We start from the raw sequence: 144,179 nt of genomic DNA on the forward strand, positions 1-144,179 counted from the left end.
GTTGCTCCTAATAAATAATCTCTTCCTAATAAAACTGTTGAACATTGGCGGTTTCTTAAATATATTGGACAAAGTTTTATTTCTATTCTGCCTCTCCACCAAATTTTGACATGAAATGAGAAATTCACGTCGTATTTCGCCGCGATGAGATCAGTAGCGCTGTTCTGCAGCAAACAAGCCAAAGTGGGGCGGCGGGCGGCGAAGCATTAAACGGGCGCTTCCTTCCGCCCCTATAAAGGAGGACATTTTTTATATAATGCGACCCGTACTATGCCCTCTAACTGCAGCGTTTTGTTCATTTTGTTTATTTAACTTGAGGAATAGAGAGGCATCATGCCTCCGTAAAATTCGGCTCAAACCCCCTCCCCATCTTTTCCTCGGCACCGTACTACGAGTATTCTGGCGCCGGTCCTGCTTTTAAGCCATGTAAAATGAGTTGCACATTCACTCTGCATTTAGAGAATGTTTTAAATCTCAACTCAAGACAAAAATTTACTTTTTGGTCCTACCGCTTTCTTTTTTACTTTAAAGGGTCGCCAGAGTACGTGACCAATTCGTCGACTTCGCCAGCCGAGACATATGCTCTGTATCCCAAGTTCAGCACCGATTTCGTCTCGAACATGATCTTCTTCACCCAGCAACGGAGCCGCAGTAGTGGTGGCTCAACTTCCGAACCACTTATCACTCCAAGCACGATCGTGATGCGTTGGAGCGACTCCGAGACTCTTCTCCGGCTTCTGATGCCCGATTTCTATCACGCCAGCGCCACGGAGGCGGCCGTCAACTACGGCACCCTGGCCTATTACGTCGGCACAGTGGCGTTCCAAGCGGCCGTGGCGGGAAACTGGACTTCATCTTCCAACTATGGGCCTTGTATCGCGGACTACGTGCACTCTAACATGGGATTCTCCCTGCACGAACCCAGCTGGGACTACATCGTCGGACGTCACTGGGCAGTCCAGGTGGCGCTACAAGCGGCAGCCACGCGCGAAGCGGAGTTGAACACAAGCAAACACCTCTCGAGGCTCTTCTTCCTGCGTTTCGCTCAGACGTGCTGTTCGCGAGCAGATTTTTCTCACAAATTCGACGACATCAACGAAATAGACCAATCACCGGAATCATGCAACGCCGTCGCCATGACTGTACCGGCCTTTGCCGGCGCATTTCACTGTCTACACATGCCGCTGATGCAGTGCTGACTTTTCCTAGTTTGCCATAGCCTTGCAGTGTTGGAGGAGGCATATCTGTTTCTTCCCAATCTTAAGACTTGAATGCCAGAGCATTTCTTGTATTGTTTTTTTTTTGCGCTGCTTCCTCAGCAGTTCTAACGTAAAATAGTGCATTTTAGCGAAGACTATGAAACTCAACACAAAGAATAACGTTAGACCTTATCATAATCTTATAGTCGCACGTTTTTTAGCTGAGGCAATATTTCAGCAGAGAAATAAAAACTAGTATGCGCTAGTTTCTTTTCGAGTCCATTATCCGGAACTATGAGCCATCTAAACTGCCGCCGTATTATTCTTAGCAGTCATATAGGCTACATTTTTACCAAAAATTCACACTTTCGTGGTCGAGAGCTGACGTAAAAATGAAACGCTTTGCAGTGTCGGTGTAGCACATTGCATGGTCTCGAATGGGCAAAGACAACCATCCGTCCGCAGCATCGCTCCGCCGGCAGAGTCAGTGCATGCAACGTCCAGGACCACAAAAGAACTGAAAACCAGGACCACTAGCGCCGAAGGATGGCGCCGTTGCTACGCACGAAACCAGCTGCTCGCGGGTGCGCTGATAACTCAACACGTGCGGCGCTGTCGCTTCGCTCGCACGTCACGAGGACTGCACATGCGCTGCCCTGGCTGCAGTATAGAGCGTAGCCTCCATCACACCGCGCACTGGCTTCGCCAATCTGGTGTTGACGCTTGCACCGCTCTGGTGGCAGCGGAGCACGTAGGCACTATGAGCTAGACGAAACTACAGCCACTGTAACGAAACGTTGCGCCCATAAGCATGCACAGATCTCTCCATAAGGCGGGGGGGGGGGGGGGGGGGGGAGAGGAAGCGACATTATAGTAGCGCCTCTTCAAGCCTTTTGGTTAGCAGGCAGCAATAGGGGACAAGTTTTGCGCTCCCCTCCTTAAGCGTTACTGCCCCCCTTGCACTCCCGTGGCTTCTCCAAAGCTAGTATAGGTTTGGCTCCGTGTGCCTCTACTCTGGCGCCGGTACCACCCTCGGTGGAACGACAACGGGAGCTAAAAGGTGGTGCTACTAACAGGTCACGTGTAAGGTGTCTCGATGGCCAGCGCCGCTTTCAGGGTGAGGACACCGCTCTCGACGTAGGCATGTTGGGTCCAACTCCCGTTCGACTACATTGGGAGCAATGCGGCGGCGGGCTGTTTCGAACAGAAAACTGCCTCTATCGCGTGAAATTCCGCAAATCTGGTGTCCCCCCAAGACAGGGTGGCGCCATGGATTGTTTAAAAAGTGAATCGAAGTTAGTTACGCAAAAATATATCTTATTTCGCAGCTAATCTTCCTTGAAACTCGGCGCCTTGTGAACAGTCGTTACATTCTCGCGACGGGCGTTGCATACTCCAGAGGAATCTGTTTATCCGGATGCTTTACATTTCATTACATTGCAAACAAACAGGATTACTTATTTCGAGCTGCATTTTCATATTTGCCAAAGACTGACATTGTACTGCATATTTTCAGTTCAGTCGCCACGCAACCGCATACAAACAACGCCACACGCATAGCGCACTGTACGCGACCGGCGCTTGCGACCCAACATGCCGCTGCCAAGGGAAACGGCGCCGCGGGGTGATACAAATGGGTACAAAGGGTGCACCCACCCTGAAAACGGAGGCGCGCGGACATCAAGGCATTCTAGTGACATGGCGCGACGTCAACGTGTGGCGCGTGTATAAACGCCGCGATTGCATCATTAGCCATGGAAGAAGAGGAATCGGGACCGTCTGTCTAGCCATATGCTAGAGCTATCGCTTGCCCTTTGGCTATAACCCTGGTTAAACCCTGCCCAACCTTTTTTTCCTGCCGATGAGGACTAATTTCGCATCCACTGAAACTACGACCCTTTGAGTGAAATGCACGGGTGGTTGTGAATTTTCCATATGGCTCCAACTGGGGAGGCCAGAATAAACCAGCTACACGCCCGATCTAGCCGCCGTGGCATGCAGCTGCGTCCAACACAGCCAGTCACGAGGCTGGCGGCGCCGTGGCATGCGCAGTTTAATACTCAAGGATGCGAAATCGATAACGCTGAGAGCACCGCGGCCATGTCGTCACTTCGTCGGGCACCGTTACTGCGCTCGCAGTCCGATGATATATGCCTACGCTTCGAATGTCCCTCCGACAGCCTTAGTGCCGGGACAGGGCTGCGTAGTAGCGAGAAAATAACGGCGTTTACATGAACTCGATAGGGTAGACTCGAGACAGCCCGATAGCAAGAAGTTTTGGTTTATGGGGGTTTAACGGCAACTCGGGCTCTGAGGGACGCCGTAGTGAAGGGCTCCGGAAATTTCGATCACCTGGGGTTCTTTAACGTTCACTGACATCGCACAGTATATGGGCCTCTCGAATTTTACATCCATAGAAATTCTACCGTCGCGCCGGGATCGAACCCGCGTATTTCGGGCCAGCAGCCCAGCCCCATATCCAGTGAGCCAGCGGCGGCGCTAATATAGGACGAGGTGGATTGACTTGCAGATTTCCTCCGCAAATTAACTTAATCCCCTTTTAACACTGGGCAAAGTATAGTAGGAGCCGCGACTGTTGATTCTGAAGTAGGATACAACTTCAAAAACCAGCAGTTAACACTGAGCCACGTCCACGGCGTCCTGTATTACTGCGGTGGCCGACCACAACAGTAAGCGAAATGAGATTAAAGCTTTATTACATTAAACAAGCCAGGTATCAAATTTCTAAACCTTATATTTCTTGTAATTATCGTGTTGTTTAGGCAACAAGAAAAATATTGATTACGGACTACTTTTCTGTCGTGGAGAAATTCTATGTAGCGACCCTGAATGTAGGCGAAGCTTCATCATGCAGACCAAGTTGTATCTCATTAGTAGGGAGTTCCTGTAGGTGCGCAGCTGTCGAGTTGCGATGACCACGCCAAGCCAGAAGCCTCTCTGAACACGCTGCTGTCGGGTTAATGCAAATGAGGTCGATGTTCTTTCTGTGCCCTTTTAGAGCAACAACTGTTAGTTTAAATTCCTGAGATTGTATTAGAGGGAAGACAGCAAGTGGCGAAAGTGCACTGAAGGTAGTTTGCCGAACAGAGAACCAGCAGCGAAGTAAGAGAATTGGTTTCCAGCCGATCATACTACCCAGTGATGAAAGGCGCTGGTGACGTGAGGTTGAGTTGGAAGAAAGTCATGTATAAAATCAGTGAAGTTATCGCCTGTCACTTTCCCAGCAAAAGACCTTGCTGGGTGCCGGTAGTACAAGCCCCCCACCCCAACATTGAAGCCCATTGCCTTGAAACAATAACGTGACTCACTCTTTTAGCTAGCTTTGATTCCTTTAGAAGGAGTCTCCCATTGTGACCTTTGGGGGAGAGTCACTGTTGAGCTTCTTAAGTCGCGCGGCAGATGAAAGCCAAGCAGTCTCCTGCCTGTGGCTCAGTGGCTTGGGTGCTCTGCTACAGATCCAGAGGACCCAAGTTCAAACCTGGCCGTGTTTCAATGAAAGCTAAACACTAAAGGTGCCCATGTGTTGTGCGATCTTAACGCTTGTTGAAAGAACACCAGGTAGTACACATTAACAAAGAGCCCTCCAATATGGAGGGCTCTTTGTTAATGTGTAGCTTCAGGGGGTTAATCCTGGCAATTTAATTTGGCTAAACCTCTTTCCACCATCCACTAGTCTCGCCTTCTGTCCGTGCTGCTCTATCTCATCCTTGACCCTTCTCAGACCTTTCTAGGGTAAGACGATTGACCACCAGGCAATGCATTATGAAAAAAATCTATCCAACGCATACCAGGAACAGAACGCCATAGCAATATATTGTGCAACAAAAAATACCTTTATTCTCTTCAAATAAAACAGCTTTTTGAATAATATATAACATATTGCAACAGAATTTTTGCGAAATTTTTTAGTAGCAAAACATTTTGTACCTATAAACCGTATTCAAAATGTCACCGCTCTTTCCGCCTGCTCCCAACTTCTATCACCACATTGGCATGATCTGCTTGGAGAATCAACGAGTCAAGCGATTCAACAATCGATGACCATTGCAGTGTGTGCCCTTGTGCCCAAACTTTCTTTTAATCCAAGTGACAAGGCAGCCATCACTTGAGTTTCTCGCGGAGGATGTTCTCCAGCTTGACGGCGTCGGCCGCGAACTTGCGGATGCCGTCAGAGAGCTTGTCTGTCGCCATCTGGTCCTCATTGAGCTCCCAGCGGAAGGTCGGCTCATTGACCTCAACCTTCTTCAGATCCAGCTTCTTGGCTGCACGAAAGAACGAACTTGCATTAGAAAAGAGAAAAAAACATTCACCACGCAAACATAGCTAAAGGCTTTAGTGCAACATAAAATATGGGTGATGAGCGTTGAAGTCTTTACTCAACCAGCAGTCGCCGACTGATTGTATAGTTGAAAAAAATTCGTGGTTTTTCATAGCTGGTCTCGAGGAGAGAGCGCACGCTCGTTGGGATCCATGGCACTATCCTTCTTCAGGTTATAACCTGTTTTAAACAGTCATGGCTGGTCTTATGGGGAGCGCACACACTACTTCACACTCCCCATAAGACCAGCCATGACATGACTGTTTACAAAGGTTCCGCGTAGAAGGATTTGCACCATGGCTCCACAGGAGACCAGCTGCACTCTTCAAATCCGCCTTTAAATCAGCCAGAGGCAACGTGTGGCATGAGACGTGCATGTGATGCCAAGATCTAGCTACATCAGATTGCAGTGCCGGCAAGAAGCCCTGCTTTCTTTACCTTCTTACCCGTACCCACAAGGGCGCTTCTTCTGCATCTTCGCGTGAAGGTGCGGGGAAGCTAACGTCCGGGGAAGCTAACGTCCGGGGAAGCTAACGTCCGGGGAAGCTAACGTCCGGGGAAGCTAACGTCCGGGGAAGCTAACGTCCGGGGAAGCTAACGTCCGGGGAAGCACTGTTTTAAATTTCTTTTGCTGTGTTGTCTCAACAGCGCCTTGCAGAAGGTCCTTGAGCACCACAGCGAGGAGTGGCCGTCGGTCGCAGTTGAAAGAGTGTCTTAACTGAAGGACACATGAAACAGCTCATATGGAACGGTTTTTTTTTTATATACATTAAATTTCATGGAGAAACAAATGTTCTCACTGTTTTCCTTATCCAAGAATCCATCTTGAGTTAAGCTCCATGGACGTCTACTGTAGTTAGAGACAACATAACATGAGAACAGTCCTGTAGCAACACACATTATTGGCAAGTCCTTGTATTAAGGAATTGCTACAATTTCGAGAAGTGAGCCCGAGCAGAAGGCAAACATTTTTATGACTCCATTCCACCTGCATGAAAATGTGGTACCACCTAACTAATCTGATACCCTAGCCTCACAACTATGCAGTTTTTGCGCCTCAAATTGAAAACAAATTAAAGGATAACCTGGACTATGCTGACGCCACTGGGGAGAAACCAATTACTGCATGGGCTCCATATGGGAATCAGAGTAACAAGTTCGTTTTACCTGTGCTGTTCATGACCACGAAACTCCGAACCATACATGCAATGTAGAGAGCCCTCCATTTGGCACTAGACTTCTGCACTAAAACTGAGTAGTTTGCATGCAGTTCTCATTAACTGCAGGCTGTTTGTTGTCCGCATGCACACATTCCTTAACAGCTTGCTCTTAGTGTGAAAGCACTCATATGCACACCAACCCCGGCCATGAATCTTGTCAACCGTTCTTGCAGTCTTGAGCTGTTGCCTAGCAACGGCAACACCACACCAAGTTTCTTGTGTATGAAATAAATAATAAATAAAATGAATATTGGTTTGGTTTGGTTTATGGGGTTTAACGTCCCAAAGCGACTAAGGCTATGAGAGACGCCGTAGTAGAGGGCTCCGGAAATTTCGACCACCTGGGGTTCTTTAACGTGCACTGACATCGCACAGTACACGGGCCTCTAGAATTTCTCCTCCAAAGAAATTCTAGCCGCCGCGGCCGGGATCGAACCCGCGTCTTTTGGGTCAGCAGCCGAGCACCATAGCCGCTGAGCCACCGCGGCGGCTCAAAATGAATATTAACGTGACTGGGATTCGAACCTGCGGCGGCGCAAACAGATCAGCTTTGTCGGCCAGTGCATCACAGCACTATGAGATCGCTGCAGCCGATCGCTCCTCAAGTCAAACTGAGACACATTCTCGCGCTGTGTATTGCACTTCGTCATCTTCATCAACTTCCATCTGCGGTGCGAGCAGATCAGATTAGCTTAACCTCATCGCCAGACCATGTTTGGTTAGGCAAAGCAAATGTTGCCGCATATACTTCCACATCCTTTCGCACATCTACTCTGTTTAACTACGTTAAGACACTACCATTTTTGTATCTATAACGCACAGTTTTACAACTTTCATCTTATTTTCGAAAAGGCAGAGTTCGTGACTTCTGTCATTTATAACAGATGGCGCCACCCATACACACAGTGGGCATTTGGGTGATAACTTGTGTGGACAGGTCTTTACGAAGCCAAATTATGACTAAGAAGGTGCCTCACCCCACCACGACAGCATTTTCTAAAAATAGGGCGCAGCTTACAGCAGCCCCTGTAAGCGCTGCGGCCAAATTCCCTCCTGCATGGAACATTTGCTCGTTTCCCTCATAACATGGATGGTTTAGGTGGCAACTCAGTAGAGCCAGGAGCAACTGGCTCGCATAGAGAACTTGTACAATAACTGTAGGGATAGGCAGATGAAAATTATTCCAAACGTTTGAAGGATAGCAAAGAAACGATTGAAAGGGGTAGAATAACCATGCGTTACACATGAAGGCTGCTGGCTCATCCTTCCTACTTTCTTTTTTTGTGCTCCAAAGGTTGTGTGAAGCAAAACACCACTGCCCACAGTCAGAGATTAGATACAAAATGCTTGCTGTCAGGTAAGTGAATACTGGACAAAACTAAGCAGGAAGAGCAACTGCAGATGCTAAATATATATCTGCATTAATAAAGACTTCTATCATATGTACCGTCTTTGTCAAAAGTAACCAGGCTGCGTGGTTTGATTCTAGCCTGTATAGTGGAGCCCTTATGGCTTTCCTAAAGATCGAAAGGTGTTGGAAGGTGAGAAGACCCCCAGTCCTTGCATTTAACAACCATTTCAGCTTCATGGAAGCTGTAAGGGCTCCACTGTACAAGCTAGAAGCAAACCATGCAGCCTGGTTACTTTTGACAAAGACTGTACTTGGACAGCAGTTCCCGCAGCAGCCCATTCGGTAGCGCTGTCCACTAACCTTGCCATACTTTTGTGCTCAAGTCGAAAATTATACAAGAAAAATGCTAAGGTTCATTAGTGCAGATGTTAAACGTGTTCCCGCATTAAAACTTGCAGTTTTTCCCAGGGCTTTGATGACTGGCGAGTCGAAACAAGTGAGTGAGCCCAGATGAGTTGAGAGTCAGAGATGCGAGTCGCTATGGACCACAGATGACTGGTGTGTCTAAGTGAGCACGAGTGAGTTGTGAGCCTAAATGAGTGAGTTTGTGAGTTTGAGTGAGCCCGGGCCTTTGTGAGTGGGAGTTTGAGAAAGCCCGTAGGTTTACCAAACTTTTGTGAATGAGCCTGAGTGAGTACTCGTCGTGGTGGCTGCTCCAAATTTGGGCTTACCCTTAGCTTCAGACAGGTGGTGAACGATGGGCTCAGTTGAGTTGGCCAACTCTGACAGCAGGGCAGGGCTGCGATAAGAGAGAAAGGTGGAACCATTACCACAGGGTGAAAGTGCAGCCATTTACTAATGCCAGAACTCTTACAACTACACAGAAGACAAGGTGCCTGCAGTAAATCCCATTTCGAGCAGCTTTCTCCAATGCAAAGTAGGGACAGTGAAGAGCAGTGTCCTGAGGTGACTTTTTTTTTTTCGAAATGAGCCAAATCAACCAAAACACGAACAAAAAAGCGCGAAACTTCATAACCCGTTAGGAGTGCGATCATTACGCGGGGTAAATTTTCTACAAAAATTTCTGACCACCGAAAACGCAAACAAGTTGCAGGCAGACAACCCTTGTCATACGGGCGCGCTACCCACGGTTATGCCGCTAAACGCGCTTATCAGGAACCGGGCTTGGCGACCTCGGTTTATGTCGTTAACCGAGAATGTGCGAAAAGCGCACGAATAACATACTTTCTTCGCACTAAATCATGTTTCAAGAGCAACGCATCAAAATAGGCACTGTGTATAGTGCCGCGCGAAGGCGCTTGTATGCAGCCTTCGATCTCGTCCGAATGCGCAGCAACAGCGTACAACAGCAACGTCCCGCGGCGCTCAAGCTACGCATGTTACCGTCATTACACCAAAAAATGTTCGGTTCCTGCCGCAGCGTTAAATTAGGTGATACGTTCGCAATGCTCGCAGCACCGGATTCCGCGTGCTTACTGCAATGGTGCCGCCCGCGAGCGCAGCGGACGATGGCACTCTGGTGCTCTACTCCCTAGTCGTCGCTAGGCCTAACTTGTTTCGTATCGAAGCTGCAGCGGTCGGCGCTTTTGAATTGTCCAACGCTACACAAAATGGTCTACTTATGGCCTACCTTACTGACAACCTAATTGTTTCATATTAAAATATCACAAGAAATATATACGATCGATTTCAGCGGTGCCCTAGCAGCGGGGCTGACATGCAAGCAGATCGGGTCAGCCGTGCTGCAGCGGCGGCATAAAACTAGCTTGTATAGCAGTTATTACCCCTACCAGCTCAGTGATCCTCAAGGAGGATTCATTAACAATATAACATTTTTGACGACATTTCTGACATAACTTAGCTAACTAAGATGGCTGGCAGGTGAACGGGCGAGGGCGAATCGATGGAGAACTAGAAGCAGGAACCGTTTTAATCCGGTACGTAAAGGGGGAAACGCTTTAAGTGGAGTAGATTTCAACACAGTATGGTTTCAATCGCAGCCGTTGAGCTGCGTTCAGATGGCCAAAGTTTGATTTCAATTCGGCCTCTTCCCTTGTTTTTAACATCAATACACGAGTTCCTGTGGTCGCAACACATTTTTGTTCTGCAATCACATAAAAATTAAACTCCTCGATTTGACCGGTAGTCCAGTATAGCAGCGAAGCGAAGGCACCAGAAGGTAGCAAGAGGTGGCGGCGGCCACCAGAAGCATTAATCCAGCACTTGCTTCAGCCCCTGATGAGGAGATTGTTTTGTTTGCAATGAGACCCATATTAGGCACTCTCAGTGCAGCCGTCTGTTCATTTTATTTGTTTTATCATCATGCGAAGGCTGCCAGTGAGGCGTCACGTCTACTCAAAATTCGGATTGGCTCCTACCTTTCTGCGGTGCACACTAAGAATATTCTGGCAGCGCCCCTACCGTTAAGCAGTGTAAAATGAGTTGCCCATGCTCTGTGCGGTTCACGAATATATTCAATCACAGCTCGAGACAAAGATTTACTTTTGATCTGGCCGGCCGCATTTAGAGCGGGAGTTCTACTAACTACGAATCTCAAGTTTTAGTTCGGTAGTTCGTCTGACATTGAAATGACACTTGTGCTTAGCGATTTCATAGCAACAGCCTTAAGTAAGATGCCGAGGCGTACTTTGACTATGGCCAATGCGATGGTATCCCCAAATTTGACCCTGGCCATTACCAACACTGGCCCACCTCAACTCGCAAAATTCGGCCCACCCCAACACCCAAAATTTAGCCTTCATAGATTTGGACCAAAATAGACATGCAGGTTAACTTGCTATGGCCAATATGATGGTGTCCCCCAAACTCGGCCCTGGCCATTTCCAAATTTGGCTCACCGTAAATTTGACATTCCGAGATTTGGACAGTAAAGTTTCGCAACAAAGCGAAAAGGTTCTTTTCTCTTCCTTCCTTTCTTCCTTTGCACCAGGGGTGCCCCGTCGGAGACGGCTTTTGATTTGTTGAAGGCTGAAGGTCTGGCTAGACAATACTTGGCAACAACAGAGAACTTGCAGGGTATATAAACTGAAGCTTTATGTACAATAGTTTACATATATACATACAATGTTGAGCAGTGAGCACAACAACATGGAACTGGCTAACATTTAGGGGAGGCCCCTACTCGGCATAGCCGAAGATGCGTTACATCTATCTCCGTAGCCCAGAACCCTTTTTCCGGGCTCCGGGGCCCCGTTTTAAAGACACATGGGCCCGGCCCACATTCTTCAGCATCCAATCGTATCCAACTTTTAATACAATTGGTTATTAGCCGTATGGCCCACCCCCTAATTTCCCTAAGGCACATAACCCTCTCTCAAATATACATAGTGTAAAAAAGGACATCATTTTCACTTAAAACATCGTACATTCCGAGAATGGATACACAAACGGATTGGCTCCCTAGGTTACGTGCCACGCCCCATACTTCCACTGTATTACACAAACTCTCTCCCCTATGGAAAGAAAAGCAAAACATAAAAACAACATAGCAGGACACTTCCACGGGCTCTGGTCTCCCCAGAACCCATGGCCTTGACGGTTCTCGGATTCAGGGCAATTATCAGACCCAAACGCGAGCCACGACTGTCGCACACTACAACCGGGAACACCGAACCGCGTCCCATGCGAGTCCGATTGCCCTGGACTGCCGACCCAGCAGCCGCCCCCCGGGGTCCGGGCGGCATCATAACTGAAGTGGCCGTCACTGTCCCTAATTAAGCAAGTGGCTGCGTTCGTTCTGTCCGGTGGAGTTTTGTGCGTGCTCCCGTTTCTTGAGTTCCTTGAGACCGAGTTGTCGAGCCTTGGGGCCATACCGGACGCCAGCTAGCTGCACTGTCGCCCACAACCCCCATTCATCCGGACGGGCCCGGCCCCGCTTCGTCTAGCAGTGTTCTCTTTTCAAAAGAAAAGCTGTCAAACCTCCGACGAAGCGTTAGTGTCTAAATTGGGCCGCAACTGGTGTTTGTCAAGATGCTGTGAGCCGTTGGCGTAAAATGCAGTGGTGGTGCTGACATTTTTATGGCCTAAAGCACTTCTGCACGGTCAGTGACGAAACACACCCTGCGACGAGCGTCCGCTCCTCGTGTCCTTCCCCGAAGGGGACAAAAGGGAGTCGTTGGGTGTGCCGGCTGTTCCCTCCCTGGCTGCTGCCCGCCTTGAGCGCCAACTACCGCCTCCCGCTTTGCGCCCTCCTCGCAGCCCCCCCGCCGGGGGCTCTGGAGTCTGCAGCGGCGACACGAGAGACAGAAAGATGGGTGCTCCTAATGAGCCTACGCGCATCCACAGATCTCTTTGTCGACCGCTGAATGACGGAGGTCACCTCCTTCAGCCGCGAGGACAGTAGGGGGGGAATAAACACACACATTGTGCATGCTAGCTCTCTGCATGAACCAAAATGGATGCCCAGATTAATCGGAGTATGTGGAATACGATGGTACCTGCAAATTTTTCCTTCACTATTTCTAAATTTGGCGCACCTCCACCGACGAAATTTTACCTTCTCCAATGAGATCCAAGGCAAAACCAAGAGCAAGAAATTGGCTTGGGCAGGGGATGTAATGCGAAGGCAAGATAAGCGCTGGTCCTCAAGGGTAACGGAGTGGATTCCAAGAGAAGGCAAATGTAGCAGGGGGCGGCAGAAAGTTAGATGGGCAGATGAGATTAAGAAGTTTGCAGGGATACGGTGGCCCCAACTGGCGAAAGACAGGGTTAACTGGAGAGACATGGGAGAGGCCTTTGGAGTGCGGTGGGTGTAGTCAGGCTGATGATGATGATGATGATCAGGCTTAGAGTTTAACTTACTCAATGTGACCACAAAACCGCAGAGATGTTTGCACAAAAAGGCAAACTGAGTGCGCCCCTATTTTCGCAAAAAACATCCACTGCTGTGGTGCCACCCACCTGATGGTGAGCAGGTCGCATCCGGCGAGCGCCCGCACCTGGCCCACATTGCGGAAGGAGGCCCCCATGACCACTGTCTTGTGGCCATGGCGCTTGTAGTACTCGTAGATGCGCGTCACACTCTTGACACCGGGGTCCTCCAGGGGCTCGAAGCTCTTCTGGTTGGTGTTGGCCACGTGCCAGTCCAGGATGCGACCCACAAAGGGCGAGATGAGCGTCACGCCGGCCTCGGCACACGCCACCGCCTGTTCGCCATGCAAAATGGAGGGGGGGGTGTGCAGTGAGTTGAGAATATTGTTACGAAGAAGACTAAGTTGGCAGTGGCGCAGGACGGAGCACTCGCGCTAGGTCAGCGGCCATTAAATCATCTCTTGTTCATGGTTCATCACGCCTCATTCTTCGGGTGGCTGCTAAGTAACATTTCGTGTGAGGTACGGGGGTCCCTTCATCGCCATCCTGGTCCCGGAGCTTCGGCGTCCTGCACCTGCTGTGGACGTCGGCCGTGAGTACCTGGTCCTCGCAGCCCGAACAAACCTCGCCGCTCACCCCAGCCCCATGCCCTGCCCAGACCACAAGACACAACGAACTGACGATGTTGCCGAGACCAGAATGACCAGACCGACCCAAGACCCTACCCACACGTGAGGACACCGCCCCCCTGCCCCTGCCGTTGAGTCTGTCCAAAAACCTCGGCTGTCAGCTCCTGGCACCCTTCGGCCTGGATGCTTCGTGGACCGGGAGTCATTCGCCTATCGTCCCATCCACTGTGGCGGCCAGCACTTCACTACGTTGCCATTTCTGTTCTGCCCTTGAAACCTATCACCGTATCGTGCGTACCTTCGTCAATGTCTTCTTGTGTTTACGATCGGGACAATCGCTCAGTGGACCCGGGTAATGTAACAAAGAAAACGAAACTGGCAGTGGTGCATGACGGAGCGCTCGCGCTAGGTCAGCGGCCATTAAATCATCTCTTATCCATCGTTCATCACACCTCATTCTTCGGCTGGCCGCCACGCAACAATATGAAGCAGTCACAGTTCAATACTGCTCAATACAAATCACATTTTACTGCAAAGTTCACTGCTGCAGTGTAGAGTTTTGTAAAAAGTTTTACAGCAACAGCTGTTAAAGGCAAGTTTCTGGGATCTGCGGAGTTGGTGTAACACCATGGTCTGCACGCAATAACATACATGACACCACTTTAACACGCTACAGGCATCATGCGCACCTGACTCCTGAGTTACGCGTGTACGTCTAGCAGCGGCGTGTGCAGTTGAGTAGCATCTTCCAGTTTGTTGCAGAGTTTCTTCCAGGCTCAAATCGACAATAAAAAAATCAATGCTATAATTGCTGCATGGCTGCAACAACGCTCATTAGAATTCAACGGGAACCAAGTTTTACAGCTTTTCAAGGAGACACTGGCAGCAGGAACAACGAAAACGTTGAAACGTTGGATTAAACTCTTTCAACATTAGAATTAGGCTGCTGCTGTGGTCTTAAAAGTCTGGTTTGGTTTCATGGGGTTTCACATCCCAAAGCGACTCAGGCTATGAGGGTCACCGTAGTGGAGGGCTACGGACAATTTCAACCATAGGAGGTTCTGGCCTGACATCACAGAGTACATGGGTCTCTAGTGTACCGCCTCCATCGAATGAGAACGCCATGTCCAGTATTGAACCCACATCTTTCGGGCCAGCAGCTGAGCACAAACACTGGAGTCACTGAAGCAGTTTTGTTTTAGTGTCATCACACGTGATGTCATTACCGGGGCCTCTGCCCGTCGCTGTGCATTTCAGAGAAGCCTGAATGCCGACGACTTTACGCGGCGATTACGCCACCATTTAAAATGCTAGAACAAAACGATTTCGCGGGCTTTACCTGCACGTTTCGCACATTTTGCAACCTTACACTCGAATTTTAAAACTGCTTCAGTAGCCCTTTAAAAGGCACTCGACGTGTTAGTTAACTCTGCCTACCTTCAGCAGTGAGTACAAAAAAAAAAAAAAATCAGGAGCTGGAACGTTTAATCAGATTTAAGTTAGGGAAATCGGCCACATAGGATAATAATTTCAAGTTTCTAAGAACGCTCACAACGTGTAGATCGAGTTCCCGTGGTAAAAAAATCAGTCCACATTCCTCTTCAGTGCACCTAGCCAGGCATTGAGGCAGCATGGTCACTGTCTTAGCCCCTAAAGCAAGTGATATGACAAGCTGTCAGTGAACAAGCTGTCAGTGACTCCTTTCTCTCAACCTTTGCATGACTACAGCTCATCATCTCTCACCTGGGTGAAGTTGAACAGCAGGGTCATATTACAGTGGATGCCGTGCTGAGACTCCAGGACCCTATACACAAAAAGAGGAGACAAAACAGGCACGTGGTGAAATGGGAGACGAAAAGCTACCAGTAAATGCAAGAAAGCAGCCTCATCATAATGCACTTCCCATACATTAGAAGCTTACGAATACCACACCATCCAAGATTAACACCAAGTTAATATCACAACTAAACGAAAGTTCTCTGCGACGCGACGAAACAAAAAACTATGATTGCTATTTTGTGTTGAGAAGGGCTAAAAAAGTTTCAAACTTTCTTCAGTTACACGTCCTTAAGTTTCGAACATTTAAAACAACGCATTAGGCTGTTTGCCTGGCAGGAAGAAAGTTAAACTAATGTTGTATAGCAAATGACGATCTGGAGCAGCTCTCCGAGTCTGCAGAGGAACAAGATATCTGTCGCGGCCCAATCAGAACTCAGGATCTGAATCCAAATCGGCCATTGAAAAACGCTCTTTGGTTTCGCAGAGCAAGAAAACTTGCTCTGGATTGCCAAATGGACTATGCCATCATAGTTTCTGCAGCACGTTTAAGGATCTCCACTATTAGCCGCCATTTTTTTCCTAGCAAACTGCACAGATCTACATAACGCACAGATATCAACTGCCTCACACCATCTGTCATAAGGCTCCTTCCCATCAAAATGTTGCATTGCTATGTGCACACATGCTTTTTATGACCCCCTTCTGTGTTAGTGCAGTATCCCTTGCATCCAAGCTGCCAATGGCCACTCCAATAAAATGGCTTTTTGTGTTGTGCATGCAAGTGCTTTCTGTGTGTTGCCAGAGCAAGCTAGTTGTTGTTTGGCACTGAACCAATGAGGCACCTGCTGTCTTGCCTTGCAAACCACAGGAGAAGTGTAAGTTGGAGTGTGCACAGCAGTGATTAGTGCAAGATTTTTTTTTTCTGGCACTGTATGTGGCACAAGTCTGTTAGGACTTCCGCCCAAAACGCCACGCTGACATAACATGGAGGAGTAGATCTCTGCTGAAATTTAAAGCCGGGATTCCCCCGCTGAGTAAGAAGGGATGGAGGCATTTAGCCCTGGAATATTCTGTCATCAATGAACTGCCTGCATTTTCTGCCAAGCTTTTCATTGCATAAGCAATAATGCGCCAGGTTTCGAGCCGTCGCTTATCTCCCGGCGGTGCAGCGAGGTCAAACAGATGGAGCGCCGTTGCCATAGCAACCGTTTCAGCCGCGCTTCACCAGGCGGCAGGATCGTCGCTACGCCGCCGCTGCTGTCGCGCGCTCTAGACGCATGTGTTGGAATGTGGAGAGAGCAAGCGGGAGGGAAACTGGGAATAAATACACGCGTTCGCTTCGGGCATAACTGCTGCTGCTTGCTTACGCAACTTGCCCGGTTTAACCAGAGCTAAACCTCAGTTAATTATGTTCACTAGCTGTTAGTGCAAACTCCAACTACTAAGCTACCCCTCACTCTGTACACGTTCTCCTGTTGCACGCCCTGGTGACTGCTCGTGAAGAATCGCCACGCAGCACTCACTTGGCGGCCTGGATCCCCTCCCAGGTGGAGGCCAGCTTGATGAGGATGCGCTTCTTGTCGATGCCGTGCTCCTTGTACAGGGCGATCAGGTGCAGCGCCTTGGCTATGGACGCCTCCTTGTTGAACGACAGCCTGCAACACCAGAACAGGCAGTCACAAACAAGGGATGGCCACACCTCTGAGCTCTGTTATCCCTTTAACCCTACTACCCAACCATACGTGGGGGAAAAAAGACAATTACGACTGTTTATGTGCGAGAAGGCATATGTCTGCCCGCTCACTTTGTGAACGTAGTCACCTCGCACTGCGGCACGATGCAATCTGATGCCATGCAGCTGGAAATTCTACCTCTGCATGGCTCTATGAAGCCACCGCCACATCCCTTCTGATCTGTACGCTAACTTCATGAAGGCAGTTGCCACCATCCACGGTCCGCCTTAAGGGTATGATGCGACAGCAAATGGGTTAACGCTCATATATATGAAGAATTTGAGCTTCTCCACTTAATATTCATAGATCCCTGCCACTCCTTCGCAGTGGTGCAGCATTTAAGCATTGTGCCACTGTGCTGGGATGACAGGTGCTGACACCAGTGGGACTTGTGCGATCGAGGTTGTCCCAAGCAACCTCGTACAACCAATCATTAATTTAACTGCCACCTGCTAGGCTGCATGAGGACGCCATCTTCTATGGGTACCATCTAGTGCTATGACAGACCGGACCAGTTTTTGCTCAATGGGGGCAAGTAAGGCTTACACATTAATAAATACTAGAAGAAAATGTTAAGACCTACACCCTGGGGCTAGTAAGGGCCCAAGGACACCAAACTTTGATGCACCCAGTTTAACAAATGATGAACAGAGCCTGTCAAAATACCAGAAGAAAATGTTAAGACCTGCAGGATGGGTCTAGTAAGGGTCGAAGGACACCATAATCTGATGCAGCCAATTTAACAAACAATGAACAGAGCCTGTCACTAAAGGTAGAAAATGCATGTCTTCACGGATTGCAAAACAACAATAAAGTTAAGCTGCACAAAAAAGTGGAACTGAGAAAGAAAACACACAATTTCACTTTTCAACAGGGCAAAGAAGCAACAGGAAAATGTTGCACGACAGTGCCGCACTATGTCAATTTTAACATGCCAATGCACTATGATGCAGCAACATGCCAACGTATAAGGTGAGCAATACAAAGCATGTAGCACGGTGCACCAGAGACATTACAGATACTGTCTCATGCGTGATGAGGTCAAACTGCACGTGTAAATTGCCCCTCCTCAGTGCAGCATCAGATTTGTCCTCCGCAGTTTGCCATTTTCATTTCACGCAGTGGATGAACTGTAGCTTTCGCACCTGGCATCAACCTCCGTCGATACTCTGCCGGGAATGATCTTGAGAATCTCCGTGCCAAAGAGGACCACGAGCTTGTCCATGGCATTGGTCACTTGCTCGTCCACGGTCCTGGGACACAGACAAAAGGACAGAGCTCAAGGTAGTGCCCATACGCATTGCAACCAAGCAGAGAGTATCGTATTACTATGGCAGACCACTCTGCCAAAGACGCTTTTAGGCTTGGTTAATGGGGTTAACGTTCCAAAGCGACTCAGGCTATGAGAGACACCGTAGTAAGCTCTTTTAATGCAGCAACGTATTATCAAGCACTACAAGAGCAGTGTATCCCGCAAAAAAAGGTTTGGTATGTTTTCAAAGGAATGCTTCACATACTACACACTGTAACTGCTGTGCAAAGCTGAGCACTCTGCAACATCAATGTATAGATGTGCATTGACATTGCAGAGCAACCTAAGTTTTTACTAGTTATGTTGGTGTGAGCCACTGTCAACTTGCACATCTTAAAAAAAAAGTCCAGTCCAGCCCAACAACACATCCTGAGGTCATCCCGAAGACATCCAAACACCCTCATCAATATCTATGTCCTGCATGTCATGGCCAAAGATGCTTCCAATCATGTAAGCGCATAGCCTGTTCAATACTCTCACTACGAGCACTTGTACAGAGACACCATGCTGCCTGGCAGTTGCTTTTCAAAGCACGCTGGGGAGAGCAGCTGCAGCTTTCACCTATTAATACGAGAACTGCCAACGTTCACTGCAAAGACCTTTTTCTTTGTTGAGGCATTCAACGTCACTCCTGCAGCAGCACTCAAGGTGTTGCCTTGGATAAGACTGGGTTCGTTCACAATGGTGCACCTGCGTGGCTAACTCAGTTAGCATACATGGCAGCTGCGTGCCACAGACAAGCCTAAAAGCCCTGTTATGAAGCAGACCTGGTCACTGGCAGCAATTTTGAATACCAGTTTGTTTTTCTGACAGTTTAACCCTACGTTCATTCTTTTAGACAGCTCTGCACATGTCCCTGACATGCACATAATGTCACGTCTTCGCTTGACTATGATATGTTACACGGTACAACATCGCTGGTGCAACTTGCTGAATATCCCTTCAGCAGTACAATTCGCAAATTAATTTCTTGAAATGCTTTATTCTGCCAAAGAATTGAAATATGCTAATTGAATCAAGCATAGTCTTGCCTCCATTTGTACGGGTATCTGAGCCAATGGTATCTTTGCCAATGACGATAGCTCCTAGTAATTGCAGCACTGTCACCTGTCTAACAACTATGTGGATAAGCTACTATCGTGCTCCTTAATCTTAAGTATTACTGCTCTGTACATGGAAGACTGAATTATAAAACCTCAATGTGCAATTAAAGCGATGCTATGACCATTCTACTGGAAATAAAATTTGCGCATAGTGCAGGTTTAACATCCCGAACTGAAACATGGGATATGAAAGGTGCCACAGTGGAGGGCTCCATATTAATTGCAATAATCTGGAGTTTCTTGATGTGCACCGACGCTGCACACCGGATGGGCATTTTTGCATTTCACCTTCAAAATACAGCCGCCACGGCTGGGATCGAACCCACTGCCCTGGAGGCCGCAAAAAAAGTCAAAATCAACCAGTTGCTTCACTCATGTTACATCTGTTAAAAAAAAATATTTTTGCACTTCTAAGTAACTCAACATTGTAATACGCTGCAAATATGCTGTTTTTGCCACTATCATGGGTCAGGATGATTATGCAATACGGAAAAATCGTCCTGCATTTGGTCCACACAGTAATGGCTGGCTATCAATAGGGGTTACCATAATGGCTGCCATCATGGTTAACAGAGGACGGGTGCAAGGATATGAGATTGTCGCTTTCACTTCAGAGTCTGAGTACTAACTATGCTGCAAGCAGGTTCTGAGAGCTTGAGCTACCGCTACCACTTCTACTGTGCTTGCACAAATGCTCACAACCATTCAGCTAGGCACATGGCAACACAATGTCCACTGTGCGTGGCATACTAGCAGAAGATGACTGCACGCATGGCATGATGGAGCGAAACAAACTGCCTTAAGCGCCTTGCAGTAAAAAAAAAAAAAATCTATGGTAGAATACAACTTAAAAAAAAAAACAGCAGTTGCTAACACTGGGCTTCGGTTCGCGGCGTCCTGTATTACTCCGCTGGCCAATCGCAACAGTGAACGAAATCGGCTTTTTAACGTTTGACTACACCAAACAATCCACGTACCAAAATTCTAGAGCTCATAATTTTTTTTTTATGTGATAAGCTTCTTGTTTAGGTAACGAGGAACGTGTAAGCAGCGGACTACTTTTTCGTCGCGGAGGAATTCTGTGCGCGAAGGCTGAATGTGGGCGGAGCTTCACTGCAGACAAGTTCTGTCCGACTATGGTCGGATACAGCTTAAGTCTGCAGTGAAGCTCTGCCCACATTCTATAGTCGGATACAGCTTAAGTCTGCAGTGAAGCTCCGCCCAAATTCAGCCTTCGCGCACAGAATTCCTCCGCGACGAAAAAGTAGTCCGCTGCTTAAATATTTCTTGTTACCTAAACAAGAAGCTTATCACAAGAAAACAATTATGATCTCTAGAATTTTGATACGCGGATTGTCTGATATATTCAAACATTAAAAAGCTGATTTCGTTTACTGTTCCGACTGCTGTTTTTTTTTAAGTTGTATCCTAATATAGATTCATTTTTTTCTGTTCACAAAACGCACAACTAACTCTCCGAGCGGGACTCGGCCGCAAGTCAAAGCGCGCGTCGAAAACGAAACCACGCTCGTCGCTCACGGGCAAGCTTGGCAGACAGGGAAACAAGGGCAACCTCCTCCCTCTCTTCACCGCCTTGCCTTCGCGCTGTCGGCGCAAAAGTCGAAGGACGCGGACGCACCGGCCGCAATTAGGCGCAGACCAAATCAACGAGAGCGGCGGGAATTGAGCGAGGTTAACCCACGGGGGAGAAAAATAGAAAGAAAGAAAGAAAGAAGGAAAGAAAGAAAGAAAGGAAACTTCCAGGCACGGAACAATGCGCACTTACCCGCCGAAAAAATAAATAAGAGCGACAGAAAGAAAAGACCAGGTGCACGAAACAGCGGCTGCATGCCGAACAAAAGCGCGAGTTAACGAATTAAAAAGAAAAGAAAAGGCGGCAAAAAAAGATGGGGCGTTAGCTTGTGGGCTAGGCTTAACCGAGTGGAAAGGAGAAAACCCATGAAGCGTAAGAACGACGGCGGGCGGCGCTAAGCTAAGACACGGAAAAGAAAAAGGAAGAACACAAGCAGCGCCCACCGCCTACTTATTTTTTACGTCAAGGACTCTGCGAGAAGGTTGGCGCTGCGGTTTCGTCAGTCACGCAGTCCGCCAGCGTTGGTCGGTCAAACCCGAGTGATCCCCGACGCGGAAAGCGGAACTGGCGCTCGAGCGCGGCGCGGTTACGCTGGCGCGCCGGCGTCTTTTTACCTTTCGTAAGATCGCCCAGTCGAAGAAAAAAACACAAGAGCGGTGTGGTTTGGCGGCAAGGCGGCGCTGTCCGCAAAGACCAGGATATATCCGCTCGAAGGCTGCAATCGCCGGACCAGGATACGTGAAAGGACGCGATCTCAGGCCATGAACGACGCACGAAAGTTTACAGCGCCAACAAGACCGCCGTCTCAAAACCACATTCGGCGCTCAGTCCGATGTGGGAGCACCAAAAGATTGCACTACCGCCTTCATAACTTTTTGTTGCGAAAGCGACACTACGCGAGTCGCCGAGCCATTTCGCGGAGCTGACGAAAAGCCATACTGCGCATGCGCGAGGAGCAGTCACGGCGCACAGCTGGCGCGCCGTCGCTGCGCGGGTGACTCAGAGGTGCCGCCGCCGCGCTCGCCAGTTGCGCATGCGCAGTTGCGGCGCAGAGCTAGCGTGGCGGGGCCGCTGCCGCGCGCTCTCCATCGCCTCTCTCTCTCTCTCTCCTCGTTGCTTTCGCAATCCTCCAGTTTTAACCAGAGATAAAACACTGCCAATTTTTTCAATCAGCTCTTTAATTTTGTACCACAACAAGACAAGGCTAAAGTGGCCAGTTCAGAAGGTCATGCAGGCTATCAGTCCATACTGATTTTAAAGTGTTTGCCATTAGTAAAACCCTTTTGATTGATAATAAATGAACATGTGTGTACAGCTTGCTCTTCCAGGAAAGCCGCAGAGCACTTCACAGATACGCGGGGGGCAGGGAAGACTGCAGACGTGCTATCCTGTTTGCTGGACATCTTGGTGATAGTGGACATCTTATCCAAAGAAGCTGAGAACCCACCTCCCCATGTGGCTTGCTGCTGGAAACAACTTTCTTTAGCTCCAGACGTGTCTGATCCTGACTCCAACTTTGCTGCCCCTTAGATACTGAATTCATTCCTTTCAGCATCATAATTTAGAAAGAATATTTGAAGTGGCCCGTGCAGACTTAGATACGGCAGTTTCTTCATCGTCAATCTGTGATCTACTCGCATCAAATGCTCTCTGAAATGCATGGAAAAAAACCTAGCGTTGCACAATTGTTTCCTACATGTTGTTTCATACATGACAAATTTTTTGAGGGAAGGGAATTAACATCTCAGTGTTTGCTGAAACCAATATCGACTGAGTTGTTCAATTACAACTTTCTGTAGCGAGACTACAGGAATGATGCCACATGCTTTTGATATGATCTGCAATATGGCTGATTTAATCAATACAGGTCTCTGTCATAGTCAGAGCTCCTGCTACTGTTATAAATAGGCCAAACAAGCTTGAGCACTACAGACAGTACCGCCAAAAAAAAAAAACACAATCTGCATGTTGGCTTCTGTGATATGGAGACATGGTTTGATGTATAGTTTATCATCAGTTCAATTCATTATTATTCACTACATTAGGAGTATGGTCAACAAAAATAGTGCATAAAGTAAATCACTTTTCCTAAAATGCTCCCACAAATATGCACATATTAAATGCCTTGCTTCCATGTAGTAATATTACTCTGTCAACATTTACAATCATCTCTTCGGATCAAATATAAACTACTTCAGACTGCATGTTTGCATCTCAACATTACTAGGCGCTGATACTATTTAGCACTCTGAAACTCTAATGTCTTATGAGTGCTTTCTGCTCAAGCATTAAAATGTAGCAACATTGCTGCAGAAGTAGAATTTCATGAACAATAAGCTGTTCTGCACTGCCCACAAATGCAGCAAAGATTCTTGACAGAGCGGCCTAAGACGACAAACTTTTGAAGGGGAGTCACGAAAGAACCATCACTGGGTTTACTGCCCCCAAGTTTACATGAAGCCTAATGGATGGACTGCGTGTCAAATGAAGTAGTTAACACTGCCATTTTCTCCCCAGTATGTCATTTTTGTAGCATGCAATGGAACTGATCGCCATAAGGCTGCCCAGCCTTGAGATGGCCTATTCCGTCCTCTGTGTATCCCCTTGTATTTCAGCTCTGAGACTACTAACATATGCGATCACATGGAAACGTTAGTCACAATGAAAAACTTCAGTGTACCAGAAGTTTTACTGCAACTAGGTTTAACTGCAATGACCACAATAAAGATAACACTCAGCCTACAGTCCTACACTGCATGAACTTAAATTAACAGGTATTAAAACAGAATATCTGCTAACACCTCCCCATTTTTCTTTTTTTGCATCTCCCAAGAGGATGAAATGGGTCTGAACAGCCATCATGCAACGCAGTCCCTCATTCAGTTTCCTCACTGATGAAATCAAACAGCTTGATGTACATTAGTCATCGGAGAAACCAATCAGCTCCTAAAGAACCAGCACAGCCTTGCATCGGAAAGGACAAGCCCCAGCATGCATGATTTCACAACCTATTTACTACCCTCCACCTTAATTGTTCAGTACTGCACCTGTTCTTGAAAGGTTCAGCTACGCATTGTGTTGGCATTCTTTGGCTAGACAATGCCTCGCTCCAACCAAAAGTAAAAAGCCTATTTCCGGCCATGTGCGTGCCTTCAGCGGGGAAACCAGAGACCATTAGACATGCACAGTCGGTCAAGCATGACCAGCATGTCGAGCAGCAGTGGCAGGAGATAAGCCGACTGCGTTGAAAGGGCCAATAGAGAAGGTGATCCTAATAAGAAGTCTGTACACACTTAAAAAGCATTGGCTTTTTGTCACTAAGAATACGTACTTGCACAAAATGCTTCGCAGGTATTTACCAGCTTTCCCTTTTCGTTGTAACTGTGATGAGTTCTTTAGCATCTCCACTCATTTATTATACTTTTATTGCTCTCCACAAATTCCACCAACCTCTAGATAGATAGACATCAGCACCACCTTTGTATTGTGAGAAGAGTCACCTAGCCATTAATTCTTAGCGTGCTCAATATGTTCGGATTAACTGCCATTTTTCTTCCTTTTTTTAAAAATTGAGTGTGCCCTGGATGTTCCAAAACCACAGTGTCTCTCAGATTCCTGCGGTGACACCATGCACTGATGATTGAAACGGCCTTACACTGGATAAGAATATGTTTGATCGTTTCTCTGTCTTGCATGCAGCAATAGGAAATGCCATTTGTTTATGGTTTATGAGGGTTTAGCTTCTCAAAGCAACTCCAGCTATGAGGGACACCGTAGTGGAGGGCTCCGGAAATTTCGACCACCTGGGGTTCTTTAAGGTGCACTGCCATCGCACAGTACACTGGCCTCTAGGATTTCGCCTCCATCGAAATTTGACCGCGGCGGCCAGGATCGAACCTGCATATTTGTGGTGTCAAGTTTTTGCCAGCAACACTACGTCCTCAAGCACCCAGCACTAGCCTAGCAAAGTACGCCACTCCCTATGCCATTGCCACCTGGTGACGAGTGAAGAAATTCAGCTGCACAGTACACAAGGTGGTAGCACGCAATTTTAAAGGGACATCAAGGACAAACTGAAGTAGACCTCTGTCGATAGATTATTATGTTTCAGTCATGAAGAGGCCCCTTTTTCCCCAAAACAAGGCTTTTATTGACTACAAAAGGCCAAAAATTAATTACAGGTGTTGCTGCCAGATGGCACTACAATGCAATCAAGACTTATCTTTCACACAGATCTCAGAGGTCAGGCTACACCACTATCAACTTCCAAACAGTGATCACGGGGCCCCTTCCAGTCTTGATGCAATGGATTTGAATCGAGCAATGGTGAAAAACAAAAATATCTTTAATCCAATTTTCACAGAAATAAGTTTTCTTTTGCTGCTGAAAAACATCAACACAGCCACAGAAAGCCAGTAAATCGACTTAGCATATGGACTTGTTAGCTATCGCACAAGACGTGCTTCTATATCCCGCATGCAAATATGTCAACAGCCCTCACTTTCGAGAGCACTTAAGTGTAAAAAGCAAAACAAAAAGGAGGGAAAAAAAAAGACCAAACAAACACTCACTTTCCATTGCTCTTGCCGTACTTAACAGCCTCGTCCACCAGATGGGTGTACTGGGGCAGCTTGGAGGCGGCGAGAATGAGTGATGGGTTGGTTGTGGCATCAGTCGGCTTGTACTGCTTCATCACTGCAAGAGAGAGGGGAAAGGGAGACATTAAGCATGAGCTGTTAGAGCAGGCAAAGCGCACAATGTATTCCCTATATTCAATGATATGTACAAGACTTGCACCGATACTCGCTGAAAAGCAGATGCTATACATTGTTACACACACCCATTTCTGCCTGCCAATCTCTCCTCAATAACAATGATCAAACTTCAGTGACTTTGCAAGCATACCTACACAGTAATGGCTATGCACAGCGTTTCGGTGGAGGCCAAATGCAAAGATGCCCATGTGCTACGCAACGTCAGAACATATTAAAGAACCCCAGGTGGTAGGAAATACATCGGAACCCTCCACTATGCCACCTTCCATAGGCCTTGTGTGTCTTCCGGGTGTTAAACCCTATAACCCATATATACTGAACTTATTCGTTAACTTTTTCAAGGGCGAGCAATGGTGGTAGCAACAATGTTTATCAACATGGTTGTTGTCACACTGTCCCGCACTAATTATGGATACTTACGAAGACACCTCTTTTCATCATTAACAATGATAAACCTTGCCATACATGTATGCACTGCAGATAAAGCTTCCCCTTTAGTATTTAAAAACCTTTATATACTGATGATGAAGAGGTGCAGCAACTTCTGTTACTAGCCACTGGTCTTCACTGAAAAACATTCAAAAACTATCATTTTTTGTCATATACCTTTTGCTAAATTTGTTACACGCCATTTGGTCAAGGTAAAGTTTAATTGCATTATGCAAGTCACTTATAATTAACTAAGTTAACAAAGCTGCTACACTTACTACAAATAACTTGAGACACTTGCACATTATTTGCAACACAGGCCACAGAATTTTTGAAATTTTGAAAATTGAACAAAATTTGCAATGCACAATCACCGACAAGAACATAACCAAACAAAAAGGCCAGACAGGCGAAAAACTTCACACTCGGAACAACGAGAGCCAAACAAATAACAAATACATTTATTACACAAGAGGTCATCTATATTTGAAGAAAAAAAAAAGAATGAAGGAAGGCGCGAAAACATGTATGTGCAGACGCCTATTGGAGGTTCCGAAGGTATTCACGGAATTCGGGAAGATTAACATGACACCTCACTTGAAGCGATTTACAACTGCAAAGTCATAAACGGGAAGTCGGCGACCGGAGGTAGTTTCAGCGAAGCAAAACTCGTTAACCAGTTCTGGTCCGACGCGGTTACCGAGGGACCACGCCCACTCAAGGAGATTTTAATCGACAAAGGCACTGCCACTTCAGCCACTCCTTCAGCGTTACAAAGCTTGCTACTTGAAGGGCGACCGATAGCAGAACACTTTTCCCGCGGGTGTCTAGACGGTCAGTCGACCGAAACCGTCGCTAAGCGCAGAAAAGCCGCGCTTCCAGCTCCTGCCCAAAAAATGCCGCCAAATAATTGAAAATATTCGCGATTTCGCACACAACAACCGCAAAGGTGTGTGGATGTTTCAGCAGCAACCGGGGACCGGCTTTTCCGCCAGGATTTTCCAAGCGGATACGATAACGGCAACGGGAAACCGAAGTGGACACCGGCGTTCGTTTCGCGCAGCTCCCCGCGAATGAGTGTGCGACCCGGTCAACGTCTCAAGCACGCGTGATCGTCCCCTGATGACAATTACATGCGCCTACTGGGTGCGAAGATCACGCTATTCGCACAATTCCGCACACGAGACGAGCGAACAGGAAAACGATCTTTCCACAGGCCGAACTACCGCTAAAGCTACACGGAAATTGAGGCCACGTGACACAAGATCGTCACATTTTTTTTTATGTATATATTTACTTTTCTCAGCGACCGGCCGGTAACGAAGGGAGACATCACGCACCTTCGAAGTCTCCGGTGTCGGCGACAACGGTCGTGATCTCTTTCAACTGGTCCAGAGACGAAGACATCTTGGCTCGCTTGATACTGTCACCAGTCATGGCCAGCTGCTCGAGGCACCGGGTTTTATACGGCTACGGAGAGGCACGCGTGCGAGCGGATTCCTTCTTCCTCCACCAAACGTTTCTATGGTTGCATGGCATAAAAAAACTGTAGTAGAGGCAATCCACACTGACCTCGTGGCACCAAAATGGACATTGCTATTGGACGCTCTTAATGGTACGACGAAAATGGAGGAATGCTATTGGCTGGAAGCAACTTTTTGGTGTTCTATGTGCATCTTCACTATAGTTGTTTAGTCTATGGTAAGTTTGAAAAAGCTTTTACTTTTTAAATGATTGAAACGGTTTAAAACTTGAAAATATTTTGTTTTCTTAATCTATCTCGGGTACAAAGAAGTTGCCTTTCTGAATATCTAAAAACAACAGCTGCAAACATGGCCGCCGCAAAGTATAGTAGTGGCTTGGCGACATTCTGGGCCCTGTGCAACTCAACATTGTTCCTTTAGTCTATAAATTCACTCAATTTCTAAACTTCTTATACTTCCCACCTAAATATTATACTTGAAGCGCGTAAATTACCAACTTTTTCTCGAAGCTATTTTTAATAACCCTCTAGCGACACCGTGCTGCCTGGTGGCAAAGCCCTACACTACAAGAACGAAAACAAAGCACTTCCATCCTCCACGAATTTGATCGGCAAATTTGCTGGTAAGCCAAACGTCATTTGAAAGCATTTACGTTCAAAACAGTGCTCGGAATGCGTGCTGATGCAACCTCGCCATAAGTTGTAGTGGCTCAGAACTTACGATTATTTCTGAGTGGCGCGGTCTTGCATCTCGTGTCGATCGCGGTAACCGCCAAGTCGGCAAGCCTTGTCTTAATTTTGAGCGGAAATTGTAAATAAAACGCCTGATAAAAACGTTGGGAGCTTGGAAAACAGTCGCGTCGATGCACTAACGCGATATCGGAGATGTGCACACTCGGTCAGTTCGTTTGAGGTCGTTTCCCGCCCGATCTTCCTCCTGGTATCGTATGGCAAGATAAGCGGGTGTCGCGATGGGACGCGTCTGTTCAAAGATTTGAATTCGAACGTTTGAAGCTTTTGAAAACGCTGACAAGCGGTGCGGGCATGTTGGGGACGTGAATGTGAGTCAGGCCCGCTGTGTGTACGCTCGACAGAGGAGGAAATGCGAGCGGAACAATTGCAACGCGACCGGTCAACCGCCGCCTGGGAGAATGCGAATCGCGTAGCTGCGCGTCCCGACATGTTCGGGCAAGAGACGCTGCGTAAATAGGCTCTGCCCTCCCAGCGCCGGTTAGCGCGCGCGCTCACTCAGTTCGCTCGGAACACCCGACGGGACTCCGACGGTCGCTATGCCCCCGCTAACGTAAGTTTTTTTTTTCGCCTCGATGTTCAAAAATTTTAGCGAGTGTCAAAGTCGGGCGAATGCGTTTTTTTTTTTTTGCACAATTCTTGTCGGTCGTTTGAGGGCACGTGGTCAGTTGGGCCCGCGCGTCGTCCGTTGTCATGACACCGATCGTGACGGCCAAAGATTTAATATGGCTGTGATTGACTAGTTCGTGTGTGGGTGTAATTGAAGCGTCTTCGTCCCGTTTTCCAACGGGCTACTGCTGCGTAGGCGGCAATTGCCTCGTGCCTAATGACGGTCTCGGCCAGTCGTGGCAAAAACTTCGTGACCCGGCGATTTGGGGCGTGGCGGCCCGGTAATTTGCAACGAAGCGAGACGAATGAGAAATACTACGTTTCCTAGTTTTTCGCCAAAAACTGTTTTCAGTTTTCTAGCCCTGTATTTTTACTTTGAAGCGCATTTGAACGCCGACCCGAAACGTGATGATCATTTCTTTTTTTTTTTTTTTGCGCCCGACACTTAATTTGCCAAGTGAAGAGGACGTCATAGTCGTTAGTTTATTGCATATGAGGTGTCTTGCCTAGGATTTAGTGATGACTATTAGGCCATGTATTCGAATGGGTCATTATTTCGCTGTTCGTTAACTGCCATCATCTCAAGATCTAACCAGTGACTGGTTGGATTATTTGGGATAAACACCCAACTAAACATTGCACGCAGGATTTGTTCATCTCAGTGCAATCTCGGCAGTAAATAAATGTGCATTAAGTTGTTCTGTTTCATTATTTTGCGGCATATTTGCCTCACAAAGGCATTGGCGTCTCATTGAAACAGTTGCATTGTGCATTGCAAGGTTGTTTTTTTATTCTTTTACTTGCAGTAATATTCTGATGTAGCAGCTGACCACTAAGCCACATGCGCTGGCTTTTGTTTTGTGGTCGTGCGAGTAGGGTTTTAGGTAAAGCCTCGGAGTCAACATGAATGGGCATGTGTGGTATAGACCTTCACAAGGCAACAGCATGCGGAGACAAGAACCGATTGGAAGGACTCTTAACGAGGGTTAAGATATAGCATCTGATATCATATAGTCTCCTGCAACTTGCACATATGTTGCTGCCTTTTAAAGGTTGTCAATGGGTTTTTATTGAATCCGTTGTTGCTGTTTGCAAAGCTTAAGAATTATTTATGCAGTCTGCGGCTTAATTCTTTTCGGAGGCATGCTTGATTCTTGTAGTGGGAGTATTGCAGGTTCTTCATCAGTTGGCGGCTTGAAAGGCCATTATTGCTAAAAATTAATGAAAATTGAGTATGCTCATACATCCTTTAATAAAACAGAAACAGCCACATATATAGATGTCTTGTCATTCTCTCGTAACTTTTCATGTTCTCACTACCTCAAGCTGGAAGAAATTTGTTGTTGCTTAGTTGGCAAGTGTGGTATAACAAAAAAGAAAATTGAGCTAACACTGAACCTGAGATCTGAAGGATTCTGTAGCAAACATGTTGTGGGTAGACCTTGCCCCGTGGAATTCGTAATTTGTGTGTGTTTGGTGGATACTTCTGCCTTTTCCGAGTGCACAGGGGAGATGAACAAGCAGTTGGAAACCTAAACTTTGTTAATGAGTCTGTGCCTTCACTCCACGACAACTTTTCCTGGCAATGGAGCTGAAGCTATGGCACCAAAACACGCCCCTCTTGCTTTGCAGGGGAATGTAGGTCCAGCTTGCAGTTATAAGCATTCTCTTAAACGTAGCATGTTGGCAGTATTAGTTACTTAAAGCTTCTTTCTAATACAGCTGTCAACTTTCAGTGTTGAAAGTCGGGGAAAACTATTTGCTCGGCACATCTAGTTACAAAAAGTTTCAATAGGTGGCGTAAGCTGCTCCAGCGATGGAATGGCATTATCGCGGGGAGAGCAGTGCACCAGGCGTCCGAACTGTTCGACAGAACAACACAATTATGGGTGCAGTGCTCCTAGCCTTCCTTTCATTACCAAGAAAAGTTGTTGCCGAGTGTATAATTGAACGAGAAACGTGAATAAAGTTTGTTTGCTTGTCACTATGTCACCAATATTAAATGCCTCCAGCTGCATCCTGTCTCTCTTCATGCCCCCTTTTTTTGATCCAGGCACAGTCTTTGCAATAAGTATACAGGCAGGGTGCATGGTACGAGATTGAAAAGGTTGTTAGACTGTCCTAAATCCTGCACTGAGAACGGGCTCGTTTAAACTGCGTCTTGTGTCCTGTGCGGCGATCCCGAGTGCTGCAATCCAGTGCTGGATGATGAGTGTGCTGGATTATACTATATTTTGCTTAAGAACCAATTCTCTTGTTACTTCCGCACTGAAGGTGAGAACGCCTCATGAGCGATGTGCGTCCTGAGAAAAAGCGTTTGGAGCAAAGTAAAAATGTGGGATTTTTCACGCATACTCACGTGGTAGGCACTGACTGAATGCAGACAGTCTGCTACGCACAAGCCAGGTTGATAACATGTTGGACGGCAGCCAGAATTCTGGCTTTCGTGTCAGAACTGCCTGTGCCAGCAATATGGCTGCACAGGCTGGTTACCACTCTTCACTCCGAGCAGAAAGGACTAAAAAGGGAGTAAGGCGTCCTCTTACTCCGTTTATAAGAGGTTGTGTTCCAGAGGATGGCTTTACACCCTCCTTACTCCCATATGGGCGTATTGGTGTTTAGAGCGCTATTGCTCTTCAGCTGGCCTGCATACTCTTTGTACAAAGCTGTTTTCCCAAGTAGTGCAGTAGAGTGTCCAGAACTAGTACTTACTGGTAAGACTAGCGCTTAGTAACCGCGCCAGAAATAATGCGCCTGTGTGCTTCCACTAGTGTGGTTCCTTGTGCATGGCCCCCGCTGCTGAGCGGGAGACGGTCTCTGGTTTGCGTTGCCGAGTGCAAGCACCTCCCCTCCCTCCTGGTTGTACGTTGTCAATCGATCGAGGTGGTCCATTTTGTTCAAAAAAAAGGAAACAAAAAAAGAGAAAAAACAAACAAACAAGTGCATGGTGAGAATGTGGGACGCATCCAGTGTGTGGGTGCAGCAACGTCGGCAGCTTTCTTCAGCCGTTTTAGCTCAAATTTTAAGTTTGTCTTCAGTTGTGCCAGTTCTTGCTGCAGATTTTGCCTTAATTTTAATTTGAAGGGGGCAAGCGTTGGCTTGTTTTTTTATGCTTTGCCTAGTGATGATTTAATGCTGCTGGCATTTTCGTGGGAGAGATGAAGTGCGCTTAATGGGAATTGGGAGTTTTGAAAATTGTACTGTGAAGCAGTTTGGCAAGCAAAGCGCTTTCACCTAACAATCATGTTGGTCCTACGTTTTTGAGAGAATCCGAAAAGGGAAATAGGTCGCTGATGACGCAGTAGCAATTGCCGACATCCTCCTGAGCACAGCCGTACAGTTGCGGTTCTTGCGAAAAATTTGTACTTGAGGAAACTGTGGCTTAGCTAGGCAGCAAGTTTTGATGGATTTTTAGTAATTAAGCAGAGTCAGTCCTGGGTGGGCTAGGCAAGAAGTGTTTTGGTGACAATTTCGGCAGTTGCAAGAACAGCTAGGCTGATGACGATGTTGTTTATATGTGGCGGATTAAAGATTTTATTGTAATGCTGGCATAAATTCTGGAATTAGTCAAGCAGCCGATGCAGTGTCTATGTAAATTGCATGACGAGATGCTGCCTACACACTGGATGCATGAGTGCCTGTGGCCCCCGTGCCAGACTCAGCGGTGTGGTACACCTGCCATGGGACCGAGAGTTCTGCCCAGCTCAGACGAGCTTGATCTTGCTGTTGCTGGGCGCAATGCTGAACCTGAAAAGGTGTGGGAAAGTGTTATTTCATGCAAGGAACCGGAGAAAAAAGTTGTGATTATTTGCAGGACCCTGCAACGGTTTTCACTCTAGGGGTACGAAGGGCAGATAAATGAAGTGTGTGGTTGAGATCTAAGTGTGAGTAAATGTAGTTACCTTGTGCTGTCAGACTCGAGCTGGAAACTAGGCTGTTTTCAGAACTCCTTTGCCTCTAGGTAAAAACCAATAGAAATGAGAGGCATACTAAATAAACCCCAAGGTGTGGTGTTCATTGAAACCAAGGTAACCACACAAAAGCCATACGTTTTTAATTACAAGAAAACATGACTGCAGTGGGGTCAAAGCATGCTTGTGGCACATAGTTTAGATTTTCTTGTTTTAGCTCTGGCAAAAATTCTCTCTCCCTCTTGTAGTACATGTAACACCATCCGAATTGTCACTTTTTTGCTTTAGAATGGAGAAAGGGTGCCCATTATAAAACCAAGGTGGCGATGTCATTGGGATTTCACACCCTGTGGTTGTGTCAGGCTCATAGTAATGTCCCCTCATGTACATGTCCCGAAAGGGACCTTTGAGGAATAATAAATAAATAAATAGTCATATGTATGCTCTTGTGCATGACACCGGTTTTACTGGTTCTTGGTAGCCGTCTTTGTTGGCCTTGGTGAACATGCCCAGGCTTGTGCAAGGGCCTTATCTGGTTGTTAGCTTTGGTACCAATTTTCATCCTACAGTTTTGGTTAAAATCACTCAGGTGAGGTCCCTGTTATTATCAGTAAACAGATGGGAAGCGTGTATTAGAAGAATTGGGAGAGGTCTTTGTCGTGCAGTGGGCGTAATCAGTATGATGATGGTAATACTGCTAACATACTGATTCCACGGAAAACTGCGTGATGATTCTGCTCATGTGTATGCTTCACGTATAAAATAAATGCTTATGCCAATGCAGCACTGATGGGTTTTGTTCACCAGGAGTGAACGCTCCCATTAAACTATTTAGAACTTCCACTGTGCCACTGGTATTCGAAATAGTTTGTGCTAACAACCACACTTTCTCTTGAATGTATCTATTTGAAGACTGCCCTTGAGAAAAAAAAAGAAAAGCCGTTTCAGGTTCCTTGCATACCAAAAATAATGGTCTGGTTCATTTGGTTTTGGTGCATTAAACAAGAGCAGGAAAGTAAATAAAGCTTTCTGTTACTGAAACTTAACTGGAAACATTGAAAGCAAGCTAAGCAATGCAGAGTAATGTAATGACTTCAGTGCAGCCTTGTTCGCAGGAATGCAAGTTTGCAAGAAGTGATTATAAAAGCAGGCATACTTACGAACCATCTGAAAAAAGTTATGACATGGCAGGTTAGCTAACTCGTAAATATTTTACACATTTTATTGTTATAGCTCTCACAAGCCTGATGCTGTAATGGCTTTTTTTTTTTTCATACTTCAGACCTGTATTCGACCCTTTCATTATTCAAATTTCGAATCTGTGCTCTTCGAAAGCTCTTTGAAAAATGCTGAGCTGTTAAGTTTGATAAGCACTAATTAGTATAGTGAAAATTCCTGCGACATCATTATTTTTTTGCGCCTGTATTCTTGTAAGGAATGCAGAGGTAACAGATTTTTATAAATTTGCATTCCTGCGATGTGCTTGGCTGACAAAGGAAGAGCAAAGAAAAAAAAAAATCCTTGACAGCCTGTGCTTCATTTCATTCATAGCAGGCAACGCTGCAGATGCTGCAGAAGTATTGCGTCTGTGGAATCAAATCACTCTTCCACATATCATTCGTTCTTCTCGAAGCCTCGATCAGTGTTCGGACGAAAACATACAGCGGTAAAAACCGAAGTGATAACATTGAAAATAACAGTTGAAGCTGTCAGCCGCTCAGAGTTCTGGCCCTCTGGCTATAATTTTCTCTGAGTGTGAACTACTTTTTTAGGCACTTTTTCAGGCACAGATAGAGTAAGCGCGATTCGCCCTACCACCAGAGTGTCATATCGTCCTATGTGATTCTTGTTGAAATCTCGATGTCGCAGGACAAAAATGTGGCAAGAGGTAAAAAAAAAAATCCAGGAGGCTGTCAGCCATACTTAAGGCCTGTCACAACAAATAGTGCCTGTGTTCACTTTGGTTGTATGGCGAACTACTTTTTGGGCACGGATTTCACCTGCGCGAATAGGCGTGCTAGCTTTGGTGGTGTTGCCTGCTATGTATGAAACGAAGTATATCGCGTGTTGCGGAAATAAACGCGCCCCGTAAAATGCGTCTTTCAGCTAAATGGGCGCATTGTTCGAGCTCAAATTTCGCATAGAAATGGCATTTGGTCGGCAGAATTGTTTAATACCACGTTTGCTTGGGGTACTTACCTGATTCGAACAGAATAAGTCGGATATTCACATTGTCTGCAGCGACGACGAACGAAATTCAGCTGCTGTGTCAGCTATCGCACTGGTGGCGCCATCTCGTTTGTTGGTTGCGAAGAATCAGCAAAGGAGGGGGATCCGGGGGGGTTTGAAGACGCTCTTTCAACTGGTTTTTTAATGGTCACAGAAAACTTAGCTTGGCAAAACTAAGTTTTCGGCTAGTTAAGTTTTTGTGAGCATTAAAAAAACAATTGAAAGAGCGTCTTCAAACCCCCCGGATCCCCCTCCTTTGCTGATTCTTCGCGACCAACAAACGAGATGGCGCCACCAGTGCGATAGCTGACACAGCAGCTGAATTTCGTTCGTCGTCGCTGCAGACGATGTGAATATCCGACTTATTCTGTTCGAATCAGGTAAGTACCCCAAGCAAACGTGGTATTAAACAATTCTGCCGACCAAATGCCATTTCTATGCGAAATTTGAGCTCGAACAATGCGCCCATCTAGCTGAAAGACGCATTTTACGGGGCGCATTTTTTCCGCAACACGCGATAGGAGGTTTTAGCCTGCCGACTGATAGCAAAGCAAATGAGTTCAGGAGAGGTTACAAGGTTGTGAAATTGGAGTGCTGTTATGTTCCCACCATTTTTCATTGGCTCGCCGTACGTGGCGGCCAAGCGGTTCAAATCCCTCTCTCTGCCCCATGATTGGTCTGCTATGATGTACTCTTGTGGCTGTATGTGTGCGTGTGTTCATACTCTTGCAGGTGTAAAAGCATGAGCCATGTGTCAGGTCCACAGGTAAGGAAATAACGGAGGAAATGGCTGATTCCCCAATTTGGCTCCGGCCTTTCCCCTCGTTTTTTTGCCCTACTTTTTTCCCTCCGCCGTCGTCCCGTCCTTTTCCGCTTTCCGCTGGTTTGATGCCGCCGCCCCAATTCACGTTCGGTTTGCTTTCCGACGGGTGTTGGTTCATGTGTACGTCAAGAAGAAGTAAAAACAGCGCAGTGACGACGGACAAGACAGAAGAAAGAAGGACAAGCGCTGACTAACTTTGTCTAACTAACTGTCTAACTAACTGTACGAACTGTGTGAGGCACACCACATCCACGGGAACGGTGACACTTTCCGTGATTGTGAGATTAAGTATCTTGATTCGTATGATTAGAAGTGATTGCGGAGTAGCATGCGTTCTGGCTTTTTTTTTTATTTGGAGGGTATTAATACTACATGTGTGTTTTTTTTTTTTAAATAAACCTCAGTTGTTAGTCAGCGCTTGACCTTCTTCTGTCTTGTCCGTCGTAGCTACGCTGTTTTTTACTTCTTCAATATGCACCAACTCGTTGTTTTTGGTTCTTATGTGTACTGCAGCTGCTCCTTGTTTCTTTCGAAGTGCTAACACATTATTTTACCCGCACGGCACTTTTGCTTCATTTTTGGCATGTAGAAAACCCACGGGTCATCTTTGACACTAGCAATTTATTGGCCATACACCCTAACATCCCTCATGGACGGAAATTACAGCAGGTAACATTTAGAACTAGGAGTACTAGTGTGGTGAAAAAGAAGGAAGACAAAATGGTTGTCAATGGAGTTACCAAAGCAGGTAGACTACAGAACACGTATTGCGGCCATTTCTGGGGCTGTTGTCATTGCTTAGCAGCTTAAATTTAGGTTTCGGTATTCATCGCTGGAGATGGAATTTCAGTAGTCGATGCAGCGCTTTGCGTCATGCATTCCTAGCTTGAGATTCAAGCGGGTAACTAGAACTGTTGCTAGTTTTATTGCAAAGCCCATATAGAATGACAGCCACTTGTTGTGTGCTGATGGCTGTGGAGAGTTCCAGTCAAGTTTAGTTTTCTTCAAGTAAAACTGCTATCTGGTGGAAACTGATTTCTGCCTCTTAGGCGATTAGATTTGGCATATCTAGTCCTGCTTTAGAGACTATGAAATAGATTGAAAGTTGTGTAGAATGAGCATGTTTGAGCGTTCACACTTAGTACAAGTCCTTGGAACAGAGCCGGCGATTTATTAATTTTAATGCCGTGTTCTTTTTTTAAGTTCCCAAGCTGATTTATGTGCGCATATTAACGGCTTTTGGGACTATTTTTCCAAGAGATATACCGCACTAGTATGGCCACTTCTGATTTTGCAGTGGCACTTGCCCTGAGCACCAACTTCTCCTCTTAACACAAACTGTGGTGTGCTTCTGCTGTTGAAAAAAAAAAAAAGGGTGAACAGAGCCGGCGATTTATTAATTTTAAAGCCGTGTTCTTTTTTAAGTTCGCAGGCTGATTGATGTGCGCATGTTAACGGCTTTTGGGACTATATTTACAAGAGATATACCTCACTAGTATGGCCACTTCTGATTTTGCAGTGGCGCTTGCCCCTGAACACCAACTTCTCCTCTTAACAGAAACTGTGGTGTACTTCTGCCGTTGCAAAAAAAAAAAAAAAAAAGAAGGGTGATTTTTCATTTGCTGGCTCAGTTTCCACTTGATAGCGTTTAGATTTAAAGCTGAGGGTGAGGTCCGTAGGTGTTTGCAAATTGGGCTGTGATAGTATTGTGCTTGCTTGTATAGCTGTGGGCTCACTGATTAATTTAGGTGTAGCAAGAGCTGATGTGAGCACATTAGTCTGCTATTATCTGTACTTATCACCACGCGATAATATGCCCAAAAGTGAGGTCAGAGGGCATTTTTTATTTATTTATTTTTTTCACGATCGTATCTGCACATCTTTTTGCATCATACATAAGTGCTGGAAGAGAGCGGTGCTCGCCATTGCGCTGTTAGCACTGGGAGGCTTTTGTTTTTGCATGTTGAACGTGTTGCTGGCTCAGGATGCATCTCATCGCTTTTGTTTTTGCACTGCTGCTGACGTTTTTTTGTTTGTTTTGTTTCTTGCGGTGTTTATTTTGCGAAACATTGCACAGCGATCGCACATTGCAAGATGCTGCGTTTGCGCAGCACGCAGCGTAGATAACTGGAGAACGAATTTCTGTATACTTTATTTTTCCTTCCAGTGAAATGACCTTTTTGTTTCTGATTATTTTGTACTTCATTGGTTTCTTTGCTGTTGTTTATTTTTGTTTTTTTGCAGCATTAGCTTAAGCCTCTTGGGCATCTCAACAGTTCTGTACTGGAACTTTTAGCTCTGCGAAACTTCAGAGGGCAACTACAGCGGTTTTTCTGAACTTACAAGTCCTGTATATTCCTTAGAGTCTGCTCTGTTCATAAGAGTGAATCGTTTTTTTTTAAATGTTGCGGAATACAGTTTCACAGCAAGCCAAACTTGGCTGGAGGTGGTGTTTTCGCGTAATATGATGGTAACAGCAAATCACAACTCTGTTCATTAAAGGTCAGAAACGACCGAATTTAAGTCTGAAGATAGTTGACCAAGCTTAAAGTGTAGTTAATGGCAGGTAATGTTTCTGAGGTCATGGAAGTGGCCAATTTTAAAAAGTTGGTTTACATGGAAACAGATCCCACGTGACTGCATAATTTGGTAGGATCGGGACAGACTTGACCCAGTGCAAAAGTTTTGTAAAAATATATGAACTGCAACAACAAAAAAATTCCTGTAGTTGCCCCCCGATAGCGTCATTGCTTTTGACTAAAGCTGTCGGAGACTGCTTTGCAGTGCTAACTTTTGCCTACTGGTTTACGGAGAGTTTCGTGCTTATCACTTGCTCGCTTTTCAAGAAACAATGCGACGCTTAGTTTCGGGACACATCGACAAAAATGTTACACAATGTTTGTTCGTCGAGGTTGAGCTAAAGGACGGCATTCTTTACGAACACAACAAATGCGTGCACTCCACTGGATAAAGCTCCTCGCGAGAAGTAGTAGTCATGTGAAAATTTTTACAGACAAGACATTCTTGACGGCTTCAGAGAGCTTGTAGAGCCAGCATTTATGTGCCATAGTCGGGTACAACTCAAGAAGCGGGAAATGTCCCTCAAAGGAGTCCCCAAAACCATTAGCGTCGACTTATGAGAATAGATCTCCTGTCGCCATCAAATTGCCTTGCACCTGCAATGCCACGCTAGCAGGTGCATAGTGGTTGATCGTGACAGGAAGTCAACGCTGATGCGTTAGGCACCTTCTCTGAGAGGCGTTTGCTGCTTAATACTGGAGTCGTGTCTGACTAAAGCACTTTTTTATTGTTCAGCGAAAGCGGCGCGTGTTTTATTTACGTTTTGTCTACTGAACCATCTTTCAGAGCCTTCTGCGCGTCAAATTTGAGTGCTGCCGCGAGCTGAGTGTTTTGCAGTGCATCAGATGTGTTGGTATAATATAACGATTCCTGCCTGATTTGATTTCATTTCTGAATTTTTCGCCCTTCTCTATGGCTAGAGTGATGCCACACCTTAGGCTTAGGCCAGTAACCAAGTGTCAATGTGGGGTGTGGCACGGCCATTGAGGAAGGGCGGGGAATTCGATAATGGCATGGGATCGATTTGAGAACCGTTATATTATACCGCCCCTGATGATGCTGCTCCTCTTTCTTGCTCTGATCTTGTTTATCTGTGTTTCTCTCCCACTGGTGCACAGCTCTACATGCCAAGTAATGGACTAATGGAGTGCCTTATAATGGGGGGGGTTACGTCGGGGCCCTTGTCTTTACAGCAGGTGAGGCAGGCTTTTCTTTTCTTTTTTTCTTGTTGCGTGGAGTGCTTTCAGCTGTCATTGAGTGACATTCACCTTGCATCGAAATGTGTTTTCAAATCTTCCCGTTCGCACCAAACTGCCTTCGCATTTTGTGTGGGTGAAACTCGTGAAGTACCCGTGCTGCACATAATAGGAAATTCATCTGCATCGTCTAGTAACCAAAGCGGGTTGGGATGGTTTCACTGAAATTAGTGTCTCTGGCTTGCATGCAAATGGCCGCCGTGGTGGCCGAGTGGTTATGGTACTCGACTGCTGACCCGAAAGATCACGGCCGCGGCAGTCGAATTTCGGTGGAGGCGAAATTCTAGAATCCTGTGTACTGTGCGATGTCGGTGCACATTGAAGAACCCCAGGTGGTCGAAATTTCCAGAGCTCTTCACTGCAGCTTCTCTCATAGCCTGAGTCGCTTGGGACGTTAAACCCCATAAACAAACCAAGCAATTTAGTCCTTGCATGCATTGCTGGCCAGTTCTGCTGAAAAGAAACGAATTTTGATCTAGATATTGCATGCAGGCCCAAAGGAAGCAGAGTTCATTAAACTTCCGTACAAGAGACACTCAAGGGACCCAAAAAGATGTCTCTTGGAACCAAGGGCCTCTTGTAACCAGAAATTCTAGAAACACTGTGCGGTCGGGCTAGATCAGTTTATTGTACATCGGCAAGGAAGTTCTTTGGCTCTGCTTAGTAAATTCTATCTGATAAAGGGCAGCTATCAAAGCTCAGTGAAACAAGGTTTTTGCATCTTCCAGCAGTCTTTTCAGGTTGCCATTTGAATAATGAAGTGGAGGCCTAAAAAGTGCCAAAATGGATAAAATTTTAACCTTGGGTGCGCCTCATTCTTGCTTTTTCACACCATTGCATTTTGTCTTCTTTTCTGGTGCGAACATTGATCATGCAAGATGAGTTAGCAGTGCTGAGGTGCCATGTGTTAGCGGTTCTAGGCAAAGTCCCGTGCAGGACACCGCATCTGTGACTGTACTGAGTGTTACAAGCATTTTTCTATTAGCTCTCAGTGAAATGTATCACGCAGGCAAAGTTTTGCACACATGAAACTCATTTGGCTGGCTTTTTTTTCCCTAATTGCTGGCTGCCAAGTTCTGAGTGCAGCCCTTACATGGTTATATACAGTAATGCTTCATAAAGTACTAGCACTAACCGGGAAGAAGTGTGCAAACTGTTGAGATTCAAAGCAAAAAACTGCCGTTTTCATCCCCATGTCTCAAATATTTGCGGTACTGCAGTGCAGCACCCGTGGTTGCCAAAGGACATGGCATTCAGTTTTGTGGCGGGAGCCATTACTGGGGGGATCCCACCCTGCGTCGTCGCATGGCTGAAGCCTGTAGAATTTTGCATCAGTCCAAGCGGCCCAAGAAAGACAGAGGAACAGAAGGAATAGAGGGATGCCATCGAGGAGAGCGAAATGGAAAGAAGCGAAGAAGAAAAAAACTGAATCTAGAGCTGCGGGGTAAACTGCAGAAAACAAAGCCAGAAAGAAAGGAGATTTGCAAAGAGCTCTGTGCTGCTGCTACTGAGGTACGGCGGGCAATGAAAGCCATGCTGCAGTGAGAGTGACGCTGGCAACAACACAGAGGAGCACGCCTTCAGCTGCTTTCTTGGATGAGGTTAGTGACGGGAGGGCTATGGAGAAACAGTCTTGGATGAGGTTCGTGCCAGGAGAGCTCCACAGCAACGAAAGTGCAAGAAGAGTCAGCGTGAAGCCATATTGGACGAGGTTCATGCCAGGAGGGCTATGCAGCTACGAAAGCATAGGAAGAGTCGATGTGAAGCAGACTTGGATGAGGTTTGTGCCAGGTGGGCTACGCAGAAACAGTCTTGGATGAGATTCACGCCAGGAGATCTACGCAGCAACGAAAGTGCAAGAAGAGTTGGCGTGATGCCGTCTTGAACGAGGTTTGTACCAAGAGGCCTACACAGCAACAAAAACATAGGAAGAGTCTGCATGAAGCACCCACATGAGATTTGCGAACCAGTGATTGCTCTCACTCAATGTTTTTAACTAAGCCATTGTTTAGCTAGTTTTTTTAGTTAATGGAAGTGTGTTAAATCAGTTTTGACCGCCGTGCTTCAATGGAAGGAGTTAACTTAAGAAAACTGAAGCAAAAACAGATGGTAGCCTAGTGGCTTCAGCATCCACCTCATTTTCGAGAGGTTCATGGTTTGATTGTCTGTGCCGCCGGGTACCCACTGGGAATCAGTGGGCATGAGCTTTCTCCTAGACTGATGATCGGCTCCAGGGGGCTGGAATGCCGGGGAAACTATATCTTTGTCCCTACCTTGAGCAGACTGGAGCACGTTAATACTGGCACACATTGGCCAAGATACCCTCGCACTATCAAATCAAAAACGAAAATGGCAAAGAATGGGGTTGAATTAAGTGGCATGACGTCTTTGTAGGGCTGCTTTAAGGGATGTAAAAAGCCGTGTAGTGCCCATTCAAGGACTGCAAAGCTCCGTGTGGGTGAGGACCATTGAAGGCTATGCTACAGCGAGAGCGACGCTGGCGACAACACAAAGAGGCGCGCACCTTCAGCTGCTCTCTTGGATGAGGTTCGTGACGGGAGAGATAGAGAAACAGTCTTGGATGAGGTTCATGCCAGGAGAGCTACACAACAATGAAAGTTCAAGAAGAGTCAGCGTGAAGCCGTCTTGGACGAGGTTTGTGTCAGGAGGGCTATGCAGCTACGAAAGCGTAGAGAGTCGATGTGAAGCAGCCTTGGATGAGGTTTGTACCAGGAGGGCTACGCAGAAACAGTGTTAGATAATGTTAATGCCGGTAGAGCTACACAGCAACGAAAGTGCAAGAAGAGTTGGCGTGAAGACTTCAAGACTATAATGCATATGCATTATAGTCTTTGTGTTATACAGAGGTTGTTCTTCCCCGTGTGTGTTTTTGTTCATGGGCAGCATAACGTGTTGCATTCCCACAAATTAGTTCTAGTTTCCTTCTCTGTAGTTTGCTAAGCCTAACCCTTTACAGTTGGTCAGCAAATTAGTCTTTGAGAGGTTATCAATCATCAACAGCAGGCATTCAGCTGAGCAAACTACTCTAGGATATTGGCAGTAGCCTTTCTTTTTACCTTGAAGCACGAAGTGCTCAGTGCACTTTTATTTTTTTCAGGGAAATCAGTCTGAAAAATGCTATGGCAATCTCTCCATAGCGACTAAGTACTGTAAAAAAGCAGTAGTGGCTTGCATTGTCATCGTGTGGAGTAAACATGTGATGTATTAAGTGAGCAAGCAAGGACGGAAGCTGTGGAGGCTTCAGTAAGTGTATAGCATTGAATTCACATATATGTCGGCTAGGTTTCGATTTGTGGCACCAGATGGTGCTAGTGTACATACCTAAGTGCCACCACCCCGTTTCAAAGGGGGCGCTCCTATCCATCAATCCATTCAGTGCGCTCTTCACTTAGCTGAGCACTCCGTGACAACATCGAGCAGAGCCTTCTTCTGTTGTCGTGCCCGTTGTTAATCTGGGACCCTGTGGGTGTTGTGTGCAGATAATGGACTGCTTGAGGGACTATATCTGGGAGCGGAAGCTCTTTGACCCCATGTGTCCGATGTGGATCCTGTGCGGCCAGGACCCTCTGGGCAAGGTGTTGGGTGCGGAACGTTTTCTAGCCATCGACCTTCTGTAAGTGGGCCCATCCCCTGCCCGGGGGACATGGAGAGAGGAGCATGTGTTTCCTTGCGTTGTTATTGCTTTTGAATTTTTTTCTCTGTTCAGTGTTCTATTCTGGCAGCAGTGCCACATCTTTCTGGTCATGAAACACCTCTTTTGTCAATATCCTACCTTTATTGTAGTTTTTGCCTTGTATCATTATCTATGCTATTTATATCAAATCATATTAACTTGCTGTAATGTTAATGCGCTATTGTTGTCATCTCACTCCAGGTGTATGTTGTTTTTTTTTTGGTTGCGGAGAGGTGTGGCTCTTGAAATGGTAAAAAAAAATGCGAAAATTTGTATCTTTCAGAAACGGCTTATTCGGGTTAAATATATATATACTCTAATGTAAAATGCTTCAGTACTGTAACTCTACTCTGAAGGTCAAGTTTGGCCTCCAGCTACTAAACAGGCGATACATTTAACGCGCACTGACATCGCCCGTGTACTGTGCGATGTTAGTGCACGTTAAAGAAGCCCAGGTGGTTGAAATTTCCGGAGCCCTCCACTACGGCGTCTCTCATAGCCTTATGGTAGAGAGAGGGTGTGGTAGATGCTGACGGTGTGGTAGATGCCAGAGAGGGTGTGGTAGATGCTGATCCAGACGAAGACAAGTCCCCTTGTCGAAACGTTGGCTCAAGCAACCTGAGGTTTTCCCCTCCCTTGTTCATTTTGTGATCTCATAGCCTTAGTCGCTTTGGGACGTTAAACCCCATAAACCAACCAACCAACCATTTGACGCCTCCAAAGCGCTCGAATGGCAATTTCGGAGCAAAACGCAGCAGAACTTCGCGGCCTTCGCTTCCCTCAACCGTGCCCTCTGTGGCTGCCATCTTGGTCTTGTTCGAAAGCTGGCGCTCTTCCCTACGGCCTGATATTACACACTGTCGTGAAATCCTCTTGGAACATCTGCTTTCCGTTTTCTGAGGCCTCTACAACAACCTTCGAATGGCTTGCATGTGCGCATCAAGTGCAGTTTTTGCAGCACAGTGGTGTTTCGTTGCAGCGCAAAGAAATTTAAAAATTTGCCATTTGCGGCCTTAGTCGAGGAGATTTCTACGGGCAACCTTGGATGTGTGACATCGCTGGTTGCATGGTTGCCTATATTGTATTCCTCAGCGTCCCCAGTTTGGCCAATTAACCTGCCCACGATAGGTTTTGTAACAGTACCCATGACATCATGGGACAGTCTGTCATGATGTTATAGTTTGGTTGAAACCTGGTTTCAGTTTCCCGGCTTTTGCTCTTTTTAAATATTTCTACTGGGTATCTTGAAGAAGGTTTTTTGTACTGGAGTGAGAAGACTCTAAGGAATATGATGCGATTATCAGCTCAAAGTGCTCAAAAAAAAAAAAAAACCCTGCAGTTGTTAATAAGAAAGGTGCGATACCTAGCTGCTGAACTAAAACGGGGCACTTGACTGTCATGCTGGTAATGGGGACCATGCAGGGGTACTCTTTATGCGTTCACCCTTGGTACATGACCAGGAAGGTGTGGCACTGCTGCAAAGTTGGCTCCAACTTGTCACGGTGTTGTGCACTTGGTATTTCTTCTTGCGCTGCTTTTGTTCTGGTTACTGCCGCTGCTGCTGCTGCTGTTGCTGTGTTTTCTCCTGACCCGATAGAGCTTAGCCAGTAGCAGACTTTTTACAAGTTGTTTTTTCATCTTCCGGAGAAAGAGTTCATGCAGAAAAATGGAGCCGTAACTTTATACTCATGGTAACTGCGTGGTGATGGTCATTTTGGCATTGAGGAAAAAATATTTGTAATTGTGGTTTTAGACAACAGAAACCGGCACAAGCTCTTTTTCTTGTACTTACCTTGATAAAGACATTATATTTAGAAGTGTCCGGCTTTTTTCTGTAATGAGGGCTGTCCCTCTGGGCGAGTTTCGAACCCCCTCTTCGTAGGCTGGCTGTAATTTCTAGGAGGCTCATGACGAGTCTAGCTTCTATATTTTCTTGCTCGCTTAAAGGCAATTGGGATCAGCCAAAACATCATCTTGGTTTTCTGACAGACGGCAGCACGGGTACTGAATGACGGTTTTGATGAGATTTTTGAAAAATAAAAAAATATGTCTGTTGGGGGGTTCATGCAAAAAAAAGTATCGAAACCGAATGCACCTGGTAAGGGATGTTAGGGGGTGTTTCTGCATCGCTGTAGCACTAGAATGCATCTTTTCATGCACGTCTTAACTGAGAGTGCTGTAAAATGAGGCCTATCGCCAAATTGTGATGATAGATAACTATGGGTCGGGATGAGTGGTAGTTACAGGTCAGGTGACTGCACGGCACAGCATCACAGCATGTAGGCAGAACAGAACATGGCGCCCTTCCCTCTGTTTCTGGTCACCCTTGTTTGCCACATTCACCAACTTTCCTTGGGCGTTCTGAAGTTCCCTTCCCTGAAACAAGCCACTTTTGCAAAATTGAACTGTCAGGAGTGTAGGGGTAAGTCTCCTTTTCCTAACGATGCTGGTAAATGTAATGTTGTGCGGTCATCAGTGTACCAGAACAAACCACATTTTGCTGGAAGCACCATCTTTGAATTGTCCCGCATGGGAAAACGATGTAGATTATGTACCTGGATAGTTATAGTACCAGATAAACTTGATTTTAAGCCCGAATTTTGTGGAAATAAATCAAGACGATGTTTTGAAACCTGCTTTTTCTTGTTTTCTCAAGTGCTTTTTTTTTTTTACCACGACATGTACCCTCTGTCATGTACCGTCTGTCAATGACATGTAGGCTGTTCCCTTAACAATAGACACAGTATCCCTTACAAAAAAGGTTTAGACAGTCTATGGAGTGCCTGTATAGACTTCTGTCTATAAACTATAGACTGACTATAGACAAATACTAGAGAAAAGTCTATAGGCAATACAAATGCCGTAGACAGTCTATAGACTTATGGCTATACACTTTTAGTAGACTTTTGTCTATAGGTAGGTAGTCTGTAGACCATGAACAGACAAAAAGCAACATCTATAGGAAGTCAATAAGAAGTCTATAGACTGTCTGTAGACTATTTTTATAATGGATGTGTACCTAAGAGGCACTTGATGAATCCACAATAAAGTCCGCATTACTGTAGTACGAAAAAAAAGTGCACAGAGTGTAGAGTTTGGGGGAGTCTGGAGATGAGGTAGAGTTGTCCAGGATTTTTACGTTGTGAAGTTGGCATGTGGCAAGCAAGGTGTGCGGCTTAAGTTGGCAAGCACTTCTTTCTTTTCCAGGACCACTTAAAGGTTTGTATTGACTATGGTGCTCGCTTGCCGACTTCCTTTCTTCCTCTGTGCTCTCATGTTGGCTTTTTCGGTCACTTGGAAAGCTAATGCGAGAAAAGTTTGTTTAGCCTGCAGCATGAAAGGTGCAAGGTACACTCCAAACATCAAGATGCCGATATGAGAGTAAATAAAGGGAGTGCGTTAGAGGACAACTTACTCCCTTTTTAATCCTTCCTATTTAGAGTGCGCCATAAGAGAGGGCACGTAAGTAGTGAGGCAAAATGTGTGGCTGTTAAGATGTCACGCCGTGCATGGTGCGGAGTGGATTAAGCTAAGAGTGCCTTGATGGGCTATTGTTACAGCTACGGGGTCAAATTTCAGGGTCATTTAATGATGGCAGCATCTTGCATCTCAGGAGATGTCTTTTAAGATTGAACTGAAAGTGCAAAGAGGTGAATGCTGTGAACAGGAAAAAAGCAGTTTTGTGCATACGTGCTTGATTTGGCTTCCCGAAATAGCTTCAGCAGCGTCAAACATTTTAGCACCTTTCATGTGGCATGCATGCATCGTGAGACTGTAAATAGAAAGAAAAAAAAAAGACCAGCTTTGTGTTTTTAAGAATCACGAACACTTCTTGTGTACACTCGTCGTATCTTTTTTTTCTTCTGTGCTTTCTTTTCCCTCAGGGACGACGGGAAAAATGACATTTTGAAACATAATTCAGCAGAGACAACCCTGCTCTGCTGCCTGTCGTCTGCATCTTCAGTGCAAACTTCATCTTCTGTGTAGCTTAAAATTTTGAAATTTACCCTCTCTTAAGAAAGCAGTACCTTTAAAAGAAAGAAGAACTGCCATTACTGGATTTGGCCTTCTTTGAATTTGTGGTGCTCTTGTGTGTACGAGGGAAGGCAAATGAAGACATCTATGTGTTGGCAACATGTCTTCTTCTTCTGTGGGAGAGGATTGACGCCGTCGTCTGCTTCGTCTGCGACACTGGCTGTGGTGACGGCTTTTAAGCGGGCAGAGACACATCAGTTTGGAAGGATGATGATGATGATCATGATGGTGGGAAGACTGGGAGTGAGAACTTCGAGGACTTGGGAGCAATACGGCGGAGGAAGTGAAAGATGTCACGTTCTCCCTTCTCTTGTTTTTTTTTCTTCTTTAGCGGTCTTCTAGTCAAACAAATCCGTGCTGTGCCAACGCAGCATGTAGTATCTCAAGGTAACTATAAGCGGTGAACTCCATTTTTTTTCCGTAGCTTTAGCAATGCATTGTTTCCTTTGTGCGGTGCTTGAGATGCGACGTGCAGCTGAGAAAGGGCTCGCTGCGCTGTTTGCTTTGTGGGGCATGAGACAGATGCGCTACCTCAGTTTTGTTTTCCATGTGTGGTTTTTGGTCATGGGGCTCTCAAAGATTGGTGGCTGGAACGCATGTCAAGCGATATGCACCACTCATCACGGTTGCAGACTCGGCCACCAAGAGCAAAGGGTTGCATTGACCTGGTGGTAACAGTCGCAACAAGTGCACCTTGAAGTGGCATAACGTTGAAGGTGCTTGTTTTGTGGGGGAAAAGAAGGGATAGGGCAGTCTGTGCAGCCTGCGGCTGTTGGAGTAAATTTGCTGTAGGCTGAAAAGCCTCTTTAAACAGGGACAGTGTCCTTGGCAGATCACCAAGAAGGTGGTTTCATCACTCCATCATAAATCAGCACAGAAAGATTTTTTTTTATTGCCCAGACGTAATCGGGCTCCACCAAGCCTAGTTAGGCCTAATTAGGCCTAGCTGCTAAGCCTAACGGCTGAACATAAGCACTGTGTTATCAGCTGTTATGGTCTAGGAGTTTGTTACATGACAAATAAATGACATCTTCCAAGGGATTATCGGTTGCAATATTGTGCTTCATTCTGGCCAGTTAAGTCTTCCATTAGATAATTTTGCATGCAAGGAGCTGCTGATGACTGTTCTCATGAAAGCCATTTCAGCTCTCTGATTAATGTTAGTAACGCAGCCCAGTGCTTGTTCTGCACTGCAGTGGATCATTCGTCCTGTGTAAGCTGTCATGTGGTGGCAACACCGGCTTCTTGATGTCCGCTGAAACGGCATTTTATTACTTGCCCCGCCGCAGTGCCTCAGTGGTTATGGCACTCGGCTGCTGACCCAAGAGACGCGGTTTCGATCCCTCCCGCGTCGGTCGTATTTAGATGGAGGCGACATCCTACAGGCCTGTGTACTGTATGATGTCGGTGCACATTGAAGAATCCCAGGTGGTCGAAATATACGTAGCCCTTCACTACGGCATCCCTCCTTAATTGAGTCGCTTTGGGACATTAGACCGTAATAACTAATAATAATAGTTTATTGCATGTGCCCAAGTCTTCGTTCCTGTTTAAATTCAAGAAAATTTGTGTCCATTTGCATTCTTTTGGAACAAGCGGGCCCTGTTTTTTTTTCTTCTTTAATACTTGTTAACAGCTTGTGGTCTCTTCGGTGCACTTTATTTTGTACGTTTGCCATCTCATCATCCGTCGCCTTCTTTATACCACCTTCAACAATAGCTGTGGCATTGTTTGCCCAGGCTTAGGGTTGATGTAGGAACATCCGATCATGATTTGTCAATATATGGATCAGAGTAGATATATTTTAGAGTGGCTTATTCAGAGTACTCTTTAGTAGACTTTGGTTATTATGAAAGACGAGCTAAACTCCACAGACTTGTTTGGAGGGTCTCGAGTAGAACCTTTGTCTGGTCGAGCTGGATGGAAAATAAGGAAATGTGGGAAATGAAAAAAGTTCTTTAAGCTTCATATTTCACAGGTGCTTACTGAGCTGGAGAAAAACATTGCTTCGACATTTGTAGGAACAATCTTCCTTTTGTTTCCCGCTTTCTCTTTAGTTGCATTATTTGGCAGTTCATCTTTTTGACGCTGTGGTTATCACTGCTTTGTTCCTTCATGACTGATTAGGTACCTTCATGCATGATTCGTGCAATGCATGCTGGAGGGCTTCACTTAAAAAATCCACTTGTTCGAGGTTTTAGTCGAAACCATTTCTGGTGTTCATTCCAGTTTCCTGTCATTCATCTCCTTTGTTGTGGAATCCTCTCACGCCATGGCTCTGTGGTACACTTGGCATTGCTTTCAAGCCTCTGGCATCCTTTCTTCCTCTAATTTATTCAATTTAGGTCCATGCCGTTCACGCTAACAGCACCAAAACCATGGCTGTTGCCACCAAGTTCTTTGGGAGCCCCACAGGCCACATATTGAGCCGGCAGTGAATGAAACCGTTTGTCTGTCACGGGCATCAACGACTTGGTCACCACAACGGTTGAAAACCGTGCCTGGCATTGTCAGATTTCCCGCCTGTCGATATCTGGATACCAGGACAGTGGTGTGAAGCCCTGGCCACAAATGTGTGCCAAAATGTATGGCTCGGATTGGCTCGAATCGTTTGGCAACCCAGAAGGTTGCCAATCATTGAGGCACTACTGAACCCGTGCTCTTGGCCAAGGTTGGCACGAAACTGCTTGGCAAGAATCTTAGGGACGGAAAAAACCAAACAAAACCCAGCAGTGACCTTTGGAAGAGTTTCTTGCCAGTGGCCACCAAGGATTTGCTGGTTTATTTTATTCTCAGACCAAGTCGTTGAATCTGCCTGGGGATGTGTCTAACAACTGTAGTCTTGTGACTGCTTTCGTTTTGCCTGCCAAGTTGCGTCTGTCTGCCCCGTCAAGGAAACGCTCCTTTCCTTTAGTTCCCAAAGTTTTATTCTCTGGGTGCGGTTGATTTTGGGAGAGATGGCCTTTTTTTTTCCCCCACAATCTGGCAGTGGGAGTAAGTGGGCCAGGAAAAGAGTGTTTCCTCTCAAGCACTGCGCTGTTAGACTGTTTTATTTTTCTTGTAACTTGGGTGCAGAAGGCAGCAGAACTGGAAGCATGTGGACCCCCCCCCCCCCCCCACCTAGACATCATCCCTCCCCTCACCCCCCATTTGACCTTTCTGACGCAAGTTCCTTTTTGCTGTCATGCTGTACGCCTAAAAGGCTTACTATCCGTGCTGGAAATTTAGTTAGCCATCTGCATCATAGTAGTCATGTTATCACCTAGCAAGTCTTTATACATGGTGAATAGCCTCACGAATTACAAATCACGGCTTTGGTCATGATCACTCTTGCCATTTGTTCTTTATATTTAGTCACATAGCCCAGTCATTAAAGCATTGACACCTCGTGACTAAAAGCCTTCATATTATTTTAACACCGAAAAAAAAAAAAAGGCTTTTTTTTATCCCATGGAGGTCATATCTCTTCCTTTTTCCACTCCCCAACCCAACCTTTCTAATGTTCATCCCACACTACCAAGGGAAGTAGGGAGACTTCGGTTATGCTGCTCGATGCACCCAAAACGTGAAAGGATTGACACCGCTTCAATTGCTGATCGCACAGATGTCGAGCATTTTTGCACCCGCGGCGCATAGGACCTAGTCTTTGTTTTTTCAAACTAACCGCTTGAATCGTTTTTTATTAACATCCGGTGCATAGTGTGTGAGTTCCGTGACGAACGCAGTTGTCCTTAACGATGACGGGAAATGTCCTGTGGTTGAATGCGTGTGAGGCGTGCGTTGGTCGGCTCCTGCGTGAAAAGTGGAAGCGCGAAAAGAACGGGGAAAAAAAAAAGAGTTGCAAGTGCAAGCGTCTGAAAGCAGCGCAAATTTTAATGCCTCTTTGCTGTTTGTTTCCGCTACGACCACCGCACGCCTGTTGTTTGTGGTGATGACTGGGCCGTTGTGAGAGCTTCGCTGCATGGTCGTGAATGTGTGAGCGACTGTGTTTTATCTCTTCTCCCTGTTTTGCATGTTGAACGACACGCTGTTCGTTCTTCCCTTTCTTTTATTTCCTTGAAACTCCTTCCATACATTGTCCTGACAGTGTTGTTTCCCTTCTCTCCCCCTTTTTTTTCCTTCCCTTTCGGGGTGTTGTGGTTGGGCTCCCCTGTGTAGGAGCGTTAAATCGGGAATCCCAGTCGGGGGCCTGCGAAGACAGTGCCGCAGTCGAAGCCAAGCGCCCACGGCTGGAACCGGACTCGACGACGAGCGGCACAAGCTCGGCGCATGCGTCGCCCATCACCGTTCACATACCGCCAACGCCTCCATACGACAGCGATGCGGAGACGGTCTACAGCATACAGGTACGCTGCTGTTCATACCGTGTCAGTCCAGGGCTGCATTTCCTGGTTGCACCCTCACCTGCGCTTCCCATCCGCAGTCTTAAGCATGAATGGCTGAAAAGCATGAATAAAAAGAAAAGCTCGAGAAAACTGCAAACAAAAATGGCAGTCGTTTTGAGTAGTTAGGCCTAGTGTGAGTTAGGTGTGCTAGCACTTCGGTTCCATCACTCGGATCCATTGTTCACAGGTGGAAGTTGTTTGGGGGGTGTAATGGGCTAATGCCGATATATTCTGACCTTCGCTTCCCATCTGGAGACTTAAGCATTAATGGCTTCTATTTTAGCCTAAAAAAAGAAAAGCTTGAGAAAACTGCAAACAAAAATGGCAGTCGTTTTGAGTAGTTAGGCCTAGTGTGAGTTAGGTGTGCTAGCACTTCGGTTCCATCATTCGGATTCATTGCCGAGAGGCGGAAGTTGTTCGGCTGATAGCAATGAGTTAATGCCGATATATTCTGACCTGCGCTTCCCATCTGGAGTCCTCAGCATTAATGGCTTCTATATTAGCCTAAAAAAAAAAGCAAAGCTCGAGAAAACTGGAAACAGAAATGGCGGTCGTTTTGAGTAGTTAGGCCTAGTGTGAGTTAAGTGTGCTAGCACTTCGGTTCCATCATTCGGATTCATTGCCGAGAGGCGGAAGTTGTTCGGCTGATAGCAATGAGTTAATGCCGATATATTCTGACCTGCGCTTCCCATCTGGAGTCCTAAGCATTAAAGGGTCCCTGAAAGGGGTGTCTGAGGTTGGCAAAAAAATACTTGCATTATGTAGAGCGTAGGCTACTGAACGTTCATGCCGCGTACAATACATCAAAAGCGAGTAGATAATTTATAATACATTTTCAAAAACTGCTGCTCCCGAGCCTTGCGGCAACCAGCGGCGGTGAACTTCCGCCCGAATCTGTACTCATTACGTCATTTTAGTACTCTTTACATCACCAGCGCAGGGCTATCATTGGTTCGCGGTGCCAACGTGAAATCGCATATTTAACGAACTAAAAGCTATAGGTACTTCACATTCTTACTCTTTACGGAACCATTTCGCATTTCACCAAGGAAAGTTGTCGTTTATATGCATATTTACGCGGTTATTGTGTGTTGGGTGTCAGAAATTAGTACTGCACTTCCGGTTTACAATGTTTTCGTCTGCTCGTGCCGCTTGTGTCACTCCGCCGGCGCCGCCGTCGAACCGAATCGAGAACCGAGGTGCGATTTGGAGTCGCCGCACTACTGATTTCTGTCGCGACCTCCGTCGCATGCGCAATCAAAATGGACCGGCCGTGCTGTGTCGTTGGTTGCAAAGCCAGGGTTCGGCAAGATGTTGCCCTTCGGCACTGTCTGCCGAAAGATGGAAGTGAGCGAGCTGTCGTCGTCGTCAGGATTCAGCGCCCGATTTCTGAACGGCGTGTCCTTAAAAACTTGGCCGACGTGCCGCACCGATCGTCGCTTGCGAACTGCCGCCCCACTACAAGCAGGGACACATGGAGTGGTGAGCATCGCTGCGCCGCTCTACCCAAGCTCCGCTCACAACCGGTGTCGCACTTCGCCGCCGTGCATCAGTGCCTGAGCGCTGCTTGGGATAGTGTACAAATATCACAAGGCAAGATTGCCTTGTTATCAGAAATACTTCTCGAGCAGCGACAAAGCATGCCTGCTTATGTTGCGAGCTTTCGGCAACGGCACTGCTCGCGGGCGCTCCGGGCGACGAGCTCTGCTGCTGCCTGGCTGCCGTGGTCGTCGCTAGGCCTATTGCCTGTTTGACATCGAAGCTGCAGCGGCCGGCGCTTCGGAAGTCGCCTGAGCTATAATAAAAGGCTTACTCTACACATCGCTTTGCAGTCAACAGCATCATCTCACAATAAAATAATAGTATGGTCACTTTCCGCGACTCCTTCAGCAGCGAAGCGAGCGGGCGCCAGGCGAGCCGAACCCCACGTCGGGCCAGCGGCAGCTGCGAGACGGTTGTTGCAAGAAATTTGCTCGTATCACAGTCGTTACCTTTACCAGCAGCTCAGTATTGGTCAGCGATCCTCAAAAATGACACATTTTTCACATTTCATATCCCAGGGTTCATTATTTATGTCAAGAACACACTTTAGCTCGTTTTTATGACGCCGGCAGACGGCCAGGCTGGCCAGGCCGGCCGGCCGGCATGCTCGGCGTACCTCGCGTTCGCACAAGAAAATACAAAACAGCCATGATACCAGACAGGATGCTTCCTAGATTCGAGCAACGACAATATGCCTGCGTAAAAGTGGATCTTTCGGCAACGACACCGCCTGCGGCAACGCCGTGCGACGAACTGCACGCTGGTCCCAGGCTGCCCTAGTCGTCCCTAGGCCTAGCTGGTTTCGGATCGAAGTCGCAGCTGACGGCGCTTCGGAAGTCGCCTGCGCTATAATAAAAGGCCTACTATTCACATCGCTTTACTGCGAACTCGTCCCATAATAAAAGATATGTTCGATTTCCACGATGCCTTCAGCGACGGAGCTAGCAGACGGCAGGCGAACCGCACCAAGTAGCAGCAGCACCAAAGCGGCTGTGGGATGATATTTGCTTGTATCGCAGTCATCACTTTTACTAGCAACTCGGTATTGGCCAGCGATCGTCAGAAATGATGCATTTTTGACATGCATCTATCCCACGGCTTGCTATGGACGAGAACAAACAATACTAGCGCGTTTTTCAATCGCTGGCATCAAGGCTGGCAGGCCGGCCCGGCGTGGCTTGGCCCCGAGCGCCCTGAGGAGCGCGCTGTACAGCATCATGACACTGCCGCTCTCCGCGCTCGTATTAACTACCGCTTCCCGTCGTTGCAATTACCGCGCGCGGCTCGTCATTGACATCCAGCAGGTTGGACGCAGGCGATGAGCTGCGATCGGTCGTTACGACGTCGTTCACAACGGCGCGCCGCAGCGAATCGCACACACTTTTCGCACATGTGTCCCCGCCTTAAGACTGAAATCCCATTTCGGCCCTCATCCGCAAAAGTCGTTCCTTCAGCTCGGGGTCCATAGTACGAGAGAAGCCGCAGCGACGGTTGCGAGACACAGGTGAACACAGCAGACAGCGGGAAAGCGAGCGAGCGAGCGAAAGAGCGCGTCAACCGGAAGTAAACAAACCGATCTCGTCGATGACGTATTTGTGGGCGGAGCATGGTCCCGGCCTGTAATCTTTATTTTTTTATGGTTCGCTCCGGTGTACGAGTTGAGAGGGAAAAGGCTGGTGGTCATTTTTAATAGCCATTATCTCTGGTTCCACATAAGCTAGATCAAAAATTTTTGCGGTAGGATGATGGATCGTTCAATGTCTATCAATACTTCGACTTCTCTTTGCCTACATGGACACCGTTTCAGGGACCCTTTAAGGTGGGGTGAGACTTTGTTTGGTCAAAAAATTCAGTTTTGAGATTTTTCAATCATCTGATAGAGAATTTCTTCATCTTTCAGAAAATATATTACACTTAGGTATTCGCTGTTTCAAAAATATTTTTTCTGTTCTTTTTCTTCAACACCTTGACAGGAGAAGTGGGCGTATCTCAACCACTCATCTCCACTGTGATCTCGACGCAATCTCTTCGTTTCCGATACATGCGGAAAGTGAATGCTCTGAAGGTTTCGGTTTCGGTTTTGAATTTATTCTTGTCAGTAGTACATTTTTAAGCCACTAGGGCTCCTTCTGGTGCTCTTCTGTTTATGGCTGCGCGCTAAGCTTTGACGCTGTTCCCTTGTGCTGTCGATGTACTAACGATTAATTTGGGTGAGGTGTCCTAAAGCCATCTTTGCCAGTCTTAAAACAGTTGAAACAGCTGTCGATGATGCAATTACATGCTTTAATGATGGAAATGTAGCGCGAGTAAGGGTGCTGAAACATTTGGGAGCCACCCCTGGGCCTCTGTGTGTGTCAAAGATAGCATCTATAAACAGACGGAGCGTCAAAAAAATGATTTTAAGCTGAGATCTGAAGCGGAACAGGAATGAAAGGACCGAAGAAAGAAAAGAGAAAGGATATGGCGATGCTGCCACTTCAAAAGACTAGAGCCTAGGGAATTTTTGAAGAATAAAAATGTTTTTAAGACTTTACCGGCGTTTTTCTCAAAACAACATTTTTGGAAGTTTGTGTACCTTTTTCTCGGGAACTATTGGGCACAAGCAAACAAAATTTCTCTGAGGTGTTAATTAGTGGCAGTTACATAACTGGAACTAGAATCAGTAGCGTAGGTGCATTTTTATTTTTTCTAGCATGAAAAGACCGGTCATAAGTGGCAATTTTCATGCATCGGAAAAAGCAAAAAACGTAACAAATCTAGTTTTCATTGTAGGAACATAATTCTAGTTCCAATTCTGTAAAGCATTTGTTGCTACCTTTTTACGAAATTGGAACACTCTGTGGGTTGTAGATCCTAAATAAAAGGTACAAACGTATAAAAACGTAAAAAAAAACAAATAAAAAACTGCTTCAAAATTTAAAATTAATTTTTAACTCTACTGCAAGCTGCGTCTATCTTCAATATTCCTTTCAAATTTTATCACCATAGGTTTTATTGCTACTGCTGTACAGCCAAATTTTGGAACTCGATTTCAAAGTCTCACCCCACCTTAATGGCTTCTATATTAGCCTAAAAAAAGAAAAGCTCGAGAAAACTGGAAACAGAAATGGCGGTCGTTTTGAGTAGTTAGGCCTAGTGTGAGTTGGGTGTGCTAGCACTTCGGTTCCAGCATTTGGATCCATTGTTCTTAGGTGGAAGCTGTTCGGGTGTAGTAATGTGTTAATGCCGATGTAGCCTGAATTGGTCGTTCTCTACATTCATAGTTTCCTGGTAGTCCTCACGCCACTTCTGGCACAATAGTGCAGCGGTTAAGCGATGCACCACTCCCCTGTGATAAAAGGTGCTACCATCAGTCCGGCTTGTGCGAGCTAGGTTTCTCTTCCTGAGCGACCTTTGACGGCCAGTTATTAATTTAAATGCCACCTGCCACAGCGGGCAGGTTGTGATGACGCCACAAAGTCACGTGACATAGGTGGGCTACCTGTTACTCTCGACACGCCATGGCCAGGCTTTGCCTCTGAATGGGATCCTTGACGTTATGGCATTAAAACTTAGGGTAGGGTATTGCCAGCTGGCATACCACCCTGTGCCTCACTGTGTGGCGCCTTGCAACCCAGGGCCGTGAGACGGACGTGGTCAAGGACACGAGCGATGACCTCTGGTTCCTGGACGAGTCCTCGGGCGACTGCAGCTCGTCGTCGGACAGTGAGGAGACGCAGCAGCGCCTCATGCAGGCGGCCGCCCTGGCAGCCGAGCTGATTCGGCAGCAAGAAGGAGGAGAGGATGACCAGGACAGTGACTGCCCCTTCGAGGTGGAGTACGAGATTGAGGAGGAGTCGGACCACGGGGCCAACAAGGCCACCACCAGCTCCTCCGAAAGCGACATCGAGGCAAGGGACTTTTTCAAACCCTGCTCTGTTCATATTCAACGTCGTCGTCATAATTACTGTGCCTCTCTCATCCCTCTCCACTTGACCCGGTCCTGTGCCATCTGCGGCCACCTTTCCCTACAGACTCTAATCTCATTCGCCCACCTGGTTTTCTCCACCTCCTAGTGCACTTCTAATTCAGTTCATAATCTTTAGCAACCGTTGGTTACTTTATCTTAGCATTACATGCCCTGAACATGCCCATTTCTTCCACATTTTGCCTATTATACCGTATAAACGTGTGTAGGGGCCGCACCCGTGTATGGGCCGCACCCCGTTTTCCCGAAGGAAATCTTAAAAAAAAAATAAATCCGTGTAAGGGCCGCACCCAAACTTTCCATGACCCAGGTGGGAATAGCCTTCTAAATGCACGCACCGTGGCCTCCGCGATCGGCTCCGGCTGTGGACAACGGTGCGCTCGATCGCGGAGGCCAAGCACGCGCACAAGAGCTTCCAAAAACCGTCCATGGATGGCGCCCGAGGCCGCAGCCATCATCATCGGCAATTTTTTTCTCCCCCGTGACTTCCCGTTATCTTCCTTCCTCCATGCGTTATCTACATCGGCATCAGTATTGCCAGCTCCAGCCTTTTATGGCGTGTTAGCGCATTCACCATAGTTGTGGCTTTCGCGTGCTGCCGCCGGGTAATGCAGTTTTAGCACGATGGGCAAGCACCTTATCAGTTACACAGCTGGTAGTTAGCTCTCGAATGCGGCAAGCATGCAATGGACAGGGAATTCGACGTGGCCGTGCGGCGGACAGGGAATTTGACGTGGCCGAGAAGTGGGTCCGATGATCGTGCAATCAAAAGAGTGCATTGAGAAAAACAAGCTGCAAAAAGCACGCTTTCCGAGGCGAGCCGTGCGAGTTTCCTGAACTGGAAGAAGAGCTGCTCTGCTGTGTGATGGAAATGCGGAACAACGGCTACGCGTTGACAGCGGACATGCTGCGCGGCTTCTTTGGGATGAGCGTGCACCAGAGCACAGCACCAGCTCAGAGTCGAAATACTCCGTGAGTGACGACTGAACGTAGAATAAATGCCGCTCATTCCCTGCTGGTGTGTTTTTGCTTAAAAAAAAAATTTTTTTTTTCGTACGTCACGTGTATGGGCCGCACCCCGAAAATTGGCCCCCGAATCTGGAAAAAAAATTGCGGCCCTTACACGCGTTTATACGGTATCATTTACTAAAGTTTGTTGCCTGATTTTCCGCCGTCCCCTGGTATGCTTTGAATTCAGTCCATAACCTTTAACGACCATCGGTTACTTTGCCTTCACATTACATGCCCTGCTCATGCCCATCTCTTCCAGACTTTGACCAGGTTATTGTTAACTAATGTTTGTTTGCTGATTTCCTGCTGCCCCCTGGTACGCTTAGAATTCAGTCCATAACCTTTAGTGACCATTAATTACTTTGCCTTTGCATTACATGCCCTGCCCATGCCCAGTTCTTCCAGATTTTGTCTAGGATGTCATTAACTAGCGTTTCTTTTCTAACCCACTCTTCTCCAAAGGTTGCTGTGCTATTCTCGGTTTAAGTTTAGTCCTTGATTTGTGGTGGCATAATGAAGATTGTATGCTGTTCAACGTTGTCTATTTGTAGAGTGCTGATTTATTAATGTGTTAGTGTTGGAGGGGTCATTATAAGTGGAAATGGTGTGTGCCGTCTGTGGGTATCCAGCGGCAGATGGCCTACCTGCCCTCTGAGCTGCGACGTTAGGACACTACCACGAACTTGAGATAGTACTACCTCAGATATGTTGAGCCTTGGTATGGCACCATGAATATAGTAACCTTCGTGTTTTAAACTCTGATATAACGAACCTCGGGTATACCGAACCTAGGTATGCCACCTTGGATACAACGAACTTTCATATCTGGGTCTCAGATGCAATAATCTTAGTGTGTTCACCTCGGATACAATGAATATAAGTTTACCGTCTTGGGTATAACGAAGTTTAATGTGTCATCCTCAGTTATAATGAACGCTTGGCTCCTGATGTATTCAAATGATGCACTGAGGTTCACCTATGAATTTTTTTCTCAGAAAGAGGCTCTTGGAAGACAGGAATGTCAGCAGAGATGTGATGCGTACTGTAGAAATCTCAGTGATATGAACATGGTTGGTGCGAATTTTTGCGATGGTACAAATTCATAAAATTCCCTAGTCAGAGTGCATTGTGCGCAGTGGGCGAAATTCCGGATTTTCTGAACTCTCTCCTGCGCCACTACAGGTGATATGAATTCACGACCACACCAAGCCCTAAGGGCTGCCTATACCATATTTACCCAATTCCAACACGCACCCAATTTACGCGCACCCAATTTACACCGGTTGAAAATGGCTTCTGCGACGCAGAAAACGACGATGGATGGATGGATGATAATGGCTTTACCCTTTGTATCGGGCGGCAGCTTTCGCCACCTAGCCACGAGCAAACGTGCTCCCATGGTTGCCAGCAATTAGTGAGCTCCCACATTGCATAATGGCAGTTACGATGGGCAGCTATGGGGCAGTTTCGGTTTGTACTCGAATCCAATGCACATGTGATTTTGAGACTTATTTTCCCCGAGAAAAGGTGCGCGTTGGAATTGGGTAAATACGGTACATCACCAACACCACGATCGCAAATTCGGGAGCAGAGGGAAAATCAAAGAAAAGACATGTGGCTGCTGTGCATGCTTTCGCCACTTGCGCTGTACGCACCACGAGTAGCGAGCTGTGAACAAATCCCGCCAGCCATAAACAGGTCTGCTGGAATTGATTTTCTATGCTTCTGCAAACGAATTGTGTTTGTGTGGATGATGCATAACTTCGAATGACACAAATTTCTTTTTGCAACTCCGTGAGATTCGTATCGCCGAGATTCTACATTGCGAAGGAAGTCAACAGTCACCAACACCTAGCATGGCGATGGCCTCGGTTCTGGCAGACTTGATGTCATACATAGCATGAGAGGATTCTCGCACAGCTTCCACCCTCTCCACATGATGTGTGTGCTAATACAGCACATACTACCGTATTTACTTGCATAATAGGCGCACTTTTTTTCCAGAAAATCCGGCTCAAAGTTCGGGGTGCGCCTATTACGCGGGGTAAAATTTCCGGAAATTTTTCGACTCTCAAAATTGAACACACCGCGTAAACGAACTCTTGTACGGGCCGCACCCCGTTTTCCCGAAGAAAAATAAAAAAAAAAGATCCGTGTAAGGGCCACACCGAAACTTTCCACGACCCACGCGGGAATAGCCTTCGGAATGCACGTGCCGAGGCCTCTGCGATCGGCTCCGGCTGCGCGCAACGGGCGCTTGATCGTGGGGGCCACACACGCGCACAGGAGCTTCCAGACGCCACCCACGGAGGGCGCCCGAGGTACAGCTTATCATCATCATCAACGTTTTCCTCCGCCGGGAGCTTTCGCCATCCATATCGCCATCAGCATCTCCAGCTCGTTTTCTTTTTGTTTTGTTTTTTTTTTTGTTGCTGTCAAGTGCCGTGATCTGCGGTAGCGCGATAGTTCATCGTGGTATATGGCTGGTTTATGGCTTTGCCGCTGAGCGTTGCTGTTTTAGCTCGACGGCCAAGCACCTTAACAGCTACACGGCTGGGAGTTTGCTCTCGAACACGGCTAGCGTGCGGCAGGTCGGAAAATACGACGTGGCCGAGAAGTGCGGCAGTTGCGACTGCAGCGTCCCTAAATTTTCGTACGCGACTCCAAGCGCCGAGGTTTTCGCGGGCCTAAGTCGGGAACGTTTCTGGCTGGAGATGAAGCTTTCCAAACAGGCGTTTAAGTGAGCATCCCTGAAAACTGTGTGCGGCTGTTCTACGCGATGTCGTTGTATGTGCTGTGGGTCTGCAGCAGGACTAGGAGTCAGTTCAGCAAAAACTTTGTTAAAATAAAGATTGGGGAGCGGGGGGTGGCGAGGTGTCGGCTTGCAATCGTGTAAATACAGTATTGATCACAGTGCCAAGTTCCGGGTGCACCTTTTGTGCGCGGAAATAAAAAAAATCTGATTTTTCGCGCCCAAACTAGGGGTGCGCCTATTATGCGAGTGCGCCTATTATGCGAGCAAATACGGTATGTCCCCCGCTATGGACGAGAGTGGCGCTGGTGAACACTCTCAAAGTTAGGTTACTTGCAACATATATACCCCTGAGGGAACAAGATTTAACAGCTGCTGTTGTACAGTATGGTCCATTGTTAAAGGGAACATGCAATCGTGGGCCCTCCGCGCTTCACGAAGCACTGCCGCCTGATGCGGTGAGAATAGGCGGCATCAGGCGCATGAGCGGAATGACCAGCCACCATGGTTACTGCACGTGCGTCTTGTGCCGACAATTCCCACAAGTTCTCGGCGGCAGCGCTCCTCGAAGTGCAGAGGTCGTGCAATCGCATGTTCCCTTTAAAGGGGTGGAGACACCAAATTTTGAAGCTATAAAAAGCCTGCTATGGGATTCCTATGTATGCAAGGGCAGTCACAGCCAGGTGTTGGACGCAACAAACGTTTAAAAAATATTTTAATTCGGTTCCAAAGATTACCTAAATGCTCACTCTCACGATCTAGACCCATCGCTAGCGCCATCAACCATGACGTCACAAGGGGTGTAGAAAAATAAAGTTTTAGTGACGTCATACCAAAATACAGTGACGTACGATGAGCGGGGCACAGCCGCGTGAGCGCAGTCGACGCACCAGCGAGCCGCGTTTGCTGCTAACCGCCACTCGCTCGGTTTGCGGCGCGCCGTTGCGAACAGCGTCGCAACGTCCATTGCAGCTCGTTGCCTGCCTCTGGCCTGCTAGATGTCAACGGCGGGCCGCTCGCGGCAACTACGACGGGAAGCGGCAGCCAATGCGAGCGCGGAGAGCGGCAGCGTCAAGATGACATAGGGCGCGCTCCTTGGAGCCGGGCGGCCTGCGCCAGTCTTCGTGCCGAACGCCGGCATCTGAAGAACGCGATAGTATTGTTTGTTCACGTTCATAGCAAACCCTGGGATATATGAATATCAAAAAAGCATCGTTTCTGACGATCGTTGGCAAATACCGAGTTCCTGGTAGAAATGATGACTGCGATGCAAGCAAATTTCATCCCATAGCCGGTTTTGTGCTGCTGCTACCTGGTGCGGTTCGCCTGCCGTCTGCTAGCTCTGTTGCTGAAGACGTCGTGGAAATCGAGCATATCTTTTATTATGGGACGAGTTCACAGTAAAGGGGTGCCGAGCGGAGCACGTTTCTGAGCGCTGGCCAGTCCCGAAGCGCCCTCAGCTGCGGAGTCGATATGCGAAAGCAGCTAGGCCTAGCGACGACTAGGGCAGTCTGGGACCAGCGCGCAGGTCGTCGGGCGGCGTTGCCGCAGGCAGTGTCGCTGCCGAAAGATCCACTTTTAGCACAGTCATGCTCTCGTATCTCGAATCTAGAAAGCATCCTTTCTGGTAGCATGGCTGTTTTGTATTTTCTTGTGCGGACGTGAAGTACGCCGAGTCTGCCGGCCGGTAGGTCAGCCTGGATACCGTCTGCCGACGTCATAAAAGCGAGTTAAAGAGTGTTCTTGGCGTAAATAATAAACCATGGGACAAGAAATGTGAAAAAAGTGTCATTTTTGAGGATCGCTGACCAATACTGAGCTGCTAGTAGAGGTAACAGCTGTGATATGAGCAAATTTCTCACAACCCCGCCTAGCAGCTGCCGCTGGCGCGACGTCGGGGTCCGGCTCGCCTGGCGCCCGCTAGCTCCGCTGCCGAAGGCGTCGAGGAGATTGACCATACTATTATTTTATTGTGAGATGATTCTGTTAACACTACAGCTATTTGTGAAAAGTCGACCTTTTATTATAGCGCAGGCGACTTCCGAAGCGCTGGCCGCTTGCTAAACAGGCTATAGGCCTAGCGACGACCACGGCAGCCAGGCAGCAGCAGAGCTCGTCGCACGGAGCGCCCGCGAGCGGTGCCGTTGCCGAAAGCTCCCAACATAAGCAGACATGCTTTGTCGCTGCTTGAGTATAGCTGGCAGTTCTGATAACAAGGCGATCTTGTCTTTTCTTGTGATATTTGTACACCATCCCAAGCAGCGCTCAGGTACTGCTGCACGGCAGCGAAGTGTGACACCGGTTGTGGGCGCAGCTTGGGTAGAGCGGCGCAGCGATGCTTACTGGCATTTTTCAAAGTGTTTCGCATCCTCACGCGAACCCGCGAAGGCGATATTAGCGTGCGAACAAAAAAAAAAGTCGATGTCCTCACTCGTTGGAATCAGATCTGTCAGAATCCGAGCTGCTGGGACTAGACGTGCAGTTGTTTGTTTTCATATGCGCTGGTCAGCACGTGTGTGGGAAAGCAGACGATGCAGCAGTAGGTGCGTCACAACTTTTGTGGGCCCACGTGACCAAGCGAAGCAGTTGATCTTCCCCCTCTGTGACGTCACTGTACAACTCGGCGTTCCGAAACCGAAACCGAAAATCGTTCACCTAAAAATGCTATAAAAATATTCACTGTGAATATATGAATCTTTGAGTGTGTATCATGCTTTCTGGAGCCATAAGAAACGTTTGAAACTAAGAACGCGCGAACCACAAATTTGGTGTCTCCACCCCTTTAACAGTGGACCATACTGCAAATAGCTCAACTAATAGAGCATCATAAGCGAAATTAGGAGGTCGTGGGTAGGGATCCCACTGGCGTTGTTTGTTCTAACACGGCAGCGTTACGGCTTTCGTTCTGCAGGAAATCCAGTGTCAGCGTTGTCGGGTGTTGTGAGCAAGAAGAAAGTTCGGCCATGGTTGCCAACCTTGGGCACAAGATGTTGCTCGGCTTGCCCCCTCCCCCCTAGCTATGGTTGAAAGATGTGCCGGTCACAGGACCTTGTCATGTCAACCTATGTCATGTGACCTCTTGGTGTCGTCAAAACATACCCACCGCAGCAGGTGGCAATTAAATTAATGATTGGGCATGAGAGTTTGCTTTCATAGCTTCAGAGTTTGGTTTCAAGAGTTTGCATGTTTGCCTTCTACTTATGGCCGCCGCGGTGGCTCAGTGGTTATGGTGCTCGGCTACTGACCCAAAAGACACGGGTTCGATCCTGGCCGCGGCGGTTGAATTTCTTTGGAGGCGAAATTCTAGAGACCAGTGTGCTGTGCGATGTCAGTGCATGTTAAAGAACCCCAGATGGTCGAAATTTCCGGAGCCCTCCACTACGGCATCTCTCATAGCCTTAGTTGCTTTGGGACATTAAACCCCATAAACCAACCAACCTTCTACTTATGAAACGCTACTCAGAGTGACAGCACCCTCTGTTGCAAGCATGTCGTAATGTGTCACCATTGCTTCATGTGGTTGGCTTGTTTGTGGCGCAGGAGGGGACCCAGGCGGAAATCCTGATCTGCGTCAACGACGACGACGCCCAGTTTTGGGCCGACTCTTCGGACAGCTACTCCTCTGACTCCGAGATTGGAGATGCCGTGAGTGCTCAGAACACCCTTTGGGCTGATCCAACGAAGGCACCACCGTGGTGGCAGCTGGGAAAAACCGTACTGCAGGATTAATGGACTATGCCAGGGGATTTCAGCCCTTTTAAGGGGGGACGAGGGTCTTAAAACGGACCTTTTTATTTATAGTTTCAATCTAATGAAATTTTGCACACAGAGGCATTTGTCTCTTCTGATTCCAAAAATGTAGTGATAATTGAGCTGGTAACCTTAGATCAAAAGTTATCTTAAATTCTAGAGTGTAATTAGGTTATTCCTTACGCAGCTTTAATGAACTTTCTCATTGCGTTTTGTTGCTTTCAGTTACATGAATTGATATCCAGACAATTCCCACACCCAATGACATTCTTACTTTTTTTGTTTAGGCCACGTATAAATACCGTATTTATTCGAATCTAGGCCGATAGTTTTTTCAAAAAAACCAGATGTAGAACTCTTATGTCGGCTTAGATTCGAGGATTTCGTTTCGAGGTTTCGTATTCGTAAAATACGAATATATGTAGCACGCAGGTGGCGCCCCCACAAAACGCCAACGAAAGACAGCACTGTAGCCGTTACTATCCGTAGCCGTTGCTATCCGTAGCCGATACTGATCAAAGCACACATGAGCACTGGCTGCCATTTTGGCCGTGTTCCGTTCTCGTGCGGTGCCGTGAGCACATTCGCAGCAGTGAAGTTTTCGTGCGTGGTTTTTATCACCAACACCATGGCACCAAACAGGCGGTGCCATTATAGTGCCGCCTTCAAGCGGAAAGTTATACTCGCTGCAGAGCAGTCGTCAAATCTTCAAGCCGGGCGGGACTTCGGCGGCTGATCCCGGGCTGGCGTTGCATATGTCTCCTCGCCCAAACGCCAGCCCGGGATCAGCCTGGGCGGGTTCCTGGCAATTAATGTCGTTTGCGTGCTGTACCTCTTGTTCACAGTTGTTTTTTCAGCCGGCCTACAATCGAGGTAAGTTTTTTTTTTTTTCTGTGGCCTTCAACTTTCGGGTCTCGGCTTAGAATCGTGGCCGGCCTAGATTCGAGTAAATACGGTAGTAATTTACAGTTAGCTTTACGAGTTGCAGTGTCAAATACTGCAGCCTTTTATTCTCAACATAGTATATCACGATGACATGACTTTAGAGAAAAACGAAGAATATCACCGGGTATGGGAACTCTCTCACTATCAATTTATGTAATTAAAAGCAACAAAATGCAATGAGGAAGTTCATTAAAGCTGCGTAAGAAATTACCCAATTACATTCTAGACTTTGTAAGGTTTAAGACCACCAGCTCATTTATAATTGCATGTTTGAGAAACGCATCTGTGTGCAAAATTTCGTGAGATTCTAGCCATAAATGAAAAATTAGTTTTAAGACCCTCGTCCCCCCTTAACCTCTTGCAGGCTGAGAAGAGTGGCCAGATGCAGTAGTGATGACTGTCTAGAGTGAAACAGTTTGCTGCAAACAACTGAGCTGAGAGGGAGTCGAAGCATGCATAGATTCAGGCACACGGGAACCTTTGGCGGTGCTGGTATTGGCATCGGCAGTGCCGACAAAGAGGCTGAGGCTGGGAGTGTGAGCTTGAATTCCTGCCGATTTCAGGCCAACTTGGCAGTCAGCATCCTCGATCCACTTTGCTGGCTAATCAGTTCCGGAGACCCGCAGTCAGCGGGCTGCCTTCCACATCGAGCCTGGCTCCTCAAATTGGTGGCCATGGACGCCAGCCTCATCGACTGCAGTGCCGCAACTACCGGCTAATCCTCCTTAGCTTGGCCCTTCTGCTGCCTGCCTGCGTTCCCGGCCTTCGGACGCAGCTGGTGCTTGACATCTGCCAATTCCACAACCTTTGCCCGCGACGTTCCCACGGCTTCCCACACCGTGCTTTTCCAAGCCAGCATGTTGAGGCTTTTGTGTACTCAACTGCTTGCTTCTTGTCACCACCTGACCCTTCCCCGGCGCCAAATTTTCCGCTGTGTTACACCAGGGACTTGCGCCTTTGGACAGCTGCTTCAACATCAATCACATTGTGCAGTCAGTGTCTCTGTTACTGTCGCGCAAGCCGCAAGCTCCCACTTGGTCTCCTGGCAAGGCTGCGGTTGCTGCCACCCGGCCCCAAACATCTGCACTGAATTGAAAAATTGCCTTGCTGATTGCTTCGGCCCAGAGTGCCTGCCGGCTCCCCAGTGTTCCGATTCTAGTATACACACCTTCGCCGCCATATTGTAACCATCAGAAGAGCCCACACTTCCTGCGGCTATCACCCACCAAGCCGCTACCATGGAGCTCTCCCTTCCCTCATGGTTCGGTGAAGGCCAGTGATGACCACTTCAGTCTCCAGACCTTTTGTATCGGCTGTTGTCGCCTCCCTTCGGGGATTCCACCTGGATTACTTCCGCTGGATTACCTCTTCAAGTGCCAATCCTGCCGGTGTCTCCAGCGGTGACCTGTGCTTGGTGCATATGTAATTTCAAGACTCGGAAGACTTGACGAATGCTTCCATCCACCTGCCCACCGATCCCGTTCTCAGTCACGGGTAGTCAATGCCATGAGTGCTGTATCTACCACAATGCTCACAGCCCCAGTCTACTCTGCCTAGATTGTCCGGCACCCACACTGTTGTGCACTGCCTGTCCCGACCTTCCTCCGCCTGTTCCTACACTACAATGCAACTACAAGATTACAGTGCTTGCGAGGTCGATCGCATTTCCAATGACTGAGGATGCGCAAGCACTGGCGACGTGCCCGCCTTTGTCCACTGCCACAATAGCCCACCTAGTCCAACATTAAGATGATGTATGATGGCGACTACTTCATTGCCACTCCGTGTCATCCAATCCTCTCTGCCAACTATTTCCCTCTATCCATCCTCCATGTGTGGTGCAATTATCAGCCACATCCGTGCCTGCTGCTCTGCTGAAGTTATGTAAAGCAGAGCTTCTGCTGCTCCCATCAGATACCATCCTGGGCAGGACATACCACCCAAGCCGAGTTTTCCTGAAATCCGTCCACTGATTGCCATTCTTGCTCGACCTCATGGCCCGTTGGTTCCTGTAACGACCCTCCAGTATTTCTTTCCTGTGCCAAAACATACACGTGGTCCCCAAAATACAAAACCCGAGTGCGGAGCAGTGGGAGACTCTGCTGTCCAGCGACCGCTGTGAAGACCAACAAGGTTTGGTACAGCGAGCTCAACAGGCGGCAGTGGCCAGCGGAGCCCTGGACTGAGGGCAACCGACTACTGATTAGAGGCGGACGACTTCGACAGAGAAGGCTCCTGGGGGTAGAACCAAGACGTCTCTGAAGATGCGCCCAAACCGCAGGATAAACCATTAGTGTAAATAAAGTTTTCCCTTCCTGGGACATCTACCAGCTGAAGCGTTGCATCTCCGTTCGTGTGACTCGCATCACCCTGCTGTTAACGTTCGGCTCATCACCAGCCGTATCCTCCAGTGTTTCTTCAGGGCACCGTGTGGCAGTGCACAGTCTTATGACCATTCCTGGACTGCTGAAGACCTATTCGTTTTTCTTGACCGTGGTCTCCTCCTGAACTGCACATAACGACCGGTGTGTTTGGCTCATCTAGTCAACCAACTGTACGTAGCCATACATTCAGCACCAGTACAGCCAACAAAGGGACTCAAGGTGGGAGCACGAGCTTGGAACACTTGTGGAGTTCCGAACAGCTCCGCGGTTGGTCGAGGCAGCATCGTCTTCAGTCCATTCAGGTGGCTCACTGACCAGCAGTGGTTGCTGGGCCCTCTTAACAAACAGAAGCCTGCAGTCACTGGGCCACCTTCTGCATTAAGCGTCACTTTACAAACCCAAAAGGAGCATTGCAATGAACCCAAGGGTTCTGCAGAGGCTAGTTTGATAACCCCTGGATTATGCTGAGTAAAGAGATGGGGGGGGGGGGGGGGGGGTGGAAGCCAAGTAGATGAAGCGGACACTGGTGTGGCAACTGCATCATTAGAGAGTTTTAGTATAGGGTCACCCTATTGCTTTGGGTCATAGGGGAATAGCGGGGCGCTACTGCACATGCGCAGAACGCTAACGCCCCTTGGGTGAGCGGGCGACGCTAGCGCTAAATCGGCGAAATAGCGTGAGCCCCAAAGCCGCTTTATGTTGGGTCAACATGGCGGCGCCCATCAAAGCTGGCGCTCTCGCTTCAGCACCGATTCGTCGTTGCTGCCACTCTGTGGCTCGTGCTGATGGCAAACTAAAGGCGCACGAGGCTTTCGCTTTGGCTGAAGTTGCCTTAACAACAGAATTTTAACGATAAAACGCGCCATGTTTTCAGATTGCTTCCTTGTTTACAGGGCTGCTAGGCTTAGCGAGTGCGCGTCAAGTGACGTCAGAAAGTGCGGGAGGTTCAAACTACTGATCTCCACAAACAGGTTTGCTATTTTGGTCTTCCTGTGTGGATAGACCTGGCTTCGATTGAACATGTCTGCATTATAAAAAAATATTTGCATCATTGTTCGCATTTTCTAAGTAGGAATTGGTAACTGCAACAGTTTGCATGTCGTTTTATTTACACAATGAAAAAATACAGCATATATATTAACTTATTTGTTCTGAAAGCTTCTCTTTCCCGCCGTTATGGCGCTGCCTTCAAGCAACGCAAAGCGACCATCAGCGACCCTGTCTAGAAGGAATGAAGGAGAAATAGCTGTGACGTCGAGAAAAGGTGCAGTAACGGTCTTATTCATGGTGGATGCAACTGGACCTTGAGGGTAGGGATGGAGAAGGTACGAAAGACTGTTGAGAAACAGAGGTAATGTAGGGGGATGACAGGATTTATGTGACCACCCAGGGTTCTTTAACCGCTAAATTAATTGTCACCAAAAATGTTATCAAAGTGGCAAATTTGTCTGTCGATTGTTGGCAAAAATGACTGTTGTCAGGCTTAAAGGGACCGAACACTGACCAAAATGTGTCATGAGATTGTGGCGGAAATGAAAAGGTAGTGCCTCAGATTATAAGAATTGAGCTCTGCAATATCAGTGCGGTGGCTCAGTGGTTAAGGCGCTCATCTACTGAGCAAGAGTACCCGGGTCCGAACCAGGCGGCGGCGGCCGCGTTTCCATGGAGGCGAAACGCAAGAGGCGTCCGTGTGCTATGCGATGTCAGTGCACTTTAAAGATCCTCAGGTGGTTAAAATTATTCCGGAGATCACCATGGCATCTCACTTGTTTCACTCCCACCTTCCTCCCTTCCCACACGGCGCGGTTCAGGTGCCCGGCGGGGTCCAGGTGTCCGCCGAGATATGTGAGACAGATACTGTGCCATTTCCTTTCCTCAAAAACCGATTATTGTTATTAAAGTGGTGAAGGTGCCCATGTGCTGCAATGTCTGCGCACGTCAAAGAATGCCAGGTAGACGAAAATTATCCGGTGTCCTCTAGTACGGTGTCCCTCGTGCATCACTGGAATGTTACACTCCCGAAGTCTCGTATCATTTTACAAGGACATTGTGCGGCAAAACCCACAGCTTCTGCTGCCGTAAGAGTTATGCGGTTTGCTTGTGTGCTTTGTAAATTCTTTTTTTTTTTTCCCTTTGGCCGCCGCGGTGGCTCAGTGGTTACGGCGCTCGGCTGCTGACCCGAAAGACGCGGGTTCGATCCCGGCCACGGCGGCTGGAATTTCTTTGGAGGCGAAATTCTAGAGGCCCGTGTGCTGTGCGATGTCAGTGCACGTTAAAGAACCCCAGGTGGTCGAAATTTCCGGAGCCCTCCACTACGGCGTCTCTCATGGCCTGAGTCGCTTTGGGACGTTAAACCCCATAAACCAACCTTTTTTTTTCCCCTCTTTGTTTTGCCCCGCCATGTGCCGCCCAGGACTTGTGGAAGTGCCGGCTGTGTGGCCTTCGGTGCGAGCCCCATGGCCTGTCGGCCGTTCAGCGCTACTGCACGGCCTGCTGGAAGGGGCGCTTCGGATGGTTGCCCGACCGGACGGAGCGTCACCCGCCCCAAAAGAAGCGCCGGCGAGCCCAGCGTCGCACCAGCCGTCAGATGAACAGGACTCACGCGAGCCACCAAAGCGGCAGCGCGCAGCTTGAAAGTCGGCACCAGCTGAACAGCGCCGGTGAGGAGAGCCGTCCGGGGTCGTGTTCCGAGAAGACCGAGGCATCACACTCGGGGAGCAGCAACACCGAATCGGTGAGCGATGTCGGGGGAGCCGTTCTGGAGAGATAGATACAGGAAAATCTCGTTACAAGAGACACTTGGTTGTAAGAGACATTTGAAAGTGGTTCGGTTGGTTTTCCTATGTTCGCCAGGTTAACAACATCGCATCCAGGAGACACTACAAGAGACACTTGGTTACTGAGGACTTTTTAAGGGGGGATGAGGGTCTTGAAAACTTGTTTTTTATTTTTCGACATAACTTGTTGAAACTTAGCACGCAGGTGTATCATAGAATGCTGATTTCAAATATGCATTTAGATTTCAAATATCTTACCTGGAAGAAAATTTATCTCAAAATAACATTCAAATTAGGTAATTTCTTACGGGCTTTTATAGTAAGTTATCAGTTAAAGAATGATTTTTTAAGAATAAGTAGACATTTGCAGACCCAAAGCACATGCTAAAGCTTTCTTTTTTCCTTTAAACATGATACATGAGCAATTAGGCCAAGTGTGGGCTAATTACTGCCACGTCATTTTTTCTTTCCAACTTTGTTGTTTATTTATGATTAACAAAATTAGTTTGTAGACATTCTGTTAGCTTTAGGATGTGCTTTGGGCCTTCGCAAATGTCTGCTTATTCTTTAAAAATGTTTATTTAGCTGATAAATTACTGAAAAGGCCCATAAGAAATGACCTAATTAGGATATTTTATTTTGCCATATATTTCCTTCCAGCTGAGATATTTGAAATCTAAATGCATATCAAAATCAGCATTCAATGATACACCCAAATGCTAAGTTTCAGAAAGATATGTTAACAAATAAAAAAAAAGTTTTCAAGACCCTCATCCCCCCTTAAGGCGGAAGTCTTTAATGCCTCATCATTGTAAGCAGGAGTTGTCGACAGAGATGTCACGCTTCTCAATTGAAAGAAACGGTTGTGGCGTCACAGTGCGCAGATTTCAAACGGGGCCAATTGTACTTTGGCTAGTAGCCATGCAACCAATTAAAGGGATCGTATAGTGAAGCTCCAAGTAAGGGAATGATGTTAGTTAATTGCTTAATCACCCAATTAGCCTAATTAACCTTTCTAGTCTGGCCAGATAAATAAATAAAACCGATTAGGAAATTGGTCGAGCTCGGGAATCAAACCCCAGTCTCCAGAGTGCGAGATGAGCATGCTAACCACTCCACCATGCCAGCTCGATGGTTTGGAATGAACAAAGGCGCATCTAGTGAATACGGTGTCTTCGTTCACTCCCATCTTCCTCCCTTCCTGTTAAGGCGAGGTTCAGGTGTCCACCAAGGTATGAGAGACAGATACATTTCCTTTCCTGAAAAACCAGTTTACTGACCAGCAAGGTGTAGAACCGAATGGGCGATGGCGTTCTGTGGACTCCCTGGCAGCGTTGCAAGATGCTGTCGCGTTTCACTCTTAGCGGCGAAGCTTAACATCGTAACAGCACATCAGTGACACAAGCGGCAACACCGCGCTTAAGGCGCGGTGTTGCTGCACTTTAGGTCACCACCTTCAGGTTGCACCGCACTGTAGGTCAACAAACTGCCCCCCTGAATTTTTTGGGTCCCTAGAGTAAATTCTTCGCTATTTAGGAGACACAACCCACATACGCTCAACCATTGCGGCCGACATCATACCAATTAGTATGCGCTGCACATTTCATTCCCTTGCCTCGATTCATGTCACACATCACGTAGTTGCAATTACTGTCTCGCTGCACCGAAATTGCCGTATCACAGACTGCGTGTCCTCATCGAGAGATCGTCAACTTTCTCTTTAGCTATTTCACGGTTACAGCCCCGACGATGTATTCAGCGTGGATGAACTTATCTAGTCCAACTCCTCAGTGTTTTTTTTTTATTTTTGGTTATAAGAGACATCTCTCTCGGGTCGCTTGCGTGTCTCTTGTAACGAGGTTTTACTGTACTCAAGGGGTAAAATTTGCTCCTATGCTTTTGAAGGACCAAAGCTTCGGCAAGTTGGTTGGAACTTGACATTGGTGCAGTGGCCCTGAAAAGATGATGGACAGAGAGGAAAAGACTTAGACTTAGCACTCTGGAAGCACACGTGTATGAGAAAGTTGGAAATAATGAATTAAAAAAATTGTTATTTCTGCCTTTCTCAGACAGTGTGTTCTCTCTTAATATAGCAATCTGTTGATAGTCAGCGCTATGTTGTCTTGTCTGTTCTTTGGCCATTGTCTTTTTTTTTTCACTATTTCAACGTCAAGTTCCAGCCTATATGCCGGACTTTCTGCCCTTCAGAAGCATATTGGGAGATTTGGCAGCCTGGTGACCCATAATTTATTTGGAGGGGGGAATCAGTCTCTGTGCACTGACTTGCTAAGAGTCCTGCACAAAGCAGTCAACATTGTTTAGTTACATGTGCCAGCAATGGATGTCTGCTGCAGAGTCCTGCCATCTTTGTTTTGCTTGGAGGGGCAGTACTGGAGAATTAATTAAAGCATATGCTCGACACTCAGTTCCTTATTCTCAACTAAAGATACACGCCAAACAGGGATTACAGTCAGTGTTGCTTAGGAACCCTGAACTGAATTGTCCAGAACCTTCTGGGCAATGTCTTGCTCGAAAGGAACTAAATTGTCCACTGGTCTGGAGTGAGTCCACTCCGGTGAGTTATCTTTCAAGGGTGCCGATTCCAGCAAAAGCGAAGCTTTATGGAAAAAAGAATGGCATATGCCAAGACTTTTGTGACAAGCAGGTTGACAGCATGGTTTCACTTCTGTGATCCATTCTTTGTACAAGTGATCGGGGCGGCACAGTAAGGGAAATCTTTGTCTGTAGGCACGATACGGGTGCGTATTGCTGGGCCTAGCTTTTCTTGTCAGAGGAAACATACTTTACCACGCTGCCACTTTGGTTGTGCCGTCCATAGTCTTACGTGGCACATGTTAGCTGAAAACAAGCATGGCGTGGCACTTAGGCGATGTTCCATCCTGTTGCAGAACTCGGGAGGTTCTCAAGAAAGCTTCAGTGACCCAAGTGGATCGGAAATGCTAGCAGTGAGTACAGTAGTGTCCCTTTTTGTTTTTCCACTCTCAGTTTCCGCGTTCCTTTTATTTATTTTTTTATTTTTGAGCGAGAGCTCTACTTCTTGGTGTACAACTTCAGATTTCGATGTGGATGAGGCAATGACCTTCAGTGCCTCACAAGGTCAAACCAAACTTGACTGCGGTGGTACGGCCCAAGCTATGACCATTGGGTACCTGACCTTGACATTTGGTTTGAGACAGTAGGCACATCGGCAATGACCTTCAGTGCTTCCCAAGGTTAAAATGAACAACTGCATGGTGGTATGGCCCAAGCTATGGCAGTATAACCATATGATCATATGACTATGGCCATTGGATAAGTTGCCAAGAGATAGAGCAGGCCCTAACTGAAGATCGGTGCATGCAAGAGCTAATCCTAATTACATAATGGCCTAAGGTTTCTGTGGCAGGAGATGGAGCAGTTTTACGAATCTAGCTTTTTTTTTTTTGCCCTTTGTAACTCAGATTATGAAAGTTAGTTAAATGTCGTTAGATTATAACCATCTTTTTCATAGTATCCCACTTTTATTTTTAATGGGCCATTAGTAAGGGCCATTGAAAATTTGGAAGCTCGTAGCTTTTATTCAACACTTTGAGTGCCTGGGCATTGCAACGTCAACTCCAGGCCTGTATCAGTTGTTCTTTCTCACCAGCATACTGTAGAACCCTTCTGTGGCAAAGTAGCTCGGTCCAGCAAAAATGTTTTCTATATCACTTGTTGGTCATGGCTGGGTTCTGACTATGCTCTCTGGCTGCTTACTAAGCAAGAAGTATTGGTTTTATAAAATATGGCCACAGCCAGACGCTCCTTACTATGGTCGTTTCTTTGGGGGGGGGGGAAATGCTTACTTTAATGGGAAAAGAAATGTACTGTCTTCAGCTTCATACACTATACCACAGTTTTTACTATAACCGAGTTTGCTGTAGCGGGGTTCTCCTGCAATGCATTGTGTGGTGGCTTCAGCGAGGTTCCCCAGTAAACGGGGGTCGGTCTCCGTGGTTTGGTTGCAGCCGCAAGGCGACAGCAGTCAGACGGCCAGCAGTGGCGGGAGCCAGGAGCTCACCGACGACTGGTCCCAGCCGGGTTGTAGCACGGACAGGTCAGGGGGAGAGGGCGTTTCGTTGTCGGTCAGTGCCTCCGACCTGTGCACCATCTGCCTGGTGCGCCCCAAGTGTGGCATCCTGGTGCACGGCCGGACTAGTCACCGTCTCAGCTGCTACAAGTGCGCGGTGCGACTGCAGAAGCACAACCAGCCGTGCCCCGTGTGCCGCCGCCGGATACAGCGCGTCGTGCGCAACTTTGACGCGTGACCGGGGCTGCCAACACGTGACGGCGGCGAGGCGCGACTTCGATCTGTGGCGGCGGCTGTCAACGCAAGACCTCTCCGCCGCGAGTAACGCTCCGCCCAGAACTGTACATGTAGTATTCTTTTTTGTTTGTCTGTTTTTCTCTCACTCACTATTTTTTTCTTCTTTCTCTTTCACACACTTTCTCGAGTTAGAATAGTGCACCCTTTTTCAAGAGCAGCAGTTGCAACTAGTTACTGCCATGAAGAAGTTTTTCAAGAGCAGCAGTTGTTGCAACTAGTTACTGTCATGAAGAAGTTTTTCAAGTGCAGCAGTTGTTGCAACTAGCTACTGTCATGAAGAAGTTTGGCATTATTCTGGGCCAGCGTGGTAAGTGTGCAGTTAATTCAAGAGCGTTATGCTTTAACTGGAAACTGTTCTGACATCAGTTACGCACTGAGCACTGCCAGTACTAGTATCTAACCAATGTAGGTGGCATTAGTGGTTGAGGATGGTGTTAGTGACGTTTTCACGTGACGAGGGGTCCAGTTGCTTGCTTCAGTTATTTTCCGTCAGGAGTGAATTCGGAAGTGAGCAGCGTGCGCAGAACCAAGTTGCTAAACTGTAGCTTCACCTCCGCTCCACTGTCACTAGTTTTGGTGTGGTGTTGGACAGGGCACACTCGCTGGTATTTCCTTCTAATCTGTTCTCTATCTTTTTATATCTTTCTTATTTCTTGGTTTTCAGTGCAGCATGCTAACCTTACGATGTTAGAAAGCCGCAACTTTTCTCTCTACATAAGTTCAGTTGTGTGGTTGGTAGTGCTGGCTGTGAGACCTGTTTCTTAACTAACCTTAGCACTTTCGATCGGTACACAGCTTTAGCGCTGTTTTTTCTTTCACAGCTGATTGTTACTGAAATGGTAAAACTAAGTCATTCTTCACTGTTGAAGCAACATTCTTGCAGATATGTCCAGTTTCCAGAACTATGTTCTAGCTTTGCCTGAATGGGGTGCTTTTCGTTATGTCGGCAGAGCAAATTGTTGCTGCCTTGTATTTTTTTTCGTCTAGTAGATCTTTTTTATGTGTCAAATAACACCAAGACTTGAATCAGGTGGTGAAAGGCGTGACTAAAACTGCTACCGACTAGGCCGTTAAATTCAGGAAATCTGCATTGCCGTACTTGAATGTGCGTGTGATTTTTTTTGCCGAATATGAATTCGTGTTAAGATCCATCCAAAATGAGTGCCTTGACTGTGCTGAAGTCTTTATTCAAGCCACTCCCCTTGTGACAGTTTACTGTGTAGATAGATATGTTTACCTGTGCAATATATGCCTAAAATGACTACTGGACAATGGTTGCTCTACAGTTCTTTCTCTACATTTTTTTCTAATGTGTAAAAAAAATGTGCTGGTTGCCAGCACCTAGGATGTCTTCTAGAGGGATGGCCTGGATTTTTTTTTTGAATGTTGCAAAGAGCTCTATATTTCTGCATATCTTTTGTTATCCATAATCTACTCACACAAGAGATCGTAGTGCTTCGGTCTCGCTGCATGTTGCAAATCTAAAAAAAAAAAGAATATTATCCACAGAGTTTTATTAATTTATTTCACTACTTTGGCCTGAATAAGTTCTTTTCAGCCAGAAGTTACGGCGATACATTCAACATGGTGCAGGCTTGTTGCCTGCTTTATCCACTTGTTTCCGGGATTTGCCACTAACCCTTATTAGTGGACTGTTTGTAGCAGCGATGTTTTTTGTCACCAAAGTAAGGATGTCTAATAGTTGTACGACCATTTTTATGTTTGGCGTTATGCGTTTTGTGTGCTTGACTTTTAATGTTAGCGGGTTTTTCTTGTCCCTGGCTGTTTTTTACTTCACTCTGTGTACACTGTGTTTGTCTCTCTTCAGTTGTCGGGTTTTTTTGTTCGTTTGTTTGTGTCTGTCTTCGTGACTAGAGATCGTTAGTTTAACACATTAAAGACGCGAAGAGTGTCGTCATCTTGTGAGCTAACATTCGAAGTTCTTCCTCGAAAAACACGACAGAGCCTGTCCCAACATACGACACAATTTTCTGTCGTCTGTCGCTACGACAGATTTTTTTGTAGTTTTGCGAAGTTGTCTGTTGCGACAGAACAGACTCTGTCGTTACGACAGGAGACTGCTCAACAGAGCCTGTCCCAATATACGACACAATTTTCTGTCGTCTGTCGCTACGACAGATTTTTTTGTAGTTTTGCGAAGTTGTCTGTTGCGACAGAACAGACTCTCGTTATGAGAGGAGACGGCTCAACAGAGCCTGTCCCAACATACGACACAACTTTCTGTTGTCTGTCGCTACAACAGATTTTTTTTGTAGTTTTGCAAAGTTGTCTGTTGCGACAGAACAGACTCTGTCGTTATGACAGGAGACGGCTCAACAGAGCCTGTCCCAACATACGACACAATTTTCTGTCGTCTGTCGCTACAACAGATTTTTTTGTAGTTTTGCGAAGTTGTCTGTTGCGACAGAACAGACTCTGTCGTTATGACAGGAGACGGCTCAACAGAGCCTGTCCCAACATACGACACAATTGTCTGTCGTCTGTCGCTACGACAGATTTTTTGTAGTTTTGCGAAGTTGTCTGTTGCGACAGAACAGACTCTGTCATTACGACAGGAGACTGCTCAACAGAGCCTGTCCCAATATACAACACAATTTTTTGTTGTCCTGTCGCTACGACAGATTTTTTCTGTATTGCGATGCCTGTTGTGACAGAACAGACTCTGTCGTTACGACAGAAGATCTTGTTACTGGAAGACTTTCTGTTGTCTGGTTCCAAGATACTACAGGAAAATCTGTCGTGATGACAGAAAATGATTTGTGTTTTTCGATAGGGTTGCCATAGCATATGCTTACTCTGTTGTGTCAAGTATAGTCCAGTTTCTGCATGGCCATAGTAAAAGCTGGTCAGTTCCTTAGGCGCAGTCAGTTGGTGTTTTGAGTTGGGTGCATAACTTTCCAGATGCAGGTTGACAGTACTGTGTGTGTGGAGTCTTCATTTTATTTAAGAGCACCTGCGAACATTTTTTTTTCTTGTCTAGCGAAACTTCGCATGGAATAGCTCATTATGGTGCCGATGTTCACTGTTGATTGAGGACCAGATGGAATCTTATGCCTATATTGTTGTCTTACCCTTATGTGAGAAAAAGTTTTCTTGTGCCTTATGCTGATGTTTGCTAAGCTTCCAGGTAAAACATGAAGTCCGTTGTGCATAGCCAACGACGAGGGGCTTTCATGAGAGCATGGCCTGGAGGAACGGGCTCAGGGTCCATGAAAATGGAGAAGAGCGCAACCTTGGCTTGTCCCTATTTTCTGGGGGGAAAAAAAAGCCGGAAAGGACTGCCTGCATTTTTTTGCCTTCACATTTGGAGAGCAGCGGGCATGTTTTGAAATTTTCTAGCCACAAAACAGCCACTCTTGCTAGGTCCTCATGTCTGACGCAGCCCTGCAATAACGTGGTCCAAAAAGAATGTCTGCCTCTTGTCGTTTGACCTGCAGGTGCTTGTGGTTTGATATGATGCAAGACTGCTTGTTGCATCATTCCTCTGATTTCCGAGTTGGAATTGTACTACCTTGGTAGGATTTCATTGTTCCGCAATGCTGCTGCAAGCCAGCGTGACTGTTATCCTGACATCTACCGTATAAACACGTGTAAGGGCCGCACCCCGTTTTCCCGAAGGAAATGTGTAAAAAAAAAATAAATCCGTGTAAGGGCCGCACCCGAACTTTCCATGACCCAGGCGGGTATAGCCTTCTAAATGCACGCGCCGTGGCCTCCGCGATCAGCTCCGCTACTGCGAACAACGGCGCGCTTGATCGTAGAGGCCAAGCACGCGCACAAGAGCTTCCAAAAACTGTCCATGGATGGCGCACAAGGCCGCAGCCATCATCATCGTCAATTTTTTTTTTCCCGCGTCTTCCCGCTATCTACATCGGCATCAGTATCGCCAGCTGGAGCCTTTTATGGCGTGTTAGCCTTATCAGCTACACGGCTGGGAGTTAGCTCTCGTACACGGCAAGTGTGCGGCGGACAGGGAATTCGACGTGGCTGAGAAGTGCGTGCGATGATCGTGCTATCAGAAGGGTGCATTGAGAAACACAAGCTGCAAAAAGTGCGCTTTCCGAGGCGAGCCGTGCGAGTTTCCCGAACTGCAAGAAGAGCTGCTCTACTATGTGATGGAAATGCGGAGCAATGACTGCGTTGACAGCGGACATGCTGCGCGGCTTCTTTGGGATGAGCGTGCACCAGGGCACAGCACCAGCTCAGAGTCGAAATACTCCGCGAGTGACGATTGAACGTAGAATAAATGCCGCTCATTCCCTGATTGGTGTGTTTTTGCTTTTAAAAAATTTTTTGTTTTGTACGTCGCGTGTATGGGCCGTACCCCAAAAATTGGCCCCCGAATCTCGCAAAAAAAGTACGGCCCTTACACGCGTTTATACGGTATATCGTCCGTTGAAGACTGAGGAAGTTGAAACAATGAGTTCCAGTTTGTGGGAGGCAGTCATTGCCTGTGCTTATGCTCTTTCTTTTTTTGCTAAGGACAGTTAGTATAATACAAAGCATGTGCAAAGTACTCTTCCCAGATGCCAGACTTTTGGCTGCTCTTAGCTGTTGCCAAAGGCACAGGCAGCTTGGGTGCAGTGATAGGTTTGAAATGATTCACATGCACAGAAAACTGACGTGGAAATTCTAGACTAGGTACTGTGCCTTTTGTGCATCTTCATGTTGGAAGTTAATGTGCATTGAATAGAACTGCAACAGCTATTGTTGCCCGTGATTGTAGCTTTTGCTGGAGTTTGGTCACGTATGCATTATTGACAACACAACCTGGGAAAGAATTTCTCCTGCCTGTTCTTCATTACCAGTGGCATTTGACTCCTTTTCTGTTTTCTTTCGTAGCCTTTACTGTAAGCAACAGACACTGATTTCCTGTCGTCACCCAAAAGTGCCGTCTTGCTGGTGCAGAATTGACCGTCTTCTACTGTGGCCTTGTTGATGTTTTCTGTGTTTGCGTTATTTTGAGAAATGTTTGTTAGATATGTATGTGTTGTTCTTAAGGGAAGCGCTTGCAGACAATTCTAAGTGCTTTGTGTGGTTATTCTTTTGGTGTGCTTTCATTTGTTTGGCTGTGCATAGTTAAACAGGCATACAGCAGTGCAAAGCAAGCAGTTTTATTCAGGCTGACTGCTCTTGCAGCCGTATTTTATATATAGGATTGTTAACTTATTTCCAATTGTCAAACATTGCATATTTATGCTCGGCAGCTAGCTGGAGCAGGCTTAGCACAAGATTGCTGGGTCATTGTTGAGTTTACAATTGTTTTTTTAGTGTACTAGTGTTTTTGAAATTCTACTCAAAAGGGTTTTTCTTTGTTGCCAATGTCAGTCACCATTATTTTTCTGGTGAACCTCGAAGCAATGTACAGGACTTTCTCATGTTTTGTAATTGAGATTTTGTAGTGTGCATAATTGTGAATATGTAGATACTTTTTTTTCAACATGTATGGTTAATGTGGTTAGTCATTTTTTCGTGAAAGTTAGGAAGAAATGGCTGGGAGTGCAGATGCCTAAATAAGACTGCTTGTTTGCGACTGAGTGAGCGCCTGACTTTTGTCTTCCAATCGAGTTTTTTTTTTCACGTTTTTTGGGATAAATTCTCACTCATTTCGGTTGTAGTACATGTACCACTTGGACTTGCACAGGTGTGCGACTCGAACCTTCTGTGATACTTGTACTGTGGGTGTAGGGTGGCATGGTGCCAGCTTATTGCCCAATGGCGTGATGATTCTTGATACGAACTTCCTCCTTAATCATGTGTGCACATCTTCACCACCACCTCTCATCCCTACCTTTTATCCCCTTTCCTATGCCCTCCCCTCATTTCCTGAATTAGTTTTAATTCAAGCATTAAACCATGAAAGAGGAATAAAGGAGGTAGAATTCGAAATATTTGTGTTTTTGCAAGTTTTTTGCATGCTGTGCATGGTGTGTTTTCCATTGAACTTCATTAACGAAGCTCAGCAACATTTTTTCATTGCTATTTGGAACTAGTTGGGTTTTCAACTCTTACAAATGGGACCTGCAGAGAGTACAAGTACTAGTGGTAACTCTAGAACTCTTAATTAGGCGTAATGGTATTCCACCTTGTTTGTCAGATTCCATCTGGTTCGAATAGCACTCCATTCATGAAGGAAGGAAACAATTTAGGCCTTTGCGCCACTGGTTTTGATGTCAGAAATAAGGACTCCATTATGTCAGCCACATACTAGGGAGCCAAGAGACACATTAACATTGCTTTGGCAACACCCACGCAGTTTGGGGCACTGATTACTGCACCGAACCTCTCCCACTTCTTTCCAGCTGAGTGGTTGAGCCTGGGGCGAATTTATGGGTTTCTCTTCAAGGGGGCAGCTCCATTTGAACCACATATTTCTAGGCCTTTTTTTTTAAAAAAAAAAAGTGGAGTTCAGCGTGGTTTTCGTGTGCAAAATTTCTTGCTTGGGGTGTGGGGGGGGGCCTTTTTTTATACCTCCCCTTGGGTTGAACTTGCTCTACCAAAGAATCCCAGCGCTCCTTTTCGTATAAGGCACGTGACTTCCACAGCATTTCCTGCAGCACAGCTCGTATTGCCGGGGCCTTCTATGTTTTCCTTCATGTATCCAGTAAGCGTTTGACCCGGACGCGTATTCGCCAACTGCAGCCTGTACAGCCACAAGGCTTGAAACCACGGTGAATTGATCACGGTGACTGAAGATTGTCACAACGGCTTACCTAAAAGGGATAATTATTCCCTAAATAATGCTTAAAAGTCTATACCAACCTATTGTTACTAACCATGTAATATTTAGTTTAAATTCAAAACTGATATGCCAGCGCTGTGAATAATTTGTGTAAAAGTATGCAGAAAATGTTTTGAAAATCTTAAACGGTGTTATATGCCACTAAGCATCACGATTTGCGACCTAAAAGGGAAAAAAATTAAATTAAAAAAACAATAAAATTACAGTACAGAGAGCGGAGTCGAACGGCCGACCTTCCATACGCAACACGTGCCTCTAATCCACTGCGCCATAGCGGCGATGTCAAGCCGTCGTTCTGAACGAATATTTATAACCAGCCTTAATGGTGGCTGCTACCTGCCGGTGGGCGGCGCTGTCATCGCTGGCTGTACCGGCTGCATTTGGCGAACACGCGACCCGGACATTCAAGCCTTGGCCACCGAGTGGAGCGCTCAGGTCGCCGTCAGCCATAGTTTGGTGGCCATCTAGCGCGGACCGTCTGCATCTGTATTTCTGATGGAATGAATGTTTTCCAATCCAATCACTGTACTTGCACGTGCTTACTGGAGGCGGCCAAACTGCCATCTTAGTTGTTGCCCTTGGCAATGCCATCTGAGCAACAGCATGCTTTTGCGTCTTGAACTAGAATTGGCGCATGCAGAACCACTGTGTATGCTGTTGTGAATAAGCAGTTCACCAGCACATTCAGATGTCAGTTTTGCTGCAAAAGTATATCCTAAGAAAGCTGTTGCATGGGTGCGTCAACAATAACAAGACAGGAGAGCCACTATGTGTTGTTGCAAAAGTTTTTTGGTGCCAGTAATATGCAGTGAAATAAGTCGCTACTTTTGTCCTACCCTGCAGAGGATCATTTTTTTTCTGTACGCAAGAAGGGCCTAATTAAAATGCCAGCCAACTGCTTCAACATCATTTACCCTCATCCTTTGCACCACTCTCAAAACTAAGTATACTTCGTCTCACAAGATGTTTGCAGCACTACGGAAGATAGAGAGAGCTCTCTCGTCCAGTCAGGACTGCAGAAACACAGAAAATAGTCCCTCGAATATTTGAGGAGTGTATGACTATTAATCAAAACAGTAAGCATTGCAACTGAAAACATGGTTTGGACAGGTATATTTAAATGGTAGGGAGTGTTTCAATCACTGGTGAAATTACCAGACAAAGCCCGTACGGATACAGCTCTGCGGAGGCCTGCTGCGAGGTAGTGAAGCGTCGCCACTTTCCAACATGGCGTCGGTCGAGTCTGTTGTGTCTCCTGTGTGCTCTACACCAACAGTGCGCTGTTTCCCCAAGCAGGCGAAGCAGGTGGCTTCGCGACAACAGAGGAACTGATCAGAACAGGTTGCGACAAAAAAAAAGGGGGCTAGTCCCTTTGGAACGGGCATCCACCTGTCCAAAAACAAACCAAAAAAAGAATAAAAAGACATCACGCGCCACCTGCTAGAGGTAGAAAGAAGCCACCTGGACATCAGGTGGATCGAGCCACAGGCGCATAGGAACACACTAATGTAGTGCGCGCTATCCTGATTGGACGAGAGAGCTCTACCTTTCGTAGTGCTGCAAACATCTTGTGAGACGGAGTATAGTTGCAGTTTTCTTTTGACGAGAACGATATGCAACATGCCATCAAGTACATATGCCACAGTTTGTGTAGGCTGCGTGAAAATCCCATGCATTTGCACTTGTGTTAGGTCAGTATGCTTTTAGCATGCTAGTTTGAAGTGCACGTTCATCAGCAATTTCGGAGGAGCAAGAACGAAATTCTTATTGGTTAATGACAATGTGACCATAGGATCTCGACCAATTACCGATCCATGACATCACAAATAAAAATTGAAAGAATAGAGGACTAAAGGGGTTAAAATTTCAAGGACAATTACGATACTCCTTAATAAAATTTCAGCGCAGCTTTGTCTGCTTCGGCAGCGCGAACGGCAGAGCCCTCGCGAAAATGCTGCCTAGCCTGTACTTGAGCACCGCGAGTTTCTGGGTCTTCTCAGTGACGCAGATGAGCCTGTGCTTCGGTGACGCGAACGGCAGGGTCCTCTCGGCGGCGGAGCTGAACGTGGATTCACACGACGGACTGAATCGCAGATCTCGCGTGTGAACCGCACATCTCGAGATGATGTCACGGATGCAGGCCAACCAACTCATGTCCACGGACGCGGACAGAAAATCTAAGGAGGGAGCCCGACGTTAATCCGATTTAAATTAGGGAAATCGGCCGCACAGGGCAATAATTCGAAGTTTCTAAGAACGTTCGGAACGTGTGATCGAGTTCCAGTGGTAAAAATACAATTTCAGATTCTTCTTCTGTGCACCATTTAGCTCCTGTTGACAGTGAACCGTGGGGGATACCAGTGCCAGAGTAGAGGCAGAACACGGAGCCGAACATAAACTAGCGAAACCATAGGAGTGTACAAGGGGGTGCAAATGGGGCAGTAACCCTTTAAGGAGGGGAGTTCAAAGCTTGTCCCCTACTGTTCCCTGTCACGAACGTTGCCCTCATCCCCTCCCTTTCCCGCCCAATGGAGAGATCTGTGCATGCCCATGGGCTAAACTTTCCTTCTGCCTCCTGGTGCCTACGTGCTCAGCTGCCGCCAGTGCAGTCCTCGTGACGTGTGAGTGAAGCGAGAGTGCCGCACGGGCTGAGTTATCAGCGCACCCGCGAGCAGCTGGTCTTGCGCGGAACCATGGCGCCATTCTTCGGTGCTGGACGTTGCACGCTGCCGTCCGAGCGACGCTGCGGGCGGATAGTTGTGTGCCGCCGATATGAGACTTTGCAATGCGCTTTGTCAGTACAGCAAAACATTTAATACCAATGTCCACTCTCGACCACGAGGGAGAACATGTTTGATTCAAATAGCCTATATGACTGCTTAGCGTATGCGGCGCCAGTTTAGATGGCTCGTAATTCCGGATAATGAACTGGCAGGGCAAAGGCTTCCCCCATGCCTCTTTAGTTAACCCTGTCCTTTGCCACCTGCGGCCACCGTATCCCTGCAGACTTCTGAAGGGGTCATGAAATGTTTTCCGAAAATTTTGAACGACGTGTGTACTTGGAATTCTGACCCTTCATTCTATAGTATATCTTGGTTTGTATCATCGGCTTGGTTGATTGAAAAGCGAAAATAACTAAATTTTGGTTTCATAGCGCGCTTCCCCCTTAACTCACAGCAAACGTCATCTTAAGAAGCCAGTCAGATGCTTCTCTCGTCAGCACAGCATGGCGGCTTAGCGAGGCCTGTTGAGCCATAGTTGACCGAGGTCACAGCACCATATTTACTCGAATGTGGCGTCAAAATGACGTCACGCCAGGTAATTGAGAAATGACCGATCTTCGCGAGCTGCTCAGAAAGCAGTCTGCTAGTTGTTAAGCTGACATAGGTGCGAAAACTTGGCCGGCGCGCTGCACCAGTCGCCGCTTGCGAACTGTCGCCTACTGCAAGCAGGGACATACGGAGCGGCAAGCATCTTTGCGCCGCTAGACTCAAGCCCGGCCCACAGCCGGCGTAACAATTTGCCACCGCGCACCAGCGCCTGCGCGCTGCTTGGCTACTGAAGTTTACTCCAGAAAAGACAAAATAGCAATGTTATCAGAAAGACGCAGTCATGCCGAGAGCCCGCGACACCTCTGCCTGCGGAAGCCCCGACCGTGGACCTCCCGAACCCGGTCGTGGACTCAAGTCCTCATCTAAATCGCAAGGGGTGGGTTGGCTCGCAGCCTCATCCGCAAATTATGCCTAAGCCTCTTCACACTTGGGGAAAGCATTTTTCTGCAGTGAAGAACAGAAGCGCGGAGCCGATGCGCGCCACGATAGCTGACTCGTTCGTATCGAGTTCATGTAAACAGAGTCGTCGAGGTGGGCTGACCTTGCTCAGCTCGATTTTCTGAGTCAAACCACCGCTGTCAAGAAACACCACCTAGATAGGTTCACGTAAGCAAGGCTATATCGAGCTGATACTGGAGCCACGGAGGATGGAGGAGCAGAACCGAAACCGGTCCCAGGTGAGTGATCGATGTATGACCGCGCGCTGCAGGTTAACGCAGTACAATTCCGTGTGCAAATGATTGGCAAACGTAATTTACGTTTGAGCTTTCCATAAAGCTATGATTTTAAGGCAAACGAAAGTTAAATATATCTTTACGTTTCTAAAGATCTTAAGATGACGTAGACGAGTAATGCTTGTGCCGGCCGGTGGCGTCGCATGGCCGTTCCATGAGCGCAAAAAGGGAGCGATTTCGAACGGGCTTTATTAAATTCAGACACAATATTCAGTCGAAATATTTCGGAATCAGCATGTCTAATGTTTATGGAAGCAGTAAAAATTAAAACCGGGCAGCTTCATTTTCTTTCCACAACCCCTTTAAGAATAATGTTATTAAAGACGAACGTGCTCTGGGCCGGCTGACACGGGTAGGCAATAAAAATTTTGCCATGCGTCGCGACACCTTACTGTTTCTCATTTCCTTCTTCTCATTTCCCTGTACCACGCTGACTAATCCTCTTATCTGAGTTTTTCAGGTCCTACAGCGCCTCCCCCCGTCGCAGCCCCTTCAAAGCCTTTGTTCATTACACACCCCCCGGATATAAGTTTTTCCACTATTGCAGCTTAACGAATCAAGGTTCACCTCCCTCCCCTTCCTGACACGCATCCCCTCTCACACCACTTTCCTTCCCCACCCCCGGGGCCTTCCTCCTCGGAGCGAAGGCCCTATTTAATCCCTGCCAATGATGAACGCTTTGCCCAGACGAAGACAAGTCCCCTTGTCGAAACGTTGGCTCAAGCAACCTGAGGTTTTCCCCTCCCTTGTTCATTTTTGTGATCGCAAAGGACCATCAACCACACCCTCTCTCTACCATGTTTCTCTGTAAGGCTTATATGAGACCAATTCTGGAATTCGGTGGCATTTTGTTCTCTCGTAGCGCAAACTACAAGCTGCAGCCCTTAGCCTTACTGGAAAGGCTTACCTTGTCTATGTCTCGGGCTCCCAAAATCAGCTTCAAATGCTCTCCTTTATCTGGAAGCCCCTATTCCAGATCTATATTCCCGCTTCCAACTACTCACGGTGCGTACTTTCCTCAGGTCCTTTGACCCGGCCCCCGGTGTTAATACTCTCATTTCTCTTTCCCACCCACACCTGTTTTTCTCTAATCATTGGCCACGTTATCTGCTTCCGCAAGTAAGGTTCACGCAGAATCTGTCAGCCCCGCTTCAGGTCGACCTGACCTCTTTGCACCTAGTTGCTGACACGCAGGCTGATCCTGTCTTCTATTACGACCATATATTTCCGTCCCATGCAAAACACATACCCACAAATATCCTAAATGGTCTTCTTGCTGAACACTTACAGCATATTCCTCACCAACGTAGCTCTCCACTGATGCTTCCGGGAGTTGTGAGAACGCGGTGATTGGCATATATTCACAGGACCTGGCTTTCAGCTATTCCGTTCGTATTTATTCTTTGTAGAGTTTATGGCTCTAGGTTTGGCTCTTCTTAAAATGCCGAGGTATGTAGCGCGGGTACTTATCCTTGCAGACTACCTTTCAGTTCTAGCCTCTCTACATGCTTCCGGCACCTCTCTATTGAAGCGTTCCCTTAGGTTTTTTGTTCCGCGCGATGTAAGGCAGGTCCGCTTTGTCTGGGTACCTGCCATTCGGGTATCTATTTCTTCGAGGTGCTGATTTGGCAAGGTCAGCTATCACTGCTCCTCTAATGTACCCCGTACCTCACCTCATTCTGTTGGAGACCTCCCGTTTCTAGCGGTTCCAACATATATCAGCCAGCTTGGGTGATCCGTTGCTGAATACCGTGCATTTTCAACATTTAAAGTTCCCATGGAATGTCCGATCATGTAAGTCTAGGCTGTGTGAAGTGTCCAAGACTCTTTTGCGATGCAGAATCCTCCACTTTAACTTGTACTTATGCATATGCGGGTTCGCCACCAGTTTGGCAGCGGCGCGCAGACGACAAGCACGACGCTAACCTACTGCTTTTTGCAGACGCTGTCTACCACTCCAGTGCCTACGAGGTCGACCGGGCTCTGTCAACGCTGGAGGATACGCACGTACTACACCGCAATAACGCATTTCACCCAGCCGCTGGAAAAGAAAGGCCCGAGCACATCGCAGCAATCATCGACAATTGATAAGCCAACGCCCCTGCGGATCAGTGGCTGCGGCTATCAGACAGCGTGGGATCGCCGCTCTCGGCTGCCTTTATAAGCGGTCACCATCCTGCATTCCGTACCAGTTTGGCAGCGGCGCGCAGACGACAAGCACGACGCTAACCTACTGCTTTTTGCAGACGCTGTCTACCACTCCAGTGCCTACGAGGTCGACCGGGCTCTGTCAACGCTGGAGGATACGCACGTACTACACCGCAATAACGCATTTCACCCAGCCGCTGGAAAAGAAAGGCCCGAGCACATCGCAGCAATCATCGACAATTGATAAGCCAACGCCCCTGCGGATCAGTGGCTGCGGCTATCAGACAGCGTGGGATCGCCGCTCTCGGCTGCCTTTATAAGCGGTCACCATCCTGCATTCCGTACCAGTTTGGCAGCGGCGCGCAGACGACAAGCACGACGCTAACCTACTGCTTTTTGCAGGTAAGCACATTGTTAATTTGAGGTACTTTAATTTGCTGCGCGCTGCTGCCAAACCTGGATGATCCTTTTCTCTTTCCAACTGTAGCAACATGTCAAAAGAATTTGCTAAGGTCATTGAGGATTTCAAGCGTGAGATTAGGGCGGAGCTTCGCAGCGTAAAAGAAAGCGTGAAGTTTTGTAGCGACACTTGCGATGAAACTCGTGCTATCGGCTCGGATGTCAAAGCCCTTCGCAAAGAGATAGGCGAGTTGATAAAGTGCAACGAAAGTTTGAGGACAGAAAACCACAGGCTGACACTACGAATTGAAGAACTAGAGCAGTATGGCAGAATGAATAATCTGGAGATAAAGGGTGTCGCATCTCAGGAGGAACCTGTCGATGTAGTAACAAAAATTTCTGAAATCATAGATGAACCAGTCACCACTTCTGATATTGACACATGCCACAGCGTTCCCACAAGGAACCCGGATGAATTCAACATTGTTGTCCGTTTTGTAAGGCGAGATAAGCGACATGCTTTTCTCGCAAAAGCTAGGAAGCAGACGATTACGAACAAGGACCTTGGCTACTCGGAAGGAGGATCCGTCTATGTCAATGAGCACCTCACCCCGGCTAACAAACAGTTGCTAGGAGCAGCAAAAGCTCGTAAGAAGGAAGTGTCCTGGAAATTTGTTTGGACAAACAGGGGAAAGATTCTTGCGCGGAAAGATGAAACAAGTGACGTCATCAGGATAGCTGAGCGGGCAGATCTTGATAAGATGACACGCTAGTGCTTTTTCCATTCTAATGTGCTAACTGGCTCGGAACCTCCATGGATTATCATTATCCATGTCTTCTTTATGACTCTTTGTCATTCAAACACAAATTTCATTTGCAAAGACAAGCGTTTTTTGCCCTGCACTTCAATATCCGGAGTATGAACAATAAGGAAGACAACCTTAATATGATCCTGGAATCTTTGGGTGTGCAATTTAATGTGATCTTGTTCACAGAAACTTGGTTACGATCCCATGAAGATCATATTAGCATAAATAATTATCATTATAATGGCCTAATACGTCAGCAAGGAAGAGGTGGAGGCGTTGCAATTTATGTGAGGAATGGCTATCCGTACTCTCTGTTGGACGAATTCTCTGTTATTGATCCCAGTGTGGAATGCTTGGCTCTGTCCGTTACAAACATTGTTGTAGCTGTAATATATAGACCTCCTACTGGTAACAAAGCACACTTTTTTCAATTTCTTGAAAACTTTCTTGAGTACCTGATCTCCACTAAGCTCCCATTTGTACTTATGGGCGACATAAATATTAACCTACTGCACGAAGATGCCAACTCTACAGAATTTAATAGCATCGTTTCTTCCTATGCCTGTACAAACAATATAACTCTTCCTACAAGAGTGACTTCAGATACTGCTACTCTGTTGGATGTCTGCATCACTAATGTGATGTCTTCTGATAATGATTTTGGATTACTTGCATCAGATATTAGCGACCACCTGCCAATTTTCTGTAGCCTTCCGATTGGTGGTAGAAATATTGCAGATAAAGATGCTGTTGTAAGATGTAGAGACATAAACGAGACTTCCCTTAATATATTTAAGGCATTAATTGAAAGCACATGCTGGGATGGCGTATACGCCTTAACAGATGTAAATGAGGCATATTCTGAATTTTTTTCCAAATTTTACCATTGTTATGACAAGGCCTTCCCTGTTGTAATGAAGAAAGTGAGAAACAATAAATTTCGTAAGCCTTGGATGACCAAAGACTTGTATAAGAGAATAGCAAAGAAAAACGATATGTTTCATAAGTTTGTTCAAACACGTGAGGCTAACGCTTACGCCGACTATAAAAAATATAGAAACAAACTTAATAAAGACATAAAGGCTTCCAAAATGAATTATAACATTGAACAGTTTTCAAAGATTCAAAATGACTCTAGGAAACTATGGCTAGCAGTCGCTAATATATGCCATAAGAAACAACCTAAGAACATAATCGAAATTATGACACCCAATGGTAAGCTTATTGACACTGAACTACCTAATGTAATGAATGAATATTTTGTGGCAGCTGGTAACGTAACCACAGGCTCATCACCACTTGCGTCTAACTATAACAACCTGATTACTCCTTTGCCTAATTCTATAGTGTTCGAACAGGCTACTTCCCATGAGGTAGCGACGTTAATTATGAAGATAAGAGATAATGTAGCTGCAGGACACGATGACATAAGGGCACTTCCACTCAAGTATGTGTCAGTATTTATATGTGACATACTGAGTCATATCGTTAATCTTATGTTAACGGCTGGCGTATTTCCAGATGCGCTAAAAACTGCACGTGTCACTCCGGTATTCAAAGGGGGCGATAAAACTGAAATGTCTAATTATCGACCTATTTCTGTCCTGTCAGTATTTTCTAAAGTTTTTGAAGGTGTCATTAATAGCAGGCTGATGGGCTTCTTTCATAAATATAACATTATCGATAGTTCGCAATACGGATTTATGAAGAACAAATCCACAGAACAAGCTTTATTAACTGTAAAGGAGAAAATTATTGAAAATATCGAACATCGAAGATACACGCTTGGTCTCTTTCTGGATTTTCGTAAGGCATTCGACTGTGTGCAGCATAAACTCTTATTGCAAAAACTAGGAAGTTATGGCATTCGTGGTACTGCGTTAGATTTGCTAAATGATTACTTATGTAATAGATCTCAGTATGTGCAGGTAAATAATGTATCTTCCAATCACTGTGCTATTAGACAGGGAGTGCCACAGGGGTCAATATTAGGACCACTCCTGTTTATCACCTACATTAATGACTTCTCCAAAATACCAGGGTCACCTTATTTAATTATGTATGCGGATGACACTAATATTTTCTTTTCTGCAACTTCCATGTCGGAGTTAGAAACAAGCGTAAATTCTTATCTAAAGGAACTTCATTTGTGGTTGCAAAATAACAATCTAAGTTTAAACCTGACAAAAACCAACTACATTATTTTCAGACCTATTAATGCACTCATATCGCAGCCTATCAATATACGATATGCAAACACTACAATAAGTCGGGTTACTAATCAAAAATTTCTTGGCGTTTGGTTTAATGAAACCCTATCCTGGAATGTACATGTTTCAAAGCTAACTACAGAACTAAGTAAAGCTGTTGGATGCCTGTATAAAATTGCGCCTCTAATACCTGTCTGGCTTAAGCTAGCAATATATTATGCCTTTTTCTATTCCAGGCTATCGTACTGTATTTTAGTCTGGGGAACCACGACAGCTGCTAACATTGAAAAACTTCACACACTCCAAAAAAGAGCCTTGCGGGCATTAGAAGGATTTTATGGCTTACCGTTAAATTTGCCAACTGCCCCACTCTTTAGAAAATACAGTCTACTAAACACTAAGCAGATTTATAACTTTCGCCTGCTGCAGCATATACACAAAAATCGATTATATGATTCCACCAATGACACCCCGACAATGAGGTACCCCTTCCGCAAAATAATGAAAGTAGTTCCAAGAATCCGTACAAACTACGGCAAACAAAGTTTGAATTATCAGGTACCAACTATTCTCAATGTGTTTAGCGTTAAAACTGAATTTACCATTTCTCTAAATAGTTTTAAGAAAAAAATCAAGAAGCTTTTGTTAGAAACTGACCCTCTACTAACATGAAAATTTCTTAAGGTCGTCTCGTTTTTGGCCTACATTTTGTTCTTTTTACTTTTGTACTGCATATCGTGTTACTTTATTAAGTTACTACGCTTTTAGTCTTTGGTAAATATTTTTTGTTTACATGGTGTATGTTTTCTGTGCAGTGCCTGTGCACCTCTTTTGTATAATTATTGTGTATCTTCTGTTCTATTGACGTTGTCAGTAATGCATGCAGTGTTTCTTTGCTTGCATTTTGTTATGTCATTACATTTATGTATATATATATATATATATATTACATCCCCTGTGCGTTATATTCCGTAGCCACACTTTCAATACAGCGCATCTCCATCTCGTTTTGTGCCACCAATGTCACCAATTTTCTTGTATTTTGTTACCATGATGTTATCATGCTTGTATGTGCTGCGCACCGCTGCCCCTGCTTCAGGTGCCGGGACCTCGTCAGGCCAATTGGCCTTTTGTCCCGGCTCCCTCTTTCTGTAGAAAGAAAGAAAAATAAATTTCAAATTTCAAATTTCAAACCTTTGTAACTCATGCGGAGAAGTTGAAGCAATAGGCCATTTTCTCCTCTCTTGCCGGCGGTTCACATTTAAGAGAAAACGGTATTTAGAGGTCCATCTTTCGAGGTTATGGCTCCCTCCGTCTCTACCAGTTCTGCTTTCGTTTGGTGCGAGCGTCACAGAATTCTCGTTAAGCACTACTTGCGGCTACCTTCATGATTACATTAATGCAACTGGTCACTTACCTTATTAACTCCCTATAAAATTCAACCGTATGTCCAAAAAGCGTATTTTATTTTATTACTGGCATATCTAATTTGTTTAATTTATTTAAAAATTTCAATAATTAGTATATTTTCTAATTTCAGTCATTCGAGTATTCTACTTATCTTTTTTTCCCGCATATATACCTCCTTGCTTGGCCAATCCCACCGCGTGGGTATGTGCCATGCTTACTGTGGAGGAGAAGAAGAATGGCCGATCCCCCCGCCATGTTTACAGAGAAGAAGAAGAAGAAGAAAAATGGACACGGCAAAGGCGTCAGGACTCCAAAGATTCCGGGAAATGGCGCTGGAGCTGAGACCAGGTTCGTGGAGTCATCTGAACCACGTGGCTATCTTCGGCGCTGTTCTCGCATCCTTTCTGCTCTTCCTTGTGTTTGCCACCGTGCTACGGAAAAGCGAGGTCTGACATCCGTGTAAGAACCTCCAGTACTTTTGCTGCCAAGACGAGACCCTGACGCTTCTGCGAGCCGTCAACCGAAGCATAGACTCATACGAAAGTTCCGAATACTCCTCTCTTCTATTGCGGATTACCATGAAGTGGAATTATGTAGACTTGGCCGGACTGGGACAAAGCCGCAGCGCTACCAGAGTTATGCTCGACTCTCTCTCGAAGGTCTTCCAGGAGAAAGAACACACTATTAGAGAAGACATCAGGCAGTAGGCGGACGCCATCGCTGCTATCAACACTTCTTCCTGACAGGTGGACCCTTCCCACATTGTGCGCTTTTTTGTGCTTCTCTCTCTACGTACGGCCTGCCATTCATCGAATCTTTCTTGTCTCTCATCAGAACAATGTTTTTAATGGCATAAAAAATGACTGTTTTTCAGATTCAGCGAACGAGAGTGAGTTGGTCTTCACCCTTGACGCGGTGAACACAGCCTTACACACAATTGTAAGGCGGATTGCCGGCAAGAGTCGACATGTTTTTCCCTAAAAAGCGCCTATTTTGGTGCACTTGTTTCTCCAGGTACACAAAAACCTACTTGCTTTATTTATTTTGACTTTTGAACACTGAAACCTCAGTTGAAGGCAGGTGTGTGGGATAAATTTTCTTCCCACTTATATTCGGTTCTTATTAACCGCCAGTTTCACTGGCGGATTTCTTGATACCGAATGCGTGAGGCAAAGGCGGTGAGGGAGAGTTCTAAATAAAAAGAAAAATCGTGTAAAATTTTGATATATCTCACTTATGTAATTCCACTCAGAAAAAGACATTCGTCCGTTGAGAGATAAGCACTGGTGCGCTCTACCAATCATGAAAAAAAAAAATCCGTCTGAAATCTGCCCAATCTTAGCCATTTGGTAGGCGCGACGCGGTGTTATTAGAACGCCCTGTATATATTACAGCCATTACGAGTATGGACGAACCGTATTCTATAAATAAGTTTGGCGTCTGAAGTGAGTGCGATGATAACTGATAACAGTGCGTGCCAGACCTAGCGTTGTGCTCAGTGACAACTCACTAAACTTTCAAGTAATCTCCTCTTAGAACATAGCCGCCGCGGTGGCTCAGTGATTATGGCGATCGGCTGCTGATCCGAAAGAAGCGGTTTCGATCCCGGCCGGTACGGTCGAATTTCGATGGAGGCAAAACTCTAGAGGCTAGTTTATTATGTGATGGCACTGCACGTTGAAGAAGCACAGGGGATCGAAATTTCCGGACTCCTTCACTACAGCGTCTCTCATAGCCTGAGTTGCTTCCGGATCTTAAACCCCCACTAACTAATGTTCTTACAATATACACTACATTGCCGTAAGCGGAAAAAGAGCCTGACAAAGCATTTTTTGTGTCATCGAAAACCCCCTTAGAAGTCAGGAGCCAATGCCACATTTTTTAAAAGCAGGTCGTGAGCGCCTGTTTAAGTTTGCCGCCCTTTTCCTCAATGACGATCATTGCAAGAGCCAGCTATGACTGGCCGAGACTGTCCTATAAGTTTATCAACATCCAAGTTTATCCAAGAGAAGGCAAGCAGAGCAGGGGGCGGCAGAAAGTTAGGTGGGCGGATGAGATTAAGAAATTTGCGGGAATACGGTGGCCGCAACTGGCGAAGTACAGGGTTAATTGGAGAAACATGGGAGAGGACTTTGCACTGCAGTGGGCGTATTCAGGCTGATGATGATGATGATGATGACTGAATTCTGACTCCAAAGATCGGTTTTTCCAAGCGTATCTGCATCTAGTTCGCTTAAGAACAGTACTACTAGCAGCGACTGGACCTAAGTTCTGTTCAGAATGGTGCGTTTGATGTATGTGACGCACGTATGACTTGCTTGCCGAAAACTATGAAGCTTGCCTGAGACAGATACTGCGCCATTTCCTTTCCTCAAAAACCAGTTTTTACCCATTAGTCAACTGCTGCAAATCGTGTCAACTGATAAGCATGCCTTGAATACTGCTGCCAAACAAAACAAAAGTATGTTGGAAAAAGAGGAAGCAGCATACTTTATTCTTAAAAACAAGCAACATTTGTACTTATTCCAGAATAAAAATAAAAGCGAACGAACCGAACAAGCGGTGAGCTAGAAGGAGACTCATGGATTTATTTTGAACGACTTTATGAAGGTAGGCCAATGCCATGTGATCATCTCGCGAGGACCGTTGTCAACGGCTTGCTCAGGTGCGCGACGCCACCGCTGATGCGTTTAAAGTGTGATATAAGAACACCAGAACAACAGGAAAACAAATGCACTCCTGTTGTTGTGTTCTTATATCACGCAGGCATGAAATGTCATTGGTTTCCTTTGTACGCGTGGAAATCGGCTGTTGTGTTTCCTTTTATGTTTTCTTACGCCTTTAAAGATTCCTTTCCGGGAACAAAAATTCAGTTGATAGCCTGCGCTTGTGTTGTGTCTCCTCGTTCGCTTTTGTCCTCGTCTTTTGCGCTGCTGAGTATGAATCCACACCGACGAGCCGAAATTTTTATTCTTATTAAGAAAGCTGCAGTTTCTACTGAAAGCGGCTCTACCTTGAAGGTTTCTTCTGTCTTTCTTTTGACGTGCTATTCTGCTCTGTTGTGCTGCTGCCATCTCACGCCTCTCAGCCGCGAACCGCTGCTCCACTAACTATCGTGATTTCTGCGGTCACTAATAAGGCATCCACTTATAATAAGGATCGCAACAGTAAGCGCGATCAGTAACAAGGCATCCAGTGATCTCGTCGTGCGTTGTCCACTTTTGGTGGGCAACGCAGCGTTGACGAATGAAATAAAAAAATAAAAAATATAACGTCATCCCGACGCAAGGCCAAGGTATACTGTTCGCGGCACCAGAAAAGGACAAAGCAAGATATAGCGCCTCTCTAGCTAGACGCACAGCGGGGCGGGGTATGTAAAAAAACACGGTCGATTTGCGTAGTTAGGCCAGATGCGAATTAGGTGCGCTACCTGTTAGGTTTTCATCGCGGGTACAGCGATCAGACTCAGTGTTCACGGATGGCAGCTTTTCGGATAGCGATAATGGCTTAACGTCCATATATGCGGTATTGCTCACTCTCTTCACATATAGATGGTTGAGGGAGTCTCCCTACCACTCGTGGCGCAGTGGTGAAGCGGTCAACCGATGCGTCACTGCCCTTCTATGTCATGAGCGCGATTGAAAACGCAAGAGCCGACATCGTCAAGGTTCCGAAGTTCGAACCCGTGACGCTCAAAGAGACACAGAAGATCCTGACCCTTGCAGAGAAATCGAGCCGAAAGGCAAACAGCGACACGATCCCTCGCTTTTTGTTCAAGAAGGAGAAGCTTACAAGCGAAGATCACAAGCGACTCACCATGAGGCCGTACGTGATCTTCGGTGTAACTTGAAAAGCTAACCATTTGACTTTGCATGTGTATCCGTTCATGACTGAATTTCCTCGTCAATGCCAATCGAGCGTGCACGTCGTACTGATCCCCGTGGATGACTATAACAGCTACAGATGAAATTTGCTTGGTCCAGTAATGGTCGCTTCTCAATATTTGAACTCTATTCTTAAAGCAATGCACAATCAAGTCATAGTCGATGTTTCTCTGGCCGGATCGCCGGTAAATCAGACGGGCCGCCACGGTGGCTCAGGGGTTACGGCGCTCGGCTGCTGACCCGAAAGACACGGGTTTGATCCCGGCCGCGGCGGCGGTCGAATTTCGAGGGAGGCGAAAATTTTGAGGTGCGTGTACTGTGCGATGTCAGTGCACGTTGAAGAACCCCAGGTGGTCGAAATTTCTGGAGCCCTCCACTACGGCATCCCTCATAGCCTGAGTCGCTTTGGGACCCCCACAAACCATACCAAATCAGATGAGACTGCTGACAAAAGGGCACCTTCGCGACCAAGGATGTCGTTTTCCTGAAGGTTTTTCTGCCTGCTTCCTGATGTTCTTGTTCCTGAGAGGACAGCAGGTCTATTTGCTGCTGTATCGAAAAGAAGTGGCAGAAATATCGGAACATTTCCGAAATAACAGCTCTTGCATTTGCTGCGAGAATGATGGAGCTGTAATCTTCAGAGGAGTGACATAATGCAACTTGCGCCACCCTATTGTGACACGGCATTTTTGATAGAATAATCGATACCTTTAAAACGAGGGTTATACAGGATGTATTAGTGATTTTTTGCATGACAGGATTTTGCATGTTTCAGCCGATTAAAGCCTACTTTTGGCGGAACCTTTACTCCCACGCAGTTGTGCCTCAAATTTTGCGTATCCAAGCGCCTCAGAGCTCTAAAAGCCGGCCTTCAAAACAATTGTATACTTTACTATTTCAAACCAGGATGTTAACGGAAGATACGGGCAGCAAATTGGCGGTAACACGGGCGTGCGGTAAATTTTGGACAGTGCTAAGCGAGGAGAAAATACCAAGGCAGTTAATTTTTCTTCTTGCAGTCGAAGTATGCGCCGAAATAGAAGCTTTCCGGCAGTATTGCTTTTATAATTTCCGCAGCTTTAAAATGAAATATTTGTTTCAACGCAAACGACAATTGCGCAACCGAAAAACATAAGGAAAAAAAAATCTCACAGGAGGCTGTCCGGCTTATCGGCACATTCGGACCGATGAGGGTAGTCAGAAGGAGGGACTTTATTTTGCTTGAGTCAACACAAACACACAAAGCACAAACAGAAACAAACACACTTTAGTACAGCGCTTAAGGGCCGCTCGCCAGCTCGTTACAAAATGCAAGAGCTGAAACACTGCCTTGCGGGTTTGCGCGAGCGCGAATCCAACCTCCCGATTAAGAGACCCGCAATGGTGGCGGGATCATGGGACCAACTATGGCGGTGTCCAAGCTCATGTGCGGCAACCCGTTCATATCGCCATAAATCAGAATGTTGCGCCTTCTGCAACGATTACAGCTTATATATACACAATCAGTCGTTCATCCAGCTTCCAAAAACTCTACAGAAATCACACAGATAAGATTTATGGCACACAACTAAATCCGTCATTGAACAATGTGACGGAACCATAGCGTATTTACTCGAATTTCCATCCATATTAACCGCCTAGCAGAAATCGAGGCAGCAGAGTGGCTCTGCCATTGGCGACTGCTCCGAGCAGCCGAACGCCGCTCGAAAGTTCCGAGAATTTCTTATGGCCACATTTACATCTACGGGCGCCATCAGTCTCGGAACTGCGGCGCACTTGTCATACGCCCACATCAAATACACCAGGCGTCCCAGCGATATGTCTGTGTAGTTTACGATGCTCACCAAGTCCCACTCCGGCGGCATCAGGGCGTTGAAAGCTGACACGACGCCAAGGGCAGCAGCGGCCGTGGTTAGGTAGTCGTCGCTGTCGTTGCCGTTGAAATGTGTATGTCGGAAGCATTTGAGGCGATGATCGATGTTGTTCTGCGTCTCATTAGGCCACGACGACTCCAGCAGGAAAGACCACATTTGAGCGGCCATGTCGACGCCCACAACAGGAAGGTCGAGCGCAGGGTTTCGCGAAAGGTTCAGATTCATTAGAACGTACAAGTTGCATGGCAGAAAGATGACGTCGCCGCGCCTCACTGCAGCGGGAAAGAAGAGGTTTTCTGGGTCGGGAATCTTTCGCGCCACCCTGGCTGCCCTGACATCGAAGGCGTACGAGTGTGCGGCCAGCAGGTTGGCAGCAAATGTCTCCGACACGGCTGGAACCGGAACATCAGGAATGACGATGTCCTGTGGGAGCACCAGCCTCAATTCGTTCAATCTCTGGGTGATCTCTTGCTCAGAGGTTCCGCTGAAGAGAGCGTGCTTCAAAGCCTCGCCGGCCACGTTGCGTCTTATCTTGGCGAACATCACTCGCACGTATTCATTCATGCTGTGACTGTTCACAACGTGTGCCATATACGCGTGCTCGATGTCGCAAAAATCCAAGAGCTGGCACGAAGGGCCCATTGGAGTCATGCGATGGACGCCCGCAGCTTTTTCCGTCTTGGATCTTGCCTTGAAGGCTGTGCACACAACGACGTATGCGACTGCGACAGGATGGCGAGTCGAGTTTGTAAGGATGCCCATGAAGTCACTCAGCCTGTCTTGCACTTGCGTCGCAACGGTTTTCACCTCAGGATGCACGGGGAATACCAGCTCGTCCAAAATGACCTTCCAGTCGTGGTTCGATAGACCCAAGAATGGGGAGGCTTCTATGGTATGCGACAGGTTCATTGAGCTGTTAGAACCAAGCAACGAATCTATTTCATTTTTAAACCCGAAAAATTCCTCTGCGGTTATTGAAGAATTCAGAGCTTCGTTCACTGCGTCCAGAGCGGAGGGCAATGGCTCCTCGTATGCAGTATCTCCAAAGCAGTAATTTCTTCGGATGTTCAAAACAGTGCCCGGCGTCGAGACTCCAAAAGATACGACGGATGTCAGGCCATAGCGCAGGTTTAGCTGCGCCAGGAAGTACACCGTGTGAATCAGATCCATGCTCCGGGGAAGAATTCCGAGACGTGCGATGGCCTCTACGTATTGGGAAACACCGTCTCCGGGAGAACGTTCTCGGTTCGAGAAGCCCTTGGTGAGAGCTTTCAGTATCAGACCAGAGGCGTTGCCGCTCGCTCCCAATCCGCCAATGCGCACAAAGTACCACTCCATGGCAGTCCGGAGGAGAGGCGACAAGTGCTCGGAACTTCCCGCGTCCGGCCTGGAGCACACATGTGCGTAGAAGTCGTCGCACGGGTCGATGCTTTCGTTGACAACTCGCAGAACCATGAGGGCCTCGTCTGGGCAACAAAACGGTTCGAGTGTTTTGTTCGAAGAGGAGGTCTCGCCCTTTACCAGCACGTTGGCAAGAACCAGGCCAAGCAGGAAGACAGCGAGTGCCAGGGCGAGGAATGCTGCTAGCCAGTAGAACCAGCCGGTGCGGAGCCTCTTCCCGAGACCCCCTCTCCTGGGAGCCACCTCGACGTCGGGCGCAGTAAGCGAGCCGTCCTGAGTCGTAGACGTCTCCATGGCTGCCGAGAAGATTTCACTCAGTCCTTCTTCTTTTTCCTGTTCGTCCTCTTTGTAGAACGCGCTTGAGGCGTTTCTTCTTTCTCTTCCACAAGTAGACACGAAAATTACTGTAAAGAAAGCAAACAAGTAAAGAAAATAAAAAAGAAACGTCGTTTCGCGCACATTTTTCGTTGTCCAGAAAGAAGGGACACCATAGTTAACTTTGCCAAGAAAACGCTGATATACACTGGACAAGAGAGGAAGGAGTATTCACTACGGCGGAATTAGGCTGGGGGAATGACACTGCGTCGAACAACGGTTAGCCTTAATCTCCCCCCGTCCTCCTCCTTTCCCCACGTCAAATGCATTAAGTATAAGAGCTGCAGTGTGAAAAAGATGGATATGAGATTAAGCCACGCGCAATGTCAGAGCGTGGATTTGTCCCCCGCACACATCACCGACCCATCGCTTTCCCACCCTCACCTGGAATGCCCTGAAAGTATTAGTTTCGCACATCGATTAATATGGACAAAGCACAAGAAACACTGCCATCACCGCACTTACAGAGCACTGTGTTCAGTGGCGTAGCCAGAAATTTTGTTCGGGGGGGGGGGGGGGGGGGGGGGGCTCATGTTGCAGCGCGGCCTCCTCATAGAATTTGTGGAGTGATCGAATAGAAAAATGATAAGTGCATTCCCATTGCCAATGACGTTTTGTGTTAGATAAAGCTACTCACTGTCTGGACAAGTGAAATGTATATATTTTTTAAAATAAAAGAATGTACATTCGTATGTCTCTAAAATCGAGGCAGACTTAGCTTATACCAATGCTTCCATGTTTTTGCGTATTTGCTAAGTTGTAGCGTGCCATTGTGGTCCGGCAGCCGAAGACGACGACTGTCCCAGTACGCCTGCCAAGCACGCGCAGACTGGATTTTCATGGCTGCTTAACTGCAAGGCCGGCGCAGCGCTGTTCCATCCCAGCCTGGCTGAGCGCGTCCAGACGAATATATTTGTGGAGACCTGATGATGACTGGTGCCCACGATTCGTCTCCACAAATTTGGTGACTCCGGACTTCGCGTCTTCGTTCTCTGCTCCTGCCCTGCGCTTTGCATCAGCCGTTTCGCTAGGCCTACCGCTGCCCGGAGCTCGAGACCCCGCCTACCTTCCATCGTGTAAGCCCTGGCCATGGATCCCTCCACTCCTGTGCCGTCTCCGTCGCCTCGCACGCTGCCACTTCATGAGTCCGCGGTCTCCGCCCTCAAGCTCCCCGACTTCTGGTCATCGGACTCGGAACTTTGGTTCCTCACAATCGAGGCCTTGTTCCGCCGGCACCGCATCACGTCACAGGTGACCATGTTCGACCATGTCATTGGTGCGCTCACGCCTGCTACTGCTGCGGTTGTTCGCGACGTCTTGCGCTCTCCGCCTGCCGATCGCCCGTACGATCATCTCAAAGCGATGCTCATCCAGAGAACTACTGAAACGGAGCCGCGTCGCCTGCAGCAGCTCCTTACCTCAGAAGAGCTTGGAGATCGCAAACCTATCGAGCTGTTGCGTTGCATGACCGCCCTGGCTGGAGACTTGGCTACTCCCCACGACAGCACGTTCCTGCGGGAACTCTTCCTGCAGCGCCTGCCTCCGCAGGTGCGCATGATCCTGAGCGCGTCTTCGTCTCAGACCCTGGAATCCCTGGCTACGCTTGCGGATAAGATCATGGACGTCGGCCTTCCCTCCGTTGCAACACTTCATCGCCCTCCTCCCCCTCAGCTATCGAGCCCAGCTCCTGACGATTGCTATACCCGTCTCACTGCTACTCATGAGGAGCTAGCCCGGCAGGTGGCGCAGCTTACAGCTGAAGTTGCAGCTCTTCGTGCTCGCCGGCCGCATTCGTCGTCTCCAGCCCGCCGTAGAAGCCCCAGTTTTTCTGGCAATCGTTCTCCACCCTCGATGACCCTTTGCTGGTTCCACCGCCGATACGGCTCTCGCGCACGCCACTGCCGCCAGCCCTGCTCCTTCGCGGGAAACGGTCCGGCCGAACACTGAAGGCGACCGGTGTTCTCGGCCCGCGATCCAGTCGTCTTTTCCACGTCACTGACCGTGTAACCAAAGTCCGCTACCTCATCGACACTGGTGCCGAGATCTGTGTTCTTCCGCCTACGTTGGCTGAGCGGCGCCGTCCTTTAGACTCTCCTCCTCTGACCGCAGTCAACGGATCCACCATACGGACATACGGCCAGAAGTCGGTAACGCTTGACCTCGGACTCCGCCGTACTTTTCGCTGGGTATTTGTTATCGCGGACGTGCGCACGCCAATCATCGGCGCCGACTTCCTATGGCACTACAGGCTCCTAGTTGACATGCGGCAAAACAGAATACTGGATTCAGAAACAAGCCTAGTCGTCCAAGGCGTCTCTTGCCGAGCTCCACCACTCCGGCTCCTCCAGGCGCACAGCACCGTTTCCGACCCTTGGTCCAGCATCCTTGCTGAGTTTCCAGATGTCTTCCGACCCCCGTCCCTCCAAGCGCCAGTCGCTCACAACGTGACTCATCATATTGTGACGACTGGGCCTCCCGTGTTTGCTCACGCTCGTCGCCTCGCACCGGATCGCCTCGCTGTCGCCAAACAGGAATTTGAGCATATGCTAGAGCTTGGCTTCATCCGCCCCTCCTCCAGTCCTTGGGCGTCGCCTCTCCACATGGTGCCCAAAAAGACCGGCGACTGGCGGCCGTGCGGCGATTACCGGGCCCTCAACAAGGCCACAATCCCTGACCGCTACCCGATTCCCCACATCCAAGATTTTACATCGGCTCTACATGGCTGCACTATCTTCAGCAAAGTCGATCTTGTGAAGCCATATCATCAGATTCCTGTGGAACCGTCGGATATCACGAAGACCGCCATTATTACACCTTTTGGCATGTTTGAATATCTGAGGACGCCTTTCGGTCTTCGCAACGCGGCCCAGACTTTTCAGCGTTTCGTTGACCAAGTTTTACGCGGCTTGACGTGCTGCTTTGCCTACCTTGACGACATTCTCGTCTTCAGCCCTACGGTAGAGGCCCACAAGCTCCATCTGCGTCAAGTGCTCGAAAGACTTAGCCGCTTTGGTCTCGTGGTCAACGGACCGAAAAGCGAGTTCGGCGTTGCTGAGTTGGACTTTCTCGGCCATCGCGTCAACGCCCATGGCATTCGCCCCTTGCCAGCCTGTGTCACCGCCATCAGTCAGTTTCCCCGGCCCACCACCACCCGACAACTGCGCGAATTTCTTGGCCTCGCCAACTATTATCGGCGCTTCATTCCTCGCTGCGCTGCAATACTGCAGCCTCTCCACGACCTTCTCTCGGGCCACGGCAAGCCGACCGCTCTTGTTGCTTGGACCGATGCCGCTGACCGCGCATTCAGCGGCATCAAAGCAGCCATTGCCTGAGCGACGCTGCTGGTTCATCCTAAATGTGGCGCGCCCACGTCCGTCATGGTTGACGCATCGGACACTGCTGTCGGCGCGGTATTGCAACAGTTTGTCGCTGGTGTTTGGCAGCCAATTGCCTTCTTTTCCAAGAAGCTTGCGCCCCCTGAACGCCGCTACAGCACCTTCGGCCGAGAGCTGCTAGCAATATATTCAGCCGTGAAGCACTTCCGACATTTTCTCGAGGGACGCAGATTTCATATCCTCACTGACCACAAACCTCTGACGTCCGCGCTAGCATCCAGCAGTACCTCCTACGCTCCTCGCGAAATCAGGCAGCTCGCCTACATTTCCGAATTTACCTGCGGCATTCGTCACGTCAGCGGCAAGTCCAACATAGTTGCCGACGCTCTTTCTCGTGCTGAAGTACACGCGACGGACAATGGACGGCCAGTCATCGACTTCACGGCTATGGCTGCTGCTCAACGAGCCGATGCCGAGTTGCAACGGTTTCGCACGCGCGACACCTCTTTAGTGTTGCAGGACGTCTTGCTCCCTGACTGCGCCGTTCCCCTAGTTTGTGATACATCAACCGGTCGCCCTCGCCCCTACGTGCCTCCACCATACCGACGAACCGTCTTTGATGCCCTCCATTCTTTGGCCCATCCTGGCATTCGCGCAACACAGCGCCTTGTCACGGCTCGCTATGTCTGGCCTCGCATCAACGTCGACGTTCGCCGCTGGTCGCGCGCGTGCCTGAGCTGTCAGAAAAGCAAAGTGCATCGACACACTGCGACGCCGCTTGGCACGTAACCGTCCCCGAACGCCCGCTTCAGCCATCTGCATGTCGACATTGTCGGTCCCCTTCCTACCTGCGGGAACCACCGCTACCTGTTAACCTGCATTGACAGGTTCACGAGATGGCCTGAAGCGATGCCCCTTCTGGACATAACGGCGGAGTCGATCGCAAGAGCACTCATCACACTGTGGATAAGCCGCTACGGTGTCCCTTGCACCATTACGACTGATCGTGGTCGTCAATTTGACTCCACCTTATTTGCTAACCTATCTCGGCTCCTCGGCGTCAATCACATCAAGACGACCTCTTACCACCCGATTTCCAACGGTGTCATTGAGCGTTTTCACCGGCAGCTGAAAGCTTCACTTATGGCGTCCGCTTTTCCTTCGCCATGGATTGAGCGCCTACCCTTCGTCCTGCTTGGTCTCCGCACTGCACTTCGCAGTGATTCTTCTACCTGTGCAGCAGAGCTAACGTTTGGCACTACTCTCCGTGTCCCTGGCGAATTCTTCGAGCCCTCACCACCCACGCCTGCTGACGTCTCAGATTACGCCTACCGCCTACGTAGCGCTATGAGCAGTGTAGTTCCACCACGTCAACGCCAGTATTCCCGTCATGTCCACGTCCCCTCCGACCTTCAGCGGTGCACTCACGTCTTTGTTCGCCACGACGCCGTACGCCCGCCCTTACGGCCACCATACGATGGTCCGTACCAAGTGCTCCGGCGTGCTCCTAAGCACTTTCTCCTGCTCATCATCGGCCGGCAGGACACAATCTCAGTTGACCGCCTTAAACCTGCTCATCTTGACACCGACGTCATCGCTAACTGTGCCGCTGCATTCCCTCCCGACCGTGCCAGTCCTCGTCGCGTACGATTTGCGCCAAGCCTATCCGCTTTTCGCCATTCACACCTCGATCATGGCTTCATTGCTAGAGGGGGGGCCCTGTAGCGTGCCATCGTGGTCCGGCAGCCGAAGACGACGGCTGTCCCAGTACGCCTGCCAAGCACGCGCAGACTGGATTCTCATGGCTGCTTAACTGCAAGGCCGGCGAAGCGCAGTTCCATCCCAGCCTGGCTGAGCGCGTCCAGCCGAATATATTTGTGGAGACCTGACGATGACTGGTGCCCACGATTCGTCTCCACAAAGTAAAGTAAAGTAAAGTAAAGTAAAGTAAAGTCTACAAGTATATCAGTCCGAAACTAACGAAGGATTGCGTGCCACTGATATGAAAAACGTGAAGGCAATGAAATTAGCAAGTACAGGACAAATATTTTAATGAATCGTTGTCGTTCAAGAACCTTTACATTTTTGTACATATGCAATGGCCAGGGAAAAATCTCAATGACGCTGTCCTTCGTACCAGTGTACTGCGCCACAGCAGCTGTCACCGGTGATGTATTGCGGCTAATTGCGCCGAAACTTTAGTCGCAACAGCGAACACATGATCAAACGAGGAGTTCTGCAAAATATGCATGAGAAGTGTGAAGATATAATGCTATAATTGAATTATAATTGATATTATATTGATATAAAGTTAGAATTGTTAAGCTACAACTTGACAACTTGAAATTTTGAATAAAGCCACCTTGGCACAAATAATTTGACCAGGTCAAAAAAGACGAGGAAATTGTGAACTTATTTGCGCCAAGGTGTTTTTATTTCAAATTTCAAGATGCTAAACCAACTAGCCCGGCAACATGCCTGACTGAACAACTTGACAGAGGACAAAAAAGTGTGGGTGGAAACAAAATCACTGTATGTACACACAAAACCTAGCAGCAAGATATTAACATACCCGTATGCCTCTATTACATCCATGTGTCTAAGCAAAAGTCAGTCCATATAATGCGTCAAACAAGGCAAACAAGCACCTTGCGCATTCACAGATAGTGAACCCAATGCCGGGGCCTGTGAGGTACTAATAAGTAAGTAAATAAATAAATAAGAACGGTTTCCAATCATAGTGTGACCGGCCTATCATTCTGCACAGAATTGCGCAAAAGTCCGTTTCCTTAGCTGCCCCGATTTCATTCACTAGTGATTCAGCGCATGTGACCCGCCGGACCGATCCTATGGACATTATACCGTTCAGAACTTCGCCTGCATGATTCCCATATATTTGCTTTTTTCCCGCACACAGTTTAGCTGTGGAATAAACTTGATGGTTCGTTGCGACAGCTAACACCTCAGCAGTTATTGAAATAAGTGCCTACTTATGCATTGTCATTTTCATTTTATGCAACCATTCCTGCAACGTCTCTTACCGAGACAGCAGTATCCGTAAATAAAATAAATAAATAAATAAATAAAATTAATGAGCATAAATAAATAATTTTTGAGAGATAAGTAAAAGGAAAAAAGAGTTAACACAAAAATCTGCTGTTCTCGATAACATACCTGTGATTTGTTCGATGAAGAGAAAGACGAAGTACCTGGTAATTGTGTATTTTATTTTGTTTCCTGATGTATCTAATTTGCTTATTATTAAAGATTTCTAACAATTCATACATATTTTCTAATTTCAAACATTCTACTAATTTCCTTAGCTTTTTTTCCCGCACTTATATATCCTTGGCATTCACCATCGTACCATGGCCAATACCCCCGCGTGGGTATGTGCCATTTTCATATGGTGAAGAAGAAGAAGAAGAATTGGGCTTTTAAAGCGAGGAAGAAGACAACACGCAGGCTGAGTGAGGAAGTAAATTAGCCCCACTTCCAGCCATGGATACTGCCAAGACGTCAGGACTCTCGGCTCCTGCGATCGAAGCACCGACGCCTTCACGGGGAGAGGCGCTGATCATGCAGCCTCGTTCGAGGAGGCGTCTGAAGCTCGTGACTATCATCGGCGTGGCCCTCGTAGCCTTCTTGTTTTCCTTTGTGCTTGCCATCGTGCTGCAGAAGAGCAAGTTCCAGCCTTCGAGCAACGACCTCCCGCCGTTTTGTTGCCCAGACGAAACGCTCATGGTTATGCGAGCCGTCAACCAAAGCATTGACCCATGCGATGACTTCTATGGATACGTCTGCTCTAGGGCCGACGCGGGAAGTACCGAATACTCCTCTCCTCTATTGCGGATTGCCATGGAGTGGACCTCCCTTCACCTGGCCGGACTGGGACGAAGCCACAGCGCCGCTGGCGTTATGCTCGACTCCCTCTCGAAAGTCGTCTGGGAGAGAGTTCACCCTCACGGAGACATCGTACATTATGTGGAGGCCATCGTGTCTGTCACCAAACCTTCCTGGCAAATTGACTCGTTTCACATGGTGCGATTCCTCGCACTGCTAAGTCTACGTTACGGCCTGCCGTCTATCGTATCATTTTCTGTCTCCCATTTGGGGACTGTACTGAATGGCACAATACATGACTGTTTCTCAAATTCGACGTACGAGAGTAACTTACCCACCGCACTTGAAGCTGTGAACGAAGCTTTAAACACTTCCGTAAGCGCCCAGCAGTTCCTACGATTTAAGGACGATGTAGCCTCTGCGCTGGCCACACATACCTCAAAAGAACTCCATCAATCCGTTTATATCTCTCCATTTTTAGGCCTTTCCGGCCATGAATGGCGGGCCGTCGTGAAGGAGCTAGTACACGCTGTGCACCCCAACGTGACATCCTTTACGACACCGGAAGAGGACAGGCTAAGTGACTTTATAGATATCCTCGCCAACCAAACTAGTCACCCTGTCAGTGTTGTTTACGCAGTTGTGTGCACGGCTTCGAAGACATTAGCGTGGGTGGAAGAAGCCTCGGCGAGACTCGGAACGAGATCAAAGAGTACAAAAGTAGTACAAGGTGAACCGGTGACATGTCACACGATGGACTTCTGTGAAATCGAGCATGCCTTCAAGGCAGAAGCTGTGAGCAGTCTCCAAAAGAATAGACACGTCAGGGATCTCTTTGCTGCGATAAGAGACAAGGTGGCACACGAAGCTTCGCTTCATCCCTTGTTCAACGGTACTTCTGAGACAGAGCTTGGCTGGAGGCTAAGCCTTCTTCGAGTGGTGCTTCCAGAAGAAATCGCCGTCTCGGATATTCCTGTTCCAAGCGTGTCGAACTCATTTGCCACGAACCTCTTGGCTTCACAATCATATGCTTTCGATGTGCGTGCAGCCAGATTGGCTCGCAAAATACCCGATCCGAACAGCTTCGTGTTACCCACTTCTGTGAGGCAAGGTGACGTCATCTTCCTGCCGACTAACTTGTTCGCATTACTCGGCCTGAAGCCTGAGCGCTACCCGGAGCTATACCTTGTGGTTATGGGCGTCGACATCGCAGCACACTTGTGGTCTTTCCTCCTGGAATCGTTCTGGCATGACTCGACGCAGAAAAATATTGACACTGGCCTGGAGTGCTTCAGAGAGACGCATTTTAACGGCAGCAATGCTGTTGACTACCTCACTACGGCCACTGCTGCCCTAGGCGTTGTGTCATCCCTCGACGCCATGAAGACAATCGAGTGGAACGCAGTACACCGCGTCAATAATACGGAAATATCGCTGGGACGTCTTATGTACCTCCTGTGGACGTACGACAGGTGCGCGGCGCTACAGGGCATGGTGCCGCCACTGGATGTGAACTTAGCCCTGCGACATTCTCGCGGGTTTCGGGACGCGTTCGGATGTCCTCCGCAGTCACCAATGGCTGAGCCAAGCTGCTGCCTTAAAAGCTGCTAGGCTGCCACAGCGGTTGATAATAAACGCTGGTTCTCTCCATTGATGTATCTTGTATTGGTGTATTCTAAGTAATGGGTCATATCGATTACGAGCCGTAGCGGTCGTCTCCACCTTAACTTCTCCTGCAACCTAAGAAATCAAAATCGCTTATTATAAGCCGTCTTGTGCCGATGAATATAACACCGAAATGTCGTATTGATTATGGCGTGGAATGACAATACTGAGGTCACTGTAAGGGCTCTATTCTTCTGCCTCCTCCTTTCCAGTAATAGAGAAAGAGAGAGAGAAAGTCTATTAAATGTTCTCTCTCTCTTGCTGGCGAGAATTAACAAACTATTTCTTCGAATGTTTGCAGAGGAGCCATTTAAAGTAACTCTGATTAATTCACAAAGAACTTCCAGGAAGCCCGCAATCGTCCCATCTCTCGTTTCCCTGCAATGAAAAACTCCTATCTCTGCAATGAAATGACCCCTATCTCTGCAATGAGAAAAATGACTAGGGAATACCACAGTCCTCAGGCTTTGAAAGGGGAAGTGCTTACCTTTTTTGCACCGACTTCGGAGGGCCGTGTTGAAATAGTGCTGATAATGAGTTTATGAGTGCGAAAACGAGAACGACGCGACGAGGCTCCACGGCGAGGATCATCGTTGTCCGCTCCGTCGCTTAGTGGGCAACACGCAAGCAAGCGAAGCCTGAAGGCGACGTACACCAGCGACGGGCACAACTGTCTCGGTGCTTAAACATTCGAGCTTTGAAAACATGCCTGTTACCTGTTCTCGAGAGAGAGAGAGAGAGAGAAAAGGACGGAAAGGCAGGGAGGTTAACCAGGCGATGCCCAGTTGGCTACCCTACACTTGGGGAGGGCAACAAAGGGGAAAAAAGGAAAAAGAGCGGCAAAGAAATGAGTCTGTCAAGTGTCCATCGACCACTATGTCACAGGGACAGAGGGCGCGCACAGAAAACTTAGATTATAGGCGGGAATGCAACCCTGAGTCCCTTAGGAAATTCAGGAGCGCTTTCACCGCTTTCCGTTGTCTGGAAGGTTGCGTCCAAGGCCCCAGAACGTTAGACTCTGTTAAAGGACGCGAGTCCAAGCGGAGCAGAGAAGCAACTAGGCAGCTCGCTTAAAAGTTTACGAGTTCGCCTCATAGCGAGGGCAAAAGAAAGATTTTCTCTGCGGCGCTGGTGTAGCGGCAGCGGCAATGACCGAGCCGACGAGCTAGCGGAGACCAAGATAGAGATACTCTCAGCGGTGAGTGGCATAAAAATTTAAGTTTTTGTATCCACTTCACCGCGGACATTTCAACGTAACAGAAGACTCATACTTTCAGGAGCCATTCCGCCACTTCTGGAGAACTAACAGTGCGAAAGCACTATGCCAACAGCTTCTATAATGTTCATAAATATTCCTTGTTCCCTTCAGATTTCATTTACTGGAATAAACTACGATCTACTGCTGTGAACTGCAACTCAGCCGAATCATTCATAGGACATGGTAATATCCTTGAATCCGTGGCGTAGCCAGAAATTTTGTTCGGGGGGAGGGGGGGATCATGTTGCAGCGCGACCTCCTTATCGAATTTGTGGAGGGATCAAACGCAAGAATAATAATTGCATTCACATTGACAATGACGTTGTGTATTACATAAAGCTACTCACTGTCTTGACAAGTGAATTATGTGTTTTTAAAATAAAAGAATGTATATTCGTATGTCTTAAAAATCGTAGCAGACTTAACTGATACCAATGCTTCCATGTTTTTGCGTATTTGCTAAGTAAAGAAAATATCACACGAAGTCTACAACTATATCAGTCCGAAACCAACAAAGCAGTGAATGCCGCTGATATGGAAAACGTAAAGGCAATCAAATGAGCAAGTAGAGGACAAATATTTTAATGAATCTTTGTCGTTCAAGAACCTTTACATTTTTATACATATGCAACGGCCAGGGAAAAATATCAATGACGTTGTCCTTCGTTCCAGTGTACTGCGCAGCAACAGCTGTCACCGGTTATGTATTGCGAATAATTGCACCGAAATTTTAGTCGCAACAGCGAGCACATGAATAAACGAGGAGTTGTGCAAAATGTGCATTAAAAGTGCGAAGATAAAATGGAGTATTAGAATTGCGAAGATACAACTTGACAACTTGAAATTTTGAAGGAAACTACTTTGGCGCAAATAATTTCACAAGGTAAAAAAAGGCGAAGAAATTGTAAAGTTATTTGTGCCAAGGTGGTTTCATCCACCGGACTAAACAACAGCCGGACTAAACAACTTGACAAAGGACAGAAAAAGTGTGGCTGCAATTCAAGTCACTGTATGTATACAAAACCTCGCAACAAGATATTTAAATACACGTATGCCTCCATTACATCTACGTGTCTAAGCTAAAATCACTTATAATGCGTCAAACAAGGCAAACAAACATATTGCGTACTGACAGACAGTGAACCTTGCACACAAAAAGACAGACGATCCAGGCAAGAACAAAGCTATGATAGCAGACGTCGCAGTATGTGCTTAGGCTATGCTGCGGTCGGTGGCAGTTTAAAAAATTTCGGTGGGGGGGGGGGGGTGCTAAAGCCCCATAAGCCCCCGGTCTACGCCCCTGCCTTGAGTTGATATCAACACCGTGATGCCCTTCTGATGGTGAACTGTTATTTTGTATATTTTTGTAGATATGCCTGCTTCCCATCTTCGATGCACTATTGTCATTGTTCTGCCTTGCATCCGCTCCTGCATGGGCCCAGGAAGGGCCTGCAGTATTTGTAAATAAATAAATAAATAAATAAATAAATAAATAAATTAGGCAGTGGCTTAGCTCTGGTTCAGCCTGGACATACAAGCGAAAAGCTTCAGTTACGCTTGGTTTGACGTCATGGTTGTCGCAGTTGGCGCACAATGCACTGGGAGCACCGCGATAACGGTGGAGGCGTTCGGCCGTCCACATACGGCCTGTGCGGAGGCGCAGGAGGAGACGCAAATTGGCGCGGTTAAAATTCAGGGAGCACTTTGGCTCTCTAAAGTGCTGTAAGGCGAAAGCGTTTCCTGGCGCACTGTTTGTCTTTTATTTTGTTTATTTTTCACGTTCTTGGTTTGGTTTGGTTTTGGTTGAACGTCCCAATGCTGCTCAGGCTATGAGAGACGCCATAGGCAACGGGCGAACGTAACTCCGGCGCCGACGGAGGCGCCTCTCGCGGCGAGCAGCGCAGCGGAGACAGGATACGCTCGCCGTCGCACGCATTGGCAGTCAGCTCCGCATGCCATCTGATCGCCGCGGCTGGGCTGCGTACTCTTTTTGCGAAGAATGCCGGGGTCAAATACGAATGATTCTCCTGCTGTTGTCAATCTGAAATAACAATGAGAGATGCGAGCCAGAAAAATACAAGCGATGAACAGACGTAGCTTACCTCGATCTCCACGCTCTTCGGCGGCGCGTTGACTATACCTGTTCTACACGGGTACTTTCGAATGACATCTGAGTCGAATGGCAGTCGAGACTTGGAATGGCATTCGAACTCGACGGACTCCCGCGGTGCTACACGGCACTTTCCAAACGCATTCGAAATTCTCAGCTCGTTTTCAGTGTACAACGACGACTACGGTCACGCTAGTCCGACAACGGCACTATCACGGTGAACAGCAGCATGTGATTATAGTGAACTATCTAGTTTATTATAATATTATTGTAGTGGCACAAGTTTTTTGGCTAAACGACACCGACAAGTCCGATCAGCGGACGGTCAGCTTTCATGCCCTCGGGAGTTCGGCGGCTGAGCGAAAACGCGCTGATGAGGTGACGGTGCGAATACATGCGCGCTTATACATTATGCGGATTGGAAATAAGCGAAACGAGCGCCTATATTTCACATGTGCACACATGGAAACTCACTAGCGACAACCACTTGCCAAATTAATTTCAGTCGACGACGACTCCGTTCCCTTCAGCGACGACTGGCGAGCCCGCAGGGTTGGATCGGTGATTGTGAAGAACGAATTCACAAGTTTTAGCGAATGCAAATGGTCAACGAGTGTAGTTTTGACAAGAGTGACATGAAATCAGCTATTGCTTACATCGCAGGACGCGCATACGATGAACGGGAAGCGGCGGTGTGACTCGGGCTGCCGAGCAGTGCTTTACGGCCAGCAGCAGTCGTCGCCGTCGCTAGCTTGTGGGTATCAAGTTAAGCCATTTCAGTTAACGCGAACGGTCACCAAACATGCTTCTGGATAAAGTAGTTTAAAATAAAGTACGGGGCATGTCGGAGGAAGCCGGGAAAATTAGCGAGAAGCGCCGGTCCTACGCGATGGCAACAACCCGGCTGTCAAGTGTTTCTCAGGCGAGCGATCGTGTCGGCGCTTCCCACAGATTGTCGCACTGCGTAAACAGGCACGGGTACAACCGGTACAGAAGAGAGGAGATTATTTAATAGAACTAAAGCGCATATTTCGTTTTATGTCTTGCAAACCAGTACAAGCTGTTCATACGCAGCGATGTAAATTGCAGCATGAGTGCAGTCGTCCTCATCGGCGCACTCCTGGGGAAATTTCATGCACACGCGGTAAATGTTCGTTGGTGTACTATTATCTGCAAGCACTCACTTAGACGGAACATGAACTATTTGCTAAACAAACAGCAGAAAAAAGCGAGTAGCGGGTATCGAAATGAACAGCCACAGAGCCGAAAGCAGTCGCGCGGCTGTGGGCGGGGCGAAGCGACGGCTATTGGTCGCTTCGGGCTGTGTTCGCGTTTCGAAGGCAAAAATCTGGAATGTCTCCGCGGAGCTCCGTCGACTCGAATGTCATCTGAACCGAATGCCGTTGAAAAACTTCGTGTAGCAGCGTTAGTTCGGCAGTCGAGTCGAATGACATTCGGTTGGAAGGCATTCGAAACGCCCGTGTAGCAGGGGTCTGCGCCATGCATTTCCCCCTTATTTCGGAACCGCTTGAAAGCACGAGCTCTTTCACGTTGTGCACGTGACCGGCTTCAAGCAAAAGCTTGCCCCTTTTCAAGTTCGCTCCTCGGAAGAAGGAATTCAAATCGTCCAAATCGCGAAATGCCGCCGATATAACTATCGGCACGCTTTCCATCGCCATTCTACCAGCCTCGCGCAAGGCTGCCATGCCGTCTGCTACGGCGGAGCAATCCTGCGATATGTTCCCCGCCTGCCCGCTAGATGGCGCTGGTTGTTCAGCGATCGTGGCGGCTCCTGACGACTGCCCGTTGCCTATAGTGAAGGGCTCCAGAAATTTCGACCACGTGGGGTTCTTTAACGTGCACTGACATCGCAGAGTACACGGGCCTCTAATTTTCATGTCCTATTTCTTTCATTTCATATTTGATTTTTGTTACTTTGCTTACTTTTATCGTTTTCTTTATTTACTGTTTATTTTTTGTTTCATTTTTTCCCTTTTTTATTTTATTCATAAATTTTTGATATTTCGTTTTTGTTTTAGTTTTTTTAGTTGTTTTTTCTTCACATTACATTTTTTTTCATTTTGTTTTTCATTTTTCAAGGCGCTCCATCAATTTCGCCTCACCCGACACAAAATTGCTTGCTTATACATCCCTCGTGCGACCAATTTTAGAATACAGCATAATATGCTGGTTCCAATTACGAAATTAGAAAACATACAACGCCAGGCAGTTAGGTTCATCTATAACAAATATCGCCGCCACGAGTCACCATCCGAACTTCTCACCCAGGCTGGTCTCAGCACTATTAGTAGTCGCGCCAAGCATACACGCATCAAATATATGTATCTTCTCTTGTCTGGAGCTTTCAAGATCAACAGTGAGAGTTACATCTCCCGCTCAGCTCACCGCAGCACTAGAACACAACACTCCAAGCATTTAATCGAATTCCGGGCACACAGCAACACTTTTAAGTACTCATTTTTCCCCCAAGCAGTCCGTGAATGGAATGCCTTACCTGATGACGTGGTCAAGTGCCCCTCCCTGGAAAGTTTTATTTCAAAGCTGTCAACTGTACCCTGACTGCAGAATGTTGTCGATTCGTTACTTTTGCCCTCCTGAAAATTTTTGTTTTTTTGTGACTTATGATCTCTGACTGTAGCTTTTTTTTCTTTTGTTCCACTGTGCCAACTAGAACTGTATAACAATAATTCAAGTGTACTTTTCTTACTGTTGTTTTCTCCCTTTGTATAATATGCCCCAATCCTGCAACAGCCTCGGCATGAGGCTAGCAGTATGTACTAAATAAATAAAACAAATAAATAAATTTACGAAGCCCATGCATTCACTAGATGCGCCTTTATTCATGCACAAACCTTGAGTATTCGTGGCGGAGTGGTAGCCTCTCCGCTTCAGGTGCCAAAGGCTCTGCCTGGTTCGATTCAGAGCCTCGACGTAGTTTCTTTCTATGTAGTGACGCGTCGGCGGCGACGGCTCGGTCACTCGGTATCACGCATGCGCAGAGCTCACCATTCGGTTTCACAGCATACGCGAAGCTCGCTTCCGACCCTCGTAGTGAAGCTTTTTGCTTCAAAACACTCCCGTAAACTGTCACCGCAATCGGGTTTTCAGTGAGCAAACTGTAATATGCAAGTGAGAATATGCGCCGCGACTGTTTCTCCACGTATACACAGTTGAAGCTCAGCGGCACGGTGGGTCGAGCGCCACTACCCGCGGCTAGATACTCATCTTTCTCTGCAGTGCGCTCGCTCGTAGCCCATTCCAAATTTTAAGGGCCTGCTTAACACCTATACAGCAAAGTAAATATTTTTTTCTACGGCGGGGATGACCAAGATGACGAGCTTGTTGGGGCGAAGACAGACGTCGGGGGGGGGGGGGGGGGGGGAGATATGTGACAAACCGGAAACCACCAGTGGTGGCCTGATTGGCTAATCACTGGGGGACTTCCGGGCGACGAGCGAGAGCTGTGGGTGCAGACAGCGACGAGGCAAGCGACACTGGCAAAATGCTTTGCGCGACGGGGGTGTCCGTCGCCTGCCGCCGTTGTCTTAGCGTTTGCTTGAGTTTTAGATGATATGAAGCTCACGGAGTCACTGTTACAGACTGCCACATTTTTTGAAATTGTAAGGCAAGAGGCGGGAAAAAAAATTCTTTTTTCCCCCCGTAGGTATGTCTTTTTTCTTAGAATAGATAACGAAATTAACCAAGTATCTGCTAACAATGATGCAGACAATCAAGAAGCCACCCATGCTGACAAAACAAGCACGCATGAAATTTTTGTTCAAAAAATACCCATTCTATAGCCACCGAGGAGCGTGACTTGTCAGTGAAGATGGCTCTGTATTTATCTTTTCGAGCCATTCCCAGTCCGGACGAATCATAACTTGAGAAATAAGTTTAGTGCTGGATGGGAACGAGGCCAAAATGATACTTGCCCGCCAAACACTGTTGTTAAGTGGAAAATGTAATGTTACTAATCTGGCACGAAAAGTCATCTTGGACTGCAGGCTACTTTGCGCTTGCCAAACTCGCTCTCTCGATGGCAACGAAAACCCCTGGAGAAGTCGGGAGCCAATACCAATGTTTTAAAGGAGATCTTCAGTGGCTATATTAATTTACTGCACTTTTTTCTCGATTCCGATCACAGCAGTAGGTAATTTGCAAATACATTCCGTTCTAATCGACCAGCTCATTTAGGTAGACGGTGAAGGCGAATATTAGCGCACCAGCCATATAATCCCAGTCACTAATTTTCGATGTTATTAAGAGCGTTTGCTCTTTCTCATCACGTTTCGAGATTTCGTGGAGTCTGCTGCCACCCTGAGATCAAAGCGCTATCTGTGACAGCAGCTACTCATCACGTTTCGAGAATTAGTGGGGTCTGCTACCATCCTGAGATCGCATCGCCACTTGTGGCAGCAACTAGAAAACAGCACATCTTTCTTTGAGACTTGGGATGCGTCCTACACAACACCGCCTACCATGCTCTGGCTCCTGATATAACTAGGCTCCTTTAATCTGCTCAGGAAAAAGTCCGCCGTATAGCGTTACAGTGGATTTCTGGTCACTGCGGACTCGGTGGAGACGAGACCACCGACTCTGAAACATGGAGCGCCTTCAGCAGCCACCTGCGCACAGCAGTGCCGTTCTCTAGACCGGACACCACTCGTCTCCTTTCGGGATCTATGAGGAGTGCGACGGCTAGATACTCGGCCCTGCACGACACATCCGCCCTAAACGGCTAGATCCGGTGATGGCGGTGAGGCCCACCGACAGGCTCAATACATCAGGCTCACACAAACCTGCACAGGTCGGTATATTCTGGACGCCCTTGGAATCAGAATACCGGCCAACGACCCAACCCTCCTCGCCATCCCACAACCCCTTCACCGGGAGCTCCTCATCAGGCCGCTCCCGAGGAATATGCACCCGTCCCACCATGAGCAGCGCCGCAGAGCCCGTGCGAAGGCACTCCATCGAGCGTACGGCCCCCAGCCGGACGCCGTGTGGGTGGACGCTGCCTGCACAGGTGATGAAGCGACAGCAGCTGTGGTGGACTCCTCTTTATCCGCCCTCCTCACACTACTCTCCCTCCAGACACCTCCCCAGAGGCTGCAGAGGAAGTCGCCATTGTACTTGCTATCAGCCGCACGGAAGCCCGGTACATTTTAAGTGATTCTAAAACTGCGATACTAAATTTTGCTCGAGGCCGAGACCATGTACCTGCTTTTGGCATACTGGACTCGCCCGATGTCCCCCCACCCCGCCAAGTGGAGCTGATATGGGTGCCTGCGCACTCCGGGAATCCCGGAAACGAGGCCGGCAACCTTTTAGCCCGAGGTTCTTTAAACCGGGCTCAGGTGGCCTCGGATCGGGGATTTGAGAAGGAGCGCATGCACTTATTCAGCGAGCTGACGCAGGCCTATAGAGCCTCACGCCAGCTCTAATCCCCCCCCTCCGCTCCTCCCTAGATAACAAACAAGCAACACTCTGTCGCAGACTACAGACACACTCTCTCCCCTCACCCCTTACCCTAGCCCACTATCATCCACCCTTCCCCACTCCGGCATTTGCCCTATGCTCAGAATAACCCTTCGCTTCTTCTCTCCACATCCTTTCCCTCTGTTCGGCGGACCCTCCCCCGCGGGACCTAGAGAACCTCAAGACCTCGGAGGACTGGGAGACCCTGCTGCGCTCGGAGGACCCAGCCGTGCAGACCATCGCCACCGGCCGGGCTGCCAGTGTTATGGACCTCAGGAACATAAACACGAGTGCAGTGGGGTCGTGCGGGGACCCTGGGGCGTGCCTCGAATTCTTCTTGAAATAAAGTTTTTCTCTCTCTCTCCTTTTTGTTCCTCGCAGAATACCACGCTCTACAGCATGCCCAATACCACGCCCTACATTATGCCCAACACATAGGTTACGTTTAAACGTCGCCTTTTCGCGATGCAAGCACTGAGCCGAATTAACTTGACACACTACTGCTTCAAGCAGTCGCTTAGTGCATTGAGACTGAGAGAAGAATGAAAAGGGAATTGCTCAGGCCTACCGATTGGTTCGAGCTGGGTCACCACCGCTTCCATGTGCAGAGAGAACAGTTGAAAGAAATCAAAGGAGACAGTGAAAGAATAGACGTGCGTGGCAACGACCGCTACCGACAAAGGGAAATGCTGGCTGCAACAAATACCCCCTGTTGTTGTTGTTGTGACTGAGAGAAGGATGAAGACGAAATTGCACGGGCCTGCTACTGGCTCGAGCCAAGCCACCACCGCTGCCACGTGCAGATAGAGAAGAGTTAAAAGATCATAGGAAAGACAAAGAGGAAAGAAAAGACGCGCGTCGCAGCAACAACTGCGTCCGCCGGAGCGGACGCTGCTCAAAAAGAAGCGGCCGAAGCCGCACTCGCCGAAGCGAGAACAGATACTCCAATTTTGAACTTAACCCCTCCAGCCGCAGCCGCTACGCCTTGATGTAAAACACGCGTGAGTGCCCCGGCCAAGTTTTAATTTCTACTTCGACTGCTCATCTGCATCCTTGCGACCGAAGGCTAGCACTCCACGGTGGCGTGTGATGCCTCACAACCCGCATATCTCTTATTCTGAGGTTAAGGCTGAAAAAACAACAAATGACAAGACGGTCGCAACGTGTCAACGCGATATTCAGCGACAGCTGTTAATGCGATATGTTTTGGTTGAGAATATGAGCGCGACCTCTTATCTGTGTAGTTCTATGGTGCTCTTTTCCGTATCCGACGCAGAGTGTTTCACACACCAACGTATACAGCTCGTTCTGTCGGAAAGCCGTCGGTGTCTTAGTTGTTGCCGGCACCGCTTGTCGGAGAAAATTGGCAGTGGTTAAGCTCTTATTAAACCGGGTAAATTGCGTCAGAAATGGCAACCTCGGTAATCCGCTGTTTTTCGAGTCTTTGCGCGTGTTCTTCTGGTGATTCTTCGGCGCGTTGCCTTCGCCTAGTACCATTGCGGCGTTCCTGAGCCGTCAGGTGTTGAGATTGATCGGTGAGCGATGACGTGGAACCCCTCTGCGAGTTAGAACGTTGTCGCCGAGCTGCATCCTTAGCACGACGCTTTGCAAGGCGTTCTTCACGCTGTTCTGGCATCTCTTGTGCACGTTGTAGCTTTCTCGCTTCTTCCTGTCCCTGACACTTCTCCTTAGCGGACTGCATAGCAACGCATTCACGCCAAGGCAAGCGCGCAGTTACAGACGCTCAACAGCGCGGGAGCATGGGCGCCGCGATACTTGGTCAAGTGACCATTCCGCCACGCTGTCAGGGAGTCCACAGAACGCCATCGCCCGTTCGGCTGTACGCCTTGCTCGTCGGTAAATTGGTTTTTGAGGAAAGGAAATGTATCTGTCTCGCTTATCTCGGTGGACACCTCGCCGTAATGGGAAGGGAGGAAGATGGGAGTGAACGAAGACACCCAATTCACTAGATGCGCCTTTGTTCATTCCAAACCATTGAGGTGGCGTTGCGGAGTGGTTAGCGTGCTCGTCTCGCACTCCGGAGATCCTTCAATAAAGAAAAAAAAAACTCCGGAGATCCTGTTTCGATTCCTCAACTCGACCAGGCGTGAAACACGTCGTCAGCGATAGCTAAGCGGCGATTAGGAATTTTATTAAGGGTAGAGTCAGCAATCGTGCTGCCAAAATTCTGAACGAGTCGTCTCTCGCCGAAAACGTGACTATAATCTGGACCCCAGCACACGCCGGTCTCGACGGCAACGAGGCTGCTCACATGCTCGCCCGCTCATCGCTACCTCGGGGTGCTGCGGACGCCTCCACAACATCATCTAAAAGCAAAGAAAGTATTTGTACTTTTATGGATGTAACTGACAATCTGAAGAAAGACCGGAGGATATATTCGCAGCCGGATAGATATCCCTGAGCAAAAAGGAGTCGTACGACTGAAGAAGACTCCAAGCTCGAAATTTCTTCTCGCCCCTGTGGAGGAGTTGGACGGGTGCCAGAGGGCGGAAGAGGGACGGTGCAGAAACCGAAATGGGTAAATTTTGCGGCCACGTGGCAATATTAGACCACATAATATGGAGATGCGTTCGTGCCCCAGGGCGCAACGCGATTAAAACTAGCGATGAATGGGAGACCACGCTAAGAAGCTCCGAATAAAAAAAAATTGGCTGGGGCTTAGCTAAGGTTAAACCTTTATATCTCGAAGCGAAAAGATGCGGTGATGCTTATGGTTATGCTTTATGATCACTTCTTTATCGGTAGTATCACTCTCTTCTCCCACGTTGAATGCGCACGCCTGTTCTCTGGCAAGCAGTTGTATAGCCGGCCTCCGCAATAAACACGCGCTTGCGGCGAACGACAAACGATGACGTATAGCACGCGGCAGCGTGCGCCTATTCTATGATGTTGTTGCGATTGAGAGAAGAATGAAAAGGAAAGTGCACGGGCCTGCAAACTGGCTCAAGCCGAGCCACCACCGCGGCCACGTGCAGATAGAGGAGAGTTAAAAGATCAGAGGAAAGAGAAAAAGGAAAGACGCGCGTCGCAGCAACAACCACGTCCGGCGAAACGGACGCTGGCTGAAAAAACAGATAAGCGGCGGTAGCCGCGTTCGTCACCGCCACGCCTATTCTAGTTGCTGTTGTGACTGAGAGAAGGATGAAAAGGAAATTGCACGGGCCTGCCTACTGGCTCAAGCCAAGCCACCACCGCTGCCACGTGCAGATAGAGGAGAGTTAAAAGATCAGAGGAAAGATAAAAAGGAAAGAAAAGACGAGCGTCGCAGCAACAACTGCGTCCGCCGGAGCGGACGCTGCTCAAAAAACAGATAAGCGGCCGAAACCGCGAGGACAGCGAGAGAGAGGGAAAACTTTATTACAACAGGAATTCGGGGCACGCCCCAGGGTCCCCGCACGACCCCACTCCACTCAAGTGTTTATGTTCCTGAGGTCTATAACACTGGCAGCCCGGCCGGTAGCGATGGTCTGCACGGCCGGGTCCTCCGAGTGCAGCAGGGTCTCCCAGTCCTCCCAGGTCTTGAGGTTCTCTAGGTCCCGCGGGGGAGCGTCCGCCGGGCAGAGGGAAAGGATGTGGAGGGAAGAAGCGAAGGGTTCTGGGCATAGGGCGCATGCCGGAGTAGGGAAGGAGGGATGATAGTGGGATAGGGTAAGGGGCGAGGGGAGAGTGTGTGTCTGTAATCTGCGCCAGAGTGTTGCGTGTCTGTTATCTAGGGAGGGGTGGGGCGGAGGGTAGAGCTGGCGTGAGGCTCTGTATACCTGGGTCAGCTCACTGAATGAGTGCATGCGCTCCTTCGTGAATCCCGCATCCGAGGCCACCTGAGCCCGGTTTAAAGAACCTCGGGCTAAAAGGTTGGCGGCCTCGTTTCCGGGATTCCCGGAGTGCGCAGGCACCCATATCAGCTCCACTTGGCGGGGCGGGGGTGCATCGGGCGAGTCCATTACGCCAAAAGCAGGGACATGGATACGGCCTCGAGCAAAATTTTTAATCGCAGTTTTTGAATCACTGAAAATGTACCGGGCTTCCGTGCAGGTGATTGCGAGTGCAATGGCGGCTTCCTCTGCAGCCTCTGGGGAGGTGTCGGGAGGGAGAGGTAATGTGAGGAGGATGGATAAAGAGGAGTACACCACAGCTGCTGTCGCTTCATCACCCGTGCAGGCAGCGTCCACCCATACGGCGTCCGGCTCGGAGCCGTACGCTCGATGGAGTGCCTTCGCACGGGCTCTGCGGCGCTGCTCATGGTGGGACGGGTGCATGTTCCTCGGGAGCGGCCTGATGAGGAGCTCCCGGTGAAGGGATCGTGGGATGGCGAGGAGGGTTGGGTCGTTGGCAGGTATTCTGATTCCGAGGGAGTCCAGGATATACCGACCTGTGGAGGGTTTTGTGAGCCTGATGTATTGGGCCTGTCGGTGGGCCTCCACCAGTATCGTGTTGTGGAGGCCCAAGCCTAGTAATCTGTCTGTGGGTGTGTTGAGAGGAAGATGAAGTGCTACTTTGAATGCCTTGCGAATCAAAGCATCCAAAGCGTTTACGTCATGTTTGGATAGTTGTAAGTATGGGGTAGTGTACAGCACACGGCTGAGGACAAAGGCATGAATGAGGCGACATATACTCTCTATGGGCAAGCGCGCCTTATACACCCCTCCTTTCAAATGCGCACTGCACACGGCTGCGGCGAAAGGTCAGACGGTGGCGAGGAGGAGAAGCGTCGGCCTGCGCCGCGCGTAAGGTCACTCGTGCAGCGTGCTCCGACATACGCCGGCTCGCACGAAGCGCGGTGTTGACTAGCGTAGTGAAGCATTTCGCTTCAAAACTTAGCGCTTCGCCGTCCGCCTGGCGGCCGAGGCTGAAGAGCACTTCTCCTAGACGGGGTGGGATGTCCCCCGGCCGCGGTGCGACAGACTGCCTCTCCAGACGCCTGCGTGCGGACCCGGAGGTGGCTGCCGCGCCATATTCGGCACAAATAAATGTTCTTCCTCCTCCTACTCAAGTCGACCAATTTCCTACTCGATGTTTATTTATGTGGTCTGACTAGAAAATGGGCTAATTACAGCTGAGTTGTTTAAGAGTCACTTGAAGTTCGTACAGAAGCTACGCGCCGCCGCGGTGGCTCAGCGGCTATGGTGCTCGGCTGCTGACCCAAAAGACGCGGGTTCGATCCCGGCCGCGGCGGCTAGAATTTCTTTGGAGGAGAAATTCTAGAGGCCCGTGTACTGTGCGATGTCAGTGCACGTTAAAGAACCCCAGGTGGTCGAAAATTCCGGAGCCCTTCACTACGGCGTCTCTCATAGCCTTAGTCGCTTTGGGACGTTAAACCCCATAAACCAAACCAAACCAGAAGCTACGCAGCAGCGTTTCGCGTTTCCACTGCGCGCCAATGCTGCTAAAAGCGCGTTTATAGTCCGACGTGTTCAGCGCGCGGGCGAGCGTCGCTCGCAGTCTGTCGCGCTACGCCGGTTTCGCTGCGCCGGCCAGAGCGCCACCCCCTCTATACTTTGATGCGTCCAGACGCCGCGCGCCGCTTCGGAGCATGCGCAGAACGACCGCCGACTCGCGCGCCGATCGTAGACCGGCGGGTAGTTTGAATTCCGTTCGCGCCTTTTTCTGCGTCGCCTCATCCGTTTCGCTCCATTCACGCCATTGCGGCTACTATATGAAATATGGCTAGGGTGTTATCCGCGCGACAGAAACTTGCTCTCGTGTTACTAGTCCACCGCTTGCGGCGAAAGCGCAGGCGCTCAATGTATGTGCGAAAGATTTTCGCACAGCGGAAAACAACAGGCGAGTACCACCAGCTTGTGCAAGAACTACGGCAAACAGACCCAGAGTACCATCTCAAGTACTCTGAAATCGAGTCTTTTTGTGTCGTATACACAGGGGTGTTGTTTTATGGCTTCAATAAAGCGTTCCACAACGATATCCGGCTCGGTTTCGGTGTTTGGGCAGCTCGCGCCACTCACGCCGCTCGCGCTGGCATCCGCCATTTTTCTCCGCGCAATGCATTGTGGGTCGGCGCGGTCGGCGGCGCCGGCGCGCATTTGGAGCAGGAGCCAAATCTGCGCCGGGCCCGTCGGGGCACGCTGGCAGCCGCCGGTTACGTTGGCCGCTGCAGTGCGTCGAACTATAGACGGAGCTGTTTTCACCAACGCAACGCAGCGTGTGCGCGCGCGCGCGCTCGCTTGCGTTACGTCGGACTATATTCGCGCCTTAACTCCGGCCTCGAAGGCCAGAACTGGCGGACCTAGTGGCGCCATCTGTCGTAGACAGAGCAAGCTGCTCTCGCCGCTGCCGCGCTGCGCGCCCACGGCGCTACCATCTGGCGGAGCACGGCTGAAGCAACGGCGCGCCACCTGCTCGGCGCAGCGGCTGTCCAAGGTCATCCGCCCCTACCGACAGGGGCTACGCGATGAGGCGAAACCTACAGCTTGCCCATGCTTTCGTAACGAGTAGAATCCTCTACTGAACCCCGTACTTGCACCTGCGCAAACATGATGATGACCAACTGGAGGTCATCCATTGGAAAGTCATCAAGCGGGCTCTCGACCTCCCGGTCACCACGTCCAACCAGCTACTTCTGGCCTTGGGCGTGGTAAACACATTCAGGGAGCTTCGAGAAGCCCACTTAGTGAGCCAATACACGTGTCTTCCACAGACCACGTCCGGTCGCCGCCTCTTGGACCGGCTACACATCAAACATGACTACCATATTGAGGAAAGGGAGAGTGCCAGAACCCTGGAGACGCGCCCTCCGGGTCCGACCCCTTCCCCGCAACATCGTCGCCAGGCGCGCGCGGAAGCGTTGGCCTATACTATGGTAACCAACAACATGTGTATTACGTGGACGTTGCCGGCCCACACCACGGGGTGTGGTACACGGCGGCAGTCGTACACAACACAAACACAGTTAAAGGGCTCACTTTCAAAGCCTACAGCGCAACACACGCGGAGGAGATTGCCATTGCTCTGGCTCTCACTACTCACAAGTCGAAACACATCATCACCGACTCGCGAGGGGCCTGTCGGAACTATGAGTTGGGCTGGGCTCCCCCGCTTGCCAGGCGCATATTGGAATATAGCTGCCGATGCGAAGATCCAACTCCACGCATCCAGATTTGGGCCCCCGGTCACCAGGGCCTCCAGGGAAACGAACAGGCCGATCAGGCCGCCCGCGCACTCTCTCCCCGGGCTATCTCCCTGTCCTTGGACGCGTGCTCCCAATCAGACAATCTGGCCCTTATATTCAAACACATCACCGATTACTACAAGGAGGAGCACCGGCGCTACCCGGCCCCTTGTAAGGGACTGGATCGCGCTGACGAGCGCCTCCTCCTCAAAATTCTTACTAACACTGTATTGTGCGCGGCGGTACTTAAAGATTTCAACGCATCCTTTGATGGCACGTGCCAGTTCTGTGGGGAGGTGGCTGACACCTTCCACATGGTTTGGTCGTGTCAATCAAACCCATCTATCCCCCCCAACCCCAACCCCACCACAGACGACTGGGAGGCGGCCCTGCTCGGGTGTCAGGACCTAAAGACCCAAAAGGCCTTGGTTCACCGGACGCGGGTGGCGTTGCTTGCCAATGGGGCCCCGGAATAGGGGCTCCACCTAGTATTGTTAGGGGAAAGGGCCAATAGGGCCTACCCCAATCCCCTCTCTGTAAAAATTTATTAAGGCGGAAGCCTTTAATGTCTCATCGTTGTAAGCAGCAGTTGTCGACAGAAAATGTCACGCTTTTCAATTGGTGGAAACTGTCGTGACGTCCCAGTGTGCGAATTTCAAACGGGGCCAATTGTGCTTTGGCTAGTAACCATGCAACCAATTGAAGGCACCGTACAGTGATGCTCCAAGTAAGTGGGACTGAGCTTAGTTAATTGCTTAATTACTTAATTAGCCTAATTAAGGCGGGAGCCTTTAATGCCTCATCGTTGTAAGCAGCAGTTGTCGACAGAAAATGTCACGCTTTTCAATTGGTGGAAACTCGGGACGTCCCAGTGCGCGAATTTCAAACGGGGCCAATTGTGCTTTGGCTAGTAACCATGCAACCAATTGAAGGGACCGTATAGTGATGCTCCAAGTAAGTGGGACTGAGCTTAGTTAATTGCTTAATTACTTAATTAGCCTAATTAGCTTTACTAGTCAGGCCATATAAATAAATAAAACCGATTAAGAAATTGGTCGAGCTCAGGAATCGAACCCCGGTCTTCGGAGTGCGAGACGAGCATGCTATCCACTCCGCCATGCCAGCTCGATGGTTTGGAATGAACAAAGGCGCGTCTAGTGAATACGGTGTCTTCACTCACTCTCATCCTCCTCCATTCCCTTCCGGCGAGGTTTAGGTGTCCACCGACAAATGAGAGACAGATACATTTCCTTTCCTCAAAAACCAATTTACCGACGAGCGAGGCGTAGAACCGAATGGGCGATGACGTTCTATGGACTCCTTGGAAGCGTTGCAAGACGCTGTCGCGTTCCACTCTTAGGGGCGAAGCTTAACATCTTAACCACACATCAGTGACCACACTTTAGGTCAAAAAAGTGCCCCCCTGAATTTTGTGAGACAGTTACTGCCTAATTTCCTTTCCTCAAATACAATTTTCATTTTCCTCATTACGGCTCCTCTTTATCTATCTTCTTTCACTCCCACTTCCTCCCTTCCTCTACGGTGCGGTTCAGGTGTCCACCGAGATGACAGAGAATTACTGCGCCATTTCCTTTCCTCAAAAAGCGTTGCGTTCAAAGGGCAAGGCATCGCGCCGAACGGGTGGTGGCGTTCCGTGGACTCCCTGGCAGCGCTACAACGCGCTGTCGCGTTCCACTCCTAAATGCGAAGAGTAAGCGTCATTAATTAGCAGTTAATTAGTATTCAGGCATTAATCAGTAATGAACCATTAATTAGTGATTTGTCATCACTTAGTAATTAGTACTCATTTATATGTGACGCCACCAGTGCCACAGAAACAGCGAAGGTGGTGCGGAAAACACTTCCGCCTATACCCACTTTAGACAGTCAAAGTGCCCCCTGAATTTTTGTACTATAAATGTTTTTCACCACCACCACCAGTAGTATTGCCAACGCAATAAAACAGCACATGCCAACCATGTGCCGTATAATGTTTCAGATGGTCTAATACCATTCAGCCTTTCGAGCAGCATAAACTTGCTAGTTAAGTTAGAGAGCTTGCGGCAGGAATTCGAACCGGCGACTTATAAACGTGGTTCCGGGTGTCCACCGAGATGTGTGAGACAAGTCACTGCAACTTCCTTTCCTCAAATCCAGTTTTCGTTCCCTTCATTACGGCATCAATTTCTCTCTTTCTTCTTTCACTCCCACCTACCTCCCTTGCCTTAGGTCGAGGTTCGGGTTCCTACCTTGATGTGAGAGAATTACTGAGCCATTTCGAGAGAGAGAGAAACTCTTTAATGAAATACAGAGAATTTAGCCGGCGTTTAAAAATCGCTGGCATGCTACTCTGCGTAGGGAGGGGAATTTGGGAGATAAAGACAGAAGGAGAGCGGTGTGGAAGAGGTAAAAAAAACGAAGATAATATGCGGCCATTAAATGGGTATTAAGGATGCAACGGCGAGTATTGATGTAACGTATGGAATGATGGAGTGCATAGTGCGGCAAATGTGCTGGCGAAGTTCACTGCATGAAGAATGCATGAAGGTAACGTGCAAGTGAACTTAAAGATTATCGAGATGTCCAATTTCTTTTGAATATGTAAATAGAAAGTTCATTGGAAGTCTCTGTTCCTATGGCAGGCTAAGGGACCTAAATATTTGTCCATTTTTAGGGACACTGGGCTGAGCTTCTGCATGCAATGTCATAGTACTCACGCTCATAGGGCACTCAAGCAGGATATGTTCCACAGTTTCTATCGAGGCACAGTTGTCACAATGCGGACTGTTCATTTGTCCAAAATGGTATTGCAATCCGTTTGTATATGCAGCATTCAGACGAAGTCGGTGATAAATTGTTTCCAGATGTCGAGTGATTCTGGGTGAGAGTCTTGATTTAAGATATGGGTCAACTGAGAGAAGAAATTGGTACTGATGTGCCGGCGAACTCCAAAGCCGAAACGTTTATTTATTCATTTCTTCGGAAGCAAACCTTTTAGCCATTTGGGACGCATCATATTACGTGCAAAAAGTTCGAATGTATCTCCGATGTTGATGGGCCTTACGCCATTTCCTCTCCTCAAATATGCGTTGCGTTCAAAGCTGTTTCCAACCGGCAAGGCGTAGCGCCGAACGGACAATGGCGTTGCAACACGCTGCAACACGCTGTAGCGTTCCACTTCTTAAGGCGAAGCAGCCGCCGCGGTTGCTCAGTGGTTATGGTGCGCGGCTGCTGACCAGAAAGACGCGGGTTTGATCCCGGCCGCGGCGGTTGAATTTCTTTGGAGGAGAAATTCCCGTGTACTTTGCGATGCCAGTGCACGTTAAAGAACCCCAGGTGGTCGAAATTTCCGGAGACCTCCACTACGGCGTCTCTCATAGCCTTAGTCGCTTTGGGACATTAAACCCCATAAACCAAACCAACCAAACCAAGCATCTGGTTTTTTTGGCTGCCCAAGCAGTCTGCAGGGCAAGGACCATGTCATTTTAAAAGCAGCGCTTGTGTGTCCTCATTCTTCGTCTTGTGTCTTGCTGGTTGGCGCTGGTATTAATATATAATGGATCACCAACTAGCCAGCACTGTTACCCTACTGAATTTCATCTCTTGTACTTCGGGTGGTTTTAAGTGTTCTTCTCTGGATCCCATGCATCTGGTTTTTTTGGCTGCCCAAGCAGTCTGCAGGGCAAGGACCATGTCATTTTTAAAGCACCGCTTGTGTGTCCTCATTCTTTGTCGTGTGTCTTGCTGGTTTGCGCCGGTATTTATATGTAATGGAACACCAACTAGCCCGCATTCTTACCATATTTGAAGATTGGTTGGACCAAATTAATTTATCACTTTATGTCAGCAAGTGCGGCGTGCTGGTATTTCCTCCAGACACCCCTTTGTACATCTCGCTAGTCTACCGTTCCACCCCAATTCCGCAGGTGGAGTCGGTTAAATACCTAGGTGTTTAGGACCCAAGTTTGGACTGGCGCCAGCATATTAAGAATAATGTTATTTAAGGCGAACGTGCCCTCGGCCGGCTGACACGGGTAGGCAATAAAAACTTTGGCATGCGTCGCGACACCTTACTGTTTCTCTATAAGGCTTATATGAGACCAATGCTGGAATTCGGTGGCGTCTTGTTCTCTGGTAGCGCAAACTACAAGCTGCAGCCCTTAGCCTTACTGTGAAGGCGTGCCCTACGGCTGTGTCTCGGGCTCCCAAAATCAGCTTCAAATGCTCTCCTTTATCTGGAAGCCCCTATTCCCGATCTATATTGCCGCTTCCAACTACTCACGGTGCGTACATTGCTCAGGTCCTTCGACCCGGCCAACGGTGTTAATACTCTCATTTCTCTATCCCACCTACACCTGTTATTCTCTAATCATTGGCCACGTTATCTGCTTCCGCATTTAGGTTCACGCAGAACGTGTCAGCCCCGCTTCAGGCCGACCTGACCTCCTTGCAGCGAGTTGCTGACGGCCATATAGTTGCTGACGACCATATATTTCCGTCCCATGCAAAACACATGCACGAAAATATCCTAAATGGTCTACTTGCTGAACACTTACAGCATATTCCTCGCCAACGTAGCTCTCCACTGATGCTTCCGGGAGGTGCGAGAAGGCGGCGATTGGCATATATTGCCACACTGCTGACACTCTGCAGGCGCCACCTGGTGGCCGAAACTTGGCTCCCAGCGCGTGGCGGAGCGTCGTCTTCGTCTAGCTTGTGCTTGGCGGTTCGGAGCCTCGTCTGAGAATACGGCTGTGCTTCCCGCTTCCTGGTGACATTTGGTGGAGGTGCTGGGTACCGTCCCATGTACGCTGACTCAGACGACAGCCGTGACGCTTCTGCCCAACGCGCGGACACCACACCCGTCCACAAAGCGAGCCGTCGCCTGCGAGGCCTGCAACCCGAGTTCGAGCCACTGACCAGGCCTGTGCGCGCTATGACATCCACCACTGGCAGCAGCCAGACAGGTCAGTGCTCCGGCAGTGCTACGCCGTTCGTCCTACTCGCACCTCGGTCGCCACCATCCTTCCACGGCGACCGGTTCGAAGATGTAGAGGATTGGTTGGCCAGTTTTGACCGTGTGGCCGCATTCAATCAGTGGGACGACGAGCGGAAACTGTTGAATGTGTATTTTGCACTGCTCGACTCGGCGAAAACGTGGTTCGAGAACCACGAGGCGTCCTTCTCCAACTGGGCAGCTTTTCGCCGCGAGTTGCTCGCTACATTCAGCTCGAGCCAGCGGAAGGAAAATGCTGAGATCGCCCTTCGCTCTAGGTCACAGCAGTCCAACGAGAGCGTGGCCATGTTTATAGAGGACATGACACGCCTCTTCAATCGGGCCGACCCTGCCATGCCCGAAGCTACAAAGGTACGGCACCTTATGCGTGGGGTGAAGGAGCAGCTGTTCGCTGGCCTCATGCGCGACCCTCCGCTAACCGTCGCCGCCTTCGCCAAGGAAGCTACCTGCATGGAACGTTCGCTGCAGGAACGGAGTGCCCAACACGGGCGTCAGGCGAATGTAGCGGCCACTCACTACTTCACGTCCTTGCCAGGCCCAGGGGACGAGGCGCTGCGAGAGGTTGTACGGAGCATTGTCCGCGAAGAACTGCGACACCTCCGCTTGGATGCTCCGTCGGTGGCAGGTATACCTTCAACGGCGGATGTCATCCGTGACGAAATCCAGCGAGCGGTGCAGTCACCACCAGCACCACTACCAGAGCCGCACGTCATGTCGTACAGCGATGCCCTGCGCCGACCTGCCCCCGTGCCGCAAGCGTTTCGCCCCGTTGCCGGACCTCGACCACCCCACCGTTACCTGCGCCCCGTCGAGCAGCAGCAGGATCTGCGCCCTCCTATCAGCAAAGCGCACGTGTGGCGCACGTCCAACGATCGCCCGCTCTGCTACCACTGCGGGGAGCCTGGCCATATTCTGCGGCATTGCCCGTACAGGCGTATGGGTTTGAGAGGATTTCCGCCGGACGCGCCTCGACCGCGCTATGGTGAAAGACCGCAGGACATAGATGAGTATCTCGCCGCTCACGCGCTGCCCCCGACGACCTCGCAGCAGCGCCAATCGCGATCGCCGTCCCCGAGGCGCTTTACTTCGCCCAATCGGCTCTCCACCTCTGGTCAGTTCAGACGCACGTCCCCTCGCCGGGAAAACTGAAGACGGCGTCCTCCGGGGGTAGGGCCGCCGCCACTGCACAGAGTCAACAGCCTCCACCCGACGATTCGACGCGACGACCCGGGCAGCGACCACCCGATCCGACGACCTCACCGACGTGCTGCGAACGATTAGTTTCAGCTGAAATTTTAGTTACCGCAAACAGTTATCAAGTGAACGCACTCGTCGATACCGGCGCTGATTTTTCCGTGATGAGCAGTCAGCTCGCCACGACTCTCCGTAAGGTTCTGACGCCTTGGTGTGGACCCGTGATCCGCACCGCCAGTGGCCATGTAGTGACGCCGATCGGTGTCTGCACCTGCCGTAACCAGATCCGAGGTCTTACTTTCACTGGCTCCTTTGCCGTATTACGTGACTGTTCGAAAGATCTGATTCTGGGCATGGATTTCCTTCGAGAGTATGGTGCGGTCATCGACCTTCGGGAGCTCATGGTATCTTTTTCCGCCCAGCGAGCCGTTGACACCAACAGCGAGCCCAGCAGAGTAGTGTTGCGCCTATGTGCCGACCACATAACGCTTCCTCCGCGAGCCAGCAAATTCGTCACAGTCGAGTGTGATAGCAGCACCGGCACCCTTGGCATCGCTGAAGCGAACATGTCGCTGCTACTCGCTCGGCAAGTTTGTGTAGCCCGAGGCCTCGTAGAACTTACTAACGGTCGTACCGACATCCTAGTCACCAACTTTACCTGTTAACCGCAACATCTAACGAAGGCAGAGGTCGTCGCTTATTTTGACGAGCTTGGAGAGTGTACCCGGCAGTGTTCTTTGTCCACGACGTCAGATCTCGACGACGCGACGGCTACAGCCATCCCGACCGACGTCAACCCGCACCTCTTGGCCAGTCAGAAACGCTGCGTAGAAAATCTCATTTATTCCTTCCGCGACTGTTTTGCATCAACTTCCAAGGTGCGACAGACGCCGCTCACCAAGCACCGAATTATCGTTGCGGACGACCAAAGACCCCTGTGTCAGCGTGTGTCTTCAAAAGAACGTGATGCCATCCGCCGCCAAGTTACCCAAATGCTCCAGGACGACGTCATACAACCATCCACGAGCCCCTGGGCATCGCCTGTTGTCCTCGTCACGAAGAAAGATGGCACCCTCAGGTTCTGAGTGGATTACAGGCGCCTCAATAACGTCACAAAAAAAAGATGTGTACCCTCTGCCACGCATTGATGATTCCCTAGACCGCCTGCGCCATGCCACTTACTTTTCGTCCCTTGACCTCCGCAGTGGGTATTGGCAAATCGAGGTGGACGAACGCGACCGCGAGAAGACCGCCTTTATTACCCCTGACGGTTTATACGAGTTTAAGGTGCTTCCTTTTGGCTTGTGTTCGGCCCCTGCCACATTCCAACGAATGATGGACACGGTGCTGTCTGGCCTGAAGTGGCAGTCGTGCCTCGTATATCTCGACGATGTCGTGATCTTCTCCGACACGTTCGATGAACACCTGAAACGTTTGCGTGCTGTTTTCGAGGCCATACGTTCCGCTGGTCTCTCTCTCAAACCGGAAAAATGTCACTTTGCGTTTCATGAGCTGAAGTTTCTTGGCCATATTGTCAGCGCTCAAGGCGTTCGTCCAGACCCCGAAAAGACGGCCGCCGTAGCTGCCTTCGCCAAGCCCACAGACAAGCGGAGCCTACGTCGCTTCTTGGGCCTCTGCGCCTTGGAAGGGAGGGGGGCAATGCCACACTGCTGACACTCTGCAGGCGCCACCTGGTGGCCGAAACTTGGCTCCCAGCGCGTGGCGGAGCGTCGTCTTCGTCTAGCTTGTGCTTGGCGCCTCGGAGCCTCGTCTGAGAATACGGCTGTGCTTCCCGCTTCCTGGTGACAATATTCACAGGAACTGGCTTTGAGCTATTCCGTTCTTATCTCTGATTATACTCCTGTATTCTTTGCAAAGTTTTTGGCTCGTGGTTTGGCTCTTCTTGAAATTCCGAGGTATGTAGCACGGGTACTTATCCTTGCCGACTACCTTTCAGTTTTAGCCTCTGTCCATGCTTCCGGCACCTCTCTATTGAAGCGTTCCCTTAGGTTTTTTGTTCCGCGCACAGTAAGGGAGGTCCGCTTTGTCTGGGTACCTGGTTATTCGGGTGTCTATTTCAACGAGATGCTGATTTATTGGCAAGGTCAGCTCTCACTGCTCCTGTAATGTATCCCGTACCTTACCTAATTCTGTTGGAGACCTCCTGTTTCCAGCGGTTCCAACATATATCAGCCAGCTTGGGTGATCCGTTGCTGAATACCGTGTATTTTCAACATTTAAAGTTCCCGCGGAATGTCCTATCATGTAAGTCTAGGCTGTGTGAAGTGTCCATGACGCTTTTGCGATACAGAATCTCCCACCTCAACTTGTACTTATGCAGATGCGGGTTCGCTACGATAAACCTTTGTAACTCATGCGGAGAAGTTGAAGCAATAGACCATTTTCTCCTCTCTTGCCGGCGGTTCGCATTTCAGAGTAATCAGTATTTATAGGTCTCTCTTTCGAGGTTATGACTCCCTTCGTCTCAACCAGTTCTGCTCTCGTTTGTTGCGAGCGCCACGGGATTCTCGTCGTTTACCCTGTTAACTCCATATAAAATTCTACCATATATTCAAAAAGCATATTTTATTTTATTCCAGGTATATCTAATCTGTTTAATTTATTTAAAAATTTCAGCACTTAATATTTTCTAATTTCAGTCATTCTACTATTCTACATAATTTTTTTTCCCGCACATTACCTCCTTGGCGTTCACCACCGTACTTGGCCAATCTCCCCGCGTGGGTATATGCCATGTTCACTGAGGAGAAGAAGAAGAAGAAGAAGAATGGATGCAGCAAAGGCGTCAGGACTCCAAAGAGTCCGGGAAATGGCCCAGGAGCTGAGGTCACTTTCGTGGAGTCATCTGAACCACGTGGCTATCTTCGGCGCTGTGCTCGCATCCTTTCTGCTCTTCCTTGTGTTTGCCACCGTGCTACGGAAAAGCGAGGTCTGACATTCGTGTAAGAACCTGCAGTACTTTTGCTGCCCAGACAGGACCCGCATGGTTCTGCGAGCCGTCAACCGAAGCGTAGACCTATACGACAAGTTCTATGGATACGTCGGCTGGGGCTGGCGCGGGAAGTTCCGAATAATCCTCTTCTCTATTGCATCGCCTTGGAGTGGACTTCTACAGAACTGACCGGACTGGGACAAAGCCGCAGCGCAACCAGAGTTACGCTCGACTCTCTCACGAAGGTCTTCCTTGAGAAGAACACGCTCTTAGAAACGACATCACGCAGTTAGCGGAGGCCATCGCTGCCATCACCACTTCTTCCTGGCAGATGGACCCTTTGTGCACCCTTTCCGTGAGCCTTCTTGTGCTTCTCACTCTATGTAGGGCCTGTCATCCATCGAATATTTTTTGTCTCTCATCAGGGCACTGTTCTGAATGGCATAAGAAACGACTACTTTTCAGATACAGCGAACGAGAGTGAGTTGGTCTTCACCCTTGACGCGGTGAACATATATCCTTACACACATACACAAGCATACGGAAGCTCTTACAATTTATGGATCACGTGGCCTCTGTGCTGGCCACCAATAACTCAAATGAGCTTTCTCAGCCCCTTTACGACTCACCTTTTAAGGTGTTTCCAACCTTGAATGGATGACCGTTCTGAAGGATCTAGTACCTCCTGTGCAACTGTCATGTCAACATGTCAGGCAAACAGCTGTCATGTCAGGCAAACAGCTGTCATGTCAAGCGGTACAGTTCTGTGAAATTGAGCATGCGTTCATGGCAAAAGCGGTGAGCAGTCCTCGGAAGAATAAGCACGTCAGAGACCTGTTCGCCGTGATGAGACAGAAGGTGGCGCACGAGACTCCACTACATCCCTTGTACAACGGCACTTCTGGGACAGAGCTTGGCCGGAGGCTAACCTGGTGACAGTGGTACTTCCAGAAGAAATCGCCGTCTCGGGCATTCCCGTTCCAACCGTATCGGAGTCATTCGCCACAAACATTCTTGCGCGCACTCATCCGCTTTCGATATAAGGGCAGGTAGGTTGGCTCGCAATATACCCGACCCGAGTAGCTTCGTGTTGCCAACCGCTGTGAGGAAAGGTGCTGTCATCTTCCTGCCGACTAACTTGCTCGCCTTACTCGGCGTGAGCCGCCAGCGGAACCCGGCGCTGTAACATTCGGCTGTGGGTGTCGACATGGGAACACATTTGTATTATTTTCCTCCTGTAATCTCCCTGGCCTGACAAGACGCTAAGGAATATTGACATTCGCCTGGAGTGCTTTAGAGAGACGCATTTCAACGGTAGCAACGGGGTGGGATACCTAACTACAATCACTGCTACCCAGGTGTGCTGTCATCCATGACGCCATGAAGACAATCGAGTGTAACGCAATCCACCACGTCAGCAATACGGACATATCGCTGGGACGCCTCATGTACCTCATGTGGACGTACAACAGGTTCACTCCCAGGCATGATGGTGCCACTGAACGTGAACTTAGCCCCGAGACATTCGCACAGGTTTCGAGCGGCGTTCGAATGCCCGCAGCAGTCACAATGGCTCAGCCGAGGTGGTGCCTTCAAAACCTGCTAGGCTGCCATTGAAGTTGATAATAAAAGCGTTTTCTCCCTTTTGAGCTATCAGCAATTGTACATTAAAGTCTTGCGTCTGATCTGCCTTTGCTCCGCCTGCACGTAAGGCAAGTGAATCGCCGATTAGGCCAGTTTTGCATCGTACATAAGAGGAAATTCGCGAATTGATTGCAGCGGGCAACAGTTGTTTTGGGACCGCTCTAGGAGTAACATTACTCCAGATGATTGCTTTATAATAATATTGAATCATTCCGAAAACCCTTCAGAAATTTGGCGACTGCTGGGAGAGTGCTTTCGGCGCGGTGCATATGGCTTTCTTTAGGTGAGAAAAATTAGAGGCATTGTGTGTTCGAAGTTTTTTGGTTATGGCAGCGAATGCACTTACCCACCTTGTTGTGAGCAAGCTTCAAGGATCTTAATGTAGAGGGGAGGGGCAGAAATACAAAGGACACTATGCAAGTTGATTAAGAAAAGAAAACAAATATTAATAAAGGAGAAAATAAACAACAACGACGAAAAAAGGACAAAAACGGCACGTATTCAAAGCACACGGGTAGGTTAAAAAAAAGCAATAGTTTGGTTGAACAGACTGCAGCAGAGTACAGCATCAACAGCAGCGCTCTGCTGCTGACCCGAAAGAAACGGGTTCGATCCCGGCCGTGCAGGTCGGTCGAGTTTCGATGGAGGCGGAATTTTAGAGGCCTCTGTACTGTGCGATGTCAGTGCACGTTAAAGAACCCCAATAGACCTTATGCAAAAACTGGCGCCCCCTTGCGTTGACCGCGCGCGTTTCCGGCATGTTGGGGGCTTACGGATACCGCATTATATGGCAGTGCGGGAATAGCGACGCGCACGCTGGCATTTATCGTCGTCCAAGATGCCCAAATATTACTCTGTACCTTGCTGTACACAAAGAGGACTCACGGATAACCAAGGAAACAAGGTAAGAGTGCTAGCTTCGTGCACTTTTTTTTTATTTCTCGCCTGGAGCACGATGCGAGGCAGCAGGAAGCCTCTTGCGGGTGTCGAGTGCTTTTCGAGAGTTAACAATCAGATCGTAGACGAAGTCGCAACACAAACAACATTTACAGAACTAAAAAGGCTAATAAGTCGGATGTTTGCTCATCTTGTATTTGCCGAGGAGCGCTCCTGCCTGCTAGCAGTTACGGCGCACTGCGGCGGTCAGCTAGTAGTTTCTCACGCGGGGTTAGTTTTGTGGCTGCCGCTCGGCTACATGTGCCAGTTTTTTTTTTATCCTGAACCTTCGGTTTGCTTTTATGCAAGACTTATGCAATCTTAAATTTGGGAAGTGTCACAGGCGAACGGATATGCAACGGACCTTCGCGTAGCCCGTGTCAGTGACTTGCGTACGTAGTAGGCAGCGTAAATCGATCATTTACCGTTCGTGGTCGGCTGTTCGATCGTCGCGTATTTTGTGAAGATCGCATTTTCCAAGGTATGACCCACAGTGCAGCGTCGCCAGTCATGGTCGGGCGATCACTTTGCCGAATACGAATCGTGGGGAGCAGAAATGCGAGCAACACAGATGTTCAGGTCGTCTTTATTATTATTATTTTTACGCGCCGAAGCTACACCTGGGCTATGAGGCGCGCAGCAGTGGAGGGCATCGGATTAATGTTGACTACCTGGGGATCTGTAACCTGTGCCGAAACTTCGATATACTGGCGTTTTCGTTTTTCGCCTCCATCAGAAAAACGGCTGCCGCAGCCGGGATCGAACCCACGTCCTTCGGCTCAGCAGCACAACGCCGTAGCCACTAGGTGGCTATGCTGTCACCAGACATTTTAGGCTTAATGTAAATTTGAAAACAGCTCATAACATATCGTCCCTAATGCTCGACTAATTGTTGTTCTGACTTATTTCAGATAATTAACCTCACTGTAGCATGGTACACGAAATTATCTTGCAATTGTCCATTAAGCAGCAGTTTTCAGAAGAACATAACTACTAAATCTCTTCTTAGTTCCAATGTAAACAAGATGTTTAGCAAAGCATGCATTGAGCCAAATGCAGAAAAACATTATTTCCAGGTGTGCAGCATATTTTACTGTGCGTTTTTCGTTTGCAGGTGTCTTTCCACTGCATCCCAGATGAGCTGAACATGCGCAAAGCATGGCTAATCGCCATAAAGAGAGATTCCCCGTTCAACATTGCGACTGCCCGCATCTGCTGAAAGCATTTCACAGAAAATGACTTCCTGAGGAACATAGCTAGTGGGCGCAGGAGGCTAACTGTCACGGCTGTACCATCCGTGTCTGCATCCTCCATGCCGAAGAAAACACGAAAGCCACCAAAAGCTCTTAAAATAAAGAAACTTAAAATAAAATAAAAAAATAAAAACTTAAAGTAAAGCGATCGCACACGGTCCGCACCAAGCAACTACGTTGACTCCATGACCACAAGCCCCCAACATGGCGTCGCTTGCTTGTTTCGGTTTTCCTCCGGTAGATGGCAGCACTTTTGCATAAGGTCTATTGGTCGAAATGTCCGGCGCCCTTTACTACGGCGCGCCTCATAGCCTGAGTCGCTTTGGGACGTTAAACCCCCACATAGTAATGTTTTTAGAATATACAGTACATTGCCTTAACCGAAGAAAGATCTTGACAAATGATTTTTTAGGTGACATCGAAAACCCTCTGAGAAGTCAGGAGCGAATGTCACAATCTTTTATTTATTTATTTATTTATTTATTTATTTATACACAGTACCTACAGCGCCCTCACTGGGGCATTATTGTAGGGGGGAAACATCATAAATAAGAACAAACATCTAGTACACAATAAATTAGGCAAATGATGCGGTCTACAGAGAAAATACAGAAAACCATTGTAGAAAGGCAAACATACCGTAATCACACACACACACACACACAAAAAAGATACATTTTAAAATACAGCACTGCTTAAAGAATAAAGCTTTAGGAATAATCAACTTTGTAAAAATTTCAAAAAAAAGCAGCATGATACACTCGGACAAGAATTATTGCACTTATATTGACAGGTGGCTTTGCAAATCGGCCAGAAACGATGTAGGAGGAGCGGTAGCGACCCGAGAAGGGAGACAGTTCCAGTCATGCACTGTTCGTGGGAAAAAACTATATTTGAATACGTTTATACGGCTATTGTACTCGCGCACCTTAAGTGGGTGGTCAGTGCGGGCGGAAATGTAGCTGGGTTCATTAATGTATTTCTCTTTTGGAATTCCAGTTTTATTATTAAGCACATTATAAAAGAAAGAGAGTCTCAAATATTTGCGCCTGTTTTCAAGTAACGGCCATCCCAACTTCTCGCGCAAACCAGAAGAACTTTTTTGGAAATTGTAATCGGCAGACACAAACCTAGCAGCCCGTTTCTGGACGCGCTCCAGCTCCTCAATATTCAGTTTTGTATGCGGGTCCCAAACCGCGCAAGCATACTCAAGTATCGGACGTACAGTAGACATGTATAATGTCTCCTTCAGCGTAAGGGGAGCGTCCTTAAAGTTACGTCTGAGAAAGTTTAATGTGCGGCTGGCTTTAGCAGATATGTAATTTACGTGTGTATTCCATGATAGGTCAGTAGAAAAAAAGACTCCCAAGTACTTATAAGTTGAAACTGTGGATAATTCAGTGCTACCAAGGAAATAGTCTGTTTGGAAGAATTGTTTCTTTTTTGTAAACCGGACCAGATTGCATTTGGAGATATTTAGCGCCATATTCCAGTTGTTGCACCAAGAGAATACAGAGTTGAGGTCATGCTGTAGTGAAATTGCATCTGCTTCAGAAGAAATGTTGCGGTAGATACAACAGTCATCAGCATAAAGTCTGATTATACTTGAAATGTTACTAGTGAGGTCATTTATAAAAATGAGAAAAAGAAGAGGGCCCAAAACCGACCCCTGCGGAACACCTGAAGTTACACCCACACTTTCCGAGCTGACACCGTCGATAACCACGCACTGTTTCCTTTCCGCAAGATACGCTTCAATCCAGGATAAGAGTGAGGTAGGAATATTTAATTCTGCGGGTCTGAGTGCTTGTTCTAGTCAGCTGCGCTTTTTCTCAATGACGATCATTGCAAGAGCCAGTTATGACTGATCAACACCGTACTAAGTTTATCAACTTTAGAAATTATACTGCACACACTGAACATTGACTCCAAAGATCGACTTTCCCAAGCGTATCTGCATCTAGTTAGCTTAACAACAGTACTACTAGCAGCGAGTGGACCTAAGTTCTCTTCAGAATTGTGCGTTTAATGTATGTGGCGCACGTATGACTTCCTTGCCGAAAACTATTAGGCTTGCCTGTTAATAATTTGCTGCAAATTAGATCAACTGATAAACAAGAGACAAGTGGCTTAATTTTGAACGACTTTATGAAGGTAAGTCAATGCCATGTGATCATCTCGCGGGGATCAAGGGAAAGCCAACACTGATGCGTTCAAATTGATACAGAAAGCGTCATCGATTTCGCTTCTGTGGTGAATCTATTCATGCATCGTAACAGCGCTGTTTTTAACAGTGCTGCTCCCATGTAGTTGCTTGCTTATAATACCTCTGACACCTTGTTCTTGCTGCTCAAGGACAGCTTTGACGCTTACGTAGAACTTCCCTTTCTTAACAAACGCACTTATCGGCACAGAGAGAAAGGGCATATAGCCTGCCATCTTTCAATACGGTCGATTTGCCTAGTTAGGCCAAATGAGATGTGCTACCTGTTCGGTTTTCGCTTCGGTTACGGTGATCAGATCAAGTGTTCATGGGTGGTAGTTGGTCGGATAGCAATATTGAGTCAATGTCCATATATGCGGATTTGTCTCCATTCATAGATCTCTGGGAGTCTTCCTACCACTCCTGGCACAGTGATGAAGCGGTCAAGCGAAGCGTCACTGCCCATCTGTGGCAGGTGCTGCCATCGGTGGGACTGGGGTTGCATGGGTTGGGTTGCCATCTTGGTTGCTCTTCCCGAGCAGCATCTCACGATTAATAGAGCTGCCGCCTGATACGGTGACAGGCTGCTGACCTGCCCACCAAAAAAGCTGCAGGCAATCCGGCACGCAGGCAAACACACAACGACTAAATGAAGGGAATAGCCATTACAAGTGCTGGCGTACTAAAAATAAAAGGAAAAATTAACACCTCTCTCGCGCGTGGCAGGGGCTCATGCTGTTCTAGCGTCTTCAAAAACGCGTTACATATAACTGTATGAAAGAAAACTGCTGTGAATGTCGTGTGGCCTTTTATACCATTAACAAGGTCGCAACCGTCAAAAACTACGTCACAAGCGCGATCGAAAACGTACGAGCCGATATCGTCAAGGTCTCGAAGTTCGAACCCGTGGCGCTCAACGAGACACAGAAGATCCTGACCCTGGCAGAGAAATCGAGCCGAAAGGGAAACAGCGACACCATCCTCCGGTTTTTTTTTGAAGAAGCAGAAGCTTACAAGCGAGGATTACTAGCGACTCACCATGGGGCCGACGCGTGCGCTTCGGCGTAACTTTAACAGCTTGCCATTTGATTTTGCACGGGTTTCCGTTCATGGCTGACTTTCATCGTCAATGCCAATAGAGCATGCATGTCATACTGATCGCCGTGGATAACTATATATCTACAGATGAAATCTGCTGGGCCAAGTAATGGTTGTCTGAATATTTACAACCACGTAATAGCGCACAAGAACATGGACAAAGAAAGACATGGACAACATGAGCGCTTACTTCTAACAGAAGGTCTATCGACACAAAAGCACATTAAAAAGGACAATAAAAGCACACTGTCCGAGTCGTTCTTTGTACATGTTCTTGCACGCTTGCACGTGGTTGCAACGCACCAACTCGCCAACAGTCCGTGTTTCTGAATATTTGAACTGTTTTCTTAAAGTAATGCACAATCAAGTCGTAGGCGATGTTTCTGTGGCCGGATCGCCGGTAAATCAGACGGAGCTGCTGACCGAGGGGCACCTTCGTGGCGAAGGTTGTCATTTTTCTGAAGATTTTTCTGCCTCCTTCCTGATGGTTGTGTTCCTGGGAGGACAGCAGTTCTATTTTCTGCTGTGTCGAAAATAAGTGGCAGAAATAACATAACATTTCCGAAATAACGGCACAATGATCGAGCTGCTAATCTTCAGAGGAGTAACATAATGCTACTTGCACCACCCTATTGTGACACTGTTACAGGAATCTTATCGTTAAGCCGAAAGAATATAAATTGAAGTAGTCATGTGGACGAACAAGGTCGCACTGTTCATTTCCCTTAACCTTGGTACACTTTCAAAGGCATAGTTTATAGAATAATCGATACGTTTAAAACGATGATTATACAAGGTGTATTGGTGATATTTCGCATGAGAGGATTTTGTTTCAGCCGATTAAAGCCTACTTTTTGCGGAACCTTTACTCCCACGCAGTTTTGCCTCAATTTTCGCCTATCCAAGCGCCTCAGAGCTCTAAAATCCGGCTTTCAAGACACTTGTATACTTTACTATAACAAACCAGGGTGGTAACGGAAGATACGGGCAGCAAATTGGCGGTAACACGGGCGTGCCTCTTCAGTGTTAAATTTTACAGTGCTAAGCGAGGAGAAAATACCAAGGCAGTTAATTTTTCTTCTTGCAGTCGAAGTATGCGCCGAAATAGCTTTCAGGCAGTCTTGCTTTTATAATTTCCGCAGCTTTAAAAGGAAATATTTGTTCCAACGCAAGCGCCAGATGCTCAACGGAAAAGAAATTAAAAAGAAAAGCTCACAGGAGTATGTCCGGTTTGTCGGCACATTCTGACCGATCCGGGTAGTCAGGAGGAGGTGACTTTATTGTGCTTGAGTCAACACAAACACACAAAGCACAAACACAAGCAAACACACCTTTGTACAGCGCCCAAGCGCCGCTCGCCAGCTCGATACAAAATGCAAGAGCTGAAACACTGCCTTTCGGGTTTGCGCGAGCGCGATTGGAACCTCCCGATTAGGAGACCAGCAATGGTGGCGGGATCATGGGACCAACTATGGCGGCGTCCAAGCTCATGGGCTGTAACTTGTCCATATCACCATAAATGAGAATGTTGCACATTCTGCAAGGATTAAAGCTTATATATGCACAATCGGTCGTTCATCCAGCTTCCAAAAACTCAACAGAAATCACACAGAAAAGATTTATGGCACACAACTAAATCCGTCATTGAACCATGTGACGGAACCATAGCGCATTTACTCGAATTTCCATCCATATTAACCGCCTAGCAGAAATCGAGGCAGCAGAGTGGCTCTGCCATTGGCGACTGCTCCGAGCAGCCGAACGCCGCTCGAAAGTTCCGAGAATTTCTGATGGCCACATTTACATCCACCGGCGCCATCAGTCTCGGAACTGCGGCGCACTTGTCATACGCCCACAGCAAATACACCAGGCGTCCCAGCGATATGTCTGTGTTGTTTACGATGCTCACCAAGTCCCACTCCGGCGGCATCAGGGCGTTGAAAGCCGACACGACGCCAAGGGCAGCAGCGGCCGTGGTTAGGTAGTCACCGCTGTCGTTGCCGTTGAAATGTGTATCTCGGAAGCATTTGAGGCGATGATCGATGTTGTTCTGCGTCTCATTAGGCCACGACGACTCCAGCAAGAAAGACCACAATTCCGCGGCCATGTCGACGCCAACAACAGG

At 47.9% G+C, this 144,179-nt stretch overlaps 4 protein-coding genes across 7 annotated transcripts; 3 read left to right on the forward strand and 1 right to left on the reverse strand.

Moving 5' to 3' along the window:
• Window positions 1-5,032: 5,032 nt before the first annotated feature.
• Window positions 5,033-28,533, reverse strand: Taldo (transaldolase). Of its 2 annotated transcripts, XM_089559661.1 has the most exons (9): window positions 28,519-28,533; window positions 27,655-27,836; window positions 25,682-25,805; window positions 18,247-18,354; window positions 16,892-17,023; window positions 15,333-15,393; window positions 13,051-13,295; window positions 8,841-8,908; window positions 5,033-5,482 (listed from the first exon to the last, which is right to left on the reverse strand). In XM_089559661.1, the coding sequence occupies exons 2-9, from the start codon at window positions 27,749-27,751 to the stop codon at window positions 5,322-5,324; spliced, it is 996 nt and encodes a 331-aa protein (XP_089415787.1). In that variant the 5' UTR covers window positions 27,752-27,836; window positions 28,519-28,533; the 3' UTR covers window positions 5,033-5,321. The 2 variants fall into 2 exon arrangements, with proteins under 2 accessions (XP_089415787.1, XP_089415788.1); XM_089559662.1 differs by lacking the exon at window positions 28,519-28,533 and having other exon boundaries at window positions 27,655-27,846.
• Window positions 28,321-81,473, forward strand: LOC149328705 (uncharacterized). Of its 3 annotated transcripts, none has more exons than XM_089559659.1 (11): window positions 28,321-28,420; window positions 36,029-36,062; window positions 39,818-39,895; window positions 43,456-43,589; window positions 48,016-48,071; window positions 51,843-52,030; window positions 57,229-57,501; window positions 64,882-64,986; window positions 70,834-71,154; window positions 74,107-74,163; window positions 75,205-81,473. In XM_089559659.1, exons 2-11 carry the CDS (start codon window positions 36,039-36,041, stop codon window positions 75,502-75,504), a joined length of 1,536 nt encoding a protein of 511 aa, XP_089415785.1. In that variant the 5' UTR covers window positions 28,321-28,420; window positions 36,029-36,038; the 3' UTR covers window positions 75,505-81,473. The 3 variants fall into 3 exon arrangements, with proteins under 3 accessions (XP_089415785.1, XP_089415786.1, XP_089415784.1); XM_089559658.1 differs by lacking the exon at window positions 28,321-28,420 and adding an exon at window positions 28,431-29,100; XM_089559660.1 differs by lacking the exon at window positions 36,029-36,062 and having other exon boundaries at window positions 28,348-28,420.
• Window positions 81,474-102,159: 20,686 nt separating this feature from the next.
• On the forward strand, window positions 102,160-102,849 carry LOC149328706 (uncharacterized). Its single transcript, XM_089559071.1, has one exon. It carries the CDS (start codon window positions 102,160-102,162, stop codon window positions 102,847-102,849), a length of 690 nt encoding a protein of 229 aa, XP_089415197.1.
• Window positions 102,850-130,560: 27,711 nt separating this feature from the next.
• On the forward strand, window positions 130,561-131,922 carry LOC149328707 (uncharacterized). The gene has a single exon (XM_089559072.1). It carries the CDS (start codon window positions 130,561-130,563, stop codon window positions 131,920-131,922), a length of 1,362 nt encoding a protein of 453 aa, XP_089415198.1.
• Window positions 131,923-144,179: the final 12,257 nt, after the last annotated feature.

Source organism: Amblyomma mixtum, chromosome 9 (genome assembly GCF_055824585.1).
Source record: "Amblyomma mixtum isolate Tamu chromosome 9, ASM5582458v1, whole genome shotgun sequence".
In the NCBI taxonomy this organism is placed as follows: Eukaryota; Metazoa; Arthropoda; class Arachnida; order Ixodida; family Ixodidae; genus Amblyomma; species Amblyomma mixtum.

Bases quoted from the DNA above. Each gene is read 5' to 3' on its own strand.
- Taldo (XM_089559661.1), bottom strand. From the start codon at position 27,751: ATGACTGGTGACAGTATCAAGCGAGCCAAGATGTCTTCGTCTCTGGAC. The intron at 15,394-16,891 runs GTGAGTGCTGCG...TTTTGTGTATAG, and splicing joins GAGGGGATCCAGGCCGCCAA to GGTCCTGGAGTCTCAGCACG. The intron at 8,909-13,050 runs GTGGGTGGCACC...CTCTTATCGCAG, and splicing joins TGCGACCTGCTCACCATCAG to CCCTGCCCTGCTGTCAGAGT.
- LOC149328705 (XM_089559658.1), top strand. The intron at 43,590-48,015 runs GTAAGTGGGCCC...TTTCTTCTTTAG, and splicing joins TTTCTAGCCATCGACCTTCT to CGGTCTTCTAGTCAAACAAA. The intron at 52,031-57,228 runs GTACGCTGCTGT...CTTGCAACCCAG, and splicing joins AGACGGTCTACAGCATACAG to GGCCGTGAGACGGACGTGGT.
- LOC149328707 (XM_089559072.1), top strand. From the start codon at position 130,561: ATGTACGCTGACTCAGACGACAGCCGTGACGCTTCTGCCCAACGCGCG.
- LOC149328706 (XM_089559071.1), top strand. From the start codon at position 102,160: ATGTTCGACCATGTCATTGGTGCGCTCACGCCTGCTACTGCTGCGGTT.